General features: G+C 42.0%; 2 protein-coding genes across 3 annotated transcripts; both read right to left on the bottom strand.

The window, feature by feature from the left end:
• Positions 1-30,677: 30,677 nt before the first annotated feature.
• CRADD (CASP2 and RIPK1 domain containing adaptor with death domain) lies at positions 30,678-115,736 on the bottom strand. Its single transcript, XM_054071498.1, has 3 exons — positions 115,600-115,736; positions 110,096-110,401; positions 30,678-33,526 (listed from the first exon to the last, which is right to left on the bottom strand). Exons 2-3 carry the CDS (start codon positions 110,391-110,393, stop codon positions 33,231-33,233), a joined length of 594 nt encoding a protein of 197 aa, XP_053927473.1. The 5' UTR covers positions 110,394-110,401; positions 115,600-115,736; the 3' UTR covers positions 30,678-33,230.
• A 1,023-nt stretch (positions 115,737-116,759) lies between these two features.
• SOCS2 (suppressor of cytokine signaling 2) lies at positions 116,760-130,749 on the bottom strand. Of its 2 annotated transcripts, none has more exons than XM_054071518.1 (3): positions 130,669-130,749; positions 128,915-129,119; positions 116,760-128,211 (listed from the first exon to the last, which is right to left on the bottom strand). In XM_054071518.1, exons 2-3 carry the CDS (start codon positions 129,033-129,035, stop codon positions 127,763-127,765), a joined length of 570 nt encoding a protein of 189 aa, XP_053927493.1. In that variant the 5' UTR covers positions 129,036-129,119; positions 130,669-130,749; the 3' UTR covers positions 116,760-127,762. The 2 variants fall into 2 exon arrangements, with proteins under 2 accessions (XP_053927493.1, XP_053927485.1); XM_054071510.1 differs by lacking the exon at positions 130,669-130,749 and adding an exon at positions 130,206-130,370.
• Positions 130,750-144,179: the final 13,430 nt, after the last annotated feature.

Raw genomic sequence — 144,179 nt, 5'->3', positions numbered from 1 at the left:
TGCATTTGGGTAGAAGCCTGCGTGCCAAGAAGAGGAGCGTGGGGACTGAGCTACACGGCCATCAGCATAAAGTTCTCCTCTAAAAACACTGGCAAAGAGCCTCAAATTCAGATGGCGTGTTCCCTCTGCTTCAGGAGCAGGGAGGTGGAATGCCAGAAATGTTATTGCTTCATGTCTAATAAGCAGTAAATGGATTTTATTATTTGCCTTAAATCATAAACGCCTATGCTAGCTTTCAGAGCTGCTGCAGTTCGGCAATACCTTAGATAATATTGTGTCATGGGGAAATACATGGCTTCCTAAAGTTCAAGCTGGCAAATGACACCCAATCGCTATTGTTCAAAAATTGCAGGAGGGTTGTAACTGTAACAGATGACAGAGGGAAACTATGCTGAAGTGCGGTAGTCAAATACCATCAAGCACTGGTAATCACATAGTGGGGCTGTTCTGATTTAACAGAAGCTGGAATGAGGTTTGGAGCTGTTTATCCTGATTTCTCTTTGATTTGACATGGGCCATGATGTATGTCGTTAGCTGCTTCTGTTCCAGGCTGCATGAAGGAAGCCTTCAATCTAGTCAGTGTGTTAAAAACCTAATACGATGCCGCCGCAGGATAAAATAGTGGCTTTTAAGTGAAAAAGCCTACACTTAGGCATGAGTTTCAGGCTAAAGGATGTTATTTGTTTGTAGTCTAAGCACACAAGACAAAGAAGTATTCTAATACTTGCCCTACAGACAAGGGATAACATACAGGGGCCATGTAGTTCACTGGGGCTGACATGGAAACAGGAACGTGCTGCGGCTTCAAGGCTGTATTTTCCTGTAGGAAGCAGTCAAAGTTTGAGAAGCAAGTACAGACTTGCTTGTTCCCAACTTTTGCTTTGCAAGTCCATCTTCCTGATGTGCACATCTGACATGCAACAAGAGGTACGTAATTTCTGGCTCCTAATAGAGGGGAGGAGAGTTTGCGGCAGACTTATTGTCTAAAATGGGGACATTTCCACTCAGAGTGAAAGACAGAAAACGTCAGTTCCCAGGGACTCAAAAGGAAATGAGGGATTATTCCAACATTTAGGAGACTTCCTTAGTTCACTGGAAAGATTTCACAACTCTAAATCTGACACCTTCTTCAAGTCTTGCAAAGCTCACAAGCCTTTCCTCTGGACACATGGGCCAACTCGTACTTCTGCACAAATTCATCCTGCCAGGGCAAAGGGGCTCCTCTGACTCCCTTGCCAGCAGCTCTGGAGGCCACAGGGATGGTGATGAGCAAGGCACCCCAAAATATAATGTTCTGGTGCCACCTGACATATTCAGTGACAATAGCAGTGTCTGGGCTAGAATTGGCACTGACATTTTCGGTATGACGTGCTCTTCACTGTCTTCTCCCCCAAACAAGGCAATTAAAGCGATCAGATTTGTTCCCTGACATTGCCCTCACCAGACATTGCCCTCATTCCCTTATCCCACCCTGCACAGCAGTAATTTTGGCCTCCCAGTCCCTTTCCCAGGTGTAAGTACTGGTGGGTCCCTTCCCTTGGCAGGGCCAGCAGTCCAGGACAGGTCTTGTTTCTGGGCTAAACATGCTGGATGGTTGCCTTACAACAGCTGAAGAAAGAACTCGTATGACATTAGATTCTTCTGAGCAGGTTTTTCTTCAGCTTTAATCTAATAATTGAAATATTTATGACTCCTCAAATGTTTCCTGCAGGACTTAAAAAACAGCTTTTGAAGCAGACTCAGGCTGCAAGTTCAGTCTTTCCAGTCTTTGTTTCATTCAGACTTGCTAAATGGGTTTTCAAGTAAATGCTAAATGCTACCAGTTTTAATTTTCTCGCACGCACTGCAGACAGACACAGTTGAGTGTTTGTAACCTTTCTGTCATACACAGATTATTAAAACCTTATTATTACATGTTTGAAAAGCCCCCACAATTTCTCCATCTCCCTAAAACTGAAACATTTATCCCCAGCCACTTTTAACAAACCTGACTTGTGCACTTCACTGCCTTTGAAACATATTAGGTCCAAATGAATATAACTGCAATGTAACTGAGAGGAGAAAATGGGCACTTGCATGCCCTCTCTCTCCTACTTCCATACAAACACACACAGAATTAGGAAACTGAGGAGCCGAATTTCTGTTAAATAGTTTCATTTGCCTTTCCTTGAGCCCTTGTGAATGCTGACAGAAATTCCATAAGTTTTTTGTACAAGAAAACTAATGATCCAAATGATGTTACTCCCTCCAACACTTACACTCCAAATGCTAATAATATTAGGTATTGTGTTGCATCCCCTGTGCTTTGTAACCAAAGAAGATACCCAGGCTTTCGTTCCGAGTCTTGAAAGCATTTGGCAATCTGCTGCCAGCTGGAGCAGCACTAATCCAAAATAATTCTATTATGTGCAGTTGTTTCACATTTGTTCCGTAATGTGGCCATTAATTTTACCATCAAGGAAGCTTATCCCTACTGGAATTTAATTGATAGTGGTGGAGCATTTACTGCACAGGGCTGTACATCAGGGCATGGAAGTAAAATAATGAACTCTGCACCACAGAGAACTGGGGAGAGCACCTATTGTCAAATAATGAAAGTGTCCCAGCAACTAATGACAGAGATCATTATCTATCCTAAGATTTCTTTATCCAGTGAGGGTAAATGAGAGATCTGCATGTGATTTTACCCAGTGAAGTATTCTCCCAGACTCCTGCAAAACTCCCTGGCAGAGCTCACTGCAGGGCAGCTGTGCCAGGGGTTACAGACCTGCCTGGTGAACCTGGAGGTGAGGATTAAGATGTGCTGCTGGGGATAAGATTTATCTGGCGTTTTCATCCTATTTAGGATTTTTAGTCTTGTAAAGTGACTTCACATCACTTTTTTTTTTTTCATCTGGCAAACTCCTCCTTCATGTAGAGAATCAGGTGTTCACACTTGCTTTAGTCCATGAGATTTTGCATTTCAGTTTGCCTTTGGCTTAAAGTGAAATCCAAATGTGAAGCTCCACAATGTGGTCTAAATTTGTTTGATACATAGAACAAATCCTTGGATGTTAAAGACATTTAAACACTGTGGTTAGAAATAAAACTTGCCACACAGTTTATTTGGTTCACAGTCATCACACTCAGTGCTGCACTCAGCAACAGGCCCTAGGGACCAGGATTTTTGCCTTGCTGGCAATGCCCCAGCCTGCTGGGTAACAAGGTCACCACCGACAGTGATAGAATGAGCTGTGGCTTGGCAGCGTGCTCTCTTTCTCCTCAGTTCAAGTCAAGCCATCAGCCAGAGCAACACTGATGGGTTGGAGATGTCAAGTGCTGTGGTGGCAGTGGGGGCATCTGACCAGTCCAAACCTACCTGTTAAGGGAAAAAAAACTTTCAGATATGCAGCACTCCAGCTGTGTTCCAGCAGTCTGCATGTGAGACTAAGAACAGGTGATATTTAAGCTTGCTTTCACTAATTCATCACAGAGTCCTCCAGATAGTGGTGTGCCTTTCTGCCTCAGATTAGCTACTACTGCATGACCAAAACACCCCCTTTGGACACCCATTTCCTACCTTTCAACTCTGTGAATGGCTCTGCAGTTCAGATGGTCAGAAGGCCTAGTGATGAAGAGCCATTAGTGTTATTCAACCTTCTTCCAGTGCTTGGCTGACCTGACAACCTGAAGGGAGCGGTAAGTTACAGACATTTTTGCTACTTTGACAAATGTGTGATGGACTTCCTGAGTTATTTTTTACTAAGCTGTGGAGTCTTCTCTGGAGGTATTCAAAACCTGCCTGGATGCATTCCTGTGCAACGTGCTTTTTAGAATCACTAGGCTGGAAAAGACCACTAGGATCATCAAGTCCAACCATTCCTATCAACCACTAAACCAAGTCCCTGAACACCTAATCTACCCGTCTTTTAAACACCTCCAGGTGTGGTGACTCAACCACCTCCCTGGGCAGCCTCTGCCAGTGCCCAATGACACTTTCTGTGAAAATTTTTTTTCTTGATGTCCTGCCTGAACCTCCCCTGGCACAGCTTCAGGCCATTCCCCTTGTCCTGTCCCCTGACACTTGGGAGAAGAGGCCAGCTCCCTCCTCTCTACAACTTCCATTCAGGTAGTTGTAGAGAGCAATAAGGTCTCCCCTCAGCCTCCTCTTCTCAAGGCTAAACAACCCCAGCTCTCCCAGCAGCTCCTCATAAGACTTGTTCTCCAGCCCTCTCACCAGCTTCGTTGCTCTTCTCTGGACACGCTCCAGAGCCTCAAAATCCTTCTGGTGGAGAGGGCCCCAGAACTGAACACAGGATTTGAGATGCGGTCTCACCAGTGCCAAGTACAGGGGAATAATAACCTCCCTGGTCCTGCTGGCCACACTGTTTCTGATACAAGCCAAGATGCCATTGACCTTATTGGCCACCTGGGCACACTGCTGGCTAATGTTCAGTCATCTGTCAATCAACACCTCCAGGTCCTTTTCCTCCAGGCAGCTTTCCATCCAGTCTTCCCCCAGTCTGTAGTGCTGCACAGGGTTGCGTTGCCCCAAGTGCAGGACCCAGCATTTGGTCTTATTAAACCTCATCCCATTGGCTCCTGCCCATTGATCCAGGCTGTTCAGATCCCTTTGCAGAGCCTCCCTACCCTCCAGCAGATCCACACTTCCTCCCAGCTTAGTGTCATCCGCAAATTTACTAAGGATGCATTCAATCTCCTCATCCAGGTCATTGATAAAGCCATTGAACAGGACTGGACCCAGCATTGAGCCCTGGGGGACACTACTTGTAACTGGCCTCCAGCTGGAGTTAACTCCATTTACTACCACTCTCTGGGCCCAGCCATCCAACCAGTTTTCCACTTAGGAGAGTGTGTGCCTGTCCAGGACAGAGGCAGACAGTTTCCTAAGCAGAATGCTGTGAGAAACTGTGTCAAAGGCTTTACTGAAGTCCAAGAAGACTACATCCACAGCCTTTCCCTCATCCAGCAGGTGGGTCACTTTGTCACAGAAGGCGATCAGGTTAGTGTGGCAGGACCTGCCTTTCATGAACCCGTGTTGCCTGAGCCTGATCACTCGGTTCTCTTGCATGTGCTGTGAGATGGCACTCAAGATCACCTGTCCCATGACTTTCCCAGTCACTGAGGTCAGACTGACAGGCCTTGTGTTTCCTGGGTCCTTCCTCTGACCCATCTTGAATTGATGGGTATAACATCAGCCAGTCTCCAGGCAAGTGGATCTTCCCCAGTCAGCCAGGACTGCTGGAAGGTGATAGAAAGGGGCTTGGCAAGCACTTCCGCCAGCTCCCTTAATACTCTTGGGTGGATCTCATCTGGCCCCATAGACTTGTGGGTGTCTAATTGGCCAAGCAAGTCTCTAGTCAGTTCCTCTTGGATCATGGGAGCTTTGTTCTACTCCTCTAGCTCCTGGGTATGTACACATAGGGAACAACTTTCCTTACTATTAAAGACTGAGGCAAAGAAGGCATTAAGTACCTTAGCCTTGTCCTCATCCTTTGTCACGGTTGTTCGCTTTGCATCCAATAAGGACTGAATATTCTCCCTGATTTCCCTTTTACTATTTATGTATTTATAGAAAGATTTTTTTATCAACTTTCACCAACTTGGCCAATCTGAGCTCTAGTTGGGCTTTAGCCCTCCTGATTTTTCCTCTGCATGATCTAACTTCCTCCCTGTAGTCCACCCAAGACGCCTGTCCCTCCTTCCAAAGTTCATAGACATCCCTCTTCTTTTTTATGTCCACCCATATCTCCCTGCTCAACAACGCTGCTTTTTTTCCCCGCTGGCTCATTTTCTGGCATATAGGGACAGCTTGCTCCTGTGCTGCCAGGATTTCCTTCTTGAAGAGTACCCAGCCCTCTTGGGCTCCCTTGCCCTTAAGGACTGTCTCCCATGGGACTTTATCAACCAGCCTTCTGAAGAGTCCAAAGTCTGCCCTCTGGAAGTTTAATGTGGCTGTTCTGCTAACCCCTCTCCTCACCTGACCGACAACTAAGACTTCTACTATCTCATGATTGCTTTGTCCCAGGCATTCTCCAACCGTCACATTCCCCACAAGGCCTTCTCTGTTCACAGACACCAGGTCCAGGAGGGCATCTGCGTTAGCAGGGCTGTTGGACGACACAAACTCCAGAGGTCCCTTCCAGCCCCAACCATTCTGATTCTGCAAAGTTTGTTCTAAAAGCACATGTCGGAGTCGTATGGAACCTGCCCCTCTCGCCAGGCAGTGGTGTGGCAGGAACAGGCAATGCCCATGCTGCCCAAAGCCTATCTTCCACCTCCTCTTCCAATGACTTGTTCTGCTCATGATTCCCTTCATTCGCAGCCTCCTGTTGGAAGGCATTAATGCGTGCAACTCTTACAGCAAAAAAATAAGAGCCTTTCTTTTAATTTACCTTATGCGTGATCAAGTTAAAACTCTCTTATTGTTCATTGAATCTTTTGTAACAGGATTAGATATGGCCATGCAGTAACAGCACTGTAAATAAGTTATGACTTAAGGGCGATTTTTTTGAACACCTGTCTTAGTGATTTATCATAGCTTGGGGCAAGCTGTCCTCCCTGATCCATGCCAGCTTCAGGCCATCAATATTACAGCCTTACAGCTTTACCTCTTTGGGCTGCAGCGTTTCCCCCTTCAGGGTGCACCACACCTTTCAGTTTAGCTTCAAATCCACTGCTGACCTTAAAGGTCATTTTCAAAAATCACTTGAGCACCTGTGAACCCAAGAACTTACCTCTGCTCACGCTCTTACTATTTTTATTTACGCATACTGTTCATAGATTTTCAAGTTTTGCATCCAACTATTAAGACAGGAGTAGAAGTTCAAGATTCAGGGCTGTATCTCAGAAGCAGAGATTTTTCAATGACTAGTCTTAAATTGGTAAAGGTGGCAAAACTTCTGAAGGCTGGGCATAGTTACAGCGATACTGAAGTGCTAAAAATGAATAGTTTCTCCATAGGACCAGCTAAATGAAGGTTTCCCAACTGAACTCTGCCCCTGCAAAAGCTTTACTGACACAAACTAATAAGAGAAAAGAAAAATCAAAACCATAGGAGATGCAATTATATCAGAAAGGCCTCTGTTTCTTAAGGATTTCAGATGTCTAATCTCTTTTGAAACAAATGAAAATTAAAGATATTTAGATATCTACCATTTACAGATTTTAAAGTCTATTAGATGCTTGCAGACCTTTAAAGAGTTGGTTCAAGGGTTATTTTTGCTTTTCTTGCTTTTAAAGCCGACAGGACTGAAGTGGTGCTGGGGTTTTCGCTGTAGCTCCTCTGCAAGAAGGTGAAAATCTGCGTGGCATTTTTGGCATCGGCTGCATGATACCTGCCCTTCTAGGAATGAAAGTGTTATTAGGTTTACTGTCATCAGTACTACCTAGTTCATTGGGCTGCCAAAAACTGAACAATGCTCACAACCAGTACAAATTAAAAAGAGGAAATCTTCATGAACAGATGCAATTTTGACACCGTTCAGTTTTTGCTGAATTACCAGCACCAGGAGCATACCAGGGGACATGTCCAGCACCATCCTGATCTTACCTGCAGAGCACGTGTCCAGGAGGAAAAGGGGCAAAGCATCTCATCACATGCACATCCCTGAACTCAGGCTCTCCACCTAGCCCATGGTGCAAGAACCTTGCAGAATGGGCACCTGGAGACATCTCAGGTGCCACATGGCCATGCTTGGGGTGACCCCTTTGCACAAAGTGATGCCACATGTGAGGCATAATTCCATGGTGGGACAACTGCTCCAAGCATCCTTAACTATTTGCAGAGACCTCTTTGCTACCTGGAGGGGCTGCTGCATCCTCTCTACTCCATAGGGCAGGGATGAGTGTGTTTTTGGAAAGTGCATTTATGGCTGCTCCTGTGCTCCTCGAAACAAGCCCTGTGCAGAGAGGATCCTCTTGCTCTGTGAGAGACTGGTCCTAGAAATACCACCTCACCACTCTTTGCTGCTCTTCGTAACATAGCAGTCCTGATCCAGGGCTTCAGCTGGACCATGAAGCAGTTAAATACTTCTCATCACATTGTACAAGATTATCTGATGACCTCTGAATGAATACATATGGCAAGATTATAGAATAAAGCACTTCTCTTAGTACTACTGGCATGAAGACCTGCTGTGAAGGTTAGTGATAGCTGCAATGAATTTGCTGGAAAACCACGCGTGCAATCGTAAGAGGTGCACAGCCTCACTGCCTAATGGGCAGAGCTTATAAATGGTGTTGTGTATGGGAGTGGAAGGAGCTTTAGCTGTTGAGAAACAAGTGGGGGTTGCCTGAGCATCCCCATAGCCTCAGAGGGAGTTGCAGCTGTTAGAGCTCAATAGAGGCTCAGGCTTCCTGAGAGGTATGGGGACGTTCCCATTGCTCGCCATGGCCAACAATCTGGCTGTGGGCTTGCAGGACAAAGGCAGAATGGCAGCCAGGGTTTGAGAAAAATTCAGCATTGGAAAAATGGTCTTCATCTTGCTGATGGAAGAGGCAGCAGGGCTGTTTTGGGGCCAGAGGCAGGCTGCTGCTTCAGATTGCAGCCTGCTTTGCCTCATTAGCACTAGCTTTAAACTGGGGGGCTTGTCTGGCAAAAGCACTAGTTTTTACTAACTTCCTAAAGGGAAAAAATGCTTATTGTGATTTTCCATAACTGATGGTATTATCTGAGAGGATAATTGTTGGGTGTAATAGCAAATATTCCTGTTCTCCATAGAGCCAGAAGGTTTGGGGAATGAATAGCAGATTCTTGTTCAAGCAGTCACCCCTGTCGGGTTCCAGCTCCCTCCCTGAGACAAGGCTTACTGCACATCAGACCAGCTTGGGACTCCCATGTTTCTTAAAAACAGCTCTCATTTCAAGGCTGTCCCAAAGGCAAGCCCACAAGGCAGCAGTTGATAGCCTTATCCTTTCCTGTGATTGTTTTTGTTGGGTTTTTTTAATCAATATGTATTATTTAATTGGTTTTGGTGAGGACCATTGTATAGAAAAGTCTAGAGACCACTCCCTATATGAGCTATAAGACAGTCAACATGGGATTTTTTTCCCAACACTGAAGTGACTCTTTGAGCCCTCTCTCAGCCCTTGCTGCCTCCACAGGCATAACCAAAGGGTGGCACTTTGCTACCACCATGCTGACACCAAAACCAGCTCGTCCTGGGTCAAAGAAGAGTCAGGAGGGAAGGTAAATCAAAAGGCAATGGTGGTACAAGAGAACATGCCTATGCACTAGCAATCTTGGCATGTATTAGATTGCACGGCTGCTTTGGCCCAAGTGTGTCAGATGAGCAGGTGCAGACAGACTTGTGTTCTTCTGCCAGTGTGCCACAGATATAAGCCATCTCAGGATAAACCCTGTGTTAGCACAGTGCTGACCACAATTTATTAAGCTGGCAAGAGCAAGGGTTTGGGATGAGGATTTGCTCGCATCTGTTTGTTCCTGACTTCAAAGACATGCTCTGGGAGGGGCCACTCTGTGGGATGAACTTTGCTTTTCTAAGGTTTCCTGTTCTCTTGTCATTGCATCCTGATGGCTTTCATAGAATCTCTGAGGACCTGCTACCTTCGGCCTTGGGCAAGTGTAACCAGCTTGCTAGGCTGGCTCACCGGGTTGTAATTTATTCCACAAGCTAACTTTTCCCCTTGTATCATTGCAAAAACTAGATGGGAGCGTGAACTTTCAGCTTCTTGCTTGATAAGGATGAGTGGAACAGCCTCTGGACAAGTGCTCACAGCAGCCAGTGCAGGTGTAAGCAACCAGGCAGCTAGAGTTGAATGCATTACACTGCATAGTCTGCATGGATCTGTAGGGTCTGTCCATACGCGGAGCTGCAGAGAGAGAAGATGAACCCCGTGCATAGCAGGAAGAAAGTCTGTGAGGAAGCGAGACACAAAGAGCCATCTGAGCAGAGAGTTTGTGAAAAAAATCCTACTTTCTCTGTGTGGTTGTCTTGTTTGCTGAAGGAGCAGTTATTGCCTTTTCCTTGTGTGTTGTCTCTATCTATCTTGTTTTCATTTCTCTTCTGTTTCTTTCATCTGTTACAAAGCAAAGAAAGACTTAATTGTGCTGAGCTTACTTACTAGGTATCTGCTTCTGTGAGTGAAGTTATAGATTTTGTAATTCCAGGATAAGTAAGCACCAACTCAAACAGCATAAGCAATGGAAGACAGAAAGAGAAGAAACATGTAGGTGGGGACTTCAGTGTAAGACGGGGGGAGGAACACGTATTCTGGCTGTCAAAATTCTGAAATGGGAAAATGCCATCTTCCTAGACCACAAAACATGAAAACATCAAGGGATGGAAAAGCACAAAAAGTCCATGCATTTTTCAGATACAGTGTATGTGAGTTTCTGTGCCCATTTGTGGTATGACTTGTGCATACGCCCACCACATTTAATAATACAATTTCATAAGCAAGTAATTTTGGTAATGCATTCCTACAAAAAGGAGGCAAAAATAGCTTCAGGACACTCCGGAGTTCCTCCAGCAACCAACTCAGTGCAGCATCTACTGTGTCAAGCAAGAGACAATAGAGGCAAGTAGAGGGTCTCTAGCCTCTGGCAGGGTGCCTGGATGGGTGCTTGGTCCTGGGGCCCTGGGCAGGACACGTGCTCCCTGTGCCACCCACCTTGCCCCAGCACTGCCCATGGCCACCTTGTGTGGCAGCTGGGCAGTCAGCCAGGGTGAGATATCACATCCCAGCATCTGCTCAGGCCCTCATGCTACTCCAAATCATGAAGAGCTATAAAGCACACTGAAAGCTGAGGCCATTGCGCAGGGGTTTACCCCTGAATCCTCCAGTGAGATCAAGCTCTCATTCTGGACTCAGACCTAGCTGATGTGAGATGACTCATTGATATGAGTCTAAGAACTGAAGTACTTCTTGTTATTGACAGCATTCAAATTTCTGTGGTTTTAGGCCAAGATTTTTTTTAAAAAAAAAAAACCAACATACTTTTTATTATAAGCACATCTCTGCGTTTTTTTCTGAGAGCCTTCAAACAGAAAATTCTTATGCGAATGTACAAGAAGACATCTGAGTTTCAAAATTACCCTTCAAGATAACCACAAAAAGAAAAAAGGACAAAAATGGGCCTTTATTACACGGACACGCATAAAGTGTCATTTCCACTGCAGCTCTTAGCTCTTGTGCGATCCCAGTATGTTCCAGTAGTGCCTTCAACCCAAGTGCTATTTGATTAGGAAGCTGGATTTAAGTGGCTAACACTTAAACAGTAGCCTACAAGACTAAACTATGGGATTTTAATTAAGGCAGTCCGTTATGAGGAACAGTAAGGGCACTGAGAATCATAGAAATCATAGAATCAGTAGGTTAGGAAGGACCCACTGGGTCATTGAGTCCAACCATTCCTAACACTCCCTAAACCATGCCCCTCAGCACCTCGTACACCTGTCCCTTAAACTCCTCCAGGGAAGGTGACTCAACCACCTCCCTAGGCAGCCTCTGCCAGTGCCCAATGACCCTTCCCATGAAAAATTTTCTGATGTCCAGCCTGAACCTCCCCTGGCACAGCTTGAGGCCATTCCCCCTTGTCCTGTCCCCTGTCACCTGGGAGAATAGGCCAGCTCCTTCCTCTCCACAACTTCCTTTCAGGTAGTTGTAGAGAGCAATAAGGTTTCCTCTCAGCCTCCTCTCCTCCAAACTAATCAACCCCAGCTCTCCCAGACACTCTTCATAAGACTTGTTCTCCAGTCCCCTCAGCAGCTTCAGAAGAGAACAAGCACTGTGTAGTAGATCAGCTCCCGGGCTGGAGCCAGGTCTCTGAAGGAGCATCAGCTGGACATCCCTTGGTCTTGCTCTCTGCCCACCCATGCTGCCAGGCACTGCCATGCAGACAAGAGTGTTTCAGGGAACAAGTCTTGGCCACACCTGCTGCTGTTCTTACTGGCTTACATGCAGCATAGGCAAGTCTGGTCTCGAGAGCAGCCTACGGCATCTCGCAACAGCCGGTGTAGACGTAACCATGATAGTCCAGAAAGGAGCAGCAGAGCAGAGAGTTGCGTCCTCTCTGTCCAGTGAGGAAAACTCCTAGAACACATGAAGAGGACCTCTTTCAAGCATGTGGACCTAGAGGACTTCAGTTTGCACAAAGAACGATAAAGAATTATATCCAAGGCCTACAGGATAGGGTGTACTGATGATTTGCTGTCAAAGTTAGCTAGGCAGAGGTGTCAAGAAAATAGCTAATGGGAGGTAAATAGATAGTCCACTGACTCAACAGCAGGACCTATGAGCAGTTGCTGCTTGGTGGGGAGGAGATGAAGAATGGAAGATTGGTATAAAGGGTGTTAGAGGCATGCATTGTTCCTGGTGCAGCAGAATGGAGGCCACAGCCCTTCCTTGAGTATTTACATTCTCTGTAAATGTTCTCATCCTTCTCTCACCTTTGTCCCCTTGTGCCACAGCAAATCTAATTCCCATCTTTGAGCTCCAACAACTACTCCCTGCTACAAGACTTTCAATTCCTCTGGCATCACCTAGATTACTTGCTCCCCTCACATCCTTATCCCTTCACTGTATCAGCTGCTTTTTATGTCCCTCAGTTGTGACTTGGACAGAAGGCAGCACATGTTATATAGTATTATAAAGGTTAAATAAAATAATCACTCTACTGTATGAAAGTTTTCCTCTCAGGCAGATCATCGTTGAGATTTCTTCCTCTTGGTCCCATATGGTGGAATCTAGTCAACCTTTTCATTTCTATGAAGAAGGGGTTGATGGACACATAGGGACAGCATAGTTGCATAAATGAAATAAATTACTTTAGGAAACCAGCCTACAAAAGAGCTCACTGCTAGAAATAAAATGAAATAACATGAAGAGCTTGGTTTAATTTGAGAAGAATTTGCAATTTGGCATCTGTGGTTTTCTGCAGGGAAGACTTTGATAAGGGTTTGAATTCCAATCAGCGATGTAGGCAGAATAAAAGAATTACTCTCCTCCTTTAAAAGAAATTTTTGATGAAGAAATCAAACTTACTAGCCCAGCAGACTGATACAGGAAAACAGTTTTCACATCTGTGCTCAAATAACAATGATACCGCCCATTTTTAGAGCATACGTTAATCGAGGATCTCAAAGTGCCTTGGAGTTCCTTGAGCACTCCTACCTCCGCTGAAAATGCATCATATTTTGAGAGATACGCAGTAGCTGTTTTGCACGAGAGCTGGCAGGAAATGTGGAAGACATCCATATTACGTCTTTCCTAAACGGGGATTGATCAATACGCTAAGGGTAATGTGCTATACAGTCAACAGAAAGGTTGAGTGTTACACTCTCTGGGTTGTCTCTCTTTGCCTAGATAGATATGCCTACGCATGATTTAGAGTGCATACAGAGCAATCCCCATTCAGGAGCAGAGCTACCTTCTGCCTCACACTGCCCTGCTCAGAGCCCGTCATACCCACCCAGTGCAGGTCTATCTTTCTGCCTGGCTTGGAACGATGCTAGGGCCAGACACAGCCTCCCCTGTCCCACCTGCCCTGGAGAACTGAAGAGATACACGGAGCAAGTCTGCCCCAAGGCAAGGCCCAGGCTCCAGCACAATCCCCAGGTTCAACCTTTAGGTACCAGGTCTCCTGCCCTATGTGATCAGTTACACCATGTATATTCCACAGCTGTCTACAGCTCCTTTTGGTGGTAGTGAAAGGGATTGTGGGCAGTTTTAATCAGCATAGTCTTTGGAGAAATGAGCACAGGACTCTTCGTAGGCTCATGAGTTAAGCTACTTTGATCATGTTTTTGCAAGAGAATTGTCCAGGAAAGTTTTCAATAATAGCTTAATTTTGTACTCACAACGGTGGCACATGAATGATGGTCTCCACAATAAATTGCTAGAGATTTGCAAATCCTATTAAGATTTCAGTCCATCAAAGGGTTTATTTCCCTTTGTCACTGGCATGGGCATGTCGATGATTGTCTTAATAGAGCTGAGATCTATCTATACATCTTGCATCATTCATGCCTTGACAAGCACTTAGGTTTTCAGTTGTTTATTTTATTTACTACCACTGGTTTTCAACTTCCTCTAAACTCCTGGTTACACTCTTTCAAAATCTACTCCAATTCATTGTGCTATACATAAACCTCTGTATTATCCAAATAATACGTGCAGTTGTTACTCCAATGGCACCTTGAGCACTCAACTCTTGAAATATTTGCAAGTGATCTGCTTTATTCCATGATTACCTTAAACTGCTTGCACACAGCTACTAAAAGAGTTTCCAAGTAGCTTTATCTGTTTGGGGAAGTTTGCCATCAAAACACCATTGCTTTTCTAATGCAATAAGAATGGAGCCCTGTTAAAGGATTTTCACCAGACAATGGGTAACTCTAGACTTGCTTTATTTACAACCATCACCTCAGTGAGTGGCAAAGGCCCACACAAAATCATCAGATATTTATATAGCATTATACAATAGGTATTTTCTTGGAAAAGTTCATGGTGTTTTTCCATGCGCTCCTAGTTCTTTATTTTTCATTAACTCAGAAGTCGACAAAAATTCACCTTGATAATTCATCTCCACTGTCTTGTTTTGGCTCTCCATCAGAGGTGATACTTCAGCAGGTCATATTCCTCCTCCGGTCAGAAAAATCTAATACCCATATTCTAAATCTGACATTTCTTACACAATCTGTTGATTCAGCTGGACTGAGGCTATACATGGGACCATTGAACAGTATTCTTGTAGTTGTCATAAAGACTAATTTCCAACACCTGTTCCTATTATATTCTTAATACTACATTTATCACAATAAGCTATCAATAAGGTCAAAGTCCTACATGGATATATTTATCATGTTTTCTTAGTTCCCTTAACAAGCCCTATGGGGAGTAAGAAGGCCTGAAATCTCCCTGTGTTCAAAAGAGGGTCCCAAGGGTCCAACTCCTGCTCTTTCATGATGTTTCAGCTCTTTGATTCTACCTTGCAGGTGCTATAAAGCTCAAGGATGGATTTCAATTCTCAGTGGATAGCCAGGAACAGTGCAACATAAGAACAAGGGGCTGGAGTAAGACTCGGAGATAACTCAGATATAATGGTGCAAACTGATACCCACAACAAGACCTCCTTACCAGGAAAACCAGAAGAACAAGTGCTAAATGCAACCCTTTCTAGCAGACATTGTGATGTGTGAGTCACCCAGGACACAGGCAAGTCAGCCAGGAGATGCTCACGCTTTCGGTCTTTCTTTTAGTAAAGAAAGGATATCAATCCCTCTTTCGAAAGGACTATACATTTAATAATATGTTCTTTTTTTAAAAAAGCAGCATCAGAGTGGTATAGCTAGAGATGCAATGAAGTGAAAACTGTCAGCTGTGACAAATTACCCTGCTGCAGACAACCCACTGATGAAAAGCTCTCCTTTTAGATAAATTCATTTATAGAAATTCCTTTATAGACCCCTGACATGCAGACAGAGCATCATTTTCCACCACCTCCACTTTTCACGTAAGTTTCATAGCATTCTTCCTAGTCCCTTCCGCCTTATATTGAAAGTGTTTACATGTACAGTGGACTCAGCATCAATCTCCAGGGCTCCTTGGAATTACTACAACAAATTACAGATGATGCGATCTGATGGTATGAAATGAATAATCTCTGCAAATGGCATGGTGTGTTAGCCTGTTTGCTGCATTAGTCACACACACACGCTTCTGTTCAGCAAAGTGCTGCCAAAAATTCTGACCACACCCAGAAAGAAACATGAAAATATTCCTCCCAGGAAAACAGAAAGCTTATTTTAGTTATGTTTTTAAATGACATGATGGCCAGCAAACTGGACTTACACAGAAAGAGGAAAAAAAAAAAGAAAAACAACAGTATAAATCTCCTTCCTCAAAAAGGAATTATAAATCATTCAAAAAGTTTTTTATTGACTGGACTATTACAAAAATGCAGACAGATGCTGGATGTGAGTAAGCATATACAAGTGCACCTGTGAATCTGGGGTAATAGTGTGCATAGATCCCAGATAAGTAAGATCCCAGACTGTAAGAACATTGGGAAAAAAAAAAAAAGGAAAAAAGATCCCTGTCAGGTCAAACGCGGCCAGCCCGGTGTCTGGACTTGTAGAGTTGCAAATAACAGATGCTTTGGAAAGAATATAAGCAAGCAAATGTAGAGAGATCTTGCACTTCCATCAGTCAAGCAGGGGCTGTGGGGACTTCCTAAGCTAGAGGCTACATCTGGAGCCCAGTTTTTAATAGCTTCAGAGATTCTTACCGCTCAGGTGGTCTCTTGCACAATGGGGAGCTTCACCTTGTAAACAGCAAAGAAGGAACAACCCCAGGGGCTGCACTTGGCTGCTGCAGAAAGAGCTACCACTTGTCTCAGCTTCTCCAGGGAGCCCCCACTTTGGGGTGTAATCAGCCCAGGGTTTCTTTGCTGAGGCAGCCAACAAAAGTTATTATAATTAATATAAATTGTGGTGATGGACTCCCTAATTCTGCTCAGAGAGGTTATTATATAGCTATTAGACTACAACAAAACGTGGTCACTACTGATCTGGGCTGGTTTGAATTAATGACCCATAAATGAAAGACTCTATATCCTATTAACAGTCTGCCAAGCCACGCCAGATCCCATTACTCTGCTTTATTTGTAACCCTTCAGAGAGGACCCAACGCAAATCCAGATCTGGAGTTGATCCAGAGCCAGTCCGACAGGGACCTCTACAATCTCTCTGACATGTGTCTGCCCAGTGTCACCCAGCAGTGGAGCAATGCTTATTTCCATGGGGTTTTGTTCACACAGACACACGTCAAGGGACAACAGTGGAAAGGGACTGGTGGGACATGAAGAAGGACTCAGACTTGCACTTTACAAAAGCCACCTGCTACACCGATGTCATCTTGTGACATGCAAATAGGAGACATTTACCTTAAACTTGTAGCACTGGTCAGTGCGTGACCCTGGTTTGTGCTTCACTGGTTTCAGCTGCCAAAACAGGGGTGAGTCTGGCAATGGCAAGGGTGCAATGGACAAGCCCCAGCAGGCGCTGCCCATCACCTGCAACCCCTTTTCCTGCTGGTCAACTGGAGTCTGAGGCATCCTCCTGCCAGGTCAAGGCTACCACTACAGGACCTTCCCAGGGCATGTTTCAACCCTACTCCTTACCTACCATACAGGTAACTGTTAGTGCAGGGAGTGAAACCCAGGTACCACAGTGACAGCTTCGTATTATCATGTTAATTCCAGGACTAAAGTGATAAGGGAATACCAGGAATACCATGCTGGGAGTGAGTTATGATCGTGGGGGCCTCTGCCAGTGGTGGCAGCTGACACTGATGATTGCCTATGGAATAGCCCACGTAGATTCTGTGCCAGGCTGATAGCCCAGTTGTGTTTTCCTGCAGGTTTTCCTACCTGCTTGCTGCTGGAGACTGCAAGTAAGGATAAGCACATCAGCTAGCTGGGGTGATCCTCAAAATAAAAATTAAAAAATCACCCCTTGCCTCTCTATGGTTCCCACCTGATGCAAAAGGAGAAGGAGGAGGAGGAGGAGAAAATGCAGTAACACCCCTTCCTCCAGCCCCTTGTGGCCCTGTTCCTGAAAGAGCAGCAGCAATAGCATCATCTGTCTTGGCATCTGACTGCAGCCTTGATCCAGTCCAGGCTTTCTGCAGATCCCTACTGGAAGGAAGCCATTTTTCTTGAGTGTATTTCCAAGAAACAGTTGACAGGCTTGGCACAGCTATTCCTGGAAATGTTCAATAGGTCATCTTCTGGAAGAGAGTGCTGACTGATGGAATTGAACAGATCTTGTTCTGCGCAATGCGCACTGCTCGCTCCTTCTCTTGCGACTGCTTGGCATTCGTCTTCGTACTGTGCCAGGTCCCCTGCCACCTTGGCACACACTTGCCTTGCACCCAACCCACTCTGCACCCAAGCGACCCACTGGATTCAGGGTGCTGTGAGCCGTATTTCCCTCCTGGCAGCGCCCTTGTTGTTGTCCTGCACTGTCAGAGCAATTGCTGCGTGAAGGTGAATGGTCTCACACTACAAATCACAGTGCTGCCCCTTTGCATGCACACAGCGGTGCAATGGCAATCTTTGCATGTACACACACAGACACACACACACACTTGGCAGCCGGGAGCGTGGCAACACAGGCTGTCTGACCAAGCTGTCCCAGCTTTTCCCTGGCTATCCTTCTGAGCTGAGGCATAAGCCAGAGACAGGCCTTTAGCTTTTTGCAATGTGTTGCTGTTTGCCAGCAGTGAGAAAGCACAGGGTGAAGTCATGCTAGGAGAAAGTTGCTTAAGGTGAGGCATGCCAGCGAGGAAAAAGAAACAAAGATCCCTGTTGGGTGGTTTCTTCGGTGCTTCTCCTGCCTTTAACCTGTTCCTGGTTGTAATTGCACTGGCGAGATCTATTTCCTTCGCTGATTTTGGGGTGGATCCTGGCACCACTTGCTAGCTGAGGAAAAGGTCTTGGACAGTGATCATGGCCCAGCATGAGTCAGGATAGGTCAGGATGTCTCACTGGCACTCGCACTCAGGACGAGGAAGTTCTGCCATGTGCTGGGGGTTCTGCAAGTAGGGGCAGTCACCCAGCCTCCCCGGCATCTGTTTACCTGCCTCAGCATGTAGAGAGCACCAGGGGTTGTTCCCTCAGGGCACCAGCCAGGGAAGAAAGGTGCTCCATTTTAGAAAAACATGCAAGTATACTCCCTACAAAGTGCCATAGCCTGGTTTTGCTGCATCCTGCCCGAGCATGGCTGCAAAGAGAGCTGGGGTCTCCCCCTGCATCTTAGCTCCAGGGTCAGGCTTGCCCTTCTGTCCGTGACAGGCATTTGCTCCTGATATTCAAAGAGGTTTAGTGTGGATGGCTGGGTTTAGCACTGGCCTAGATGGCTCCTTATCATGTTAAAGAATCGTTGCTTCTGTATCAGCACGGCTCAGCAGGTATATGCTGATACCACCAACAGCATCCATCCCTGTCCCGTGAGAGGAGCATGAACAGGGCTCGTCTTCATGTTCCTCCCTGGCAGCGTGTGATGGATAAGAGCTGTGAGGGACAACAGAAGTGCCTAGCTGGGATGTGGTGCAGAGAGCCACCCTTGCCTCTGCATTTGGGCTGTGGTGATTCTGTAAGTTATATACTGTCTCTGCCCTGAGTCCCATGAGCTTTTTTCTCTTCTGCAGCTTGTGAATGCAGCTGTTCACTACAACTATTTTTAAATAATGCTCTTCAGGTTCTGTATTTTCCCCCTTCAACTCTATACACAAATAACGTGCTTGCGCTCTTCCAGGGATTAAGTTTCATCCATATCTGTAAAAACATCAGGACAAAACATACTAGGCTCAAACAGTTGCCAGGGCTGGCACCAAACCTGGTAAATCCCCAGGCAGAGGCTCAGGGGAACCATCCCTTCCCCCTTCTCACATGATAGATACTTTGTACTGCTGCGTGATTTCCCCTTTATTGCCCTCTTCTTGATTCTCTGTGGCCCAGAGCTCTTCTTTTCTACACTGTGGGTTCCTAAAACCAGTTCAGCATAAAACCGCAGAGGTGTTTTAACTCAGGAAAAATAAGGACTTGCAGATAGTGCTGGCAATGCAAACGAGTGAACGTGCGATGGACACTCAGTCCCCACATCTCTGGAGCACGCACACACCACATCTTCCCATTCCCTTTCAGATGTTGTGAGTCTCCTCCATTTGAAACAAAATAAAGCATTTTTTTCAACGAGAAAGTAAAACCATTGCCCCCGTTTATGGGTTAGCAGAGAGGTCTGAAGAGGGGCTACGCTTAGCTCACAGTCGACAGAGAACTCAGGCCACTGACTCCATACTAGAAGCCCCCCCAAAGAGGACCACGGCACTGATGGCTTTTCACCCCATTATAAACACAGGAACCAGCTGTGAAGTTTAGCCCAAAACAAGGACTTTCCCCAGAGCTGGGGGAGGTTGTGAAATGAAAGGTTCATTTTAGAGAAATTATTTTAAAGGAGGAAAGCTGTAGTCCTTCAAAACAGAGAGTAGGAATACATCTTGACTCTTCAGGCTTTACTCTCTCCATCCAAAGCGTGGGACTGAGGAATGCGTCTCCCATAGACACCCTTTTACGTGTGGGTGCAGGTTCCTGCTCCAGCACGTCAGGATAAGAGTCATGCCTGTGGCTTCCTCCTTGCCCCAGCCTCTCATCTGCTGAAGATCACCCCAGGCATACACACACCACAGACCTATTGCTGTATTTCTCTAAATTAAGCTCACTGTGGGGTGCACTTGCTCCGTAGCATTGACAAAGCTGTGTTTTTCCAAATCTATGCTTTCTAATCCTTTTTGGATGCATCAATAAACATTTTAGATCATCATTTGTTACTAACTTAATTATTGGTTGTCAACACTCAGCAAATATTTCAAACAGCCAACAGTGGGAAACACCCTGTCATGTACAGTGCGCAAGACAAGCTCTTGCCAAAAGGTCTCTAAAATAAAAAAAAGAAGTCATTCATAGTGACACTTTTCGGGGTCCTTGCCTCCTAGTGGGTGGACATACAGAAAAATCTGCAAAAATCCTTTATCCAGCATTTAGTTATTCATACAGGAAAAACTTCTCAGAGATTTGTTTTCAGAAGATGATGGGCACCTGTGGGACCAGCTGCTGTGCCTTCCTCGGGGTCTGGGGCTCCCAGTTCAGCAGGTGAGGCTGCAGCTCTGTGCTCCCCTGGGCTGGTGCAGGGCAAAGCAATGAGAGGACAACCTGGAGCTGAAGGCTTTGCAGGGCCATGTCAGGCTGAAGACTGCACCTTCCACTTGATGCTCAAGACACCACTTTCTTTAAAGTGAAACTTGCCAAAACTGCAGGAAAAACGGTTTATGGCTAAATGCAAGTAGGTTGGGGTAAGAGTAGGGAAGAGGTGTAGCAGAAGGGTACCGGTTGTGTTTTCCTGAGTAGCTGTAGAACCCCTCCATCTCTGGCTGAGAAAGAAATCCTAGCTTACAAACTGGGACAGGATTCGCATGTATATCTTTTAAATCATACAGTGCTTATTAGTAGAATGTGCTTTCCCTCCCTAAACCTAGATTCCCTATAGATTGGTGCCTGCTGACTGGCAGCTAACAGTCAGTGTTGCTTTGTTATTTTTGTTCAGAGTTGTGGTTTTTTAGAATCTATTAAGAAACGTCTCTTCCATTTTACTTGCCTTTGTATCTCCTCACTGTCTGGCCAGCTTGTGGCTGATAATTCTCAGTGACTCACAGACAAAACCTATTAAAAAAAAAAAAACAAACCCTAAGCAGTGACGCACCAGATGTGCAGTGAAATTTTAAAAACATGCTATGACTTTTTAGGAATACATGCAATTAATATTAAACAGATGCCTGAAGTTTCCTGCACAGCTGTTTCTCTATTACGTGTGATGACTTTTAATGGCACAGAGGTGAGACACACAGACATGAGGAAATGCAAGACTATTCCAAATTCAAGCTTTTAAAATTCTAGCAACAAAGAGGGAAATAAAATAAAAAGCCAAACCACCAAACCTCTCACAAGGCACAAAATGGAACATTTTTACTTCACAAAAAAATGTTCACATTTTACTTCACAAAAGCAGACAGTGATGTATCTCAGTCAAGGTAACGTACATGATCTACTGCTTGGTAGTTTATTACCTTTGTTAGGCACTCTTGTCTTTATTGGCTCCCTCTAAAGTATCTGTTTTTGTAGCAGCGTTCCACTCTGTGTTTATACACAGCGAGGATTAGAACTGGATTACAAGGCTGCATTTTGTTCCAGAATCTCTCTCGCTGTGTGTGAACTGTTTATACAAACCAAGTAGGTCTTTTTCCAGGGAAGCTTGTCTACCAAGCTTCAATTTCCTTTTATTGGATACATGAGCCATTTATTACCCCCCCCCCAAAAGGCCTCCCTGAAACTCACGTTGTCGGGACCTCCACAGCTGGTGAGGTGGCAGCATTTCTGTAGAGGTCGTCAGCGCTGGCAGACAGAACCAGCAGAAGCTGACAGCACTTGCTCTCAAAAATGAGGACTTCGGGCTGGGATCGATTTAATCTTACATGAGGGGTGGGATTAATCTCAATTAATGTACCCACCTACAGCTGAGCTAGTCATCAATTACAGTCACTGGGGTATGAATTCATCTCAGCCTAGCAAAAACATAAGCAAAGGTAGATGAATTGCACCCAAAATTGGTGACTGCTTCTCTCCTTTGACTATAGAATGATGTGACAAGGATCAGTTCTGATGTAGGTGTCTCTATGGTAGATGTCTAAAGCTAGATGGATTCTTCTCTGGCTTTCTAAATGGTTGGCCAAAGCAAGTCATTTATGTTCCCTTGACAGCCAGTGGAAAACAGATCCCTCTAGAAGATGTCAGCAACATCTACCTAACAGGTGGGCTGAGCTGCTTGCCAACAGTGCCCATCTTCATTCTGCTGTCTGTGGGAGGAAGCCCAGGCTACATGCCTGATCTTTAGCTGGTGAAAACTAGAAGGGATGAAGTCAGGTGTCCGTCTCGTAGGGTTACTTTGCTTCAGGATCACACCCTCACCCATGAGCTCAGTAAGGCCTCAGCTCATCCTTTGGCTGGTATGGTACAAATGCATTGGTGCTTTCATGTTTCCTCAGATATCTTTTCTGGCTCCAGGGTTAAGCAGTTAAAGTGACCCAGGAAAGCCTCTGGAAGCTAAGCATCTTCACCCCAGGCACCATACAGGCCCTTACCCATAGGGTCAGTTCCACCTCCCACCTGCTGCCCTCTCGCTCAGGTAGATCTTTTGTGGCCCCACATTCCTCCAGCAGCAGCTGCTGCCACTCCTTGTGTCCCTTTGGAGGCTCATTATAATTCTGATATTTGCTCTCTCACTATTCATCATGCCTTCTGTGGGGACTCACAGCCGGTTTATCAGCTACCAGGAGCATGCTTTCTGGGCTGAAAAGCAATTTCCTTTTCTCCTCTTATTTCAGGAGCCTAAGAAGGATTTGATTTATGCCATCAGTTTTAGATTTAAAAATCTTCAGCTTCACCTAGGTACATTTCCTGGAGATTGGCAATAGTTAGTATAGTAAGCATTTAGTAATGCTTAACAGATGAGCAATTCTGTTACGCCATATGATCATATCGTATATACCAGGTCTGGATTTTTCCTACCAAGTTAGTAATAGCCACTGTCAAATGGTGCCATTCATCTTCCCTTCTTTGTCTTACTATGCTTATGTTCCCAGGAGAGTTCACCGTAACAAATGTGGCAGTCCTTCAACGTACCTTCCGATCAGGTGCATTACTTTTGTGCAGCTTTCTTACTTTGTTGCTGTAATGGCCCTTAAAGGCATAAACATTTTCCAATGTGTTCAAGTACAGGAGAACACAAAGACAAAATGCTGGCTTTAAAATGAAAAACACAGCTGCCTGCCAGGGGAAGTGGCATTCACCACCATACGGATAGCTGAAACTTGATGAGCCACACTCATCAGTGGATATCTTCTGGGCTCATCAGAAGTATGAGTCATCATGGTCTACCCAGAAAGTCCATGAAAACTCATGCTGCTGATGTCCATGGTGGGGCAGGAGGGGTGAGAATGGTCATAAATGTGGGTTGGGCCCACCTCAAGCACACAGCAAAGCGGCACCCTTAGGAGCGAGCAGGAGCACAGGGCCCAGAGTTCACCCATTCATCCTCCACAAGTTGAGAACAGGTTGCCAAGAGAGGTGGTAGATGCCTCATCCCTGGAAACACTCAGGGTCAAGTTGGATGGGGCTCTGGGAAACTCAAGCTCAAGCAGAAGATGTCCCTGCGCATTGCAGGGGAGTTGGGCTAGAAGACTCTTAAGGGCCCCTTCCAACTCAAATTATTCTATGATTCTATGCTCAAGGTAACTTTTTTTATAACAGTTATGAGAACAACCTGCATTTCTAAGATGAGGCACTCAGGAGATGTTTTGAAGCAGCTGATGTTTCTGTTGACTTATTTTGCTTCCCAAGGAAACACGTTTCAGTTGCCAGTTTCTTGAAGCAAGGCTCTGTGTTGACTCACAGCCCTGCACCAGAGCCAGGCAAGCCCCTCACAGACTCCAAGTAGCAGGCAGGTTTCTCCAGCCAATGGAGCTTGACTTTCCCATGATGCTCTCCAGCACCACCAAAGCTGCACCCAATGGCTTGGATGGTTAAACACATCCCAAACCCGGAGCTCAAATGCCATCAGAAGGCCTTGGATGGAGTGGCTGAGCCTCATCATCTAGCCCTGCATGATGTATGTCCCAACGTTGTCCTGGTGCTCATGTTCCCCATGTGGGGAGGCAGTAGTGGTCACACGTCCCTCGGGCAGCGCTGGGTGGGCAGCAGCTGTGACCAGAAGTGTTTGCTGTTGGCTGTGCTTGGCCAGGATCCTGCTGGCACCTCTTTTGGGTGATGACTTTTCTTCAGTCACTCATAGCTTGTCACCTTGCCAGGATGCACGCCTCATGCGATTAACTTTTGGAAATTGCAGCTGCGTGCCCTGTGAGCAATGCCCCTTCTAGGAAAGCACATTAAATGTGAATCCAGCCCCTCAGCTCGATTTCAGGGTGAAACCTGATGAGTTGGTTGTGTCTGCCTGGGAAAAATTAAAAAAAAGAGAAAGAATAATCTTACCTGTTGTGGCATCTGCTGGTGTCAGAGGACACTTCTTCCAATATGCAGCCTCATGGCAGGGATGGGGAGTCAGCAGGCAGGGATCTGGGGCACCACTGAGGATAGGTGGTGCTGGGGGTAAGCCCTCTGGGAGCTCTGGAGCTCATTCCCTCCTCTTCTGATCCCTTTATTCTTGTCCTTTACATGCTCACACGCATATGTCCCTCTCTGACCTGTTTGCTATTCTGACTATACCAGGGGTCCAGGGGCTGACTCACCAGAACCCCAGGCTGACATGGAAATGGAGAAGCTGACAACCCATGACACAAAGCCCAGTCAGCAGCTGAAACAGAAAAATCACAGTCCTCCAATTCACAACAGGCTCGTCAGCCAGACTCAGGGTTTCCTTTCCTGTCTGGTTTTCTTCAGATCTTTGCTATTACCCTTGCTGGCTTCTGTGATGTGGCTCTTGCTTTAGATAGCTAGTTTCAGGGGTTTGGGGCTGTGGTTTTTTTTTTTTCCAGAGTCCTGTGGGACCCAAATACTTGGTGCTGAGTGAGAAAATCTGTGTATATCACAGAGGAAAACCTCTGATCACCTCTTCAAGGTGCGTGTTGACACACTTTGTACCATGACTGAAAAGCACACCCATGCTCCTCAGTTCCTTCTGCTCTGTAGAGGTTTCAGTGCTCCACCCATGCTCGCCCTGCCATGGCCATTTGCTCAAACAGCAAACCTGTAAGTATTTATTAAGTAAATAATCTTGGGCTCACTGTGCCTTCATCGAACTCCACTCATCAGAAGTCTGCATCACCCCACAAGTTGCAGCCTGAAGCAGTTTCTCAAATGTTGCAAAGACAGGACCAGCAATGGAGAGGAAGAATATGTAATTACTGAGGCTCATTTCACATCCAGACATCAGATCTGACAGCAAAGAGAGTCCAGCACAAGGCAAGTAAAATTCCTGCAGAAGGTTTGATTTCCCAGGTCCCTGCATGGCTTGTTTGTTAATACTCAGATTTTTCTCAGAAGTCTTTATTACCCAGAACAGGGGTGTGTTCTGATCGCATGCTGCTTCTTGGAAATTACTGGGAGGCAACTTACTGGGAGGTAATTCTAGATGGGAATCTGAACAAAAGGTGTTGCTCAAGCATTTTGAAGGATAATTGAGCACTTGTTATGCAGTTTGTTTAATAACCTGAAAGATGGATCCTTATCAGGACTCTCCACATGCTCTTGTTATTCAATTGTTTTCTTATTTAAACCAAACCTAGCAAATGCAACCACAAAAATAAAACTACCTCAAAAATAAAAAGGCAGTATGACTGAGGTGTTCCTGCTTAGATAATAAAAAGTTATACTTCCCTGTTACTGTGTCTCTATATCCTTTTTTTACAAGGCTGATGGGTGTCCATTGGGCTTCCAAGGGCACTGACTGTGCTGTTCCTGTTAAGGTGCTGTGAAGGCAAATGTGGTTGTCAGCTCATCCTGACCGCCTCAGCCAAGGAGGAACACTTCCAGCCCCTTCCTAGAGTTCATAGGGTGAAGCTGGAAGGCATCACCCTGCTGATGGAGAAAGTGTCACTAAAAAATCAAGATTAACATGAGAGGAATGTAAGATGTTTCTGCTTCCCAAGGAACGGGACTCAGCGTGGATGGGGGAAAAAACCCTACTCTAGCTTGTGAGAATAACTGAATTATTCCCTTCAGGATAATCTAAAACTAACAGTGCAAAGACCGAAGACTAGAGTCAATAAAAATAAAACAGCTAATGCTTGAAATCACAATGAACAGCAACACGCATATGTCCCGGCTGCTAGAAGAGTGTGCATATCTTAAAAGTCAGAGGGCTACTACTGAGGCTCACACCTGAACTATATGCCATCGGGCAGGCTGATCTACAGCTGCTGAATGGCCCTGCACGAGCATCCTGATCACACGGCAAAATTCACTCTGCCAGTGCAGAAATCAAATCAAGAAGCAAGTGCTGGACCAGCTCTGAATTTAAGAAAAAAAAAACAAAAGGGTACTACTAACCAGAAAATGACACTGGAAATATGTATCTTCAACTATAAACGCTGCCTATGGGATCTGCACTTGAGCAGTGCTCCCAACTAAGGTGTTGTCCTACCCTGCCCTGAGCCTGTTCACGGAGGTGACTCTGTCATGCAGAAACAGGACTTTGGGCAGTTAAATATTATGCCTAGACATACATTCCTCAAAAAGCACCATGACAGCATGCACAAGACAGAGTAATAATTAGCCAGTTGGTGAAAACAGCCTCTGAGTGTATGCTGCAAGGAGCTGCTAAGGAGGCCCGTGTCCTCTCTCTGTGAATGAGCTTGCTGCTGGTGTGGAGGAGGTCTGGGTGACATCCCGGGAAGCTGATGGTCTTTGTGCACACACCGCGCAGAAGTTAGAGTCAGCCATGGGAAAGCACAGTGCCTGCTTTGCCCTCCCAGGGTCTAATGACTTTGTCCCTCTTCTGGGCAGAGGGTAGTTCCAAGACCTTGGTTCATTCAATCCTCTATGCCCTTTTCTAAGTCTGATAGCAATGGCTGGTGCTGAGTAGGTCAGGTGTGAAAACTGTAAAAAAAAAGACTGCCACTAGGTTGTGGTTCTTTTGGGTCAGTAGTGGCTTTGGATCCTTGACCTCAAATTGGAAAACTCCATGAATCTATTAACAATGTCCTAAGCTATCAAATCCCTCTTCTTAGGGGATAATTCACATTCCAGAACTCAAAACTATCTCTGTTTTGGAGACATATCGATATCCTTTGCTGAATGGCACCACTCCTCTGTTCTTTTGCCTTTCTCATGATGCCTACTTTGAAGTGAATTGCACAATGTAGCACTTGAGGCAGTGGAAAAGAGGACCCCATAACCTAGAGTGCTTACTACACCCACAAAACCCCCTTTCCTTTTTATTGTCCCGTATCCATAAAGGCTGCTTTTCAAAGGGATGTAGTAAAAGAACCATGCTTCAGCAGGTTCCAATTAAAGAAGGCCTAATCCAAAGCACATTGAAGTTAATAAGAGTCTTTCCGTCTCATTGCTGTTGGGGTTCGGACCAGACATCAGTGTCAGAAATGGTAGCTGTAACACGTGCAGACTTTTTAATGCAGTCACTGCTGCAGGAGTGCCGGGAGTCTTCCTGTATCATTATCAGCTATACTGACCCTTCAGTTCTCCCCAACAGCTTCAAAAAGGAATTGCCAAATCATCATCTTTTCACAGCTATAATGGTAGGTACAGAAGTGAATTCTGCTAAAACACATCGTTGTTTTTTTGATCTGGGAAGATGTTTTGAAAGATTATTTTCATTTCCTCCAAATGTTCCTATTTTGAGGAAATCAGTTAAAACCCCACTGTATTCAGACAAAAAAAAAAAAACCAAACCACTGGATTTATTTTTAGGTCTACTTATCAGGTGATAGAAAAACACTTGGAAAGTCAAAATTCTTTTCATTTAGTGGAATTTAGACAAAACTTTTGAAAATTCATTGTAAAGACACAAAACTTTTAAGAACTGCCTTTTCAGCTCTACTTTTCTAAGCCTTGGCGTTGGTCTGTTGCTACAGAGAATATGGATGCTTATAAAGAGATTAGCTCTCAGAGATAGCTTTTCTTTCCAGTAAGAAACAAAATTGGCAGCATGACCACATTTAGCAACAGATGAGTGTGCCTTCTATGTTCTTTGAATAGAATATGACTTGAAAATGAAAATGTTTATTTTTCCAGCCTTTTGCAAAATGTTTTATTCCATAGATCAATAGCTGTCATAATATGTGACTCAAGATGGAAATTTCCCCTGCATCACCTGAGAGAAGCAGCTTGAAGATGACTGCATTTTCATTTCACTCTACACTCCAGCCACTCTTCAACACAGCCTAAAGCCATGCTTCCGCCCTAAGGAGATCCCTCCTTTGTGATCATCCATGCAGTTTTATACAGGTGGGAAGTAGTGCTCTTAGAGCTTGCCTGTTGCTATGCTGAGAGTCCACCTCTGCTTTCAGAGTAGAAAACAGCTTTTATAAAGCCTACTACTCTCTACACAGGAGAGTTAAATGCGATCTCAAAACCTCCTTTAAAGACCAAGGGAGAAAATCAATTACTACTTCTGCCAAGGACTAGAAGTTAAGCCATCCATTTCAGTGGAAAGTCCAGCAGGGGCCACCTTTATGCTTTCCTCTCTCAGGGCTCCTAAACGCTATCACAAACAAGCAGATAGCAATAACACTGTTTTCACTAGGAAGGCTTTTTCAGCATTGGTTAAAAAACCCAAACACATCAGAGAGCAGTTGCCGCTGGCTAACCTTTGCCCCTGAGCCCACGTGCTAAGCTGGATTCATCACGCGTCTTGCCGCAAGCCATGAGAAACAGAAGAGAGATGAGTCCTTGCTGGGGATTGCCCTTGTCTGTAAGCCTGTCCTGTCCACCAGTCCTGGGGGCACAGTGGGCAGGGAGGGCAGGAGCCCCTGCACAAGCCCCCTATTGTCACCCAAACTGGTGGCCCAAGGGAGCTGAAGCGAAGGGAGAGGACAGGAGAATTTGTTCACTGAGTTGCCTCATTTCTGAACAATACTCAAGTCATAGGCTTGTCTATGAGTGAGATTTAAATAAATAACATTTGGTCCTCAATTAACCAGAGAATAATAAACCTTTTGGCTGTCCTAAGAGAGAATAAGAGGCCTTGCTATACATCTGAAGAATTAAATTGTCTTAATTGCATCCTTGTGCAAAATAAAGCATTACATACGGAAGAAAAATATTTTTAAGTGAATGGAAAAATCCACTTGGTTAAAGGAATACTACTGTCAAGTTAAATGTGTCCTTACATTTGTGTGGTGCAAAAACAAGCTTTAATAACACTGAAGAGTCTAGTGGGAACATTTCCATGAAATTAAAAATAACAGTAACGGAAATAATCTTATAAAAAAAAGTTGACATCTCCCTTCAATATATGCAGCTCAAGTATTAGAGCATTAATTTAGGGCCTGGGAATGTGAAAGTAACTATAAATTATGAATTAAGTGCTTTGTTCTACAACATGAGAGGCTAGGTTTTAAATTCCTTGTCTAGCTGTGGCTCCTGTAATTTCAGTATCACTGCTGGGATGAAGAATTCAGCCCACCTAAAGACCAATTTAAACATAGAAATTATACGATATGGTACTCATTCATCAGAATTCCAGCAGCTCATAGTAAATAATACACAGAAGGATACCCGACTCGTAAGGAAGGCTTCTTTGGCATGACATTTCATACCTACTCCAGGCTATTTTCTTAACCATTAAAAGACTCTAAATAAATTATGTATGGATAACCTGACATTGGTCTTACGAATGAAGAACATCAGATGCAAAGTTCACCCAAATAAGAAGGCAGCAGGGCCCCTGTGAGTGTGCCCATTACACCGCTTTACTGCCTGGACTCGTTGTGTTCCAGGAGCACTGTGGTCATGCTGTGTTAACTGGGGATGACTCCCATGGAGACTGGTCTGTGTTAAGGCTTGTTCTGTGCTGGATCAGAACAAGATGAGGCAATTTCATTTATGTCACCAGAAGTCAGCTTCTTCCTCTAAATCATTTTTTCAGTTTCTCCTGCTCCCCATCTCCAGCTTTTTGTTCCTTCAAACTTCTGCCAGAGATGTTGTTTTGCCTCTCTTCCCTGACATGCAGCCCATGCTCCTGCCCTTCTTACTGGCTGAATCGTTTCAGAGTCCTCATCACAATGCCCACACTGGGCTGCACTCGTGCCAAATGTTTGTACACCTGCATCACGTTAAACAGGTGAGATTCCGGCAGGTGGCTAAGGAGACCCTTCTGGCGAGTCAGGAGATTAAAAATCTCAGACTCAGTTGACAGTTTATGACTAAAGGATGGTGTGTGTGTCCTTATACATGGTTTTGTTGCAGGTCAGAATCCAGTTACCTGTGAGAGTCTCCTTAGAGACTGGTACTCACAATGTTAAGGAAGGCAGCTACTTGCAGCAAAGCTGGTCAGAGAAACAATTTTGCAATGCTGGAGACAGTAAGTAGTTTAATTCAAGTGACAGATTAAAATAATTTTGGAATTGCCTATATAAATCCACTGCTCCATTAGCACTTAAACACTTATAACCAGTTAACAACTAGATAACAAAGCAAATAACAGTAAAAACTTGAGTTAGTAATTATTTTCCTGGAGTAACATCTGAGTCAGAGGTGCACGATTCTTACCAAGATATTTTTTCTTGGTGGAGGAAGAGAGGTCCAAGCCCATCGATCCATCCATCGGATAAGGTGGTCATTTTTTCTTCCACAAAGCAAAAAGGGGTTTCAGGTATCAATTTTATATCTTCTGAAAACCTTTCAGCACCTCTTGGCGAGGCATGGCTAAGTCAATTAGCTGTGTTGACTGGCCCTTCGCAGGGCCGCTTGAGTTATCGGAAGAGGGACTCAGTCATTCCCCATGCCTTCACAGTGGGGAGCTCAGTACATGCTTTTGCATTCTTTTATCTGAAGTAAAACCAGGCTGTGAGGTCTTCAACTCACCCCAGGTACCACTTAGTTGATACAAATGTGAGACCACCACCCAATCTATCTGTTTTACCAGATGTAGTTGTCTAGTGCTGGTCGCTCCTTTTGCCAACCACTCTCTTTTGCAAAAATCAAGCTTATTTTGTCATTCACAGGACCTAATAAATCTATTATACCACCATCTGCTGTAGGATGGTTTTCAACCAAGACAAAGAATATGCTGGCATTAAAGCATCATGAAACAGAAAAATAAATAATACAACGGCCTAACTTGATTTACAATGTTTATTTGGAATTTGTTGATAAACTCTGCAAGTAGCCATAATAGAATATGATTAGTTAAGATCTGAGTGAGGTATAACAGGATCACAATTTACTGAAGGTCAGAACTGTATACAGAAGATTAAAACCAAAATATCACCAGATCACTTTGGGACCAGCAGGAGCTAATCCTACCAGGATATTTCTGTGCTTCTGAAAGTCAAGGCAGACAGGATTTCCTTAAAATCTCTTTTCCTTCCCTAATTTCCCAGATGTCTTCCAAAATCTGAGTACAGGAAGAATTAAAAAAAAAAAAAAAAAAAGGTGGTAAAGTTCATTCTTGCCCCAATAAAGACTTCTGACACAGCTATTTAGGTGTTAAATTATATGGAGCAGATCTTGTAGGATGGGAAGTTACTTGGCAATGACTTTGTAGATGAAACAGGCTACTGCAACTTGCTCATAAATAGACTTGGGAACTCCGCATCCAGACTTTGTTCCTCATTTACTGTACAGCAAACTGCTCAGGGAGAATGAAAATATATTCTGCTTCTTATGGTCAGGCCTCAGAGAGCAGTTGAGCACATCCTTGCCTTTGGATACACACCCTGTGGAACGATCCTCTCTCACCCAGTCAGCAAAAAACTCAGTGGTTTCTTCCACCAGGAAGAAAATCTCCTTGATGGGAAGGAAGGAGGAGAAAAGACCAAGCAAGCTTCACCCTTCTTTGGGATAAAATCTAATCAACACTGCTGGTGCAATTACAGCTGGCAAAGAACTGGGGAGAGGAGTCTTGAAGCTGCCCCCAGTAGGTGCAGAAAAGCTGGTAGAAAGCAAGTGAGCCTGGTGCATGGCCGAAAGTGGAAGCAGAGCAGTGAGGAGTTCACCTTGACCGTAAAGGACCTGTAAGCCCTGTTGGGCAATGTGGTGGTCAGAGAAAGGTGCCTTTGGACACTTGACCTAAGCATAAAACTTCTGTGACACACAGCTGCCAGGATCCAGAGCACAGTACAAAGACTCAGCAGGAACCAGGTTGTCTCCTAATTTATTAGCAGAGACAAACACGGACACCTTAGAAGTTGTCTCATTTTTCAGGACTCTTGTCGCTTTGTTTGCCTCTTCCTATCTATCTTCTGGTCACTTTTCTGCTGCATCTCTTCCCTGAGAACTCCCCACTCACGCTATGCTGAGAGAAGCCATACGCGCACAGTGCCTGTTTTCTTGCAGAAACCTACACCCATTAAATAACAGCGGGAGAAATCCTCACAGGCACACTAAGTTCCTGTTACTTCCACACAGGGATAGTTTCAAAGGCAGACTAAGGTGGCAGCCATCTATCCCAGCAAGAAACTCTATGTACTAAAACTTTTATAAATGTGAAATTAGCCACCTGCAATAACTGTTGTTAAATGGTTAGATTAGTAACAGTGATTATTCTCATTTCTTGCTGGGATATCAGGGAACTAGCACGGAACAGCAGTAAAAAAGGCTCCTACACAGTTCAGAAAATAGGCTAAACCAAGTGTTGCTCCTGCAATGAAACCAGAAACCTTGCTGAACTCGCTGCAGGGCCTCCTGCTTGCAAGGACTTTAAGCGTCACCCTATATCCCCACTGGAATAGTACAAAAGCGAACAGGAAAGAGTGATCCATTTTTTAATGCCTGCTAAAAACTAATCTGGCATGAAAAGAATTACAAGTCACAAGATGCTACAGAAAACTGTAATGTTTAAGCTTAAGATCCCAATCCCATGTTTTTAGGCGTCAGATCTTCAGCATACATTTCAGCGAATCCTCTTTATTTAATTTAATGAAGTACTTGAAAGCTCCCAATTAATAGCAAGGCTTCACTCAAGCATGTACTGTATCACAGAAGGATCCACTTCTTCTGCCATCAGACCAGCTTGCAGACTTTGGATTGTTGCTTTTTTCCCCAAGCGCTGTCTCCACAGGACAAATGCAGCTACCACCTGCGACTGCAGGTTGTGAGGGTGATTGACTTTACATCGATAGATATCACTATGGGACAAACCCAAGCACAGAACTATATGCTCCCATTCAGGTCCCAGTCTCCTTGCAAGCTTGTTCAGCTGCTGATCTGTTGGTGAAGTCTTCAAAATACACGGTGCAATTTCAGTTATATCTGTAAAAAAAAAAAAAAGAAAACACATACACGTGTCACTAGGCAATGCTGCAAATATTAATGTAAGACCTTGACAAAGAAGTGAATAAGTAAAGCCGAGGCGAAAGAATTAATTAATTATAAAAACAGCATACATAGTCACCTAGAAAAATTAAGTACATAGTCAACAAGAAGATTAATTAGAGGAAAACTAATGCACAGCGGATTATACTTGGGAGCCTTGAGGTTTTGGGGCATCAATAATCCAGATATCAGAATGCTACTCCAAAGCCAAGACTTCCAAAAGTAATTGAGCATCGGTCTGGGGGCAGTGAACATGAAAGGTTTTCAAAGAACGTGCTTCCAGAAGCCATGACTCTCAGAAATCAGTCTGCTTGTACCACTATGATATAGTGTCAAATGACAAATGTAGGACCAATGACACCATATTAATCCTATTCTGTGACCTGTTTATACACTTCAGAAATAATTGATTCCTTAGCTACTGGTTATCAACCTGTTTTTTTTATGAGGGCTGTCCACAGGAAATTCCTTTGCATTCTAAAATGCTATTTATCCTTTCTGCCCAGTAATATATGGTCATCTTGTCTCGAGGAGACCGTCTTTGGGGGCCTTTCTTCTATTTGAATGAACCCATAAGCATGGTTCAGGTGAACCCAAATGAATAGAGCATCAACACTGGTCCTCAGTACAAATTATGCTTCCTCATCCCACATTCTGGTGATAGCAACACTCCTAAAACCAGGCATGTATGTGCTACAGCCCCATTCACCTGGCCTCCTTGAAGCTGTTTTCAGGAGAGCGTAAGGAAGTCCCATGTGCTCTCAGAGATTTCTGCCCTATGTCCATTAGTATTGCCCAAGTACTCAGCATATCCTGGAATGTGCTCTTCATCCGAGATGTTTAGCTGGTACCTGAGTCTATGGAGGACAGGATCAAAACAACTACTGAAATAGCTTTCATAGGAAACATTAAGGTAGCTGTAATTACCAGTGGTAAAAATCTCTCAGAACTGAACTAATTATTTCTTAAAAACACAAGTGACCTCTTTGTGTATTCCCTGTGGTAATCAATATTTTTTTTTTTTTAAAAAAACCTCAACATTAATACAAACGGTGTTAATAGCAGAGAGAGAATACAGTGCTATTCAGAAACACGTTGGAAGGAATCCATGTCACCTAACTACAGATAGCCCCTCCAGAACTAATTATACTAGGATTTATTATTGCTACAGAGAGAAATAGGCTCTTCTAGAATACAGTCCTTCTTACTGGAAAAAAGATGTTTAAAATAAACAGATTAAACACTACTCTAAATGTGTGCATTTCTCTCCATTGACTGTAAAAGGAGCACTGCGTACAAGCTTAGATGTCGATGTTGATGCTGTAAACACCCAGTGCTGGTGAAACGATTCTCTGCCTATAAATTCAAGCCACATACCAGTTGCTTCAAAATGGTGCATTTAGAAAAGCAGTATATGATATCTATAATGCATATTTGCTCTTCAATACCCTTTGCAATCACAAGCGGAAATGAAAGGTCAATGCAGCCTGCAACTGCTGTTCTGCTTTTCTTGCTGAAGATACTGCGTCAAAACAAAGCAAAAATATCCTCAAGAAAATGCTAATTATAGTCTGTCAGTCTGAAGCAGCAGCCTCCCTGCAGAAGAGCTGCTTTGCAAAATCTAATTTATAGCTCCAATATCATGCACACTCTCTCCACTGCAGCAGAACAGCAACACTTGAAAGCACCACTCCTTTATTTTATTGAAAGTAATTGTTTCTGCATAGAATACCCAGAGCCTGCAAGCGTTTGTACAATTTAAGCCAAATCATACATAAGTACTATACAAAGCTGCTTTGAGTAAAGGGAAAATTGCTTTCTGAAGAGTATTTATGTCTCTTTGATCTTTCTGTCTCCAGATTGCCAGAGGAACCCCGGTCAAGTGGCTGATTCGGGGACCGGACAGGGGATGGCTCCTGAAGAAGGCTGAGCAATACTGGTGGGGCTGTCGCATAACACGTGATACCAGCTCCATAGGTTAGTCAGGATGATGAAATGTCTTTCACGAATGTAAATATTTGAGAATAGCTAAAATTTTAAAGAAATATAGCTACACTGTGCTGTTGCCAACACTACTTTTTGATATTAAACCCTTGCATTGGCTTACGGTCAACTAAGATGCAAAAAGCAGTGTGCCTGAAGGAACGCTCCCTGCCAGCCTAGTCTTTTCGCTCTCATGCTGGAATTTTTATACTTCATTAGCAGAATGATTTTATTATACTGAAATGTGATCAAGCAGGGAGGCCGAAAGTAATACATGTCAGCTTGTCCACCCAGCTTTTGATATTAGGCAGATTTTTTTGCTACAAGGATCTTGCCTTCAGCCTGTTATCAGCCCTTTAATAAGAATAAGAATAAAACCCATCCAGGAAATCTTTTCATCTTAGGCTAGCATCTGAGTCTAATATGGATGCAGAAAATTCTGGGACAGAAGCCAAATGTTAGATTTAATACAAAGGACTGTTATTTTAGTCCCATTTTATTTTCTGTGATAGCTTTTTTTCAGCTCTGATACAAAGTCACTGAGGAAAATCTGAGACAAGTATTGTATGATAGGCAACATTATTTAGACATATAGAGAAACACTTAGTGAGATCTTTTAGTTGTGACAAATGCAAATTCACAAAAAGATTTGGATATGTTCTAGGATTAATGTCACTCATAATTTAATAAACATAATGGCATTTCAGGTAAAAGAGAAATCAGTTTTCTGTGCTCAGCATCCAAGCTGCTTTGAGCATATTGCAAAAGCACTAAGGATGCCTATTTTTATAGTCATGTTTGTGCTGGGGAGCACGGCAGCCTAGCACAGAGCTGCTCTCCTGGGGCTGCCAGCCAGCTCACCTGTGTGGCACTGGGGACCACAAAAATCCTCTTTCTCCAGACTGGAGATGGGGAGGACACCCTCCACCCTGGTTTTGGAACTGAAACCAACCCAGAGGAAGAGCTGCAGCTCCTTCTCTTCAAAACTGCAGCACAAGGAAACATGCTTCTGTTCGTCTCCAGCTCTTACTGGTCAAGGAAGCTCATCCACCCTAAGCCTTTATCCTAGCTGTCCCAGCTATCAGACAGGAGATGTTGACTACTTCTGGCCTGTGTATATATGTGCTTCCAGACTTTTGCACACATAGGGAGATACGGCAATGCTGGTGAGTGTGGACAGGAAACAGAACTGGATATAAATAGACAGTACCACAGATATGTACCAGACAAAACAGAGTAACCCAGACACCAAAGCAATATGTGGGGCAAAGGCAGCCAGTCACCACTTTTGCATTTCTTTTCCTTCAGGACGTCTCCAGCTTTAGAAGACTCCAAGAAGATGTTGCAACAGTCAGAGGGATGAAAAATTCCCCCACCCCCCAGTTCTATCCTGCTTGGCATATGTGGGAGGATGTAACACAAAGTCTGGTGAAAATGGGCTTTGAATGACTCAAAGAGGGGTTTTTTTGCCTTTCTTTGCCTTTGCTTTCTCATCACGATCTGTAGGTGATGAAAAAAGCTGAGATCATCTCTTAGGCTGTCTTGCACCATGGGAAAATCTTTATCAACATTGAGGAACTGATGTCCCACTCTCTATGCTGCTGGGACTGAGTGAGGAGCGAGCAAGCCTGTTTGGCTCCAACAAACAACAGAGCAGTGAAAAGTGCTAAAGTATTCTTGGGTGATCTGCAAAGTACCCAACTGATTCCTCAGAACTGCTGGCAGCCCAAAGCACCTTACGGTTTTGTCTGAAGGATCCTTCTCCGTGTATGACTTTTCTGCACACGATCAGAAGTATCTGTTGGAGTTTCAGGGAGCCTTCTCCCTTATGCAGTCAATACATTTTTACACAATGTAACACAAAACCAACTTTTTGGGTTTTGCTCTTAGCTGTGTAAAAGACACTTGACCTTTCAAAAGTCCCAATCAGCTGGTGACTAATCCTGCAAGGACAACTTCGCAGGCAGTTCAGAAGACAGTTGGGGAGACAGAAGACAGTTGGGGAGACAGGGATACAATGGCCCACCTCTTACCTACCTAATCCATCTCTTGGTAAAAGATGTTCTGAGGACGGCTTTCTGCTTCCAGTGCTGCCTCTGCATTTTATACTTTAAAGCAGCAACGTATTCACTCATCGGATAAGAAGATAGAAGCAGCCCTGGAAGGAGAGGTGGGACCGGGTCTCTCTGAGCTGCACATCCCAATGCTGAGGCACACAGTCATGTTCCTTATCACTTTTTCCTGATCACACCAGAAAGATTAATAAAGATGTCCCAGAATGAAGCCTATTGGAAAGAAAACTCTCCTATGAAGAATGAGTATGCTAAGAAGGGGCAAATCAATGCAAGAGACCTTGGCAGAAACAATGCAGAGCAAATACTGTGATTTTTATATAACTACATCATAAACAGGTAGGTAAGTCTGGGCTTCAGCCCCTGCACAGCTGGAATGGGACTACAAAAAGGAGTAACTTCTTAGGCGTGCATATGGACTTAACATCTCCTACTGATTAGCGTAGAGTCCTTCAGTGATCTGAACTCAAGTCATTAACTGTTTTTCACTTGATCCTCTTACCAGATCCTGCTCTTAATTTCTGAACAGTTCAAAGCAAGCATTTCAGAGTCCTCTTTAATGGTCTTTCCTGGCATCTGGAGTACAGTTCTTCCCTGAGAAGTTCTAAACTTAGATCAAGCAGCTCCACAAGCAGCAAACCAAACAAGCCTTGTTTCCCCCAAGTGCGAGTCCTTCAGCTGACTCATGTCTCAGGACCTCCCTCCTCCAGCTGCCTACTGATTTTTGAGACACTCATGCTCATGAAAGTGTTCCTTTCTATAACAGCAACTAGGTGGGCTCCTTGAAGCTGGTCAACAGGTTCAGATGCTACTAGAGGTACATGCATATGCACAATGGCCCACAGCAGAGGAGCACATCGGTTGCTATAGGAAATTATGCTAAAAGGGACTATGGAGCTCCACAGAACCATCATGGCCAATGTGTCAGCAGCCAGAGACATTAAGGGCTCTTCAGCTAAAGGGAAACCTATATAGGAATCTAATGCTAGGTTCTCCTTCCCTGTACAGTGCACTTGTTCCACTAGTCTGAACCATAGACCCAGCAGTGGGTGCTGAACAGGCATGATCATGATTGCCACACTGTATGCTGTGTGTTTTGGCAGCTGTGTTATGTTCCAGAAATAATCTAAGAACTGAATGTCACAATAGCAAACAACTTGCACATATATTGCAGGTTTATTTGCTTTAAAGTGAAATCCCCTTGGCCTGAGCACAATGGTCGAAGTGGGTCATGAAGCAGAACACCACTTGCTGGATCAGGTTGGGACAAGCTGGGGCTGTGGAACCTGAATTGGAAGGTAAGTATGTAATGATCCCACTAATGGAGGGATCAGAGACTTGTGAGGGCTGCAGCCCCCCGTAAGCCATTAGAGATGTTGGATGAAAGGGAAAGCAGAGAGTAAGAGTCTTGAAGGAATCCGGTTGATACAGTAGATCATTGAAGTCAAAGAGCAAATCATCATGGAGGTCCTGGTGAGAAGGGCAAAATAAACAGAAGGTGCTGGAAAACTGCACGGGGTAACATGGCTCAGTTTGTTAAAAAAGCGGATAGGAGATGACAGTGGGCCTCCATTTCTATGAGTGCTCTTCTGCTTTCTTGTTCAGATGTTCTCTCCCAACCCTGTTCTAACAGGCTGAACGGCAGGCAAATGCTTCCCTCTTCCTACAGCACATTCAAATTCATGAGCTCTAAGCCAACCTGCGGCAATGAATGACTGAAGTGCCAGATGGGAAAGTACCACATTAGACATACGACACTTGGCAGGCCTACACAGAGAATGCAGCACTTACTCCCTCCTGTGCAAGTTAAAAATGATCATGAAGGATTATAAGGTTATTTCATCACTGTGAACTTTAGAAGGGTCTGATTCAGAACCTGCTTAAACACAAGAAATAAGCTCAAACCATTGAGCAGTGAAAAAACTGGAAGAGACTATCCAATAACCAATCCATACTATATAATGAAGTGTTGGTTTTTTTCTTGTTGTTGTTGCTAATTAAACACTGGACTGATTCAAAGGCTGGAAAGGGAACATTAGTGTTTTGCAACTGCTCAAAAAAATCACACTTCAGGGAACTTGGGAAAATATTTCTCTCCTATATATATCACCATATATATATATATCTTTTCTATACGTCTGCAAGCAGCATGGATCACACAGTCCAAAGTGCATTCAAACCCACTAAGGTTTGACTCCTCGTGTCAATGGGTTTCAAGGAGCAAGAAAAATATTAAGCAAATCCTGTACTATTTGAAGCAAGATGGCTGATTCTGTTATTCCTTTCCACATACAAAGCCAATAGAGTGAGATTAAAATAACTTGGAGAAGAGGTATAGCCTTCTTCTGCTTTTAGGACACATGCAGCTCTTTCTCTGTCTCCCTGCTGAATGTGAGTGGGACGTTACACGGGTAGCCATAAGGTGGAATACTGTGGTAGCTGTTCCCCTTACCTGTGTTGGTCTTCTCCTTTTTTGGCTTCTACCAAAGAGATGCCCAGCTCTTTCATCCCATGTGAGGCTATCAGAGGACACCATTTAATGACAGCTGCCAAGCATGCAGTGAACACCCCTTTCTTCCTCCCACAGAGCTGACTCTGCACTGACACAGCATTCCAGTGACAGAAAACTTGCACCTTTGTAGGAACAACAGGCCCAGTTACCTTCCCAAGAATACCTGTATAAATCCAGAACAAATAGTATCTTCTCTAATGTAATCGAAATAAAAATCTCAGTCAGTTAAATATTCAGAATGAACTACAAAATGGAGACTGCACCATAAGCATATTAAAAGAAAAATACCTAAACTGAGAGTTTAGAAAGCAGCACATTTTTTTTTAACTGACTACATTACAGGAAAACAAATTTGATAGATAATTTTATGTTCATCTGAGTATATGCTGCAGTTATGCTTCATAAATGTAGGACTGTAAAGTTTCTGTATCTTTATAATTTCTGATCTGATGAATGCAAATAGTCATTAATATACAGAATGTGTATGAATAAAACCAACCTCTGTCATTAGTGATCGTAAAACACTTACTCTTAAGTGTACTTCTATTCCGGTAATTTACATTTCCATGTCTTGTAATTAAATTGTGCAAGGCACTGATTAAAATGAAAGCAAATACGAAAACTTTTTAAGACTGGCTGCATCCTTCTATATTATGCTGGTTTTCTAAGACCAGGAAATTCTCTGTCTTATTTCAAATAAATTGGAATCTGATAATATGACATCACTTGCAAAATAAATTGTGGCCATGATGGTGAGATAGTAAAATCTATGGCAACTTTAAACAGTCTCCAACAAACAAAACAGAATCCACCCATGATACCAAATTCAGCTCCTTCCTGCTGAAAGTTTGCTCAGACACTGCTTTACTGATATAATTTAAAAGTACAGATATAATTTAAAAGTATATGTGTCTTCACTCATTGGCAATCTCTTGTGTGAGCTCTAAAGTATTGCGCTTTGGGACATTAAATACATTTTGAGTGTTAGAGTAGGAAAAAAAGGCTGCATAAAATTTTGTAAATCTACAGGCAATTCAAGAACACAGATGTTTCTATTTTGGCTCAATACCAGGAGCTTATTAGTATATTCTTTATCACTTGCTAATGACTGCCTAGTAGCTGTGGATGTTACAGCAGACTGCTAAAATCTGAAACATTCAGATTTCATGACAAAAGTTTTCAATTCTATTCCCTCTATTCAGTTCTAGTAGCTACGCGGTTTTCCTGAACTTTTACAAAATCTGTCTTACAGGTTTCACACTGTCTTAAGTTTTCACTCTTTTCAAGCCATAGGGAGCAATCCCTGATTTTAAGGAGCTGAAAGAGATTGGGGTTTCACTTGTTCATTTGCCTTCTATTAGGAAGAGCAGGGAGGAATTTTCAGCAGTTAATAGCATGGATGTAATTGTTTCCCATGCAAAAAAATGATTTACAGCCCTGCCTACTATTTCTCTGCTGTTGCATACCCTGAAATCAAATAACTAATTTCATAAATAAAATAGCAACCATAGATGCATGCGAGGAATACAATATCTATGCAAAGAAAACACAAACACAACATATATCTGCTCTCTTTTCCAGCAGGACTGGATTACCTAAGCGTTACAGACAGGATTGGACTTAATTGTTCTGTAGTTTTATATTTTTTTTTTTTTTTATGTTTAGCAGCATTTTATGCTGCTGCAGACACTGGAGTGTAAGCAAAATTTGCTTAATATTTCCTATGAATTTCCATATTGTTATATGTAACCAAGCTGTATGCATCAGCACTGAAGTCACAGCCAACAATGACATTCTTACAGGGATACCTTTGGTATAAATGCACAAACAAGTTCAGTATGCAGCATTATACTAGGGAAAAAAGAAATAACTACTCACTTGGGAGGTTCTAAGGAACACCTGAGCTTTTAGGAATTATTTGGAAGAACTGCTTAAATACAGACACTGAGCTTTCAGACCCTGGCCAGAGATTTTTTTTTCCAAATGAACAAATATGACTTGAAAAGTTATATGGAAAGAAGATGTATGACCATTTTTTTTTGAAGCCAGGTGCAATTAGTCATTAGACAGCACAAAGCTACATGATAGCCTGAGAGAACAGAGATGGGAGTCTCTGATTTACATGCCAGCAGTCACACCAAGACTCAACTCTAGAAATAAGGCTGAAAAAATCAAATTCTGAAGTGTGCCAGTAGAATTCTATATACCTTTGAATTCTCTGCAGTTCTTAGTAAACTCAGTGGAGTCTGATAATATTCATGATGCTTTCAACCATTAATTATTGGTCTGAAGCACACAGAGATGTCATTTCCCTCAGTCAAGTTTCTCCTCCATGCTAATAATTAACAATCAGAACATAGTTGTACAAAGTCAAGATGATCATAAAGCACGTTCTTATTTGCAATAGACTTCTCATGGTTTCACAGGAGGCAAATGTTTATCTGGGTGGGCTGGGCAGCTCTGACAGAGTAATTCACCCACTCTAAGTGCAAAACAAAGACAACTGGAGCAATTAATCATTATTTCATCAAGTAGGTGACACACTCATCACGCCACTTTCCTCGGGGAATTGGAAGATAACTTCTTTTGACAAATTTTTTTGAATGCTTCTTTCAAAAAAGCTGATCTGTCTTTCAAATAGCTGAGGCAAGTGTTAATCCTATTGCTCCACAAAGTGCAGGAATCATGGCAGACTCTTCGGCTTGTTTATCTGCCGAGTACAATAACTGAGTACATTTTTTACTAGCAACTTTCCTACCAAGAAATCTTTCTAAAGGCTGTAGTGTTTCAACAATAAAATCATGTGCTTTGATTTTTAGCTATTGATGCTCCTTTCATGCAACAACAGAAATCACACTGCCAGCATGAAGGACTGTTTTCTTATATAACACAACTAATCACACATGTTTCCCTTACAGCAATTCAACCAAGTATGACAACAAGCCATTATATTTAGCCTTGATAAAACTGTTCATTCCTCTTAGAGATTTTTTTTCTCTAAGTTGGCTTTTCTTTTTGCTTTGGCTCGAGTAGTAGAAATATCAGAACCAAAGATTTGTGCAACAGATGGAGCTCGGTTGAGAAGAATGCCTTTGGCTGGTGAGGATCTTCGCCTGGCAGGTGTCAAACCAAAATTAATCCTGCACATATTATGCTTTACCAAGTTTCAGATTTTAGTGAAGTGAGACTGCGTTCCTTCCTGACCACAGACCTACATTAATAGAACAAGCCACGCAGAGCAAGCTAAAACAGTACTATCATTATGCTGAATACTCCACTGCTTGGCATTTTATTTCATCATTTGCACCCATGCAAAGCAAGTAAACAAAATGCAGCCGGTTACTTTAGTGTCTCTTTACAGATATTTTTCACAGGTGTAAAAGACTTCACAAAATGACATAAGGAACACAGACTTAGACACCTCCTGGTGTCTTTCTCCCCTTCTTTTCTTGTGTCAGTGCCTTAAAGATTTATGAGCTACAGAACAGACTTTTCAACATTTCAAAATCCACATGAAAAACAGGTACTGGTACTAAAACACACTGCTCAGATACAGTCGGTCGCTACGCCTGGCTTGCCAAGTGCGATTCAACAGCCTGAGTCAGAAGGCAGAGTTTTCCATAGGCGTTGGGAAGGAGAGCTTCAGGTGGCATCATCTGCTTCACTCCATTTCCAGACTAGCGGGATGCTTAGCACTGCAACCAGCCCTCTCAAGTGCCAAGTCACTTGAAGATCTGAAAGAAACCGATTTGGAATCTCACGGCTGGTTTGACATATTGGTAGACTCCAAAAGCAATTTTAGCTGACCAATAGGACAGTAATTTTAGAAGGTCACAGTCACAGGACTTTTAATGATCTGTAAAGCAACTGTGAGATTATATTTGTGTGTGTATGCATACACATATACACACACATGTATATTTTCAAAATCTGCATGTGTATGTATGTGTGTGTGTGAATGTATGTGTATACACACAAATATAATCTCACAGTTGCTTTACAGATCATTAACACATATATTTTCAAAATCTTAAAAAAATATGAAGTTTTAGATATCTGCAAGTCAATTTCATCCCCCTTTTTAATTTAATTTCCACAAATTCAGGTTAGGGAACCATCCCACCACTCTGTGAGAAAAAGGATGAAATTTGGAGCATTATGAAGTCATTTCATAAACAGAGGTCCTAATTCACAGAGCACTTTACCCTTCCATGGGTTTGATAATTCCTCCTTTCCCCTCTGAGTCAGCATTGACCTAGCATTCCAGGTGATGTGCTCACTGGCGTGGCTCGTGGCTGGCCCGTAACATGGCTTCTACCGAGTGACACGGTGTGCTGACCATCTGCAGTCATTAGAGATCTCAAGACAGTACTGGAAGTACTGAGGTGACTCACAGTTGCAGCCATGCACTTGAAGGCTGCAGATCTGATCATTCTTTTACTCACTCAAGAATGGTATTTTGCCAAAGGAATCGAAGCAAGATGAAAATCAAACAAGCTGTTAGCAAACATTTGTATTACTTACAGTATTCATAGATGATTTATGACAGTATGAGTGGGACAATTCATATGCAAAACCTAAACATCTGAAAAAATATTTTTCTTAAACAATTCATTTTCATGTCTTGTGCATACAGAACTATGTTTTCCCCCATAGTTTTGTAGTTTATTAGCTGCCAGATCTTGATCCAGAATAGAAATTTCAGTCACTTTGGCTTTTGTACACAGCAAATCAGAAATAAAAATGTTTTAACATCAGAAATAAAAAGGCTGGAAGATCAGACAGACCATAAAAGATTTGTTTTACTTGGTTAGGGATTTTTACACAGCTATGCTTAACCTAAGTAAGACTGAAACAAAATAGACAAATCTGTTCTTTCCCAGAGACGCAGAAATACAAGCAATGCCTGTGTCCCTGGGGGAGCTAAATGTGAAATCCTCCTATATAAAAGAGACAGGGCTGTTATTTCCTCAACAACTTTTCTTGCCATCACTGGTACCTCCTAGAGGTAAAAATGGAAAAGCAATCTTAAAAAGGGATTTTTTTTTTTCCTTAAGCAAGTGTCTTTTTTAATTCTACAAACTCAGAAACAGGAGATGAAGTGCTTTTTTATAAAGCTGGAAATTTTAGTGCTAGAACTGTAAACATCTGTATCTTTCTCTTCCTTTTTGCTTCAGATGTAACTGCTATGCATTGGTTGACTTTATTGAAGAAATCAAACACACTCTGCTCTAAACCTCCTAATTGCTTTAAGTGTCAGATAGGGCTAAATACTTTGAGCTTCACATTCAACATGTTACCTAATTTTGCATGTGCGCTCCTCAGAGAAGAGCTGAATGATCTTGTGATGTGAGGTTAACACATTCTGTGGAAGTGGCCTGAAACTTCCATTTGTGGACACAGGCCATACCAGATCAACGTACGCAAACCCAATTCTGCTGTGTACAAACCACACAAGCAGTGCCTGGATACTTAAGCTGACCTTCCACTTGCTCTTCAGTGTGTGTAAATGCAAAAGATAAGCACAGTGTTCAAGTCTACAAGTTCAAGTGCAGAAGACAGATGAAATTTGGCTGCAATGCTTTGTTTTCCCCTTGTTTGGGGAGATTCCAGCTTTCTAAGTCTGTTCCGTAGCCTGTAAGTTGCACCCTAAACCCATAGGACTGAGCTATTAAAATATCTTTATTTAATTTTTAGATTGAAATAAGGGTTCTTGTCTACTCAAAAGAGATTGACAAGAACATGAAGGTACCACTATGACTCAGACTTTTCCAGACACTGACTAGACATTATTTAGTGATATTTATACTGTATCTGATTCATTTGAGAACTTCAGGCACTCTGTGAAAATTCTTGCTCAAGGCATCCCAGAATCTAGAGACATATGAAGGGTTTCACTTCCAAAATTGCTAAGTCAGTGAGGACAGTCAAGCTGAAAACCATGAAAAGCCTCTCGATGTTTTAATGAAGTCCTGTGCAGGTGGGTTGTGAGAATTGGGACAAGAATCCCTGGAAGACCTCAAGAAGCCTCTAGTCCTTTTTTAAAAAGCATACGTCCAAAGCACTCAACTAAGAGACTCAACAGACCCCTTCTGTAAATCAAGCAAGGAAAGCAGAAGCAATTTTTAATACTCCTATAATATTTGTGTCAAGCAATTATTTCCACATGCAAGTACAGAAAGTCAGCCAACCAAGGACGCCTGTGTCTGGAAATGCCGCGGGAGCACACCTTTTACAGGGAACAGAAGTATATTTGGAACAGCTGAATATAAGCTTAATGGAGTAATTTTAAACAACATATAAAATTGTGTCAGATACACAACTGCAAAAAAATTTGTAGCTCTGTAAATCCACAGACTGCTATTTTAAAGACAGTTTCATTAAGAAACACAGCTTGAGAATATGTATCAAGTAAGATCAGAGCTACATGCAGTGACAGCAGGAGGCATCTGAAGCAATCTGCAGCACAGGTCTGGTGCTCATTGGTCTTTGCCCTGAGAAAAAATACAATTACTGCATAAATACATAGAATCAAAAGAGATTTTAGATTTTAGATTGAAAGAGAAAGCCTAGAAAAAGACAAACCTCTACTAGAAAGATATGGTGAGAACTCCTCAGGTTTTATGCAGACATACAGAGTCTACAGCTCTGTATGTCTCAATCCAATATACTTTGTTAGACTGACAACATGGCTATGGCTTTAATTTTGAAGTCCACATTTTTCTATGAGAATCATTAAATATGACACACTTGTCCTGTTCAGCAGAAAACCAAATCTGCCTCTACTTTTTATCCCTCTGAAGCCTTAATTTAATTGTGCAACATTTGCTTTAGAAATGTATTTGAAGATGTTTTAGATATTACCTCATCTGTACACCATCCCAGGCTTTCCAGGAACTCTGAACCAACAGCTTTCTAGCCTTTCTTATATATAAACTATTGTATTTTATGGCTTCCACACGGTACTGTCTAGAAACTCCCCGTGACCCTGGCCTTATTGTGTTAAATACAAACATGTAGAGAGGAGAGGCACTGCACTGGAGAGTCTGCAATCTCAGGTGTGGGTTGTGAAAAAGGATTTGCATGTATCAGTTTATGTACACAGAGATTGCCATAATTGTGTTCAAATAATTGCAGAGAGCTAGGCCTACACAGATTAAAAAAAAAGAGAAGCATCAGAGGAGCCAGCAGCCCAGCAGCTCATCCATGCTTGATTTCCTACTAGTGACTACTGCTTTGGAAGGTGCCCATTTTCAGATGCTGATGAAGACCTGCTATGCCTCCACGGCTTTAAGAAGAGAACCTCATTTACCAGGTCCCAGAAATATAAATAATAAATTGCCCCATATAATCTCATGGATAGAATTGAGCACACTGGAATCTGGAAATCCACTGAGGTACTGATAACCAAAGGAGTCAGTAGCTATTCAGGTTAGAAAAGCTGAAATATCAGGACATAAGTGTGGGCACGTGTGCATGGGACAAGATCTCTGACCTTGTGGCTCCGTTCAAAGCCGATCCTCCTGAAGCTTTTGACCCGCGGAGCTAGGAAGGCTCTGCACAGAGGAGCTCCCATGCATTTAAGACGGTGACAGTGAAGTTTGGCCCTGTTCTGTTTTCATCTATCCAGAGACCACACACAACTCATGAAAATATCTGAAAATATTTCCTATCTGTGCTGTCCGTGCATGTAGATGCTGTCATGACAATTTCTTGAAAATTCATGAAAAACTACACAAAGACCATAGCTGTCACTGTCACTGCTCACCGAAGCATCCTCCAACATCTGCACCTCACCTCTGTTCTTCCAGTTGCTTCATGTGGAATTTAAGACATTGGATTTAATTTGGAAAAAAATATCTTTGAGTCAAATGCTGATGTCTGCATTTACACAAAGTGATAGATTTTACCAGAAAGTCCACTGCGTTTATTCCTTTTGGTCTCCCATCCTTAGCATTGACTTTGTCCATTCCCATTGCCTGCCATCTCCTCCTTCTTTCTCCTCTTCTCTGCCTTGTGCTGCGGCTGCTGGAGGACCATAGAGCTTGGCTAGGGTGCTATCACCATGTCCCTCCATCAGGGAATGGCAGTTGGGTCTTGTCTCCTAATTTACGCCAGGCAGGCACGCAGCCCTTCCACCGGATGGGTGGACTCGGCTGTGTCAAAAGTATGTTGCAAGTTTTTCCGTAACAAAAAAAACCTCCTACTTTTCAATAATGAATTTAGGGTTTTTTTTCTTTCTTTCTTCTCCAGTTTCTTCTCTCCTTCCCCACCCACTTTTTCAAGCAGGAAAGAGTGCCAGGGAGAATAATGATTTCCTCAGCTTCTGTTGGAAAATAAAACACAAATTTTTTTCACCAAGACAGAATTTTTTGGTTTGTTTAGTTTTGTTTCATTTTTCAGTGAGGTTCATAAGGTTTTTTTATCTACATTTCCTAAATAAGTGTCCCATTAATACCGGTATTTTGTGTGGAAGGTAGCAGGGATGTTTCATTTAGCACAGATCCCAACCTTAAGTGTAGCAAGAGGTCAGCTTGAATTTTTCTCTTGAATTGTGTCTTTCCAAACCTCTTTTCAGAGTTTCAGCTTTGTAAATCAAACCCCATAGCCCAGTGTGGATGCATAGCTTGTGATGATTTCCTTCTGCCAGTTGGCTTCGCATGCATTTGGTGTTAATCTCCACTGCCTCCACATGTTTTGGAAGGAGGGAGGAAAGCACTGGTGAACAAGAAGAGAAGCGGACAAAAGCCAGGGCAGCCTTCCTGTACATGGAGAGAGTGGCAGAGACCAGAGTGGCCAGTGAAGGAGAAGAAAAACGCACTAAGGCTATTGGTTTTCCAGTGGCATTGATGGGTGTGGGTCTGAGCAGGTTTGGGACCCTGCAGTCATTGATGGGAACTGGATGTGTGTATACATCACACACTGTCTCTGTTTCTATTCAGGAGTCAACCTTGTTTAAGGCGTGCTTTGCCTGAGCAGATGGCAAAGCGTGACGGCTGCTGGGTTAAGATTCTGCTGCCAAACCAGCCCCTGGCTGTTTTCAAAAAGAAAGACCGCTGCTCTCTTTACCAATACAAAAATAGCTGCTCTCTCCAATTCTCTCCTTCAAACTATTATTTTATGTATTACAGGAACCCAAATCTAGCCAGACTATATAATTAACGTTGCACAATTTTTAATTAACTACCTACAACAATATTCCTGCTTTGACTGGGGGTGGTGGAGGAGGATTTTTTTCGAGGCTACTAAGAAAATCTGAATTCCCAGCTAGAAATTCAGAGCAGTGTCTGCAACACCAGGTGCAGAAGGTGACCTGTTGCTCTGGCTATACCGTTCTCCCATGAAAAAAAAAAAAAAAAGCTTGTGATACAGGAACAAGCCCAAACCTCATTTGCAATACCAAGTACATAAGGCAGGATTGTACCAGAAAAGAGTGACAGAAACACATTCTGATTTAGTTTATTCCTTCAGCAGCTTTTTTTTATTTATTTATTTTGGCCATGAACCTCCTATAAGACTTGGCTGTTAGCCAACCAGGCCCTTTCCAACATCTCCAAGGGTGTCCTGCAACCACAAGACAGCATGGCTTCTTTTGAGTATCCCTCCTTATGATGGTGCAGCAGGGCTCATTGGCACAGGGAGATGTAACTCAGTGCTGCCCTGACCCAGCAGCAGGGCGTTGGCCTCCTAAAACTCAACAACTATCTACAAAACATGAAATAAGTGAAAGTCCAGCAACCATCATTGGCACAAGTAAGTTCCATGCAAACCAACACAAATAACAGCTCTTGGAAGCATGATGAGTTCTGGGGACAAACAGCCATCATCCTCTTTCCTCCGTGACTGTGAGTCTGCTTGCACCTGGAAATAGGAGTGGAAGAAACACCTCAATTGCTCACACATACACACGCAACTTCTCGGCAACTGTTGATCCAGCAGCTGCAGCTGGAACATAGCAACCCTATACAGAATTAAAGCACCAACAGGTCAGATTTTATGGTGTCGGCCCAATTTCGGTATCACAGAGCATGCATCAGCCTAGCCAGCTGTTCTGCTTAGTTTCAGGGAGCCTTGAGCTGCACTGCGTGGAACTGTTGCTTTCCACTTGGAATGTCTCATTAAAAGCAGCGTCTGCCACAGCAACCGCAATAGCACCAGACATATTTGGTGTGATAAGCCATATTTAGAGTGGGAAAGTGTCACTTTGTGAGCTGAAAAGCAAGCCAAACAATGAGCAATAAAGTCCAGAGCTTCAGGCCAAAGGTTTTAATATCTGGTGTTCATCCTGTTTCCCAAAACAAAGGACAGTTTATGCACTGCAGACATTTTCTGTCTGGAGTAATGTACATTATCTCTTCATTTACATTGCTTATGAACCCACATGATAGCCTGGATACACCCTGCTGTTGTTCGTGGGAGGAAACCTAGGTGTGTTGCAGAGCTGATGGTTCCTGGTATTCTGCAACAACATCTGGCAGAAAAGCCAACTTGGGTCCTTCCTCATAAGGCTCCAGGGTTATCCCAGAATGATTTTAATATTGCCTATGGCAGCGAGACGAGACTGGTAGACAGATTCGTGGCAGAGCTAAAAACTCAGGTTCTCTATAGTCTCCATCATATGTCGTAATTGTAAAATCATGATTCCTGTCTTCCACATGCACAGTAAATCTTTTTTCTCCCTTCATCCTGGAAGGGGTCAGATGATTAGAAAATTCCCTAAGCTTCCCTTACTTTGGCTTCTTCCCTCATTTCGGCACCTGACTTCAAAACCAGATCAAGCCATTGAACACAGTCTGGACTTTTGCTTCCGAACACTTCTTTCAGCATGGATAGGACCAACCACGAAATAACCAAGCAAGTCATCCTATTATGCAACAGATGGGAAAACTATTTGTGCTGGTACACTGTGGTTTTCATTTCTCTGAAGGCTTCTTTCCTCCAGGGAATTCCAGTAACTGGACTAATTGAGGTGTGTTTTGACAAGTTAAAACAGCCCAGAAAACCCACCTATGAAATTACATCCTGGTAGCATTTTCCAAAATAAACAGAAATCTTGGTATCATAGCTCATTTGAGAAACTACTATGCCATAGCTTTCAGCCATTATGAGAACATAGCTTGAGTTTTTGTTGTAGATAACAGGTGGTGTGACACCTAATGATGTGGCCTAATCTTCCCTCATACCAAGTTTTTGTACTAGCAGGGGCCCCATGGATCAACTCCTGAAACTCTAACCAGAATGAAAACCGTATAGTCTTAACTCATTCTCCTTCAATCTACTTTCTTTCACTTTAGGTGACTTCCTCACAGAGTCATCAGCTCACCCTTAAGGTTGTCTGTCCATCCACAATAGACAAAGTAATTGAAGAAAATCAGAATATGCTGTCAGTGTAGATGTGAGCCTTGTGAGAAAACAGGGACACTGGCAGAGTACAAGGACCAGGCAATGTTATTCTGAGAAACCCTTCTCACTACTAAAACCAGCAGTGCCTGTGAGCCTCAGCCACATGCCCCATGCCAGGCACCGCACATGGTTCCCATCACCTAGGTCTTCTTGATTTATTCCACTCCTCCACAAGCCTACTAGTCTCATACTGCCTTTTGATTGCCACTGCCACAGAGAGAAGATATTTGGCTTGGGGGGAAGCTCTTATATAAAAATAATTCAGGATTCAGAGGTCAGAAGCTTTAAAATGCTAGAGGTTAGAGCATTTTGGAAAGTGAGCCACAAGAAGTATGGATGGACAAACTCCATTTTGACTCCCGGGCTTAGCCGCAGCCAGGATGAGTTAGCATGTCCTGAATATATCTACCAGGAAGATGAAGGAGACAAAGGCAGTGAAAAGGAAGGAAGTCCCAGACTGAAATATTTAATTTTTCCACATTTTTGTTCTCAATATCCCAAAACATAAAGCAGACATATTTTTTGCAGAACTGACCAGGATTTATTAAAGACAGGATATTGATATGAAACATTCATGACCCTCAACTTAGCAATATTTCTCTTGGATGGGGTAATGAAGTGAATTTATTGCATATCAGTGCCAAGAAGCTCATAATAAAAATACAGATTATAGTTCTCAGATTCATCAACTCAAACCAGATATTTTTGAAAAAACACTCCAGCAGGAAGAATGTTAAGTCTCATAAGGTACTTGAGCTACTAAAGCAGCATATGAAATACATGTTTTATCCAACAATAGGATACAAAGTAAATAGCTTGATTTAAAAACCCTGAAACAGAGGCAGTCTGTGAACATATGAGAAGGAGACTCCTTGTCAGGTTATCCCAGGTGTGGGCATGTGCAGGAAGGTAGATATATATGTTAGACATAAACAAAGCAAGCAGCAACTTTATTGCATTGCAAGTTGATGATTTTACAAGACTTGTAATAAAATAATAAAGCACGGATAAAGTAAAATAGAGAAATACTGCAACTTCTTGGGAAGCCAGGCTTCGGCAAAGGTTCAGACAGACCACAGCCACAGCAAACATTCACATCAGTTCTACCCTGATCATTTGGTCTCCTCTTCCCTTCCATTTCTGACCTTCATTTCTTTCTTTACTGGGGCATATTGAGAGGAGAATCAGGCAAGGAGGACCTATTTATTAAATACCTAATAATGACCTTTGACTATTTCATTCTACTTCTGCCACACTTCCTGCAAAAAGGAAAGATCTCTCACAAAATGCTCCCAGAGCTTGCCTGTGTCACTTCTGCATGGTTTGCTTGGCTTCAGGAAGACCTAACATGTCAGCATGGTCTTAGAAAAGAAACTTGTAAGCCTCTAGGTATGAATGAAGGCTACTGATAGTTTCCATAAATCAGAGTGTAATGGACCAATTTTTTAACAACTCATCTCTCCTTATTTCCAGACATACTACCAAGGGGAAAAATTTATTTTGATTTTAGTGTCAAGGACTTCCAGGGTTTTCAATTCCTCGATTTTTCCAGTCCATCCTCAGGAAAATAAAGCAAAAAAAAAAATTAAAAAAAAATCCCCCCAAAACTCCAAAGCAAAGCAAAATCAACTAAACCAAACAAGTAATAACCACAGTGTTTCTAATTGCCTTCCAAAATACAACAAACAAAAAAGCATTTCTAATTGCTTTAGTTTGGCAAAATTACTAATCATGAGATCTCTAGTGCATGTCTGTATTTAATAGAGAATGTAATGGAAAAGAAAATAGACCATTAGTGACCATCCAAGACAGATTTCATGAAAAACAGGGTGGAAAGGAGTTTGTTTGGATTTTATGTTTCCCCAGAAGCATCTCTAGTCCAAACATTACACCAGAGTTCAAATGGAGGGGAGCCAGAAAGTGAAACACTTTCCAAATAGCACTTTAAAAGGAAAGTGAAAGTGGCCAGTCTAGTTCTACCTTTCCTGACCAGGAAATGCAAATTCTGTGATCAAAATCAAATCTGGGCTCTGGTACCATCACCGAGTGTCACTAAATTCTGCAACATACATATTTTAAATCCCATAGAAAAATATCGGCCCAGCTTCTAAAATTCTTCCAGACTTGGAAATCAATGCTGGTATAATTGCTTATATGTAAGCTTACATTAAAATATTTCAGTTTGGAATTGACAGTTTAAAATATTACAGACTGTCCTCAGGCTTCTGTTGTAGCCATTCTGAGCCTCCTCCTTGCAGATGGAGAAACTCAGCAAAGCTCTCTCACTAGACCGACAGCCACCAAGATCAGAAAAACTGCGTGGGACAGCTGTCTTGGTAATAGTTTCTGACTGTAAGACTAGTCTTGCTAGCCTGTTTCAGAAATTCATAGCAACTCTCACTTTACTTTAGATGTTTCCTTCCAAATGAAGGAAAGCAATCTTTTCAATGTTTCATAACGCTCAGACTTTGCATTTTGATGCCCACGTAGGTTCATTTTGCATTACCCTGGGCCTCAAGGTTGAAGATGCTGAGGAAAGAGAGAAGGATGGTGATGAGCATTACAACGATGGAAAGCTGTCAATCATCCCTAGTAAATTCTCACAGACAATCCCTGCAAACCCTCTCAATGCCTCTCAAATCAGCAAGATCACAAAATGCCTGTAAGGCAATTTTTCTCTCTTCTCCAGCTGTTCTTTGAGAAAGAGATGAGCTCTGTTAAACAGGGAACCAGAGGGTTAAGCCTGAAGACTAAATTGCCTGAAGACAGAGCACTTGAGGCTCAAACAAGCTAAATGTCTTAGTCAAAGAAAAGGTAATTCCAAACTTCTTGTCAAATGTCATTGAGAAATAAGTTATCACGAAATGACCAGCAGCCTGCAGCACTTATGCAAGAAATACAAGCTTTGGGAGAAAAGTCTGACATATTCTCAGAGGATGCTGACAAGAGCTTCGGAAAGCTAATCTCTCCTGAGGCTCATGAGGCAGAAAGGAAATCCCCTGAGAAGGCAGGGGAGGTGACATCTATCTACTCTGACATGTCATCTTGCAAGAAAAGCCGTAGCCCAATAAAGCAGCAAAGGAGAAAAACTGAAAAATGAGAAGTTTGGTATCTTGTCATTGACCGAGAGAGTGGAACCTGCTCCAATACTGCAAGCTGAGCATTTCAGGCTTCAGAAGCAAGCAAGCTCTGCATTTCTTAAGAGAAACAGGCAAAGATAAACAGAGCTTCAGGGAAAAGATGCTGGTGAAAAGCATTGTGCTCTGTGCTTAAAAAGAAAAAAAAAATGCTACAAACAGCTAAGGGCTCCACGGAGGTCTGAACAAATGACAAGTGAGAAGTAAAAGCTTGCAAGGTTTCAAAGGCTGAATTTTCATGGGACCTGCAGACACCTTCCTGAAGGCTGAGGCTCCCTCTATGCTGTGCATGGGGCAAGTGAGACCTGAGACCATGACTCACAATAGCTGAGCAAGAAACAAAGAAATGAGAAATGTCGAGCTATACTCTCCCCATTTACGTGAAAGCCTAACACAAGGCCATGAGGAGTTATGTCTCCATTGATGCTTCTCAACCTGGAATCCTCTTCCAGAGCTGGAAAAATCCTTTATTTCAAAAGCAAGCAATGTCACAGTCATCGTAGTGAGAACTGAGAACTTGTGCTGCCGCTGACCCACTTTGCTCAACATCCCTTGGCACCCATAAATCATAACTAAGGAGGTCTGAATCCACGACTCTCAGTTCCCAGAAGACTACCCTAACTTCTTTGTCCCTCCTAGTGAAGGTGTTCTTCTGGCTGCCTTCAGACACTGAAAGCATGCAGGGCTTTTAGCCTCCTGCCTCGGCATTCACAACCAGTGGTTGCTCAAGGGTGTGCAGATTACTAGTGAAACTCTTGGCCTTAGATGCAAAAGAAGATGAGTCTCAAGCAGGGCACAGCAGAACTTCCTGTCCCAGTGCAGCCAGAAGAAGCCAGGGAGGAAATCAGAAAATTGAGTCAATTGAGGAAGCAGTCTTGGCCAGGAATGTCTTTGGTTTCCAAATTGCCTGATTTAAAAAAAGAAAAAAAAAAAAAAAAAAAGAAGGAAGAAAAAAGAAAGAAGGAAAGAAGGAGGGGGGGGGGGGACGGCTGTGGCAGAAAAAGCCCAGTCAATCAATTAGTCAGTCATTTCCAGTTCAAATATCTCCATAAGTGCTTGGCAGTGTTTTCTATGTAACGGATGTCTACTGCTAATGAAAGATTTCTTAGATGGCAGAGAAATTCCCTTGATGACAAAGTCTCCACAGACAAGCTTCAGTCTGAGCAATTTCCCTTTGGAAGCCCTCACAACTTCTTAATTTGTTCAAGCATTCTGAGCCTTCTTAAAAGAAAAGCCCGTTGGCTATCAGTTACATTTCCAGACCCCAAATACTGACAAAGAAAGTGATGAAGGGTAATTCCTAGATTTAAGACACCACAAACTTACTGTGTACCTGACCTGAATACCTTCACAGGAAACATTTACACAAGTTCTTGATGTGTCCCAAACAGGTCTACAAACAACCCGTGTTTAAAAATAATTTTGCCCATTACTGAAATTCAGCTTCATCTGAATTATAACCTAGCAGCTGAAATCTGGCATTTCTTACACAGAAAATTATGTCGCTATAAGTAAAGAGAAATACTGTAATCATTTATATTTTGATAACCTAAAGTCCCTCCCCAAAAAATCTAAATAATTTGAGAATTGAACATGGCTTTGAAATTAGGCACCCTTTCCTCCAGAAAATATTGTGGGCTTTTAGTCAGCTCTCTGAGCTCTGTGGAGATTTACAAGATAAGGAGTTCATGATCTGGCTCTGGAAGCAGTCAGCAATATGTTCCACTTATTAAAGCTATTAAAGCCTATATGAACGTCACAGCAGTTCTGACATATTCTCCTCTGCTACTCCTTTGAGGTCACCTTCAATACTTTGCAGACTAATCAAATTGGCCTTGTAGGTTTGCTGAAAAGCTAGAAGGCTTTGCCAAGAAACTAGAAGCTGTTCTCTCCGATCCCCATCTTCCCTCCGATTCTTCATCACAGCCAGCCAGCTGCCTTAAAGAGTCAAGCAATGCACATATGAATGTAACATGCCTGAGTCCAAACTGGAGGGCAGGGCACAGCCAAACTCTGATTATTAATCCCAGATCAGAACACACTCCCACAAATGGATATACAGGGTAGCCAGCACACAAGTAGGATTATGAACACAAATGACACAAAGGCAAATTCTAATTATGGTACATAAGTCTCTCCATTATGCAACAATGTCTAAAAATATCTATTTATTTATTCCTAAACTTTGAAAAGTAGTTACAATGCCAGTAATGGAGTATCTACAATCACAGCATTTGGTGGCTTTGTCTTATTTTTCTTTTTTTGTTATGCTGGCAAATCACACATGAGGACAGATGATAAATATTCCTCATACTGCAGAATGCTCTAATGCTTTCTTATAAAGAGACCTAAATGATGTTGTTTCTCTCTTTCTCTCTTTTTTTTTTTGTTAAGGTTTTTTTAGCTTTGAAATGGGAAGTGAAGTGCTCATCAGCTGCAAAGTGCTACTTTAATATCACCCATGCAACAATTACCTCTGCAATAACCCTCATTATATTAAATTACATGCTATCCTTCCTCAGCTCAGTGTGAAGACTAGCTGGAGAATAAAACAAGCTAAAACCCAACCCACTGAAAAGTTGTCATGCAGGACTGTGCGTACATAATAAAGGTGAATATACTCCCTGCAGGGAAAATAAGTATTGCTTGAGAACTGCCTGCCTTTGTTTGAAGTCTTAAATAAAACCTAAGTGAAGTCCTCTCACCTATTCCAATATTCATTTCACTGTAATGATGTGGTGCTCTTGCTGAAAATGCATACAATATGACTGTGTAATTCAAGAGTATTGCAATACACAGTCATGAAGATTCAAACAGCAAAGCCATTTCTGCCTTCAGAGTTTTCTTAATTTTTACTAATTCTCTCAGCAACCCAAGTATTCTCATATCTCTCTTCCAGTACAGAACAGAGGTTTATATATTGCATTACTTTCTCTGAATAACCAGCACTAGTTTGTTTCTTTCTATGCCATTCTCAAGATATGTCTGGCTGCACTTACTGGATTTTAGCAAATACATTTACCTATTCAAATTCTGAGGTTTTAAAGTGAAATTTATTCTGAAAAGTGGCTTATCCAAATGACATTAAAATTCTATACCTTTTATGTTTCAATGACTTCCAGATAAAATTAATGCCATTTGCAAAGTATGGGCCTACGGGAATTTTTGTGATTGCATCTTTTCTTAACTCTTGACCCAACTGACTGCCCAGAAGCTGAAAACTCAGGTGCTCTTTGTGATTGAGTCATTAAGACTCGTAGTAACAACTACGCAGCACAAAACATGCACTCAGGAGAACAGGGCACTGTTAGTAAAGGCAGAATGTAATTACTCAGAAAATAGTTAATTTGTTGATACTGAATAGAAAACAGTTCATAGCTATGCAAAAAAAATATCAGCACTCTGGGGGAAAAAAAAAGAAACAAAAAGAGAACTAATAAGTTTCAAGGTGGTGTGCAAGGCATGTTCCTCATTGATGGATAACTCTATAGCAACCCCATGAGCAACCACAGCACCATGAGTGGAGGTTGGGAGAGACTGCACGACAGAAATGGACCGATGGAGCTGAATGGAAAGACAGAGAGTTCTGCTCCAGGATGTGCAGTCCCAGACCACAGTTTGAATACTGGATGACAAATGTCCTTTGTGTCCTTGGACACAGTAGGTCACTGGAGGGTGGACACCTCAGGGCTCTCCATCAGGCACCATGTCCATGCTACCATCCCAACCCACACCAGGCTCTGTGCTCTTGGAGCCTTGGGCTCGGATTGTCTATCCAGTTATAACTTTGTGAAGTCCTGGCTAAGTTGAACCAGCAATAATAATCATGTATATGACCAATATACTTGCTGGAAAGAACATGGGACTGTTTATAGCCTTTGACACATATTTATGCTGTGAAGCAGCTGCTGAAGTCTCAATGGAGAGAGAGTATTGCCAACTCTATTCCAGCCAGTTGGGACCTCTGAAAGTTGTCATGGTTTTCTCTCTTCAGCCTTTAGAAATCTTGTTGGAAAGTAGAGGACCGTGTTGAGAAAGAAAAGGAGATTTGATTTTGTTTTCAGGCATCACAGAGGTAATGTCCATCAGGACCTAAACTTTGGATTTTTGATAAAAGTGAGATTATAGTACTGTATTATGGTTTAGAGTTCCAAAGCATTCATAGGACATGATGTCTTCTAAACACCATGGTCTGAAACTACATATTCAGCTAGGACCCCCAAATTATTCTGGAAATACTAATGATCAAATCCTCTACCCTCTACTGGGGGTCTGGTGAGCTAAGAAGGAAAACCTGCTGTGGGAGTTTAACTCAGCTGTTAACTCGAGGACATGAAACATAACAAAAGCTTTTCCGTGTATCTGTTGTTAAAACAAGGAACAGTTGCACTGAAGCGAGAGCTTTAGGAAACACAGATAACATCTAGCAAACTGTAGCACATTCATGAACATAAAGGTATCTTAAAGCATAACGAAGTGTATCTAAATTGTTGTAATTGAATTTTAATTCAGGCCATGTAGCACTAATAGCAACAATCTTTAACAAGAATATTTTTTAGTCTCCGTGTTTATTATAGCTTCTATAAAATTTGTCATCATTGGTTGAATCAGAGATGACATTACTGCTTTTTTTAAGGATACAGCACAAAACCCAAGAAGAGAATATAGGCTATTTGCAGGTTATTTTCTTTCTCTTGGGCAGAATTTCCAACTGCTACACTGCAAGGCAGTAGAAACGTAATTGTATTGCATTTGAAATCATGTTGAGGAATCATACACAAAAGTGTACTGTGGAGAAGTTGATTAGTGCTTTCATTTATCTGCAACGTCCAAAAATAAGCAGAAAAAAGAGGAAGCAGTCTCTATATACCAAACAAATCCAGTAAGGACAAATTTGAAGTCTGATAAAAATAACTAGATGAATACATTTCAAGGTCCATCTCACTCATACAGAAAGAAAAGGTAAGATGTAGGACAACATTTGCTTTATTCTTTCATATGCTCGTTGGAAAGACAAGCAGACACAAAGAAAATGAGTGACCCTGACAAACAATACCACTAAAAAAAATCTTTCCCAAGTAGCCACACACCTACTGCAGGATGGGACATGGATATATACTTAACGAAAAGGCCTCTGCCATCTAAAGGAGCACACGTTATGCACTGAACCTATCTTTATGCAATCCACATACTCCTGCTGCAAACTCCCCTGAACGCACATTAAAAACTTACCAGTGACTGGCATACACAAATGTACCTTGGGTGAAATCTTGAGGTAACTGGAGGATCCTATGATCATAGGATAATTTAGACTGGAAAGGACCACAGAAAATCTCCTTTCCAATCTCCTGCTCAAAGCAGGATCATCTGTGAGATCAGATCAGGGCTTTATCCAGGTGAGTCTCGAAAACCCCCAAGGATGGAGACTGCACTGCCTGTCTGAGCAACCACTGCTTGACTGTCCTGTTGGAGAAAAAGCTTCTCCCTGTATCCAGCCTGAACACCTCTTGTTTCAACTTATGCCTGTTGACTTAACCTACCATTTCTGTGAACAGCCTGTTCCCTTTCCTCTATTACTCCTATGTAAGCAGTGAAGGGCAGCTGTCAGGTCCCTCTCAAGCCATCCTTTCTGAAGGCTGAATCAGCCCTGGTCCCTCAGCCTTTGCTCACATGGGCAGGTGCTTCTGCCACCAACCATCTCGATAGGCCTTCACCGAACACATTCCAGTTTATCAATGTCTTTCCAGTGTTTATGGGGCCAAAACCAGCCACAATATCTATATGGACTCTCATGAATGCTGAGGGAGTTAAACGCTTCTCTTGAAAGAGCCTAGGATGCTGTTGACCTTCTTTGCTGCCAGGGCACAGCACTGGCTCATGTTTCCTTTGTCTCTCACATCCCTTTGTTCTCTTTCAGCACAGCTGCTCCTCCCCATCAGTCCCCAGCCTGCACTGCTTCTTTCCCAAGTGCAAGCCTTCACATGTATCCCTATTGAATTTCTTAAAGTGACTGTTGGTACATTTCTCCAGTCCACCTAGGTCTGTCTGAATAGCATCCATGTGCTTTAGGATACTGACTTGTTCTCCCAGTTTGATGTCATCTATTAACCTGATGAATGTGCACTTGGTCTTCTCCCCTACGTCACTGATGTTAAACAGGGTATATCCCAGTACACACCCTATTCTACTCCACTTGTCACAGACCTCCAGGTTGCGTATGACCCATTAAATGCTAAGAGTCCATTCCAACCTCATGCTACCATAGAACAAGAAATTGTCCCCCTAAAACAGTGGCAGGATCATTAGCCTAAGTGAAGTGAATCTACGTCAATGCATGCAGCATGGGCAACAAAAAGGAGAAGCTGGAAGCCATTGTGCAGCAGGAAAACTATGGTATTGTTGCCACCACGGAAACAAGGTGGGATGACTCACACAGCTGGAGTGCTTAAATAGATGGCTATAAACTCCTCAGAAGGGATAGGCAAGAAAGGAGATGCTGTGGTGTAGCTCTGTATACTAGGGAGTGTTTGATTGTCTAGAGCTTAATGACAGTGACGACAGGGTTGAGAGTTTATAAGTAAGAATCAGGAGGAAGACCAAAAAGGCAGATATCATCGTTGGGGTTATAGACCACCCAACTTAGATGAGGAGTCAGATGAAAATTTCTATAAGCAGCTGGGAGAAGTCTCATGATAGCTTACCCTTGTTCTCATGGCAGACTTTAGCTTACCAGATGCCTGCCAGAAATACAATACAGTAGAAAGAAAGCAGTCTAGGAGGTTTCTGGAGTATGTGTGTAAGATAAATTCCTAGCACAGCTAGTGAGTGAGCTAACTAGGGAAGGCACCTTGCTGGACCTGTTTACAAACAGACAACTTGTGGGTGGTGTGATGGTTGGAGGCTGTCTTGGGCATAGTGAACACAAAATTAGAGGTTTTGATTCTTGGAGAAGTGAGGAGGAGTGTCAGCAGAACTGCCACCTTGGACTCCCGAGGGCAAACTTTGGCCTGTTTAGGAGACTGGCTGACAGAGTCCCTTGGAAGGCAATCTTAAAGAGCAAAGGAGTCCAGAAAGTATGGACATGCTTTGAGAAAGAAATCTTAAAAGCACAGAAGCAGACCATTCCCATGTGCCAAAAGACGAGTTGGCAGGGAAGAAGATCAGCCCAGCTGAAGACAGAGCTTTGGCTGGAACTCAGGAAATAAAAGAAGAGTTTATGACCTTTGGAAGAAGGGGAAGGCAACTCAGAAGTACTACAAACACGTTGTGATTTTATGCAGGGAGAAAATAAGAAGGGCCAAAGCCCAATTAGAACTTAATCTGTCCACTATTGTAAAAGACACCTAAAAATGTTTATATAAATACAGGGCTCAGTGTTGGGGTTGGTTCTGTTTAATATCTTTATCAATTATCTGGATGAGAGGATTGAGTTCTCCCTCACTAAGCTTGCAGATGATCCCAAGTCGGACAGAATTGTTGATCTGCTTGAGGGAAGAAAGGCTTTGTAGAGGGATCTGGACAGGCTGGATTGATGGGCCAAGGTCCATCAACTCTATGAGCTTCAGCAAGGCCAAGTTGCAGGTCCTGCATTTGGATCACAACTCCATGCAACACTACAGACTTGAGAAAGAGTGGCTGGAAGCTGCCTGGCAGAAATAGAGCTGGAGGTATTGGTTGATAGCCAGCTGAATATGAGCCAGCAGTGTACCTAGATGGCCAATAGCCTCCTGGCTTACATCGGAAATAGCTTGGCCAGTAGCAGTAGGGAAGTGGTTGTCCCCCTGTACTTGGCACTGGTGAGACCACACCTAGAAGATTGTGTTCAGTTTTGTGTCCCCCCCCTACAAAAAAGACATTGAGGTGCTGAAGCATGTGCAGAGAAGGGCAACAAAGCTGGTGAAGGATCTAGAGGAAAAATCTTGTGAGAGAACAGGGCTGTTTAGTCTGGAGAAAAGGAGGCTGAGGAGAGACCTTACCGCTCTCTACCTTAAAGGAGGTTGTAGGGAGGGGTGATATTGGTCTCTTTCCCCAAGTGACAAGTAATAGGATGAGAGAAAATGGCATCAAGTTGTCCCAGGGGAGGTTTAGATTGGATATAAAGAAAAATTTGTTTGCTGAAAGGGTTGTGAAGCATTGGAACAGGCTGCATAGGGAAGTGGTTGAATCACCATCCTTGGAGATGTTTAAAAGATGCGTAGATGTGGTGCCTAGCAATACAGTTTAGTTGTGGCTTGGTAGTGCTAGATTAATGGTTGGACTCAATGACTTTAAAGGTCTTTTCCTACCTGAACAATTATATAATTCTATTATTCCATGAGATTGCATCATTTATGCAAAAAATGAGTGTTTTCACAACAGCTATATCCCAAACTGCTTTGTGGGCTACAGTAAGCTTCAAAAGATCATAAAAAAGTATGTTCTTATCTTATTTGAAACTGAGTCTGTAAACACTAAAAAACCACCATCTGTGCAGAGAATATATGGTCTTCTTGAAAAGATTATTTGTCCTCATACTTACCATGTGGTAATAATTTTTTATATTTAGTACCTATCACCATGTCAGCAACACTCATTGAAAACAAAGGAACAGAAAGACAGATGCAAACCACCCTTGAGCACAGGTGCTTACCATACATACCTTAACAGGCTGCTTATAACTGAAAAACAGTAAGGAAAAAAATTAGGGTTTTTTGCTTCATTCTACAATTTGCCAAACTCATAGACAGAGGATTTTCTAGAGACTAAAGTAAATTGCGTTCAAAACAGATTAGACAAATTCAGAGGACAAACAGTCTCCAGTGTCTACAAAACACAGGGATCCAAATACAGGCTTTGTACACACTGAGGACATATAAGGTCCAACATAAAAAACCTGACACTAACCCTATAGTTTGGGAACTAAGAGTGAGAGGAGAGAGGCAAAGAGATGGTTACAGAACATATTCTAACCTGTCACAGTGAGACAAGGTTCAACTCAATTGCTTCACTCAGTACGTGCGGATATGTGTTCAAAAAGAGATGTTTTCTTACCTTCAGTCAGAAAATGCCCTTGTGCACCAGCCCATGCTTTGTCTGTGAAGTAGTTTTTAGCTAATAACAACATCACAGTGCTTAAGCATCCACCCTGTTCACCAGACCTTGCTCCCTCTTCCCAAAGATCAAGTCAGTACTCAAAGGAACCAATTTTTTTGTCTGTAGGAGATGTGAAAGCAAAACCAGCAGAGATTCTTAACAGCCTTTCAGAAAATGATCTGCGGAATTACTTTGAACGCTGGCAGCATTGTATGCAGCTGTGGGTTAACTCAGAAGGGAACTATTTTGAAGGTGATCACAGTTGATTTTCTTAATTGTTAAATAAGAGTTACAGGCACAGTGTCTATTTTTTTCTTTTTTTCTTTTTTTTTTTTTTTTTATTTTGTGTTGGATCTCGTATACATCTCCATCAGTACCTTCCATCAGCCTCTTTCTGAAACACAACACTGCACTAGACAGGCTTTTTTCCCAAGCCAGTCCATAGCTTTTACCATGCCTCTCTAACACAAAGAAACGCTTAAACATAGGGCCTCCCATTAAAAAACCCAAACTTTCTATCAACTGCTTCAGAGCTTCATCTTAAGCTCTAGCAGAAAGATCCTATCATTTTGTCTCAGCTGTCATGGTACTCCAGGCTAGGGTTTAAATACCCCTATTAGTCTATCATGCAATATTAAGCACCATGGCACAAGAAACAAATCAATCCAGAGATCCACGTTTGGATCATCTGGATACCCAGAGTAATTGTAAGAACTCTTGCAGAACTTCTATAATAGAAATTAGTATCTCTATTAACAGATTATGTCAGCATCTTCTAACAGATAGTATCCATTCCTTAAGGAGCTGGCTAACCTGGAGAGAAAATCTGCCATTCGCTTCAGATAATCTTCCAGCTCTTTCTCCAAAATTCTCCTTTGCTCTGCTGCCTGCAAAACTTCAGTAATATTCAGAGCATGGAGATGCTGAGTTCAGTGCATACCATCTTGCTGACAAATATCACTTTATAATGCACAGTGGACCATGGTGGTTCATTGGTTTGTTTACTAATTGCAGTGGTATAAATAAAGGTTAGGATTTCTGAGAGGCCTAGCAGATTAAGATCTCTGTTGGCTGATCTAAAAGAAAAACAATTTCTTTTTCCACATGTTAGAAGAAGGAATTGTTTCCTGCTAATTAGGTAAGAGGCAATTAAGTGCATGATGTGCTAGTTGGGCAGCTTGGAACATATTGAGAAAGTGGGGAAGATGATGTTACATGGGACAATGAGAGCATTTGCATATGACATTATGAGATAAAAAGTTTGGATAAGTTATTTGCAAGGTCATTGTGACACTGATTATATTCCCAATTCAAAAGCAGGATAAACATAATAAAGCAGACTTCATATTATAAAAATAAAATCTGGGAGTTTGGTTTATATTGTTTATAAAAGGCCATGTATGAGGAGCTTCCTCCAAAATGATGATTCTACCTCTTTATATCAATAGAACAAGATGACCAAAATATAAGTATAAAAATGATCTCAATCAGCTGGTCTAGTTAGGCATTTTAAGAATACCTCTTTGATTTTCTGAAGAATGTTTCTGCTTATGTAAGCTACTAACTTTCCTTTAAGTATCAAATGATTTATTCTGCGCAATGACAATGTATGTCAAGTATGACTTGGAGCAGGTACCATCTGCAAAATGAAAATGACACTTTGCATTTGCATAATGGTCCCTGGTTAGTCCCTAAGCTCATAATAAAATGCGCATAATAAAAATAACAACAAAACCACACCATTAAAGCAATGTTTCACAGCCAAAAAATAAATCTCACAATACAATACCAATTTCCCATCGTCTTCCTAGCCCTACACAGACTGATAAGAGTAGTTCCTGTCTTCTGAACACAAGCTCCCAGGAATTATAATTGGCCAATTTCTGAAAAGCATTATAAATGCTGTTTTTATTTTTAGGCCAGCTACTTGCATAAACAACTTTTCTTACTGTTGAATTTGCTGTCAGTGGGTTGGGTAATAGCAGGTAATCTGCTTGGAAAGTCATGCCTGAGATTTCCAGATACTAGTGGTGTTCAGCTGATTTGAACCCCGACGCATTGACATGCTCTTGTCTCAGACTTGGTTCACAACAGTCTGTTATTCCTGATTCATGCAACTATGGACACAATTCAGCACTATGCGTAACACTGTCACTGCTACAGGGATTTCAGTGGGAGAATCAGAAATGGTGACAGACTGTGATCTAGCTACAGGAGTCTCAGTGTACTTTCTGCTGATATATTAAGACACTAAATTATATGGGTTTCTTAATTGTTCCACTCATCATTAATTACAGGTTACTCATCTTCAAGGCCTTACGCATGTCCAGGATCACAAGAAAATATAACATTTTGTATTTGTTGTATCTCCGTCTTAAGATAAGAAAATTCCCTAACCACACAGCTATGCCTTTGTGAATTAGCCAAATGTTTTCACCGTTTTATAAACATACATATTGAACTACAGTGTTTATGCTCTTTGCCCATCCTTGCCTTGCTTCTACTTTTCCAGAAAAGTCTGACTGAGTTCAAGAGAAGTTATGAGGTTCACAGAAGAATTACTATGCACAATACGTGAGCTATAATGTGGGAGGGCAGGTTAAACAGTACCTTATAACTCCTAACTTCCTCTGCCAACCCTAGCCTTAAAATTGCATTGACAGGATTTTTTTCCTGTGTATTTCCTTCCTAGCCCTTAATTGCTTGTTTTCTGCCTCCTAAGGGAGTTATGGGGCTCCTCAACACCATTCCTGTATGGTTATGCTACGTTGGCGATGAGAACTTTCTTGGGGCAGTTGCTATGAGTTCCCCCTTAAATGTTCCAGTCTTTGAGTTTTGCCTGTAGGCAGATCACCTTGTCTTTCTAAATCATTATACCAATGTCTGCATACTTTTTTGCATACCTAATCGTGTAGCTTAGGCAGACGATTTACACAAGTGTGGCACCAGCTGAATTTAAAGAGCTGGAGTGACCCTGCAGAGGTACAGCTACGCTCCTGCATGCTCTTGACTGTCCTCAGAGTGAGGGACCAGTGTATCTTAGCAGATGTAGCTATTAGCCACAATCTTCCCAGAGGCATGCTACCTTTCATTCCATCTCACAATGGATAAGTGCTACAGCAACAGAGAGCGGCAAGCAGAATGAGGGGCCATATATGATCCAGACTTAGGTGCTGAACACCCCCAGTCTTCTCTAATCTGTTGTATTATCACAAACCATTTTATTTCAGACTGTTACTCTTTCACTAAGTTCAGCTGTGTTTAAATACAAGACAAATTTATGTTTGACTGCAGTACATCTCCCAGAAAATCTTTTAGTCTTTACTTGCAGATAACAATAATTATTTGATTTGCCAGCCAGTAGATTCCTCCAAAGTTTAGCCACCTCTCTTATTAAAAATATGAACACTGCTTCTAATTAGAAATTTTCTGACCCCAGCTTCCAGACACTGATTCCTGTTATGCCTTCTGCTCCTGTTAAAGTGACCCACCAAAGTGACCCACTATTTTAGCATCGAGCATCTTCTCCCCATGAAAGTATTTACACATTACAAACAACCCAATACCCTAGTTTCATTTTAAAAAAAAAGAACTCAAACTGTTAAGTTTAACTGTCTGCTTAAGTAATTGGAGGTCATGTAAAAAATTAATCTTGTTTTCTCTCATTTCTTCATCCTCTTAATTAGAGCCGAATGTTAGAAATATACTTAGAAATACAGAAATAGGCAAGACATCCCTGCTTGGCCTAGATACACAGCATGACTCAACAATGGCCACAGAGTTGCAACACATTAAAACTTAAAAAAAAAGAGAAAGAAAAGCAAAAGCACTGCTTATGCAGGCAGTGAGCCAAAGTTACTCCATGTAAATCTAGTATAGTATTGAACACTTACAAATTATTAACCAGCACAGAAATTAGGAAGTTAAACCACAACAAGAGACAACAACTGGAATAGCAAACAGTACATAAAATTGCAAGCTCCAGATTTCACTCTGATTTAGCTTACAGCATAAAAAAATTTAATCACAGTTGAAAAGCCTCAGTACTGCAGTGTATGCGGCCCTCTTCCCCCTAATGCCTAAAACACTTATACATTATTATCACCAACCTGTTTGATCCAAAGTTCAAGACTAATTTTTGGCACTGATTTTAAGCCCCTTTTTTTTTTTTTGCAAATATTATTTTTAAAAAAAACAGCCTGAAAAGGTTTACTAATTATTTGTTAAATTGAAGTAAAATAAAATTTTCTATCTTAAAAGTAGCCAGCTTCAGACTTAAAATTGTATCCAAGTTTCCAATTTGAACATCTGGCTAGCAAATTCACTGGCTGAGAAAGTAATACAGCAGTGAATAAGCTACTGTTTTTCTACTCAGTTCTTTCATGGCAATCTGATAGCCCAATCTGATGGCGTTCTATGATGAGATGCCTGTTTGGTGATTAGAGGAGAGCAGCAGATGCTGTTTATCTTGACTTAAGTAATGCTTTTGATGCTGTCTGCCATAACATCCTAGCAGATAAGAGATGTGGTTTGGTCTAGCTGAACAGTGATGTAGACTGGAAATGGAAGAAGCTGTTGGACTTTAAGGGTTGCAGTTAGAATCATAGAATGGTTTAGGTTGCAAGAGACCCTAAAGATCATCTAGTTCCAACCCCTCCTGCCATGGGCAGGGATACCTCCCACTAGATCAAGCTGCTCGAGGCCCCATTCAACCAGTCCTGAAGACTTCCAGGGAAGGGGCATCCACAACTTCCCCGGGCAACCTGTTCCAGTGCCTTCTTTTCAGGAAGAAATGAAGAATTTCTTCCTGATGTCTAATCTAAATCTTCACCCCTCCAATCTAGCCATTTCCCCTCGCCTTGTCACTACATGCTCTTTTTCAAAGTCCCTTCTCAGTCTTTCTGTAGAGCCCCTTTCAGGTACTGGAAGGTCGCTATATGATCTCCTCGAAGCCTTCTCTTCTCCAGGCTGAACAACCCCAACTCTCTCAGCCTGTCCTCATAGCAGAGGTGTTGCAGCCCTCTAATCATCTTTGTAGCCCTCCTCTGGACCCATTTCAACAGTTCCATATCCTTCTTATGGCACCAACACAGGTTGTAAAGCAGCGCCCCAGAGAAGGACTTTGGAGTCTTGATGAACAAGTTGACTGTGAGCCAGCAATGCTTCCCATCAACAAAGCAGGCCAACAGCCTCCAGGGCTGCATTAGGCAGAGCATCACCAGCAGGTTGAGGGAGGTGATGGGATCATTCCCCTCTCCTCAGCCTGGTGAGACTCAGCTGGAGGGCTGGGTCTAGGGCTGAGGTCCTCAGAAAAAGAAAGATTTTTTCTGGATTGAGTGCTGGATTGAGTCTACCAAAAGGCCAGGAAAGTTTGGAGTATCTGACAAATGAGGAGAGGCTGAGAGAGCTGGAAGCATTCAGCCTGGAGAAGAGAAGTTCAGGGGGATCTTGTCCATGTGTGTCAATAACTGACAGGAGGAAGCAAAATAGATAGAGGCCAGGCTCTTCTTAGTGGAGCCCAGTAACAGGATGACAGGCAATGAGCACAAATTCAAATGCAGGAAACTGAACTTAAACACAAGAAAAATTTTTACTGAGAGAGTGATCCAATACTTAACCAGGAAGTTTGTGGAGTCTCCATCCTTGGAGATGCTAGAAATCCGATGGGTCACTGTCCTGAGAAATGTGCCCTAGCTGACCGTGCTGCCATCAGGAGGGTTGAACTAGTTGATGTCCAAGGGTCCCTACCAGCCTCAGCCATTCTGTGATGTTACAACTGTGCATGTGGAACCAGAAAATGCTTTCCTTAGGGAAACCATTTTGCCACTCTAAGAAGTCATTTGCCCCTCCCTCACTGCAAACTAATATGTTTTGAAACTTCCATGCTCTGTAGAGTTTTGTTCTTTTGGCCTTTTTGGTAAACATTTCTTTATCCATGCCTCATCCACTCTTTTAAGAGGAATGGAATCCTTCCAGCACATTGCTTTTCTTGTAACCTGAGAGAAGTACCTCAGAACTGTGTGTTTTCATGTTGCACAGAAAACACCACTTCCTACAGGACTGGTGAACAAATATGTCCTAACCACTCTCAGAGGGCTCTGTTTTATTATTATCTTGAGCCACACTCGTAGAGCACTTTTTTATGATTATTTTCAATAAAATAAATATGAAAGGAAACAGTTTCTCTCTTGCTTGTTTTCTCTCTTTGTAAAAAATGACACAGCCCCAAGATTAATTTTATCGTTTAACACACAAATTCAAAAGTGTAGCTTTCTTATCTCTTAGGTTCCTTATCAAATGCCAGTAAATTTTCTAAAGAAAGGACTGATCAGCTTTCCTTTGCTGCCACAGACATCAAAGCCTGCCATTTATTTCAAAGCCACAGGGGGCCTCCAGTTCCCCTTACACTCTGGTAAAAGCAAACCCCAGTTCAGAGAGGAAAAAGAGAGACAGTATTTTGGCCTTGATACACACATTCTATTAAAATGAGCAAACAAACCTCAGGCAGAAAAGAATAACGGGAATGGTAGGGATGCTCTGAACACTCAAGCTACCTGCTCTAGTCTCTCTAACCTCAATGACTGCAACTAAGTTTCAAGGATTTCTTGACTAACGTTGGCTTTAGAAAGCTCTGATTTACCACGGGTGAACAGTACTTCAAGCCATTTTAAAAGCCTACCAGTAAAATAAAGACAAAAGAGCAAAGCAGCTACTACATTTGACAGTTCCCAGTTTCTGCGAGCCCTTCTGCTATTTGTATCACTCCACCAAGCAAAGCTCACACCAAATGGATGCTCTGGCAGAGGTCCCAGATACACATCCCACCAAATCACAAGCAGCCCATCACCACACCACTCTTACTAATGAGAAAGAGTGAGCTACGGCAGCGATTCTTCAACATCTTTTCCTCTCTGCTCTCCCGGGATGCATTCCTTAGGCCTTCTTCTGCCTTCCCCAGCCAGCTGGAGAACTGCTGATCCCAGGAGAAATAAGAAAGGGAGAGATGGGGAACTGCATACAGTGTCTTATGAGGAAGAGGCTGCTCTTCCAAGGAAAACACTGGGGAGGGTAGCAAGCAGTGACTGGGCAGGGGTGTCAGGAGGTATTCTGACCAGAACTGACCACAGCTAGAGGAGTGTAGGCTGGCAGCCTTCCTGACAAAAGATTGATGCTGCACTAGGCAGTAGTTATGACACACTCCTGCTTGCCATATTGTCTGCCTTACTCCTCCACCTTCCCCAAACAACTGAAGACTCTCCTAGTCCTGTACCAGCCACTTGTTTCCAGGTACACCCTTTGCTCTTCTCCCTGAAGCACACCACAGTGCAACCCATCCTGGCCTCCTCGGTGTATTCCACATTCCTTGTCAGACAGAGGTGTGTCCCGGCTTGGCAAGCCACCGTACTGCATCGCTGGGAAAGGAGAACAGCAAAACATTATATGATGTGAAAAGCTGTTTGGATGGGAGGGTAGGCAGCTGGTATGTGAGAGCAGGAAGATTCAGAGGGAAAAGTTGCAGAGCAAAACCAAGCCCAGACGAGACACTGAGCGGTAGGCACAGTAACAGCAGGAGAGTGAAAAAGTAAAGACAAAGATCTTCCTTCAAAAGACCTGGAAAGGATTATCTAGGATTGTGACCACCTCTTTCCTCAACCATTCAGGCCTGCGCCCAGCTAAGCAGAAAAAAGGAGAGCTTATTTTGTACTATGCACAAGGAAGCCCTGGGAAGCTTCTTTTGAAGAAGCTATTCCTCATTCAGGGGACAAGAAACAGATTTTTCTTTTGCAGAGTGCTTCAAGCACTGAGATAATCCAGGTGCTGCCTTTTTTCCTGAAGCCTGGAAAGAGCTCTAAGCATGTACAAAATATTCATGAGCAGAACAGTTAGCTCATTCCAGAAAGCAATGGGAAGGAATAGCAAACAGATCCACCAGATTGTGACAGCATCTCTGCCTGCTGGAAAGTGAAGTGGACACTTCTGGGAACAGACAGAAAGGGGGACGAGTGAGGACAGAGGCCTTGGCCACACTCAAAGCTCAGAGAAAGTCTAATAGACGGCACTGAGGGTTTAGAAACCAGGAAGTAGAAGCACGTGCAGCTCGAGTTTTCTAAGAGGGAAATCACAGAGAGTGTCATGACTGGGGAAAAATGGAGAGTGCTCTATATACGCATATACATACGTACATATCCATTATATCATTGTCTTCTTCTCCAGGGAATTAGCATCTCTTCTCTACGCTTCATGATGAGTTACCTGAGTGGGGTTGGGGGAACACCAGATGACCAAGATGGGGGAGACCCTGCTGCTGAGTGCAGAATCCAGCACAACTTTCACTGTCCGGTAGAAGCCACCACCTGAAGGCAAATTTATCATTCTGCTAAATCAATGCAATTTACACTACGCACAAGGCAAAGACAAAGAAGGAAGGAAGTGGCTTCTAAGTGCTGTTTTAGGGTGCAACATAAGCCACACTATACGGGCTTGAATCAGCCTTTCTCCTTTTGCAGGAAAGAGGCCCCTCTTCTCCACAGGCCCACTAGCAGAAGGGACTGGCAGATGAACTTGCTGGTACAGTCTCGAGGGGGTGGAGACTGTTCAGAGGACAGGCAGCATGTAAAATCATAGGCATCTCTGCGTTACAAGACTCTGGATTGTTTTCCTTATCCGCTTTAGTGGTCAACATTACTGACTGGGAGAAAATGTAGTGATGGTTTCCAAGAAAAAGAAGCCTCCAGCGGGAGAAGAGGATGACAAGCTTGAGAAGGACCTTATAGGTGCCAACAGAAGCACTGTCTGCACAGAGACATTGTAAGGATAGCTGTTCACTGCCTTTTCCTGACACAGCAGGGCTGTGGCGATTGCAGCCAGCACCAAGTTTTGTATGAAGCACTCAGCAGTGCTACAACTTCAAGGATTCAGCATGCCCCTCCCTTGAAAGGTGTTGTGCAGATACCATCACATCTGAAACACATTTCATCACCAGGGCATACAGTCTCCTTTCTTATGTTCAGTTATCTACCAATAAGTCATTCAAATGAAAAATTACTTTCCAAGACAGCACAGGCATTTACCACACCCAATTTCAACACCTGCTCCCAGCAGCACAAGCGCAGAGACATTTTACAGAGGGATCCTGGTTTTTTTTCCTTGCTATTTCTATGCATTTCAGCTACCAGAGACTTCTGACCGACAGAATCATGATATGTGAGAAAACTCTTAAGGTTTAAATAATTAATCTTAAATAATTAAGTTTGGTACTTAAAGGGAACCTAATGGGAAAAACAAAAACCACAACTGATACCAGCATTATAAGTAAATCTGCACTAAAAGGCTAACTTTGCTACTCCTTGGCAGGGAGAAAATTGAAGGTTAGGAAGAAAAAATGTCTTGCAAATACAGAGTTTCACTCAAGTTACCTGTTATTATACGATGAAGTGAGAAAATGGATGCTATTCCTGTCACTGGTAACTGCTACAGAGTGGACTCAAGCCAGTCTCCACACACAAATACAAGTGCAAACAAGTCAAGAAAAAGCATGCATATCAACAGGAATGTGCTTTTCTCAGCATGGAGAAAAGTATAATTTAATTTACTATAGTTGACATAAAGAAAACACCAGCTATTAGGAAGGAGTTTGCCTGTATAGTTAGAACCTACTTAAGAAACTCAGCTGAAGAAAAGGAAAAGCTTTTACCTGGGAAAATGGAAGGGAAGAAAAAGAAGAGCAAGGCGATATTCAAGATGGCAGATAAGATCAATTATCTGGCTCATCAATCTAAAAGTGCAGTATTAAATTGTGAAATGGGTAATCACGTGTCTGGTTCTGAAGGTGTGCTGCAGAACCTCAAAGAAACGCAGGCATTATGTACTACTTGCTTATGATTTGCTTGGCTGACAGCACACAGCCAGTACATGCTATAGTATTGGCCCTCAAATGAGAGAATTGTTGATTGTATCCCAGGATGCACACTAGGAGAAGGAGTAGAAAGCTATTGCTTTGGAAGGCAGCAAGTCTTATCTTTTTTAGGGCCATTTTAGGGAAGACATCTATAGGCTCAAATGAGTAGCCCATGCCTATTGGAGAAGCTACTGTGACCCAAGTCTGATGGGAAAGGCAACGATCAGCCCTCCACAGAGCTGTGGAATAGCCAATTTCACTACCAGTTGTTGTCTGTTTTGGACCTGCTTTCCCGTAACAGACTGTTGGAAAAGATCCTGTTTGCACACATCAGTAATTCTTACTCATAAAATAAACCTAGGCTGTGATAAATGAAGTATTTGTTGCTATGTACTGACTGACTACTGGCATAGCTTTTGTACGCTTGACTGACAATTCAGTTAAGCCAAGCTCAGAGTCTTTCACCAAAAACATTATTCACTTCTCCCAGATAGCAGAAACTGTCGTAGTCCCAAGCAGGATTAGCGGACCTATATTGTTTTACATCATGTGGGGATCAGCCTATTTACCTTAAACTGCATTTAACTTCATAGGCAAATTATTTCATCTTTTCCCAGGAGCGATTATCATGATCCTGAAAAGAGAAGGAGAGCTATACCAGGTATTAAAACCCAACAAGATAGCTCTGGCAGCTGAGACACATCCTGAGATAACAAGGTAAGTGAATTTCAGTTCCTAAAATCGAGCTTGAATTCTGCTGATGCAATACCTGCTTCTGTTTCATATTTACTAGACTAATGCTTCCTTCCCTCTCCTGTCATTTTATTTTTTAATATAAAAGTAAAGAAAAAATAAATAGGTAATCCTTAGATTTCAGTTTGAAGACTCTGGTGCTGGTGACTGAGGGAGGGATGTCCTCTACTCTTCCTTGCTAAGAACAGGATGGGACCTGCTAACCTAAGGAAAATACTACCATGGTTACCATACTCCAGACACTGAGCATGACTGGACTTGGGCCCCGAGAAAAGAAGGATGAGGGTGGAGAAAATATGGAAAAAGGCAGGAAAGGACTAAAGACAGAATAATTCTGAGGAAACACCTGGAAAAGGAAAAGAATAAAATGAAAGAAAGGTCAATTTTTGGCAAGCTTAATGCAAAAAATTAATAGGAAAATTATAGGAAAGAAGGAACTTCCTACTTTCACAGAAGCCAGTGAGAATAAAAAGCAGGTATGTTTAATTCAAGTGCAGAGGAGAACAGCAACAAGCTATTACATAATTTCTGTATTTTTATAAAATCAGGTTTTATTATTTAGTTACTTACTCCTTCTTTTTTTTGTTCTGTTATTAAAATCACTCTTTTTTGGAGGGCAATGTTTGTTTAATGTAGCAAGAATAAATCTGCAATTACTGATTGTGGGTTTTTTGCTCCAGGAAGGGCAATTAAATGATATTAAACAAGTTTACAAGATAGCAAACAGAGTAACAAATTAGAAACCTCTATTTCACTTCTATCCAAACTTAAACTCACTGAATTGAAGGCTTTATGTTTTCAAATTCTAAGTAGAACATTTCTTAGTTCCCGAATTCCTGGAAAACAGTAAGAGTGAGAAAAAAACTAGGAACAGCAAGAGCTCAACGAATAGCAACTGTAACTTAATTAAAATTTACTTAATTTCATACTTGGCTACAGGAAACACCTGCAATTGTAACAGAAATTTTGGTCTCTTATTCAACTATCAGACTGAAATAATTCATCAATATTCTATCCTTTAGTATGTTTTTAACACAGGTTTTGCCAGAGAGGAACAATCCACTAAGCTTTAAACTATGCTGTTCTACACTAAAAAAAAATCCTCAGTCTTAAGAAAGAATAAAAATGTAAAGCTCTGACTGTGACTCTACAACAAACAAGCTTTAGTAGTTTCCCAAGTACTGTAAAAGATTTGCCTGAATGCTAAGAAATTATTCTGAACGTTGCCTGCACTTTTTTCAGGCTCAAACACACAATGAAAATCTTTCTTATTAGAATCAGCCATATTACAGAAATATGCTGCTTTCATCAATTAACTAGACTTTGCTACAGCTTCAACCAGAAGAAGTCAACTTATAGAAGCAGCTTCATTTTTCAGGAAAAAGAAAACATCCTTTGAAATTGCAGCTTTAAAGTATCTCTGTCAATACATACAGTTAAATATTAAAATGCTTTCCTGCAATGCTGCTACGCTGTTTTGGGTTTTTTTTTTTTTGTATGCATAGTAGTCAGATGTTCCTTTAATATGATAACAAACTATATTAAATTCATCAACTTTTACTAGGCTGTGTGCAATTCCTTGATATAAGCCTTTTTATTAAGCAATTCACCAACTGATTATGGTATGTATTTTCTCGCGAAAGAAGCCAGTAACCATGGATCAGATCCAGCAGCCTTGGAGCCAGCAGTGGAGAGCAGGAAAGAGGGCAGGCTGCTCAGGAGTTCAGAAGGAGAAGGGTTTTCTCATTGGTTTTGTTGTTACAAGTTCAGGACAAGGATGAGAAAACATTGACAGTGACTACAGCAGAAGTGGGGCAGACCCAAATAATTATAAAGAAAACAGAGATGACTGGATATAGAAAGTGAGGCGTCCTGCACCCTTGATGAGATATTTGAAAGATGCCTTTTTTATGCAAAGAGACAACCAGTACAGCTTAATACTGAGGCAGGGACTTGGCACAAATATGCCAAAATAAAATAAAACAAAAATCCCTTAGATAAGGGCGATTGCGTAAGCAGAGAATAAGCCCTGTGAGCAGTGGAAGGAAAGGTTACATGAGGAAAACAGCATTACAAGAAGATAAAAGAACAGAAACACTGAGGGACTGGATCCTGACAGTGTACCAGAGACTGCAGCTAACACAGCTAGCAGAATGCTCCATTGGGAGGAGAAAGGGTGGGAGAAAAACGAGTCAGATGCATACCAACACTGGGCAGAGGAAGGAGATACACACAACAGGAGACTGACCATGAGAGCTGAAAACCTGTCATCTGACTGGATCTACAAATAAGAATGGCATATCAAATGGATATAGGACATAGGGTTAGGTTTAAAAGTGATGCTGAAAAATCTTGCACTTAAAAGATATGGCAAGGGACAAAGGAATGTCAGTGAGTAAAAAATGAGAAAGAAAACAGATTCAGTACTGCAGAGCACAGTAATTGAGAGGAAACACAGGATTATGCCTAATCCAGTAAGGGAAATGGATGTGGTTAGTGAGAAACAAGTGAAATGTTTGTGTACTAATACTTAGGCCATGGACCAGAGAAGAAAAAGTGGAATTTTGCTGGTGCAAAAAGTGAAGCAATATATTGCAGGAATAACAGAAAATGCAATCAGAACTAGTACACAACTGTGTTCAGGAAAGGCAAAAAGAGAAGTAAAAATGATGGACAAGAACTGAACGTGAATAATATCAATGGCAATGTGATAAGAAAAAATAGCATTGATAATACAAAATCCATTTAGGAAAAAGATGTTCTGCTGTAGATTCAGTTTCTTTGCTGATTTCTTCCATTTTTCTCCCAGGAATTTTTTACCTGACACTCAAGAGACACAATTCCTAGCAGAAATCAAGATTTAAAATTATGAAATACAGAGAGCAGATCAAATGGATCTAGTAATAGCAGGGGCCCAGTAATTTCTGTATGTGGGATCCTATCTATTTCTTTACCAAATACTCGCTAAACAAGAAGGTCTGTGGGTATTCCTAGGGTTGGTTTGGGGAGTAGCTAAGATATCTGTAATATAACTGGATTAGGAAAATAAACATGAGTTGCAAGAGAGATAAGTAAAATTGCCTGTAATAAAAGTTCAGGACTTCAAAGGGGCAAGTTTGATAAACTAAAAGAAACATGATTATTAAATAACCACCTGGCCTGAGGACATATTAAATAGGAAGAACCATCTGAGCTCATGAAGCATTGCTACAGAAATGTAACTGGAAAGGCAAGATCACGAAGAAAAGGACAGAAAGCAGAATTTCTGCTATAAACTAGAAACTCATCAGCTGGAAATGTCAAAGATGATAAATCCATTAGATCACACAGAGACTCACCCTGACATAGTCATAAAAGACAAAGACACTGCTAAAGTTTATCAGGTGTGCTTCTGCTCGATAAAGATCACTGCTGTGTTCTTGCTCTACAAAGTAAGAGCACTGAGCAAAGGTTTTCGTTACCCACATTGAAGGGAACTGGTCTCAAACTGGTGCAAAGCAGGGTTATTGGGGTGGTCAAGAGAACAGACAGGCTTCCCTTAGATGAGAAAAGCATCTGAAGAACTTGGCTTCGCTAGCTTCGCAAGATATAGGCTGAGAGGGCTGCAAGATTTGTTGTAATAAATATATCACAGAGGAAGCAAAAGAGCTATTTAACAAAAACGTCAATGTTAACTCGAGAACAAGTGGATATAAGCAGGCCACAATGAAATTCAGGGTGAAGTTAGAAGAATGCTTCTATCCTGACCACACTGAGGTTTTGGAACGTATTTTTAATGACAGTAGTGAAGATGAAGAACTTAGCAGGATTTTGATCACTTTGCAAATGGCATAGCAGGAGGAGGTTGCCTGGAACAGTACGAGAACAAATGCTAGGTTCTGGAAATCTTTTTCATTCCTAATTTAAACAAAAATTTGTTCACTGAAACTTGGCAGAAGTTATTCGATGCTGTCTTTTAACAGCTGCATTTGTTACTTCATGAAATTACTTTAAAGGATTCTTAAAAGTAAAACCTTTTGTTGAAAGACAGCATGGTGTTTTTATGATGTACAAACAATGAGTATCCTGGAATCCTAGCCAGCACACTGAAAGCCATGAAAATAAGTTCCAGCAATTTCATTAGGGACAGTGGTAACTATAAAAATGAGTAATTATTGAAATAGATTAAAGTTTGTGCATTCTGGAGTTATGTATTTTGGTAAAATTCCCTAAATCCAACTCCAGATTCAATGCAAATAATCCAATACCTATTCTTCATGCCCATTGGAATCTAATATTCAGACATGTACAACTAACTGTACTGCAAAAGAATTTATCTTTTTTAACAGATTCGCCTCTGTGCCACTTGATTTCCAGAACAGAAATAAGCCCCTGGATTTACAAGGAAGGGAACAAGAAAAATAGGAAACAACACCCCCCCCCCCCCCCCCGATATTTAGAGCTAATACAGGACTGTAATCATTCAGGAATTTAAATAACTATTTTACCAGGTTTTCTAGAAAACATGCACTGATAGTTTTGAAATACTACCTCACATAATTCTCTACATAATTCTAATTGCTGGAGAAACAGCAATTTCTCTCTTCTTTCGGGACTACGGAAGAATTCAAAAGTGAGCTAGTAGGAGACTTTAATCTCACAGGTTAAATGCCTGGATTTTTTTTTAAGTAAAATAGATACTAGACTTTAAAACACTCACAGGTTAACGTGGACTGGCGCCATCAGCTCTGAGGTACCCCTGAAAAATAGCCTTGAAAGCTTTCAAATTATTTCATTTAATTGACGATAGGAAAAACCATGTGTGGTTAGGACAGTGGATGTGGACTTAATAGTTCAGTTCCTGAAACTGCCATAAACTTTAGGGAAACCATTCATTCTGCTGCTTAATTTGTTAGCTGTAAAAGCATAATAATCTTTTTTTCCCCCCTCACCCTACATATCAAGGCCTCCACACGTGGAGATGGTGACTGCAGAGAGCAATGGGGTGGATTCTCATTTCATATTTCTCCCATTACCATGACCAGCAAGTCGATCCACACAGGATGACTTTGGCGTCATCAACTTACTATGCCAGCTTCTAGTGACTGACTGGGCTTGCATTTTTACGAGTAAAATGGTGCAACAACCTGGAACCTAAGGATGATCAGCATATCAGCCATATCAGGTCTATATCAACCTGACAGATCAAAGCTCTGACTTGCAAATGAACTACATAAACGAAGACAAAGCAATCATAACCAGTCTTCACAAGGTCAATCACAAGCCCTCATATTAAAATCCCCTAATCTTCAAGTTCAAAAGTCAAACTCAGTAATATTGTTAATATTTAAGTAAAAATAAAATGTACATTTTAACTTTAATATCTTTTCTCTGCAGAGAATATACTCAACATTTTAAGGCTTTTCTCTAGAAACACTCATTTTATTCCACTTCAGTGCCTCCCAACAACGTAACAGAAAGAAACAGGATAAAAACCAAGGATCACTGTGTAAGAAGAAAACCCCACTGCACACCTGAAGATGTTTGTGAAAACAAGGAATACACATTCTCATAAAGTTGGCTTGTTTTAATCCATATTTTGCAATGGGAGGCCTTTCATAATTTTCTTGCTGATTATTATTATTATTATTACTACAACCTATAGGGCAACATGGAAACCCATCTCCTACCTGTGAATTAAACACCTACGAACTTTAATCTTCATTTAAAAAAAAACCCCAGCAATTATGAATTAATAAGCCCTACTTAATACGACGCAGGACAAATTCTATCTGCCTGGTATCCAGAGAGCACAGTTTTATTATCTTCCTTCTGACTGCCAAGAAATCCAGAGAAGAGATGAAGTGGCAGAGTACATAGAGGGGCTCTTTCAATATACCTGGAAGACCGCTTGTGTTAAGCAACTTCTATATTATGGCACATATTATTTCACATTACAGCTGAATAACTCCACAAACAATGCAGATTAATCCTAATTCAGAAAAGAAATAATCAGTGCAGAAAGTTGCAGCAGCCAGAAAGCAGCCTAATTTTGTTTACAAAAAGGAATAAAGCTATTTTCAGAGAGATGCCTTAAAACGTAGAGTATATTCTTTTTGCTAGTAGTAACACTGCTGGGGACTAATTTATACAGAGGAGACAGACAGTGCCCTTCCATGCATGAAGCTGGTTTGTCGTGCATCATGCACCAACAAAAGGAAGTGCTTCAAGTCTTTGTACAAGATTTTATGTAAATAACACCAAACTGACACCCTCAGGTGGTTAAGTGCATTATTCTTCATCAGAAGAATTCTTTGTCAGACTAAAACAGCCTCACTACAAGACTTTATAGAGCTAATCCTAAAAGCAAATAAAAGGCTCACTTTGGTCCCCCTGAGCCCAGGAAGAGCCCTGGCAAATGAAGAGGGGAGGAAGGTCAAAAAGAAAAGGTCTTCCTACATGAATCTTTTTACAGAACTGCAACTTGCCTTTCTGCATGAAGGTAGATGTTTTTATCACACGGTCATCACAGACTACATCCTTAATGAGAGTATATCGCTCTTTCTCCTCCAAGCCAACCATGTTTAGGCAACAGAAGTGCATCAAATGCAACAAAACAGGAAAGCAGGTCAACAGTTAAATCTGTCACGGTTTCCAGGTGCCAGATTTCAACAAGAACATTCTCAAATTAAGGGAGAGAAAAATCCATGAAGGCCTACACAACACTAAGATACAAATTGCAGCTTAAGAAACCTCCCAGCCCCAGCCTGCAGAAGAGCACGGCAGGTACCTACTGCTATGGGCAGGTCCTGTCCTTGCAGCCTTCCCTCTACCACTGGGCTACGGATCTTAATCAGAAATAGGTTGCTGAGACAGATGGACCTTGGTCTGCCTTCATATGGACATTCCTAGATTATTTTTATATTCATGTTTTCTCAAAGTCTGTTCATGCAAAAAATATGCACATAATATGCTGTTTCAAAGAGTTAACACATGGATTAGAAGAAATTGGTGACACTGTACAACACTGCCAACCCTGAGCGGCTTACATACCAGCATGAGAAAACAAAAGAAAAATCTGGAAATGGCAGGGACAAGGAAGTTTATTTTCTAAATTTTTGGCAGAGTAGCTAATTTGTTTTTCAAAGGTTGTTTCTGTAGTTGGTAGGGGAGATGTTTTAACATTACCAAAAATTCTTTGCAGGACTCGAGTACCTTTGCAAAAGGAAAATGAAAGGAGAAGCTCTAAAATCACTGCAAATCTGAACAGCACAGTATTTGGCATGTTAATACCCTCCAAAATCAGAACTTCCTTGTTCTTTTTTCTCTCCCAACACTCCTCAATATTAGCTTATCTAATGCACATCACCAGCTTAAACTGAACCTACTGATTAAATGGATGCAGAGGTTTAGGAAGAAAGTCAGGACAGTGTTTTATCTGCTGCAGCATGAGATTTGTCTACCTCTGCTTGAGTGGAAGTAACAGCTCTCAATGGAGAAGATTCCCAAGACATTTCCTTGATCTTGGGTAATCTCTAGAGCACCACGACATCCCACACTGGCTTTGATCCAATGAACTACCAATTTCACAGACATAAGACTAAACCATGAGTGTGACTCTAGGGGAGCTGCACCTGCCCTGGTTTGGCAGCAGGATTCTCGATGACACACCTATGAGTGCTTGCTAGATTTTTTCTCAGCTGCATGGCAACAGAGGTGGGGCTAGGACCAAGAACATATGGTACAGGGCAATTCTCTTCTTCCCTTCTTCCATATCTCTGCTCCCACTGCATGAATCTGAGATTCTTTTTGCAGATTCTCTCTTCTTTGGGAGAGAATACAGCTCAGCCTTTTATACTCTCCCTGCCTTCACAGAGTAATGAAAAAATTAATGAACAGAGGATAAGTATCAATCTGTCAGGATGTCCTGTACCACAACAAGAACAAAGTTCCTGAAAATCTCCTCCCATGCAAGACAGACTACAGCCAAAGACAGAAGAGCCTGCTGGTTGTAAGGCAGTTAAGTTTTGCTTTTCTCTTCCTCTTATGGGCAAAACAGTCTCAACTCTGAAAATTTTACTTAATACACTTTATCACAAATCAACACAAACTTTTATTTACTGATTCAGATGTTGGGTGGGCGGATGAACTTCTCCCTCTTCCTACCCTCAGTTTCCCTTATTTTCCCCATGTGCCACACTTGGTCTGTGGGACGACAGGCAGCACAGGCAGCTAGGGTCAGGCTGTTCAGGTCAGCTCAGTTCCTTCCTGCTGTGCCTCCCTTATTCCTTCTCCTCCACACATCTTATTCTCCCCTGCCCCTCCGAGGACCAGGAGCAGTCCCCAGCTGTGTCCCCAGTGATGGTCCCCTTCCAGATGTCTCTTCTGGCTTGCTGCTTTTACCCCAGCACATGTGAGCCAGGTGGCAGGGGCTGCTCAGGGATCAGCAGGAGGCACCCCTCAGCCCAAACTCTGCAACTCACACACCCCAAACCCTCACTAGCAGCAGAACACCAGAAGCCAGGGCTGTTGTAAATTCAGAAATCACACTGTGAAGCCTTTTTTTTGAACCAGTAAAATGAGGGAAAGTAACGGCCAGAGGCCAAAACATGCATTGCCCAGGCATCTCCGACAGCGGCAGCAGCAGGGCTGCTAACGAGAACACAGCTCACATCAGCCAGGCTGGGTTTTTGCAAGAAACTTGTTCTGTATTTTTTCCAGATAAATATCAGTTTTAGCTGCAAAATCCAGTTGTCCAGGTGGGTGCCTCTGGTTTGGGGGGGGAGGAGAGGGTGTTTCAAGCATGGGGAAGATGCACTGGCTGGGCTTGGGAAGGGACAGGCATCTGCTGGGGTTGCAGCTGGCACAGCCACACCGGCAGAAGCGTGAATTTTGTGCCAGTAAAACTTTCGGGGTAATGCTCCAGAAGTAATAGCTGTAAATGTTTATCTTTTATGCTTAAAACCCCTGACTGCACAGAACTGCTAGATGCTGGTGCATGTACTGGAGGGACAGGAGAAGGGGAGGAGAGTCAAGGCCCTGAAGGTTGCCTGCTGAGCGCCTTGTAAGGTAAATTTTCTGTAGCCTGTTAGCAAGAAATCATCTGTTTTAGAGAGAAGCATGCATTGGCGTGTTCTGTTTTCTTGGAGAAGTGTGGAATTTGAAGCCAGGTCCTTTGGCTTATCTGTTGTAAACCATGACTGCTTCTCAGCGTCACACCACTCAGTATTTCCTAGAGAAGGGATTCTGAGAAAAAAGAAAGAGCCCCAGTTCCCTAGAAGCATTAAATTAACACAAGGGATCTGTAAACGAAACAGCAGAGGTTTGAAAGCCTTACCCTTTACTGTTTCCTGCTTTCTTGGAAAAATCTCAGTATTAAAACAGATTGGATTACATTACAGGACTAGTTGCTGCTGAAGAATTTTATTTTGGGTTATAAAACACAATGTTTGCTGTTTTTCTAATTCAATTTGCTTTTACCTTCGTTATGTCACACTGTTACTAAGGTTCCTGTGAGAAAATGCAGGTTGTTACTGCCTGCAAACTACCCCAATTATCATCCGCTCTCACTTTGGGGGTAGGGGATGTGTAGAAATGGTGTAGTAAGTACAATGCTGACCTAAAAGAAGTATGTCATAATTTCAAATCCATTTTCAGATTTTGCTTTCAGCGTATTAAGAAATTACATTAAGAATTTATTCCTCCCCCCCACAAAAAAAAAAAAAAAACACAAAACTTAAAAGGTTAACACATCTCTAAATTAAAACGGTGAGGACAACACTACCAACCACTTTACGTCTCCAAATTATAAAATGTAAACAAGTTATCTTGCAAACGTTATTTTCAAGGGATTGGGCTTTGTAAGTGAAGTTTTCAGCTCAAATAACAACACCAGCAGCCTCGTGTGGGCTCAGAATAATTTCTCCACGAAGGGCTGACTGTAACTCCAGCCACACTCCTGCAGTCCTGACACAAGGAAGACTTGCATTTAATCCAGTGGGAATTTCTGCCAGGTGATAGCCACAGGATCAGGCTTCCTGAGTAGGATAAAAGTCTAAAGCAAATTTTTATATTCACATTTAAATGTTTTAAGTAGGTGAAGTGAAAATTCTTGGCACTCCTAAATGACATCAAAGATTGAGGGAGGAAAAAACCAAAGATTCTTGGTAGCAATATATTTAGCACCTTTCTTGGAATGTAATTGTTACTGGAAACTTTAGGGGTGTATCCATATGCGTTAACCACTCTTGTACATTGAAGTCTGGTCTCTGAACTCATAAAAATATTACACAATATTCTAACTACCTCGAGAGGCCTGATAATAATCATAAAATCATGGCATTCCACAATAATCCTAAAGACAAAGGGAATAATTAATTTGCAGCTGGAAAAAATATGCTACTGCATGTTACTGCAATTACAATTTCTCTGCATACTGCAGTGATGCTTCTCACATAGCAAGTATGAACAGAATTAAAAATATAAAAGTGGAAGGCCCAGGCAAGTAATTAACTCTGCCAAATCTATAGATGTGTGTAAAAAAAATTGATTTAACAATGTTTTTTCCTGAAGTATATGAGCCATGTGAAAATCTGGAGGGGGGGGGGAGGAGTTGCAGTGAAAACAAGCAGTGCAGGTCAGGATCAGATTATTTTTCCTGTCGTTTTTTGGTAATATTCATCTGCTTGGTTTAACCTTCCTACTGCCACCTGTATGCTAAAACAGTGAAGATTTAATGAAGAACATTTAATGCTACTATAATGCTTGTAATCAATATTCCTTCTTGAAATGGCACAGCACTACCAGATTTGAAAAAGAAGGAACTGCGTGAGTGAAAATCTGTAGCTACTGCCCAGTCTGTGTGCTTGTTCTTGAGTGTTTGTAAGAAGTTTTGTTTAAAGGTAGGAGGACAGTCTATCAAAATCCCCTATACATTCCTCTTGGCAAATATTTTACCACCACTACCACCTTTCTATTTAGAGAAGACATAGATCAACCCAAAACCAGACCGTAGAGCCATTTTTAAGCTAGGCATGAAGAAAACAAGAAATTACATGAACTAACTAATGAAAATGACATGAGAGCTCTACAGATTTTAAATTATTTATTCTTGTTCCCTTTTACATACCAATGCAGTTCCTAATACCATGAGCAGAAAATATTGACATCAAAACATACAGTTATTACAATATTAATCAAATACCTGGAGTGTAAAATATTCTGCATTTCAAACTGAAATACTGACAGATTTTTCAGAAAGTTAAATACAAAATATATGGCTCAGACCTGCCCACAATTTGCAGCTGACTTAAAATGACCTGAAAAATACAGTAAGATACTACTCACCCAAATGAATTCCTTGTTGAGTATTCAGATCAAGTAGCAACAAGGACAGTAGCTCATATCATCTTTAGGATGTAATTTTAAAACTCAGCCACGGAATTACAGTAATTTTGACAGCACAAGGAATATAATTACGGTTCATACAGAAGCTTCTCTGTCTCCCAACTTCACATGTATCTATTAAGTTATAATACGGTAAAAAGGTATTTGCTGAAGGAAAAAAAAAATTTTTGTTGTTCCATACACAATGTTTCTGTTCAGCTCTCAATACTTTCAGAATGATTTTCTTTTACCTCATCCCGTTTGGAGTACATTTACCACTGATTTTTCTGAGCGGTGCCCCTGTCTGCCTTGGGACATGAGGGGTGCTCCTTATTTTAATAATTAATCCCCAACTACATTAAAAAAGGCATGTAAAACATTAGTGGACTGAAAAATATTCTAGGCTATCACAACCAATAAATATCCAAGCTTGAATGTTTTTAAAGGAAGTTAATGTTAAATCTAGATACTCTGTTTGAGCCACAAACATACCCAACACAGTGCAATTCAAGTAGGAAGGAAACAGTCTGAATTCTTCCCTCTATTCATGCATGCAATCCCTACCAACTTCTGGGAAACTTCAGATTTCAGGAAAATCAGATCAATGTTACTTAAGCACATGAAATTTTATGGAAATAAGACACGCAAGGCCTTTATAATCTTCTACACCCATTTCTCCTTTAAATATATATACACACACACATATATATATCTATTTTATACCTCTGCATGCATCTAACTTCTTTAAAAATCTTAAATATTGATCACATATTGTGTGGTAACCATAAAGTGCTAAGCTACCCACAGCCAACAACAACAACAAAACTTTTCTCAGAAAAGATTTTTCTTAGACCCTCATAGTATTTGAAGAAGCAGTTCTGTATTATTAATATTTATAACTAAAAATTATGCCAGTAGCAGATTTGTATGAAAAATGCAGACATACTTAAGATTTGGTACAAGTCTTCAGAATAAATATAATTAATGAATATGGTATACTATTAGTTATTTCATATAAATGTTCAATTTTTGAGACTATGATACACTTTTTTTTTCAGAGGCTGTGCTAGCAAATAGGTCTTAAGAACTTGCCAAATATACAAAATATATTTATCGTGAAAATTATATGCTTAGAGGAATATACTCCTGATTTAAATGTGGATGATATGAAAAAATATTTGCTTCGAGGAGAGGGAGGAATAGAATTAGAAATGCAAACTCATTCTGTCTGAAATATTTAAACAGTTTAGTGAACTTCCTACTCTAAATCCTACACATGATATTCAATATGGAAACAAGTCACTATAGCTTGAGAATGAAACCAGAGGTCGTAGCCTTGGGTGCAAAGGATTAAGTTGCTTATATAGAGAACATGGGACAGGTTCTTAGCTGATGGTCCACTGGTTTAGCTGCTTTCAGTAGGACTTTGACAATTTAAACCAGCTGAAGGGCTACCCCACCATTTTGTTGTTCAAGCACTTCAAAATGATCCCTGTTCAGGAAGAAAAGGAGGGCAGGATTTCTAATAAAATGAATACCACTACCTGATTTTGTGTTTTCTTTATTTTTAAAATAGGCAGAGCTCTAAAAATCAATAATAATATCACGCTGTAGATGTGGAACTGAAGTCAATAAGAAACAGTAAATTCAGTTATGGGAAACAGCTTTGAATGGTTTTAATTATATTTTCCTAGAAAGGCTTACAGAATGTTATTGATATTTGACCTGGATGGTTCTGTTTTCTATTACAAAGTACATAATATCAATACAGCACCATATATGTCTGCATTCAGCAGTCCTTAACCCTTTGCAGTCCCCAACTGAAAGGAAAGGCAGGTGGATATATTTAATTCTTTTTAATCTGAGAAAAGCAGATGCCATCAAACCTGTCACCTGCATAAAGCATTAAACCTCAGTCGAAGTAAAGAAGTAACAAGATCTGAAACACCGTCACATTCTAGCAGGATGAAGAAAGAGAGCAGACTATTCATTTTGTGTATGGTATTTTGTATGTTAACTGCGTTAGACATCTTTTATTTTACAGTTGCTTCATTCTTTCCCTCTTCTAAAGCTGGATCATGAGCCTGGCCTCCCCGGAAGCCTCTGCTGCCCATCACTTTCCAATGTGCACATTCCAGCTGATTGAATCCTTTATTAAATTAGATATCCCCATACTGGAAAAAAAAGAAAAGAAAAAAAAAAAAAAGGAGGGGGGGTGGCAGTGCTATACAGCATGAAGAAAGGAATCCAGTTTCTCAGAACTATAAATTTTGAATCCATCTGGCCCTGGGAGGGGGACAATGAAAATATACAGAAAGTGATTAAGAAGCACTCCACAATACCCACTGCAGCTAAGTTACCACAGGTCCTGTGGGTCCACCCGCCCCATGCATTCATTCCAGAGCTGAGCAGCTCCAGGGGATGCATAAATGAATATCATTGCCTCCAGCGAACGTAAGGGAAAGCAGACCAGCAGTCACTTGCCCAAGGCCATGCTTTAAATCAGCGCTAGGACTGGGAATAAAATTCCCAAATCATTCTGCTTTCCTGGTTCAGGCACCATTCAGTAGATTGCAGCACAAAAAACCCAAACAAGCACATGCACAAAATTAACAGTTTGGTGTAAAGGGAAAATTATTTCAAGATAGGAAAGGCTAACAGCAGCCAGGCTCAAATCAGAGCACCTCCCTAAAATGGGAATGCTGATAAACCTCAAAGAAAAGTGGGTAATTTTAGGAGGCCTGGGCATTATCAGCACACCAGTTCAGGAGAAAAGCAGGATTTTTACACACTGCCTTCAACAGTAACCACCCCACTATTTACAGCATATGCACTGTATGTCATGCATATACACACGCACACGCTCACACATACATCCACATAGACACAGAATACAGCTCTTCATGCTGATTCAGTAAGGTTAGAAGTGAAAATGAGCTGCACAGCACCTGGCGTGATGACAGAAACAACCAGAGACAGCAAGGTTCAGATGCGTGCCTCAGTCAGACATCGTTAGGATGCAGAAAATCAGAGCTACAAGTTTGACAGCAAATATAGGTTAGAAATACACGGGAGTGACTGGTGGAAAGGACATGGGGACTTGTTTCAACACCGTGGCATGCTGCTCAGAATGATCTTTAAAATCCATTAAAAAGAGAAAAAAAAACAGTGAGAGTAAAAAGGCATCAAATGTAGAAGATTAAAGAAAACAACCTTCTGCCCAGTTAACGCTCTGCTGCGCTGTGTCCTGCACCGATACAGCATCAAAATGAAACCAAGGGGGCACCAACACACATAGCAATTTCTCCTCCTATTTTCTTTTTTTTTTGTTTTAAATACCAAAACAAGCTTTCTTGTGCTCCACAACTTAAATGCCACTGTTAACCCTAAGAAGGCAGGGAAGGATTTTTTCATATGGGAGAAGTTTTATTTCTAACTCAACAATATAGAGGTTCTTTCATGTTTCTCAAGAAGCCCTAAAACTTGATATTATGTAGATGGATGGCACATCTGGGAGTGGTTTGAAGAAGCCAACTACTGAAAATGTAAGCAAAGGACTCTTAGGATAGATTTTTGATGCTCGAGGAGGAAGTCTTTGGAGACATCATACACAGTGATTATAAGGGCAGGGAGTAAGTCATCAGTCTTAGAGGGGAAAGGGAGATTACTGCCTTCAAACTAAGACAGGATCAGTCTGTGGAAGTGTAAGATGTATGGCTCTTGGGCAAGTGCATCAGATCAGGCCAAAATGTAAAATGTAAAACATAGGTGAGACCACACAGGGGGTTCAGAGACAACTTGACAACAGCCCATCAGGAAATGGTTTGTGACCTGTGAGATGGGCCATAAAAAGGCACAGTTAAGCCTGGGTGAGTGAGACAAGTTACGAATGCATGAGAGCTACCAAAGTGTCCTTTAAAGAATAAAAATCCAGCTCGCTACCACACATAAACAGAGATTGTGATATCAAGGAAGGTGCCAAGTGAACAGCCCATCTGAGCAGCAAGGCTGCGGTGTGAAGCAGGAGCTAATGGGCTGGTCTCCAGGCTGTGCTGTACACATCCCACCTTCAGAGTTGCTACTGACACAGCACCCACAGCTCTTTCTCCACAGGAACTCTGCTGTTTCGCCTAAATGCACAGCTCCTGGCATCATTTTGCCAAACCCGCTGCCTTTGGTTTTCATGAACAAAAAAACCCCACATTCTTCATGATGAAGGAAGGGGGGAAGCCTTGAAAATCTTAACCCTCAAGAGTTAGAAATGAAAGCCATGTGTTGCTCCCTTCACTGTGGCTGAGAGGGGCACGCTCCAGCTACCCCTGAGACACCCTGGGTAGAAAGGCAAGTGGTCTCAAGCACAGCCCCAGGAGACAGTAGATTTCTGAGATCTTGGTGTGGCATCCAAACAAAGTTTAGTCATGGTCCAGATCAACACCAGAGTCCCCTGTTTAAGTATCTCCTCTGCTGGCACAACTGTCATGTAAACAATCATCTAAACCCCAGCTTCTTTGGTAACATTTTTTAGGAGGAGAACAATAAGATGGCATGTGTGACTGCAGCCCATCTCAGCCACCCGTGGGAGCACAGCACGCAGCTATGTTAACTTTTTTACATCATTTCTTGCTATTGAGTTAAAAGAGGAAATTCCTTTTCCAAACAATTTTTATGGGTAGTCAGTGTGTCCTGGACAAAGATAAAGATCCACGTAGAGTAAAGTATAGAATAGTTTTGGAAGTTCAAGTGCTGTACATCATTCGGATCAGAAGTTCTGAAAAAATAGCATAAAGCAGCAATGATGTTTGCTTGAGAGAACAAACTGAACCCTTCAAAAGAGCCACTATTCCTGAAAAGTCAGTTATGCAGTGCCATTTTAAAAGTGGTCAAGTTGAGGCAGAACATGACAATTAACACATCAGACATTACCAGCAGCAAAACTTATGTCAGATTTAGGGGAGCGGGGCAAGACAAAAACTTTGGGTTATGGATAACATCACACAGTCAGATCAAAACAGGTTGAGTAAAGGAAAAATGAGGTTTGCGTAGCTACTGAAACCATGAGCTCAGTCAAATGACTATGCATACTCTAGACCAGTTTCCTCTTCTCTTCCAAATGCAATACAAAGTGCTGATCATAATCTGCTGAAACCCTAAAAAAAAAAATCCATGCTGTAGTTAACAAAGATGTCTCCCATGCTAAGTTATAAATATACCTGTCACTTCCAGGCTTCACCCTGGCATTAAACTGCCCTTCAGCAGCAAGAGGTGCCTTGCAAGAAAAGTTGAAATCTTTGGAATCTCAAATGTCATGCTACAGCCCCACTGGGCCCTGAAGGATCGTCAGTATTACACCAGTCAGCTGCATCTTCTTTTATGAGTTTTAAGCATGAGCTACTATAAAGGCTTCAGGGCCTAAGAGTAAGGCACCTACAAAAGATCAAGGCTTTGAAGTGTGGGTTTTTAAATTTATTTATGTGCTTCTTAATGAAAAAAATATATCATTGCTATGCTAGCCTTTAAGAAGTCTGGGAGTTTTGCTCCGCTTGAAAGAGCTTTCTCGCTGGCCCCAGTGCCTGGTGGGAATATGAGATGTTTTTACTCTGACATGTTACCTAACACTAACTCAGTTTGAAGTCCAGGTTTCACTTGCGTATTCCTTAAGGCAGGTCCCAGGGTAGACCTGAAATTTAGCACCTTCCCTTTGAGATGTATGTGATGAAAGTCAGTAGATGATGCAGTGACTTCTGCTCAATAGGCCAGGTTCTTTACAGCAATTTAAATAAATTATTAGCAAATTAAATGATTTTTCATGTCACTGCCTATAAATCCTACTAAATATTTTTCTTTACAGATTACAATCCAACTGTTCAACCACAGTAAGAACAAAAACCAAAAATTATATCATGGAAAGACTAATGAGCAACAAAAAGACAGCCTTGCCTCGTTCCCAGAGGTTTGTTGGGTTACAAAAAATTTGGATATACAAATATATTCTGCCTGTGGTTCATGTTTGTCATGGTCCACAAGAAAACAAGAACTACTAAGAAACATGATTAGAAAACACAGAATGGACAGGACTTTATACATCAAGAGCATATTTTCCTTAATCTTTCCTGATATTAGTAGAGTTCATTTGTGCTCAGAACAAAAACAAAAAAAAAAAAAACAAATCAAAAGCTAAACCTTTAACCCATGGCAGAAAGAGTTATGACTGGCTTTATCTCCAAACAGAAATGGTTCTTTAAAGTTCCATTTCAAGACTTAGTAATGAAACTAGAACAATTACTAGGCTTTGAAGATTAACTGAAACTCTACAAAACAGCTGTAGACAAAAGGCAAATTTCAGCTTTTCCTCTGGCTTTAGGCACGAAGAAAAATAGCCTGAAATTAAGTTCTGGTGTATTTTACAATATAAATGTAACATACGCACTTTCTGTACTGGGGCAAAGCTCCAGCTGCTACGTGCTGCTTGTTCAAAGTGCAAGACGTTTTTCTGAGAAGACTCAGCTCAGCTGGGTGCTGCCTAGAGCATAACATATCCAACTTGTACAGAGGGAAAAAAGTAAGTGATATAAAACAGTACTAAAGACAAGCCATTTAGCTTTCTTCTGCACTAAATATAATTCAATCATGCAGATTTCCCCATGAGAAAACACCAAGAACAGCAACAGACTCAGCTGCTTTTTCTCCCAGGGCCAAAGGTTCATCAGCCAGCCTGGGTACAACACAGGGTAAGAGAATCGTGGTCTGCCAGAAGCACCAATTCTTTTGAGCCTCTTTTCAGCTACTTAAACACATTCATTTCCTGAAGGAAATAAACTACTTGATATGTATGTATACTCTGAAATCAAGCTACCAAAACCAGTGTGACCCACTCAAAGCTGAGAACAGCTCTCAACACTTTCTCACAACCTGTAAGCAAAAACAAGTGTAGAATTGGTTATGGTTCCGTCGAACAGCTACATCCTCTTTGGCATTCCTAAAGCACCAACCACATTTGTATGCAGATGCCAATACTTATTTTACAAACCTAGAATGACAGGGAAAGATTATCTAATAGCACATTTTCCGTACCTTGATCCTAAATAATACCTTGTTTTGAGTGATTGCTTTCTGCCTGTATGTCTGAGGTAATTAATTTTGGTGTTCCAGACATGGCACATGCACTTTCTTCAGGTATGTGTTGTCTTATCACTTTGCATGAAAATAACGATGAGTGTGGTGTTAAAAGAACTTTGATTAGTTACCTCCAGTCGAATAACAAAAAAAATAAAGTGAGTACTAAAATCTATGCCTAAAATGCAGTCACTGAAAACCCTCAGAATAAATGCTCACTCTCAGCTTATCCTTTCCTAGACCGCTGTCCTGACTGGCTTTCCTACCTGGAACAGGCATCAAAGGCATAAATGTGGGAAAGTCAAGAATCATAGAATTGCTAGGTTGGAAGGGACCCACTGGGTCATCGAGTCCAACATCCCTAAACCATGCCCCTCAGCACCTCGTCCACTCGTCCCTTAAACACCTCCAGGGAAGGTGACTCAACCACCTCCCTGGGCAGCCTGTTCCAGTGTCCAATGACCCTTTCCATGAAAAATTTTTTCCTGATGTCCAGCCTGAACCTCCCCTGGCACAGCCTCAGGCCATTCCCCCTTGTCCTGTCCCCTGTCACTTGGGAGAAGAGGCCAGCTCCCTCCTCTCCACAACCTTCTTTCAGGTAGTTGTAGAGAGCAATAAGGTCTCCCCTCAGCCTCCTCTTCTCCAGGCTAAACAACCCCAGCTCTCTCAGCCACTCCTCGTAAGACTTGTTCTCCAGCCCCTTCACCAGCTTCGTTGCTCTTCTCTGGACACGCTCCAGAGACTCAACATTCCTTTTGTGGTGAGGGGCCCAGAACTGAACACAGTACTCAAGGTGTGGTCTCACCAGTGCCGAGTACAGAGGGAGAATAACCTCCCTGGACCTGCTGGTAATGCCATTTCTGATACAAGCCAAGATGCCATTGGCCTTCTTGGCCACCTGGGCACACTGCTGGCTCATGTTCAGTCGGCTGTCAACCAACACCCCAGGTCCTTCTCCTCCAGGCAGCTTTCTAGTCAGACTTCCCCTAGTCTGTAGAACTGCATAGGGTTGTTACACACTAAGTGCAGGACCCGGCATTTGGCCTTGTTAAACCTCATGCCATTGTTCTCAGCCCAGCAGTCCAGCCTGTTCAGATCCCTTTGCAGAGCCTCCCTACCCTCCAGCAGATCCACGCTTCCACCCAGCTTAGTGTCATCTGCAAACTTGCTAAAGGTGCACTCAATGCCTTCATCCAGGTCATTGATAAATTGCATGTGACAATCAGGAAAAAAAAAGAGAGGCTTGAGGACCAAGAGGTTCAAAAAATGTAAGAACAGGGGGTCAAAGGGCATCTCAAACAAGGCATCCCTGACATTAATTTCCCAAACACACATAAGAAACCAGTAGATGCTACCTGGCACCTCTCTGTCTGGAAAGGACAGCAAAAGGGAGTGGAAAGAGCTCCTACCCCAATGTTGGGATACCTCCAGTCAAGCTTCCTTTGCATGGTGCTGTGTCCAGCTTGACAGAGCCTGGCAAAGGTTAATGGTGAGTTCCTTGATGTGGTGGGCATACTGAGCAAGACACAGCCAGCACAGCTGTCATTTCACCATCTCTCATCCCTGTGGCTATATTAGGGAAATGCTGAACAAAACCTCAAGCACATCTCGTTTTACAGCTAAGACTTCATGGGAAGGAAGGTTTCTGAGGAACTGCAAGAGTACTACAGGAGAAGGAATATTACTAGTAACATAATGGATCCCACTGGTGAAGAAAAAACTTCAAAGCCCATATATATATATATGTGCCCCTATAGCTCAAAGGCAAGGCAAAAAACACTGGTAAATTTGTAATATAGGCTATGCAAGGACATGATCAAGCCTTGAGAAACAGTCTTTCAAAATCAAGGTGAGGAAATCTATAACACATAGTATGAGGAGTAAGCAGACTAGCTCTGGTCAAGAATCAGTAGGTGTCTGCTAGACAGCTGCAATGATTTAAGGACAAAGCAGTAATCACAACTGTGTATTAGAATTTATATCAGATATATTACAACCTGTAAAAGACGAGGGTGGCAAGTATGAATGTTACCACTGCAAAAGAAAGACAAACAGCTAAACAGCTTTTGTAGAAGGAGAATGCTACAGGGTCGTTTTGGTGTTGACAATTTTTAACATAAGGAACAAATCTTATATAAAAACCCAAACATAATATCTAATTTCAGTGTCATGCAGATAGTAAGCATGTAGATAACTCATAGCAGTTCCCTATAGTGAGGCAAAGCAGACAGTTCTTCATACTTCATATATTCTATGTGCCAATGACACTTTTTTTAACCTTGTGATACCATTGGACTCAGAAGCTGATAAAAACAGACATGATAATAACATATCCAGTCCAAACATCTTGGCAAAGGCAGAACATGCAATCCTAGGCAAAGGTCCAAGTAATAACTTAGCTTTTAGATCTTTAAAAAAGACACAATACAATAATGTTCAGTTTGTTTGTAGAAATACTATTAATCTGTATTCTGGTATGTATGACCAACATGCTTCATGTATCAGAATTAAATCAACTTTATGTTATAACGTTAACTGATCTGTGAAAAAGGTTCTGCATATGGAAATGGTAAACTAAGAAGGAAAAAGCTATCCAGAGTGGGTAAAAGGGTCAAAAGTTGTGGCTTAGAGTGACTGGAACCAAGTAAAGAGAAAGGGGTATCAGATCACAAGTGGCTTTCCAGGATTTCCTGTTATATCCTTCTCCTGTATTAGCTTAGTCCTTAAAACAAAGGACTTAATCTATTCAGAAAGTAACTCTTCATTAACAATATGACAATATAAATGCTTTTCTTCATGCACAGGTTTAAATTAGCAGTCTGAGCATCTAAATGGTGGTAGCTCTACGGGAGGAAAAAGGGCTATGGCAATGACTTGTACAGTCAATAAGAACTGAGCAATAAGAAAGCACAAAGCCATACGCATATGGCATAGAATAGGAGAAGAGTGCTTTGTTAAGCAATGCAAACCCTAGAGATCCACAAGTGCTAGCTGGTGCCAAATCAGCAGGCTAATCAATGCCTGGCAGTACAGAATGGCTCACCACCTTCTCCCCACCAGGAACAGGCATGCTTTGGGACTGTGCACCCATTCTGATGCTTCAGGATTATCAGCTATTAGATCCCCCGTTCCAGGACTAGTAGTCTCTGGCCTCATGTGGAAAGAGTTCATAATTACCCTACAGGCAGTAATGCAAGACAGTGATGAAGTCTGAAGAGCTCCAGACTCATCTGGATATGATCTCGGACAGTGTTGCTGATGTGATGACAGTTTCTCAGAATGGACCTACAAGGTAAGGACGGCACATACAAAAAATAGTGTCTGTCTGTATATAAACTAAAGGGTTTGCAATTTTAACTGAACAGCATATTATTTAATACAAGAAGCACTAATAATGCTGTATCCTCACGTAATTTATAACCCTTCCTCAATTTACACCAGGAGGAATCAGTTGGATTGAAAGCCGTATAAAGACATGGACATCCTTTATATTTCCTTAACTTAGACCTCTGAAGATTTATGGACAAAAGTTACCCAATACTTCATAGTACTCAACAAAAGAATGCTGAAGTTGAAAACTCAAGCTGAAGAAGTGTACAATGATGAACTTCATCTTGGGGGACACTATCAGGAGGCTAGACACTAACAGGTACACACAATCTAATGTTTAAGACCAAGGTGAAAGGCTTATGCATGAAACTGAAAACTAGCTCTGCCTTTCCTAACATTTACAGATGATTACAGAAGACTTGCAAAGAATCTCATGGGATTACTGTTGCTATCATTATTAAGATTTATTTTCTTTAAAAAAGTCCCAAAGTGATTTCAGCACTTACCAAAGAGGTTTTGAATGGGAAGGAGGAGTACATTTGTGCAGGCAGAAGAAGAAAAGGAAAACCCAGCATGCTGCTTTCTTAATCAGAATATAATCCCTGTCAACAAAAAAACTCAGTGATACAAAAAGAATTTTATGAAGTGCATGGGCTACTGAGCATTGGAAGTGAAAGCTGTTCAATCATAAATTCATGGCTTCAAGTCACAGTCCCATTCTTAGCTGGCTTCATAAAACAGGGGAAAAATCTTATAAGAGGCCCGTGTGCCAAGAATTTTGTAAGAGGGTGCACATACCAAAGGCAAAATGAACATTGCAGTGGACATATAATCACCCTAGGAATGCCTCTGATCAGTATTAGCCAGGGAGATGCCTTGTTATGCAGTAGGCTAGAGCATGAAACTCAAGTCAACAGCAGGGTTTACACTCCAGTTTTTCCTGATACTAGTGTGAACAGAAAGGCACCACACTACCGAGATTCACCTTTTTTCTAAATGACTTGATGTTTATTCTTCAGACTACTGTAGGTGACAAATTGAAAAGCAAAAGAAAAAAGCTAACAGAACCCAAACAAGACACATACAACCCTGCAATATCCTGCATCCTTCAGTGGAAACAATTGTTTTCAGTTCTAGAGACTTTATATACTATGGCCCAGTCCTGTGGATAATTAAAGTAAATTTAGACACAAGTGATCTAACTGAGTAAACAACCATGCTAAGATGCATAAAGTCACACAAACAAATATTTGCAGGATGAGTTTGTCAATAAAAACATATATTAGCTCAGGCCTCTGAACTAGCCATTCCAATTAAACAAACAACAAAATCACTGGAAAAAGGCGTGGCCGTGTGGCCAACACCACCCATGAGCAAGCTGCTGTGCTGCTTGGCACTGTAGAGAGATGGGCAGCCTGGGAACCACCCAGAGCAGGCTTTGAAGCACCCAGGGAGCTCTGATGGCAAAAGCTGCAGTCCCCAGGGACCCAGTTGCAGATGCAGCCAGTAGCTCAGTGGAGAAAGATTTAAGGCTTCCCATTTGGGGTCCAGGTGCCTGAAAGAGGAATGCCCCAAGAATCCCAAGTTAATTCCTACTGCAAACACCTGGCTAGCGTTTCTATAATAGCTATAACTATAGAGGCTATGCGTTGTGGAGGGGTTGTGGATGCCCCCTCCCTGGAAGTGTTCAAGGCCAGGCTGGATGGTGCCATGAGCAACCTGGTCTAGCGGGAGGTGTTACCCCATGGCAGGGGCGTTGGAACCAGATGATCTTGAAGGTCCCTTCCAACTTAAACTGTTCTATGATTCTATGATTCTATGATTCTATGATTCTATAACCTGATGTTGCATTTAAAACAAGTGTTTTGCAGGTGAACTCATCAGACTCACCATAAGCACATGAACCAAGGGATGATGAGAGCATTTTGCAACCCTAACTGCAGCAATGGCTGTTCAAGGGTATGAAGATGAAACTATCTCTTGCGGCATAAGGCAGAACTGGATCACAGAGAAATACATGACTTTTTAATTGCACGGAAAAGCACTAAGAATAAAGAACATGTCTTGTCGCTTTGAAAAGCTGAGCAAACACAGCCATTGCCTAGAGTAAATAAAACCATATTTAAAGAAATATTTTCTTCACATAGAAATACTAGAAAGTACTGGTTTTCCTCTTCATTCTGGCTTTCCTTTCTCAACAGTTATTTTGCTGAGGATTCATATGCCTGGGCTTAGAAGCAGCACCAGACGCCTGTGGAGGAAGCCTACCCCCACCAGAACCATCCAGAGGGCTCCATGGCTGGCAAAGGGGTTAGTTAACCCTTTAAGTCTGTAAAGTCCTTTCACTCAACCATAGCATGTGTTTTATTAGAAATAGCCAAAGACGGAAACAGGCCGTTTATTAAAGATCTCAACACATTATTAACTAAATATGAAAGGTAAAACTTTCAAAAGCATCAGCACAGGACTAAAATTGCCTTCTTTAAAGCCAAGGGGAGCTTACCCCTGACCTTGACTAAAGGAGGGTTGGGTGAGCTTGGATTAACTATGATTCCTTTTGAAAATCCTAGGCAAGGTGGTGAAACACTAAGATTAAGAAGGCTGCCAGAAGAAGTGGTACACTAATGGCAATTTTTTCCCCTTGACCTGATGCATTAATGCTTATTTCCTGTACACACAAACTATATAGTATAAATCAAATCAGCTCCTTCTCTAAATGTAGATTGGAAGAAACACTAAAGCTTCTCTGCAGTTCACAGCAGAGGTGTTTGTCAAAACACATGTACAACTCCTTTCTAATACATCAGTATATGAGGGAACACAAATCTATCCACAAAGCAAGAGCAGGAAGAAAACTCAAAAAGAAAATCTGATGGCTTACTGGAGCAGTGGTCCAACAGCTAAAAGAAGTAACAAGATTGGTTTTCTGCTTACACAGACAATTACCAAATAGATAAAAATGGGTTTTAAAAGTGTTGTGTACAAAACCATAAATATTCCAATGAGATAAACTGCAGCTGCATCACTCTGATATAACAAGGAGTGATACTCAGGTGCTCTAGTTCTTATTCATTTAAACATATATATGACCATAAACAAATCTAGAAGAAAAGCTTAGTTGCACATGGTAATGCAAGGAGGGCTTCAAACTACAATAACCATGTATAATTCACTTTATCCTAGACAAACTTCCTGAACTTTGCAATAAAATCGACATTTCCCAGTGAGAAGTAAGTCACATCAGTGCTGATATTCTCAGCTGACAGGCAAAAGGAGCACAAGTCTGAACTAGTAACAGCTTTTCAGCTGCAGAAATTATTTTTCTTTGAAAGCCAAGACATGCTGCCATGTCAGTGTAGGAAGAGAGCATAGCACCCATCCCTTCCCAGAGAGAACATTTCAGCCCTCACTAGTAAGACCTTTGTCCCAGTCTGGTCAACAGGAGTCTGACCTCTGACTTCAGACTTTCACTGTGAGACACTAGTTAACTTTTTTACTGACTTTGGATGGCTATGCAGCCTCTACAACACATGCAAGCTAAGGTGAGTGTGTTTGCTGCTTGGTTGTTTTTAAAAACAGCATTCATTGGCTTAACTTAGGAAAGACAATAGATTTTCCCCACGTGATGGGAATACAAAAAAATAAACAAACATTTTCAGATGGAGCTCCAAGGCAATTCTGGGGATATAAAAGAAGAGCTGGCCAGCTCTGAAGGAAAATATTAGTAAAGAAAAAATTCTTTAAAAGAAGTCTACTAAATCTTAAGTAGGAAGTTCTCTCCATTACTCTAGAGAGTAGGTTAGTGTGTATTTATGAGCCATAAGGGTCATTAATTAGTATCAACACAATGCTTATACTGAGGATATAATGCAAAAATAACAACTGCTCTTGTTTTTTCATGTTTACAAGTGGCTTTATCAAGCTGCGGGATCAGATGCTTACAAGAAAGTTTCCAGTCTGTTCTGGGAAGCAATTATTATTGTCCATAAAAAGCTTTTTTTTCACTAGTTCCCTTTCTACATCCTGAGATGATGCCAACAGTGGGAAGCCAGCAACAATTAACAAAAGATCTCAAAGATCATAGAGCTCTGCAACTATACCTGTTTCTGGAAATATAAGACTCAGGTATGATTTATCAAACTGTGATGCAAGTTAAGGAGGAAAATGGACAGACAATTAAGATATATTGTCTAAGGAAAAACCACAGGTAGTGAACTCCATAAGCCATTTAGAATAGAAAGAGCCTAAGATAAAAAACAGTACTCTAAACTGTGGGAAACAGAGATATTAAATAATCAAAGCGAAAAATGCATTTATTTGCATGTAGCAGCATTTCTGATACGATGCACATCTACATCTTTATGTATGAATGAACACAGAATTTTGTGAAGAAAGGATTCAAAGACGACAAGTGACATCTCCCTCATCCATTGGACAGAAAAAGCTATGTCTATATTAACAAGGAGTATAGAGCAGTAGGAGAGGACCTATGGACTGATACAGATCATTCTGGGGATCTGGCATTCAGACTACACACAGCTGGAAGCTTTCACTTCTAACTGGCTCTAGTCTGTTCCTATTGACTGTGCAAACACCTGGAGCACATGTTCCTGTTTAGATTCACCTGAAAGAAATGTAATTCCAACAGTCCAGTTGACTTAAAAAGCACATTCCTAATCTGAACTAGAAGTCACGCATACATATCCGAAGAGTACTGTGTCAGCATCAGTTATATTTGGATTAAAGTCTTACATCCTGTGCACACAAGAGAGTGATGCCAAGCTTACAGAATCACAGAAAAATTTAGGTTAGGAGGGACCTTTGGAGATCATCTAGTCCAACCCCCTGCTCAAAGCAAGGCCAGCTTCAAAGTCTGATCAGATTGCTCAGGGTATTCTACTGTTGAGAGCTGACTGTCTCCAAGGATGCAGATTCCACAGCCTCTTTGGGCAATTCTAGTTAGGCCACAACCTCTGGTGGCCAGTGCTTAACGTGTCTTGTGATTTTTTTTTTCTTTATATCCAATCAGAATTTCCTTTTCCTTTTTGCCTTGCACCTGTATGAAGTGTCTGACTCCACTTTTCCTGAGCTCCTTTGGCCTTCTCCAAGAACAAACTCAGTTGTGTCAGCCTTTTCCTGTACTTTAATATCTTAAACTAACCACTTTAATGGTGTTTCACAGGCCTCTCTAGTTTATTAATCTCCCCTTTGTACTGGTGGCATAAAGCTAGTCACTGCATTTTTAATACACCCTCCTAGTACCAAGTACAGGAGAATAATCACCTCCCTCAACCTGTTGGCTTTGCTTTTGCTGATGCAATCCTGTGTGGGGTTAGTATTCACCATCATACTTGCTGTCTATCAAGACATCCAGCTTCTTTTCTGCAGAGTTGCAACTGGCCAGTCAGTGCCCATCTTGTGTTATTTTGCAGGAATTTTGTATCCCAGGTGCAGGACTTTATGTTTAGTTCCATTAAACATCATAAGGTTCTTGCTGGCCCATTCATCCAACTTGCCAGGATCCCTCTGAAAAGCAGTCCAACTCTCATGTTTCAAATGATCCCCAAGGCCTGGAGTCATTCTGCCTTCCTGCTTTAGGCACAGTTCAGAAAATCCCAGAACACAAACTGAAAACTGTGCAAAGTTAATTCACCTACAAATTTCCTGAAGATACAGTCCCTCCTATCACCAAAGTCAGTGACAAAGAGGTTAAACAGAATCAGTCCCAGTGTCAGCGCTGAGGAACACAATGTGTAACTATCCTTCATTTAGATGGATATTGAACCACCTACCACTACCCTTTGAGCCTGGTGGTCCAGCTTTTTTTTCACCCACTATGCAGGCCACCCATTCAGTCCATACCTTCCCAGCTAGCTACAAGAATGCCGAGAGTGTATCAAAAGCCTTGCTGAAGTCAGTTAAATGAAACCTAATGCTGCCATCCATGGAGGCAGTCATTTTATCACAGAAGGCAAGAATCAAGCTAGTCAACCCAAGCTGGTTGTTCTCAGTCATTTTATTGTGCTTTGTGCATTTGGCTTACCACAGCCTACCTAAAATGACAGAAAACGGCCTCTCAAATACATAGGAAGACTTCCTCAGCACTCTCAGACACATCCCATTCAGCTCCATTGATTTGTGTTTGTCCGCTCTACTCAGGTAGTTCCTAACTCAATTCCCTTCTACTATAAAGAGAGTCTCCCTCATCCAAATTCTACTATGAGGCACAGAGACCAGGGCCAAGTGACAACAGACTTTGTATATGAAGACTCAGTCTTCTCCATGCCCTTTGTTAGTCATCGTCTTGCTCTTCCTTCCACTGCCAATTGTACCTGTAGAAACCCATCTTGTTGTCCTCCACATCCTTGAATGGTTTCAAACTCAGATGAGCTTTGCTCTTGGTAACTCTATCCCTAAAAGCCCACAGAATGCTTTTATATTGCTCCTGGGTAGTCTGTCTTTATTTCCATGACCTAGACAGTTTGTTTTTAAATTTGAGCTCAGCTGGGAGTACTCCTTTCAGCCAAGCTGGCCTCCTGTTGTCCCCGCTCCTTTTCCTGTATGCAGGAATGGACCATTTTTGTGCTTGGAAGCGCTTTTCCTTGATGATCAGTTAGGTGTCCTGGATGCTTTTGTCCCGCAGAACTGCCTTCTGTAGTGTTCCATCAATCAGTTTCATGAACAAGCTAAAGTCCAGGACCTTTACTATGCTACTTGCTTTCCTCTCTTCTCTCAGTATCTTAAACTTGAGTACTACATGGTAACTGCAGCCAAGACTGACATTAACAAACATATCCCTAAACAGTTGTTCCTTATTTATGAGTAGCAAGGCCAGTAAAGCACCACCCTTAGTCTAGTTCTCTAGGACATTCATCAAGATATTGTCCCCTCTGCATTCCAGAAGTCTGGATCACCATACTGTGTCACATTCCCAGTAAACACCAGAGTTGTTAAAGTTTCACTGAAACTCAGGGCCTAAAATAGAAGCATACTTTTAAAAAGCTTTCATAGGATTATAAGTAAATTCAGGTTGGAAGTGTCCTCAGAAGGTCTCCTGTCCAACCTCCTGTTCAAAGCAAGGTCAGTTCTGTCATAGACCATGTTGCTCAGTATTCTATCCAGCCAGGTCTTGAAAACATCCAAGGATGAAGACTACTCAACCTCTCTAGGTTCATATTCCACTTCTTGGCTCCTCCTAGGATGGAAAACTCCCCTTGTAGCCAGTCAGAATCTCCCATATCAACTAACACCCCTCATCTCTCATCTTCCCACTATGCATTACTGTGTAAAGCCTATCTCAGTTTTCTCTTGATATCTTCCTTGTAGAGATTGGAAAGCTGCTACCTTCCCTTCTCTAGGCTTTAGCTCCCTTCAGTTGGGAAGCCCTATAAAAGATGCCACCACAACATCTCTTACTGAGTTCCCTTCTGATCCGAACGCATAAGCTCTTGACCAGCCTGTTGCCCAGGCAATAGCAAAGCTCTGTGCATTCAAGGCACTCCTTTGAAGAGATTGCAGTGGCATCCTTGTCTAATAACCTGAGGTCATACACTATGGTTCTGCAGTTGTGTGAACTATCTCACTGTGTCTCTGCAAATCCAATGTCATCACACTGTGGCAACTGTGCAGACTTCCACTTCCTCCCAGGACGTCTGCTGGTAAAGACACTTTTGTTCTGCACCGTTGAGTTGATCTCATCTGTCCCTAGCATTCCCCATTTCTTGAAAAGGGTCCTGTGGTCATGGAGTCCAAAGTGTTGCCATGACACCAGATGTGTGTGACTATTCAGGATGCATCCACTCCTGTATTAAGGCCCATACTCATCCTTAAACTCCTTAAGTATTAGTAGTGCACACATCAGAGAGTAGCAAAGTCTGATGATTGGCCAGGGCTTGGCAACCTCTGTGATGTCCTGGCTCCTGTCCCTGGGGGGGGCAGCAAACTTTGGAAGTCATCAGGTCTGGTCAACAGATAGATGTCTCCATTCCCTATATCAGGGAGTCTTCAATCCCAATTACCCATTACTTCCTCTTAGTGGCACTGGTTATGAGTAACTGATCAGGCACAGCTGACCCGAACACCTCTTTTGACAGAACTCACTCCTTCTCTCCTGTTTCCAGGGTGCATACATTTTATTGAATCTATATTATTATTATTAGCCTTACATGTATGTGTTACTGAGGATGACACCAAGTATGGTTATTTCTTTCTATTAACTTACCTGAAAGAAACTGTTTGAGACTGGAGAGTTCTTAACAGTGATGCCTAAGACTTAAGCTTCTCCCAGTGAAAAGCATAGATGTAAGCAGCATAAACACAGACGCTTATTAACACGGCAAAAAGAAACAAAGGAAACATTCCTTAAACTGTAAAAGAAAAAAAAAAAAACAACACTAAAGTCTTGCTTTCATACATGTATTAAAAACAAAATACACACACGGAACGCTCTCTAGAACCAGGGAAGTGGATTATTTGTCCATGTCATGATGCATGCTGTTAACATTGAGTGTGCACACAAACCTTTAATGCCAGACTTCACAGATCTCACTGCGGTCAGGAACAAAGCCAAAGCCATAAATGTAACACCTGATTTTCAGGGAAGATGGGGATATGGAAAACCGTTTGGGAAATTCTCCTATGAGGATACTGTTTAATCTCTCCAGAGAACATTGTCTGCAGCCTCCAGGCATTGAGATGTGGCACAAGGGCATTCCTTCATCACCAGGTCAATGCACTGCAGCCAAGGCTGCTAAGCCCATCCCTTTCCTTCAGACATACATGGAAGGAAACTCCCCCTTCTGTCACTGGACTACACAAGACGGGGAAGGAAAAAGAAGAAAGAAGAAAGAAAAAAAAACTGTCTTCTGTCCACCATTTTAAAGAGAGAAAAGGAATTCATCAGCTGCTCTCCTATCTGACATCTAAATGGAAAAGGCAAGAGGCCGGGCTCTTTACTCCCTGCATTCGATGTGAAAGGCTGCAGGGCAGGAAGAGAGCAGAAAGCAGCCAATAGAAGGTAAGAAGAGATGCTAAACTGCCCCATGTCCTAATGCTGTTGCAGTTGAATCTGAATTCTTAAAAACCTACAATACAGCTGTGGAAAAGGACTTTGGGAAAGTTGGAGGCGGGGGGGGGCAAAAAGGGTGAGAGAAGGGAGTTACGGCTTTCTCAGCAGAAGTGTGCGTTTTGCTTTGTTTTGTATTTGCATGTTGCATCCAAAGTGTTCCACAACATAAAGCTTTATATCGCTGTAGGAGAACACATGCCCTCCATGTGTTCCAGGGAAAAAAAAAACAACCACACCAAAATTTGTTCAAATCAAAAAACCTCACCCAATCCTGACAGGACCCTAAGGCAGGCAGGCTGCTGACCAGGTACCACAGCAACAACAAAATCAGGCTTTAGAAAATATTCCTTGCTTAGTTATGAGAGAACAGCTTTCTCAGCATGATTCGGTGTAACTCCATGCCCCAAATTCACTAACGTTTGCCAGACAGAAACGGCTGTGGCAGCTTTCCTTTGGCAAATGCTGTAGCTCAGACTTTTCTCATTCTCAATACGCTGTGATTTCTTGTCGAGTGGATAAATCAACTATACTAGAAAGAGGTGCAGTACTAAGACTTTTAGAAGTAAATAATTTTATAGCAACATATAGTATATAGACAAATATAACAGTTAAGTAGAGAAATTCCTGAGTAAAGAGAGATTAGAAAAACATTCTGATGAACAAACGCCATTTGAGTATTTTATTTCTTTTTTTGCTCAGTGCAAAAATATTGGGTAACTGTTTGCTGTTCCTAGAAAGAATGGAATTCTGTGCCAACAGCTGTAGTTTTTTTGTAGGAATTATAATACTATATTGAAGATTTATGTTCCTGACAAAGGCAGAAACTTATCCAAACTAGGGCAGAAAAAACACAATAGTCTTTTCCCAACTAAACAGACCCACACTATTTTTTTTAACTCTGACTACAGCAGAAGTTTTGATCTTCAAAACCAGAAACTCATGCTGTGCTTGATGTTTATAACAATTAAGTATTGCAATGCCACTCTGCAAACGGTGAACTGTTTTGCTATGGGTTCTTACACAAGCGAAAAACACACCCTATCATCTTGAAATTGATTAAGGTAATTAATATTTACCTTCAAAAGCACATGACTAAATTTTCTCCTTGATATTTTAGGGTTTTACAACGATGTAAGTATCTGAAGAGGGCCTACAAGAAAGATGGGGAGAGACTTGCTACAAAGGCTTATAGTGATAGGACAAGGGGCAATGGGTATAAACTGGAGAGGGGCAGATTTAGACTGGACATAAAGAAGAATTTCTTTGCAATGAGTGTGGTGAGGGACTGGCACAGTTTGCCCAGGGAAGCTGTGGATGCTCCATCCCTGGAGGTGTTCAAGGCTGGGTTGGATGGGGCCTTGGGCAGCCTGATTTACTGGGAGGTGTCCCTGACCATGGCAGGGGGGTTGGAACTGGATGATCTTTAAGGTCCCTTCCAAACCAAAATATTCTATGATCCTATGTTTTCACTACTTTGAAAAAAGCTTTCCTCAAAGCTGTGGTCATCTGGCAGACACGTAAAGAGGGGAGAAAAGACCCTAGGCAAAAGGCTCTTTTGTGCATAAAGTAAATAAGCAAGGGGAAGGAATCCTTGGTCTCTTTGCTGCAATTATACAGATGCAAGTGGCCCTACCTGCCTGCACGTCACTCTCCTGTTTCCCACAGAAAAAACGTTCATTAAGTTCTGCAGGATTAGGGTCTTCTGTGTTCCTTGGAACTACAGCAGATATCAGTATACAGAACTATTATTTTTAAGTCAAACTGACCTTCAGGAATAAAACTCAGGATATCACAGGTTTTAAAGCTCATTTATTTGCAAAGCAGCCAAACAGCGTACTCTGGGTTGAATCCTGGGCCAATTTACAGTTACACTCTATGCTGCTCCATGACCATTACACCGAGTTACACAACTTGGGAATCAATAAATCCATTGCCTTGGAAGAATTTGCCCAAAGGCTCCCGATGAGTCAGTGGCAGTGTCTTGTTTAGATCTCTGACCTGGGCTTCCACATCACAGTTGCTTGGTCCACCAGGTCACATTTACACTGAATCACCAAAAACGTTTTTACTGCTGACCTTCTGAAATTCCTTTTTGGTTAGTTTGGTTGGTTTGTTGTTTGTTTAGGGTTTCTTACTAGGGGAAGAAAATACATTAAAAGCTTCTTAATAACTACAGTTGTGATTTATTTTTTTTTTAACTTGGAGCTAACAAACTATATTTCTTAGCTGAAGCAGAGAAAAAGTCTGCTCTCTTTGAACAAAATGCACAATAATCCAAAGGCATGGAAAAATCACTGTACAGGTACCACATATCTGTATATTCAGGTAGAGAAAACCTAATAGTCTACTTTTACGGACTTCAAAATTCCTATATGTAGTCAGTGGGAAGTAAAAGATTATAAAATAAAACCTTCCTTCAAGGAACAACTAGCCACCAGTCCTTAGTCCTGCAAAAGATCTGCAAAAACTGAGGCTATTTTGCTTGAATAAACAGAATTTTAATTGAGCATAAACAAGTGAACAGCAGGCATGCTATTTCCATAAGTATGCACGATTCAAAGATTTAAAAAAAAAAGATTTAAATATCTAGGGCCATAAAACCAACTCCAATTTTAGGGTCTAAAGAAGTTTTAGGGTCTAAAAATAGTTAGTGTGTATGTGGCAGGCTTTCTTCACTACAAATGTATTCTTTAAAAGAAATTGCCACTGACAAACCATTATTTATAAGAACTGTTTCCAATAAAGCAGAAGGTAAGTTATCTAGCATGGCACTAAAGCACACTATTTAATTTTAAGTATGCTTATAGTTTTATTAGAGTCAATGGCTTTTTCCATGCTCAAGGCCAAGCATATGCTCAAGCACTCTGCTAAGACAAAAGGTTACAAGTGTGTTGTTTAGAATGCAAAGTGGGGCTTTTTATCCCAAACTACATTTTCTTCCATGTAATCAGCACTGATGATACCACCATAGTTTCTAGTTCATTCCAGGGTACACTCAGCATTTATTAGGGCGCAGATGGTGCTCTCTTTCTTTGGTTTCTAAAAAACATGCCTAAATACTAAAACAAACTGGGCTATCTTCCTCTACACTCCTACACTCTGTATTGCCACCATAAAAAATAACAGTAATCTTTGATCTAATCTGGAAACCTTTTCTAACTTACACACAAAATTTGGCAATAGAATTATTGAGTACAGTCAACCCACCTAAAAGCAGAAAACCTGATATGCATAAATCCAGCAAGTTAGTCACAAGTGATCAAGAACAAGAACAAGCAATCCACAAAATAATCAAATGAACAAAAATCTGAAACAATTTTTCTAGTAACAAACTACACAGTCCTGACTGCAATCAATGGATGTGTGTGTGTTTCTGGAACTGTAAGGATTACTCAACAGCTTGACCAGCAATTAGCAAATGAACGGGCTGATTTTTAAGGCAAATAAAGAGCATTAACTTGACGGGATTTGTCATAACAGCAAGCAAGGTCTTTTCCAACACACTCAATGCCACAAGTCTGCATAGTGCTGAGAATCTGCAGTGTTTTCCTCTATGGGCAGCACAGGACATTTTTTTCCCTAGTTCTGAAAACTATTTATGTTTCCAAGTAAGCATAAAGCAACCTCCACAGAGAGCCAACAGAAAGACAAGCTGTCGCGATATTCCATTAAAAATGTCATAAGGTAAGACAATGTCAGATTTGTCCAGCAGATCTTGACAAAACGTCCTTGAACGCGCAGCTAACTGGGATGCAGGTGCACATGATGGTCAGCAGGTCTTAAGTCACCCATCTTCACAGGTTTTCAGTCTCGCGTAAAGCACACTGACACTGGAAAAATCACATGTCATGTGCATCAAAATATGTAGGACCAAACTCAAATGGGGCAGCGGATGGTGGGTGGAGGGCTTGAAGAAAGGTTAATCTAACTGCTCAGAAACAATGTTCCCTATTTCATTATCTCTCTGGTAACATGAGATTAGCAGCCAGTACATGCTGCCAGAACCTAGGGCAAGAAACACGCAGTTTCTTAAAAAGCAGTTGTCTTGACTTCAAAACAGTTCAACAACTGCACGCATGTATTGGTAAAGAAATCAATTCTGAAACATCAAGTCCAGAAAACTAGTTTTAGAGGTACATTTAAATGCCAGAAAGCCAAAGATTTGACTCAACAGGATTATAAAACACCTACTAAATTAGTCAGCTCCTAAACTTGTTTTAAAACTAAGCAAAGGCTAGTAATTTTGGAAATAATGATCCTAAATCTTTGCACACCTGTAAGCAGAATAAACTAAATAAATTGGCATATGCTACTACATCAAAATGACATTAAAATCATAATAAAAGTAAGTAAATAAAAATTCTGACAATATAATAAAAGTAAATAACAATTCTGACAATATGAACAATCCAGAAACAAACCACTGTAAAGCATACGTAAAACAAAGAATATTCAGGTACGGATGGTGAAAAGACTGTTCTGCAACTAGGAAAAACTACTTTTTATAGTCTGTTCCCTTTGAGGTAATGGAGTCTGGGTGCTTCTACATGCCAGCCTCTCCCAAGGCAGCCTCTCCTGCTGTCTCCTGGTCTCCTGAAACTCATCCCAGCTCAGTCCCCAGACTTTGCAGTAGTTCCTGACATCTGGCTGCCTTCCAGGAAATTCAGGCTGTGGCCTTTTGTTAATATCATGCTCCACATCTACACCATGCATAACTTGAAATTGCTGATACATTCAATGCTTTCAAAATTATGACTCAAGAACAAGCTTCAAAACATCAGCAACGACAATCCTGGTCTTACCTGCAGGAGCTTGTACTGTCATTTCCTTACGCTTCACCATCAGCTTCTCTTTAACCCACGGGAACTCCTGTAAGGAATCCAAGAACACATCAAAAGCCTTGGGTCCTCTGGTGGGGAGGATATCAAGGAGCATCATGGTTCTCCTCTGACTGGTGGTTTGAGATTTTATTTCTTGGACATGGCTGTCGGTGAGAATCCCTTCTTGGTAGAGATACTGAATAACAACTCCATCCACCAGCACCTCTGTGCAGAGCTCCAGGCGCAGGGAGCGTAAAAGCTGCTTGTCTCTAGCATCCATCTGGCAACCTACAGGGGAGTAGGGAAATGCATGAAAATTAAAATACTTCAACCTTTAACATCCAGAAGTGATGCCTGAGCATCCAGAAACGATGTTTGATACCTGGCAACCTTTGGGAAGAATGCCTAACTCAAAATCACCAACTTGGAGAAACTATTAATGATCCCTACCATCTTCTTTGCACTCAGATTTCACAGTCCATGAGCTAAAATGCAGCCATTTCTGGGAAATATTAGACAGGAAGAGAACCTTCAGCCTTGTGAAGACCAATCCTTTGCTGGAATCAACCCCATGACAAAAAAATCCTGCTAGCTTTCTGGTTGAGGCCTATACTAAAGACAGCAGGATCATGGCTTTAAATTGGAAGGGGAAGATTTAGATGAGACATTGGGAAGAAATTCTTCACAACAAGGGTGGTGAGATACTGGAATAGGTTGCCCAAGGTTGTTGTGGATGCCCACTCCCTGGAAGTGTTCAAGGCCAGGTTGGATGGAACCTTGAGCAATCCAGTCTAATGGGAGGTATCCCTGCCCATGGCGAGGGGGCTGGAACTGGATGATCTTTAAGGTTCCTTCCAACCCAAACCATTCCATGATTTGCCAGTCCTTAAGAAACTCTACCCCTAAAAAGTTAAGAGAGATGTCACACCTGACCTGTTCCTGATGCCTCTGATGCTACTGCTGTTGCAATAAAAAAGCAGCAGCAGGAGTGGCAGATGCAGTGCAGCCAGGCAGCAGCAGCAGGGACAGAGTCAGCTGGTAGCTTTGGCCCATATGATGCATTTTAATTTTAGGAGGGATAGATATGTACCTTACACAACAGGTTGTTCTTCCCCCTGACTCATTCTGGAAGGCTGCTTTAGAACTCGACTGATCTGATTGTAAGAAACTTTCTTTGAATTTCCACCTCAAATTTATCCACCTTCTATTTATAGGCAAATTGTTCTTTAGCTTAAGTGGCTCTTCTCCCTCCCTTGTATTTACCCTTCTCATGTGACAACAGGAAACAATCAAATGCCCTCTGCCAGCTTCCATTTCACTTGACTAGCAGTGACTAGACAAAAGCTGGAAAAGATGCATTTTATAGCCTCTCTACAGAAAAGGAATCGAGGTCCAGAGAGACCAAACAACTCATCCAAGTTCATACCGAGAGTCCATGCCAGATCTATGAACCGAATCAAGATGTCTCGTCTAGTCCATAACAACAAACACATCCCTAAGCCCATTAATGGCACTTGAAAAGGAAAATGACAGTCATACAATTAAATACTTTCTCATGATTAAATAATGAAGTAAATGAAATGCAGCAGGTGTTGAGTGTGATCACCAAGAGAATTTCTGATAATTACACTAGAAGCTGCTACTGGAACAGTTAGACCTTGCAGAAGCTGTACTTCATTCAGCTTAAGGATACAAGGAGAGGCAGAGACTTTCAAAGCTTTTGTGAGAAACCTGCTAAAGTTTTTTTTCTTTATATCGTCAGATGCAACCACTGATTCCCAAGACCGTGGCAAAGATAGGTTGGTTGGCCTGGTTGTTAAAATCTAGGGCAGGCAAAGAACAGAACATATAGGCACATAAATGGCATCTTGGATAGAACCCAAGAGCATAGGACCATGAGAGAGACTGGAAAACCCTGTCTGTAACACCCCCACAATGCCACTTTCTGAAAATGCATCTCCCAAGTGCTGAAAGCATTGCTGGACACCTTCCCAGGAGGGCTTCATCTTTCCTGGGCTACCCAGTATATTTCTTGTATATTGAACTGAATTTTGAGGTGCCCATCTTCTGTCTAGGGGTGATTTGGGAATCAAATAACAGCTACCCTGGTGCATGTCCTTAAAAAAAGCTCATTTGCTAGGCACAGCTCAAACATAAAACTCCATCACGGCGTGAGATGATAGTGGAAGCAAGGAGATGGAAAAAGAGCAGGAAAGAAAGAACACTAGGTTTTCCCACTTCATGTTAGGATGCTCATTTTGGACAGGAGAAGCTGAAAATTCTGGTCTCTAACACCACTACCTTTGCACTACTTGCAGCAAACATTAGACTAAAGCAAAACCAGATAACATCCAGGCAGCAGATCCCCACCAATTCTCCCTTCCAGGATTCTCTGACTGCCCCCAAGCTCATGAAGTGCTTGCAGACTTTAAAACAGGCACCCAGCAGCAGCTCTGAGGGTGTTATCTCATTCCAGGCAGAAAACTGTTTCAGATGCTATGAAGCTCTTGCACTTCACATTCTGCACCGGCCGCTAAGAGTCCTTGTCCAGAAGCTTCCTTGCCCACATGCCAGATGAGGAATATCAACTTCTCCACTCACTAAAGAGCACTTGATAAGTTCCCCTTCTTCACTGCTAAGGTGGTCAATGCTTTTCAAAATTGAGGTCTTTTCAAAGGATCTCACTTTGCACCTTCATGCACTGAAAAATGGCTATCAAGCCATGAACCTGAAGTACGAATTTCTGCTGAAAAAAGCCTTTGGCTTGCTGACAGTGGAGTGAGCACAACTGAGGTTTTAAAGCACTTAACACCAAGGTCACCAGCCTGGTAAACTTCCAGTATGGGGCGTATTGGTATCCAAGGTCTCTTTAAAGATTAAATATTTCTTTCTGTGTGTTTACTGTCAAAAGGAAATGTCTGGATCGGGAACTAAGCAGCCAGATATAGAAATGTATCAGAATTGTGGTGTGTAAGAGTGTAGGGACAGAATTGTATGAAACATGGAGTTAATTTATATTAATTTTAATCACAGTTTATACCTAGGGACCCAGAGTAAGTTCTAAAATAAATTTTCAATAGTAATGCTGCTGCTAGAGGGACAGGAAAAAGACGGGAAGTCCATTTTATCCAGAAGATGATATGGCTTAAACCTTCCCCAGATACTCCTGAAAATATATCTTTTCCATCGTAGAGTCAAATTTTCAGAAATATACTCCCATGTCCTGCTGAATGAGCACAGTCCTTGACTTATCCCTACATCGTTACAGACAGGTTTGGATTTTTCTGAATGTGACATAGAACTTGTCCACGGATGAGGATAAAACTTGTTAAAACCTTGACCTTAGGAAAAAAAAATGAAAAAAGGGGGAAAAAAACCCCATTCTGCGCATAAAATGAACATTCACTTAGCTCTTGGCTAGAAGCACTTGGGCATCTTCCCACACGCCAACGGCACAGGCCTGCATATGGCTCGAGCATGTTCTCATTGTGAGAAGCACTTATTCACTGGTAAAACATTGAAAATACTGAAAAGGACAAAGTCTTTGAAGCAAAGGCAATAATATTTTTATTTTACAATTCAGCGCTGAAGCAGATGCCCTTCTAAAAAAGGCATCCCATCTTACAAAAGCAGTATATACACTATATATATATATATATATATATACAAAAGCAGGTTATATACACTAGTTTTAGACAAAGAACTGCATAAGTCCCCAAAGAATGTTGATTTTTCTAGGTTATCCAACTGTATCTGGTGACTTCCTTCAGGTTATCTCCTGACGTAAGAAACTATGTCTTACAAGACAATTAAGCATATCAATAAATTCTTGCAACTCTAAGACAGTGTTTATTCTTTCAGGTTATTTATCCATGTCTGGAGATTGTCTGCATATTATTTTGTGATACAAGTCAGATTTATATTACAAAATAATTAAAACATACAAACTAGCTGCAGCAAAACTTTAATTAATTCACACACCATGTTTCAGCCTAGCTAAGAGTAAGTTCCACCCTGCCTAAAGTGGGATTCTGGTTATTCCCGGCATGCCCACAGGTTACAAACTTAACCTCTTTCCTCCCTCCCTCACCCCAGAAAAATTTAAAGTTTTCATTTTTGACTCCTTGCCTGTAAGGGAGAAATTTTAGGAAGAATTTTTTTAACTTTAGGAATGATGTTTTTACTTAGGAAGAAATTTTTCACCATGAGGGTTGTCAGGAACAATTTTTCACTTTGAGGGCAGTGAGGCACTAGAACAGATTGCCCAGAGAAATCATAGATGCCACATCCCTAGAGGACAGGTTGGATTGGTACTGAAAATGTTGGTAAATAAAAACTCTCTAAGACTCATTTTTGAGTTTTATAAAGCAAGCATCCTTTAACCAGGTCTGGGAAACACGCGGGAGTGACCTCCATCTATCATATGCAACGAGACAAAGGCTAGTTACAGAATCTATTTCCCACTTACACACATATGTATAATATATATAAATATACATATATTACACAGAAATCTTAGGCATATTCTATTACTTTCCAAGGTCTAATTTTAATGCTATGAAACTTTGCAACAGTCAAAACTCTGGCTAATTTGGCTCCAGCTCTCTACTTGACCTTGTTTTGAGATTAGTAAGAATTCCAAACAGAGGTGATTACATAAAAAGAGACATCTGTTTAACACAAATCGTTCCTCACAGAATACGATATCATTTTCAAAGAAAGGGCAGTGTCTCAAAAACACCGTTTTAAGGAAAAAACATGCTGTCAGAGAAAGAACATGCTACTGTAGAACCACTATGTTGTAAAAGACCTCTTGGATTGAGTCCAACTACTCCTATCAGAGGGATGTTCTCTCTAACTTTCAAACCACAACTGCTTATACAAAACTTTACTGTACTTTAGCTTAAATCAAAATACTCCACTCTTAAATATCCCACATATTATACATATGTATCAGGATGAGCGACACGATGGGAGGTGTCCCTGTCCATCGCAGTGGGATTGCAACTGGATGGGCTTTCGGGTCCCTTGCAACCCAAACCTTTCTATGATTCCATACGGGAGGTCGGGAAGGCACTTCCCGCCGCAGCCGGGGTCCCTCTGCCCGGCCCGCAGCCTCCCCATCCCCGAGCATCCCCGCAGCGGCCCTGCATCCCTCCCTGCGCCGGGGGCGGGCGCTGCCGCAGACACGTAGCCACGCCCCTTCCCATTGCCACGCCCCTTTCCGTAATCACGTGTGTGTCGTAGCCACGCCCCCTCCCAATCGCCCCCGTAGCCACGCCCCCGCACATAGCCCCGGCTCTTCCCGTAGCCACGCCCACCCCCCGTAGCCACCCCCCCCCGGCCCCGTCTCGGGGCAGCTTCCCTCCTGCTTCCCCTACACCGGCACCCGGAGCAGCGGGAGCCGGGGCGGGCCGCTGCCGGCATCGCATTGCGGAGCGCTGCGAGGCGGGGCGAGCCCTCTCCGGCCGCTGCCCCGTACTTACAGCTGGGAAGCGGGAACTACCCGTGGCGCCCGCCGAGCCTGCGCGGGGAGCACCATCTTTGTTGAAGGCAAGAGGGCTTTGCCGGAAGCCGCTGCCGCCGCCACCGCCCTGCCGCGGGCCATCCGAGCAAAGGCCGCCGCCGCTGCCGGCCCCGCTGGGGGCGGGGGGGAGCGCTGCCGCGGCGGCCATGTCAGATGCGGGCAGTGAAGAGGGGGGAGCGGGGGAGTAGGGCGCGCGGCCGCCATGGCAGATGCGGGCAGGGCGCGCGGCCGCCATGTCAGTTGTGGGCAACGTGAGACAGGGTGCGCGGCCGCCGTGTCCCCGCCGCCTCCCGGACGGGCAAGCGAACGCCGGGTCGGGGCCAGCGAGGGGAGAGAGCGGGGGCCGGAGGGGGGCTGGGGGAGAGTTTGGGGAGGGGGAGGATTTGGGGGGAAGTGTTGGGGCGGAAGTGTTGGGAAGGTGATGTTGGAAGGGGCGTTGGGAGGTGATGGTGTTGGAAGAGTTGGGGCGGTCTTGGTGGTAGAGGGGTTTGGAGAGAGGTTGTGATGTTGGGGGTTTTGGGGATGTGGTGTTGGAAGGGGTTTGAGCGTGGCGTTGGAGGGGTTTGGAGAGGGGGGTATTGAAGGGGTTTGGCGGGGGAGGTGGTGTTGGAAGGGTTTTAGGGGGCATGTTGGAAGGGTTCGAGGGGAGTGTTGGAGGACAGTTTGAGGAGGGGGGTGTCGGAAAGGGTTTTAGGGGGATGTCGAGAGGGGTTTGGAGGGGGGAGTGATGTTGGAGGGGGTAGTGGTGTTGGAGGCATCCCCCTGAAGGAGACTCCTTTCCAAGGGTTTGGAGGACCCGCTGCACTCTCTGCATCTGGGGAGTGGGGTTGTTCCAGAAAAAGTGGAGGAGCTCTATCTAAAATTAAATTAGAAGTTACAGAACTGGAGTTTCAGTGCTATTAGAAGCAGCTGATCTCATTACTCCCTAGGGGTACAGTGTATGCTGAGCCAAACTTCATCCGGGTGCTTGTATCATCATATCAAACCTACGATCAATACAGCGATGTTGTATTGAATACGATATATATTTCGTTGTATTGCTTTCATCTGAACAGCCTAAAAATGAAGAAACTTTCATAGATGAAAACCATTTAATGAGACCCAGCCTTTGTCTGCCAGTTTCCAGGTGCTGAGCATATTCTCATAGTTCTATTCATCTATCACTGAATGCAAAAACTTGTCTTTCACATAATATATATGAATTTTTCAAACCACAGTATGGCAGACAAGAGAAAACTGTGATTCACAGAGCTGTAAAAATGAGGCAGTGTAATTTCCTATCATATATTATCAAAGAACTTTTTTCCATCTTTACGTAGGTGTCAGGTGTCACATGGGCTTGAGCAATGTTGGCCCTTTTCTTCTGGGTCAGGACTGCGGTAGCGATGAAAGGAAAATTAAAAGATCCTGCAGAGCTGGAACGCACTACCTCAAAGCTGCAGGCACCCACAGCGACCTGGCTCTGCTCTGCTGGGCTTGCTAATGCCTGCCCTCTGGAAAAACAGGAAAGGTGGTTGCTGCAGCTGCTGCTAGAAAGGTTGCTGCTGTGTGAATCCCATTTGCATAGGCAGTTTAGACTAATACAGATTGAAGGGTATTTGGAGCTTAGTTATGGAAACCTTTACATGCCTTTCCTAGATGTTGTACCCAGGAAGTATTTGCCATGGAAAAAATATATCTGAAAGTATATGAGTGGAACTCATATACTGCGTGTGTTCAACGTGATATGTATCTTCAAGATTTTGCATGAAGATGCACACTTAGTCGCAGTTAGAAAACTTAGATCCTTTTCCTTTGATTTTCCTGTGGCTGACAGCGAAGTTGAGAACTTGTGTGGATGCAGAATGTAAATGACAATCGTAAAGGCTAAATTTCTATACTGGATTTAAGAAGTGTTTAAAAAATTATATACCTTTATTATGTGGCCAGCTTCTGCAGGCATGCTACTTATCTGGCAATTTTAAAACAATATTTTGGTTCGTTTGACATAATGCTTTTATCTATGATTTTTTTCTGGATAATAAATGTGATAAAGGGGTTTAAATTGCTTTTAAATAATTAACAATATCTTATTCTGATACATCTGTTAAAACAGGGTAAATGTTTTTTGTCTCACACACACATGTTAGTCTTCTAGGAACACAGACATAAAAATACTCGTAGGGGTTGTTTTCAGAGTGATGGATTAAGGTATTTACTATGACCCTGACAACTCTGGAAACCACAGAAGTCAGTCATCATGCATAACTCTTAAGACAAGAAGTACACTGCTGTTGTAGCCAAAGTATGGCTGAAGTGGTTTCACGTTTTCATGTCATGGATAGTTTGTCATACCCATCGTGAGAAAATACGTTTGTCAACAATACAAACCGGCACCAGGGAGCAGAGAAAACCACAAACTCATCTATAGGATCGTTTCTCAAAACAGAGCTGTACAGCCACTAAAAGCTTCCTTTATTAACTTCTTATATTTCTGATGCCAGCTTTTTTAACCCAGTTACAGTCACTATCTAAGTAACTGTATTATATCTGGAATCGGAGTGACCAAACTTGGAGACTTAAAATATCACATCATTGTAATCCTGACAGCTGCATCTAATTGCAGATAGTGTGCCTACATTTTAGAATAGAAAATGAACACAAGCAGTTACATCATTTGCATTTGCTATATCTTTTTGCCAGATGAGGCAATTAGAATTATTTGGTTTATACTGTCCAAGAATGTCTTAGAAAGTTAGCAAAACATGTGGATATGCACAGAGCAACTCCACTTCCCGCTCCAGTAAATGTTAGCAGTCGTACAGCCAGCATTTAGTCACATCCTTTGCTTATAGTCTAAACAGAGATGTAAAGAAGGAAGGCAATGAAAGGAAACAGACGTGCCTAGGAAGGAAGAGGTTGACAGCAGAGATCCAAATCTGATTAAAGGGAAAATCTGGTGTTTGCTCTTCCTTCTACTGGTTTATAACTAGTCCTGCAATTCACAAGCGGAAACTAAATGTGCTACTGGTGTTTTGGGTTTATCTATAGCTCTGCACCCTGGGCGTTGTTAATATTCTACAGTTACAGAATAAGGATGCACACGGGTAATACTGTAAGGCCAAAGAGAGAAGGCTTTAAGCTTTTCAGTTTTGTTCTCTTTGGTTCAGCTCTGACTCAGGTTCTTCCAGTTCAGTTTTGGTCCAAGTTCAGAAGGACAATTTGGTTCTATTCCAGTTTTGGGAACAAAAAAAAATATATGTACATATATTTGAACCAGTTTGGGTTCGGCTCAGCCCCCCACTAATGCTGCTCAAATATCAAAGCTAACCATGTAGATTAAAAGAGTATTTCCTAGACTTTCTAGATCAGAGAATCATGGTTAGTCCTGCACATCGGTATCATCAGATTTTTTGACTTAAAAGTGGTTTAGACTTAAAATTCCCTGGTTCTGTGGATTGGAGAATCACGCCACACTTTTGAGAACTGCTGAATTTGGTGTAGCAAGTCCATATCTGTGGGAACTAAGCCAAGCAGCACCTTTTCTAACGATGCTATTCTCCATACATGCGAGTTATTCCAGGTTAGAATACCAGAGTTTTGAATTTACCGTAAACCTTTCTAAAGCTCACTTAAAAGTCCCAAATCTTTTTAGAAACTGTACAAGTAAAATGAGATTTTTAAAAGAAAAGGCTTTTGAGAGGATCCTTTTTGCTAATTAGAGTCAAGCTGTATCCTAGCATGTACTTTTCTTTTCTTCCTACAGACTAATTTGTGTCTGCTGATAACGAGAGCCAAAATGTGTTTTTAAATCTAGTGCAAGCAGATTTAATCTATTAGGAGTATGCTGTTTTCAATTGCCTGTAGGTCAGCATTCCAACTTTAAGGACAAAGGAAAAGAAATATGAGCTTCTAAATTTGTTTGTTAAAAACACATCTAATTAATTGGTTAAATCTCTCACACAACCTCTGAAATGAAGATGGAAAAACAGAAACATAAATTACATGGTTCTCTGTCATCTTAAGAAAAGCAAGCACAAAAACACATTTCTGAATGTGATGTTTCTCAAAAACTTTTAAAATGTAAATTGGGGTGGCCCAGACTCGGTGGCCTGAAGACCAGATGAGGGTCTTACAAGCCATTGCTGTCCTAGGCAACAATCCCTTCCTCCCTTTCCTCTTTTCCCTCACCCTGAGCTCTGTTGCCCTTCCCTTTGCAGCGTGGCCCTCCCTAATGCCAACACCCAGGTCTCCCATGCCAGCCACTGAAAACCAGGCTGATGCCAAGGAAGGGGATGTTTTGGTATGGGAAGGCTGCACAACTTTAGACTGCACAACTGTAGATCCTTGCGAGCAGGATCCGAGGGCACTGGACTGTGGGTTGGGAGCTGGTGTCACCCTTCAGGTGGCATTTGATACTCCAAAAATGATTCTTTATCACTTCTGAGAAAGGAATTGCATCACTGAATTGGATCAGCCCTTGGGCTGCTGCTTAGATTATTCTGGTACTTCATAACTTCCCATTCATTTAAATAATAAAGGCTTTAAATTAAATACAGTTCAGAGAGAGACTATAGAATGTAGGTGACACATTGTGAACTTTCTTAAAAACATTACTTTATTAAAAGGCGTGTCCAGCATGTAGGTAAAATACAGCACCAACAGTTTCAAAACAACTTAAACCACAGGGTTTGAAGTGACTGTAGTGTCTGTACATTTACATTTGTTTCAATAATAAAAATAAGTGTTTATTAGCAGAACTGAGTGAACTACTTCTTAATGCTGTTTAGTTTGATATAAATAATCTCTAGCCAAAAGTTGAGTGCAGAATAGTTATAAAAAAATAAGCAGGCACCAAATGCAAAACTTTTGTGTTCGTTCCAGAAAAAAAAAATCTCTGCGATGAATTGTAATAAAAACCCTGCAAATAATATTTGCAAAATGTGACTCAGTTTTTCTCAGAATTTTTAGTCCATTTTCTTTAAATACGTGAGTAAACAGTGCTCTGTTTGGTTTTGAAGTTTAATGTGAAGATGCTTTGAGGAGACCGATGAAATACTGCAAGCCTCTAAATATTTATTCCAGACTTTTGAAACTATTTTTCAAATGTAAAGCAACCATTTTAATAATGTGAGAATAAACAAAGAAAATTCACAAATTAGCCTGAAAATTAAACTTTGACAAATAACTAAAGGGAATTTAAAATTTAAGTCTGAAGCCTTTTCACGAAACCAACTTCTTTTGTTTGCAAATTACAGTATATTAAATGATTGTCTAGCATTTTAGATAAAAGACTGGAAGGCTGGTTTTATTTAGGATTCAAATAACTACTGCTTTTATAATATTCTGTTTCTTTCCCAGGCTTTGAACTGGACAAACTCATATACAATACCTATATTTTTAAAAGTTCTTACTTTCAGGTTAAGCTTTTCAGGAGCTAGTAATGATTCATGGAAAGTTTTTACAGGTAGCCTAGCAAGAGATTTCCCACTGCTTACACTTTTTCCATAAGTCTCGTTTTCAAACAAAAAATACTCTTGGATTAAAAATTCCTTTACTCTATTTTGCTCCTTTTCAAAATGAAACCTGTCTGCGTTCATGGTTACAGTGGGCTGGTTAAGAAGCCGGCAGTAGGCACTGCATCCTCCATCAGAAGAGTTAAAAGAAACAGATGAATTTCCAGAAAACAATTATCTTATCTATGGCAATTTCCCTCACAGACAAGATGCCTATGAAGCGCTTCAGCTTATGAAGAAGCTGTGATGCCACTTTCACTGCAGTCTAATTCGATCAGAATCTCACTTTCCTAAGTTATTCTAACTAGCAGTGCAGCAGTTAAAAGATATTACCATAACTGCAGTTTACGTTCCTATCAATGTTAATTGAAATGTAAGCAACCTTTCACACCATGCTGATAAATTACAGAATGTTAAGTCCACTGCCCACTTTACAGGCAGGTATATTGCAGCAAATATAGGCTCAGCCCTGCTCGATATTGCTCTTCCTCTGAGAAAACCAGCTAAAAATCCCATGGACATTTGATCCACAACTTACTCTGCTCTCCAGACTGTGTCAAAAAGCAGCACTCTAGGTAAGAAAAAAGCAAATTTATGACGTGTATAGTATAGGCATCCAGAACAGCCCCTCAAATTTGGAGATTACCCCTGAGACAAACTGAGTTTGGGTACAGAGATCCAGCTGAAAGGATCCTGTTTCAGGGTTGCAACCTAAAGAGATACAATTAAATTGTAACAAAGCATTTTGAATACTGATTTTACAGCTTTCAACTATCAGTCTTACAACTGCTTCTTATATAATACTTGTTATCAAGTCTGATCCAAATAACCTCAATAAAGTCAAAAGAAGAACTGGCACTGGGCTTTGAATCTTTTCCTACGTTTAACATACTTCTGCATTTACTATTTGGTAACCGACAGAGCATCAAATTGCAATCCTCAGCTATGAAACGTCAGTTATGGAACAACTTGACTGAAACAAAAGGATTTACTTATGTAAACCCTGTCTGCCAGAGAAAGAAAAATTGAGGCAAGAGCATCGAATCTGGTTGTGTTTTTTCAAATGTATTTTTCTCTTTGCAGCACTCAGCACTAAAACTTTTTCTGGGTATTATCTGTTTGAACTTTTTCCTCCTAAATGCCAACTCATTCCTTATGCTAAAGTAAATAGCTTTTGCTCCTGCATTTTATTCCTCCTTAATACCGTAGAAAGTAATGGTATTATTCTGGTATTTCAGTTCCTAGAGAATTAATGATTCCAACTCTGGAAGAAAACAAAACAAAACACAGGTGCACTCCCTTTTTTTTAAACAGGATTTAAGAAGAATAAAATCTACAATTTATCAGGCAGATTAAACATAATTATGGTGATATGTTATTACATTTTCTTGGACTTTCTTAGAGGCACTGGCTACTTCAAAGCCCTGGAGATAGCCTGATTAATAAACATAATTTATCCCTCTCCCCCTTGGCAGTCCTGGGACCAGGACAGACTGATTTTGCTATAACCTTTTTTTTTTTCCCCCCTGAAATTCAGTTATTTAAGCAGACTTTGTTTATATGTGGTTTCAAATTGTGTGCTGATACTAGTTACTCTCTTGGACCGTGAAGCTCTACTAAGACACCTTTCAGCATTGTACTAGTCCTGATGGTTATTTGATAAGCCTTGTGATAAGTGCCACCTCATAGGAGCTGCTGGCTGCCATATTCTTTGACACCAAAAGCCAGGCAGATAATTCCTTCCTCAGCAAGCAGAATATCTTCTCATCTGGTTTCCTGGTGGCTGTATTTTACCCATCTTTTAGCATGCCCTCTGTCTAAGACAGTGGGTAAGGGCCAACGATGACCAACACTGTTGTCCTTCATAGCCTCTGCCACCAAAGACTCTGCCTCCCAGTTTCTTTGACTGATCTCCAGCCTATGGTAGAAATTACCCAATTCCAGCAGCACTGTAGTGACCCATCATGTTGTAAAGGGAGCTCAGACCTTGGTAATCTGAAGTTATGCGTTGGTGGGATGTTGTTTCCAGGCATTTTCAGTCATGCTTGGGGCTGAGGCCTGCTGAAGTTACCACCAATAAAGCAGTGGTTTACAGGAGCTAGGCTGAGATACCAAAGTGGCTTGTCATCTCCACTTCCTTTGTGTAAACGCTAACCAGCTCAGACCGTTCACATAATTTCTAGCTATTCTATTTGGAAATCTGTGGTTTGTGTACTAAAAGTTTCATTTATTTCTGTAATTTTTTATAAATAAAATTTCTCCTTTTGACAGTAAAGTTAGCAGTCAATATGATGCTTGGATTTATTTTAGTGACAGCGAAGTCAGCAAGAGTTTTAGTTTATTTTAAATGACTGTTAGACACAACACCCACATCTAGAGGTATCTCTTCCCATTTCCATCATGTGTTCTGGCTTAAGAAGAAAAAAATCACTGACAATACTCAACTTACTTTCTGCTAAATCCTAAGCTTATAGCCAAAGGAAAAAAATCCATGGGAATTTTATCAAGAATACAAGAAAAAGTTCTTGAATAAAACATGTAAGTAAATAATCTATTTTCTGCAATCTTGAACAAGGTAATTTACCTAAGGTAAAATACAAAAGTAATTTACACTTTGATAAGACACAAGAAGTGGCTAAGACACAGGAATTCACGCAACTACAGAACCACGTCCTTCCTAGCGTATGTAGATTCTGTTTTCTTAAGCTGATGAGACTACAGTCTCAGATTCTAAAGCTCCATGGTTTGCAGTGAGGCGTAAGTTCTGGATTGTTTTGAGATATAAAAATAAACCTCTCTGCCCCCATGTTCTAGTGAACAATTTTTCCTTCTTGCTAGTAATTATATATTGTTTATCTAGAATGTGTTTACATACAATATAATTAGGATAATACTGATGAGATAAGATTAAAGTAAAATTACTTCTAATGCAATGGGTGCAGCTGCTTGGTTGCGTTCCCACTCTACACACCCATCTTGTACTTGAACCATTTTCTGTCTCAGGTGATAATACTAGCAGCAGGGAAATGCCCATACAATTAAAGTGGAGCCATAGTTCACACTACTGCTGGGTTAGTGCTAAACTAAATACAGTCACTGATTCCATTTTCATCATCTTGTAATTATTTTTCTATTATTTTTCTCAAGCATCACTTCTAAGGATTCTGGGATACTTAGCTCTCCTTTAATTAAAATTAAGAGGTTTTCAGCAACTCACATTGCAGGTATAAGTTGGAAAGCCTGAAACCATAAGACTCAAAAATGAAAAACCAAACCAACACATGGGGTGAAAAGAAAAGGATGAAAGTGTTTATCACGATTTTCGGTTGACTCATGGGCATTGAACCTGTGAAACTGATGTCATTGATTACTCTTTACTAGCAATTCAACGTGACCTGTACCTGTTAGAAGTCATTTTTGGAATCTGAAGGGCCAGCAATTTAAAAGCTGGTGCTGTGAACAAGCAACCCCAACATCCATAAAGTAAAAAAAAAAAAGTACAAAAAAAAAATAGCACTGGAACTTTTCAAAAAAATGTTTGGACAACATCATCATGCTTGAAGATTCATAAAGTCTACATGCAAGATTTTTGTACCACTGTAATCTAATCATGTGCTATCCTTGGATTTTTTTGTACCAGAACAAGTCATTCCTCTGTGCTGCATTAGAATGAAACCGAGCTTTCAGCAAGCTATAGTGTGGTTTAGTTTTACTAGTGCGATGCATCAGCCCTAGGGCTGGCATTCTAATGAGAACAAGAACTATGCTTTCATACAAAGAGGACTAGTTCCCCCTCCAGTCTGTTCAAAATATTGTTCACTGCTTCAAGCACACCATAGCTACAGACCCCAGTTTTCCTCACAGCAACTAATACGATGCCAAGTGTTATGTCAGCATGCTCAACATCTGGTGACTTGATTTCACATCACAGTAACTACTCATTATTTGCAAGAATAGCCACCTTTGACTTTAACTTTACTAGCAGTCCTTATCCTCAGCCTGCCGTTTGCCCTCATGCGTTGGAGCACCACTAATAAAAAGCTCAGGGAGCAGTCCTGCATCTGCCCTGTGTCATTCCTCAGAGCTTGGCTCGGCTGTGGAATACACCTGGCCTGTGACTGCTTACAGCAAGCTGCCAGCAATGAGCCATAACAAATTTCCTGTATATACACACCACAATGGTCTCATTGCACCCCAAAGCTCTTATCTTCTCAGTCTACTTGTTCCAGCATTGGTATTGGTGATTTTAACTCCCTGGGCCAGGGTCTAGCCTGGAGGGAACTTATCTTGAGGGACCTTAGCATAAGGTATTCACGAAAGAGACCCCAAGCATATGACCACCGAATATCACCTTGGCTAAAAATGCCAAGTAGCAGAAGGTTAACGTTGCAGCAGGTTAGCATGTTTCCTTACTGCAACAGAAGTTACTCCAAATAGCAGCTATCTCATATCAAGGCAGAGCTAGACAATAACTGTAAGAAAATAGATTAATTAGAAGTGTTGCAAGGAATAAGGTTCTTTCACAAGCACTACTCACAGGAAAAGCTCCTCAGTTTCAGAGTGGCAGATACTAACAAGGCAGATGACAAGCATAGAAGAACCATGTCCTTACAACACGTATCTGGAATACAAGAGTTTTTTCTGGGATGGGCACCATGTTATTTGAAAAACTTCCAATGATCTGCTACATTTTGGCAGGACACAGGGAAAAATTTTACAAATAAACTCTTGTTTTGTTTTTCAGGAGACAACTTGCCCCTAAAGCTTGCATTAAAAATAGGGAGAGAGAATTGAAGCCCTGGAGGACAAGGGAGAAAAGCCACCTTTTCCACAGAGAGAACAACAACATGTCAAGTATTTGCCACACCAAGGGATTATCCCCTCTGCCTCGGGTTCTTAGTGTCTGCTTTGTCTCAATGGCCGTGTTTCTCGTTTATGCCAGCATGTTAATGACAAAACTGCATACATAACACTGGGAGTTTAAATCATGCAACAAAGTAAGCTGGTTAGTGCCCCAGAGTTTATGAGAAGGGACACAGCATCTTGACTGTACTACAGAGCAGTTAAGCCACAAGGAAAACAAGAAGATTATTTTATGTTGTTTCTATTTCAGCCTGGGCAGGGCTAGATTTCAGCAAGTCTTGACAACCCTCCTTGTTCAAACACAGTCTATTTGCTTTAATTAAAAAGTAAGTGAGAGAAAGAGTTAAAACTATGAAATGGTCGACTGAGGATGAATCTATGTCCTTGTTTCTCTCTTTACTGCTCTCCTATTATTCTCATCCTGAATACGCCTTCTATTAAATACTTTACATTTAGATTGAGGAGTGGGTACTGATGATCTTAGTCCCTCCATCACATTTGGAGGACTACTGTGACACAAAAAGTGATGTCCTGTGCTAATACCTAACTTCAGGAATTCAGCAGGCAGCCTCCAAGACACGAATCCAAACATAATCCAGCTATACCTCTGAGCAGCACCACAAAGGGAAAGCTGGAGTATTCATCCTCACTGATACATGTGCATTTGTTTAACTATTAGCTGGGAAATTATATAGGTTCATAAGATCACTCTTTCTTGGACAGTAGAAAATCCATACGTACAAAGATTGGGAGATCATTGTGCAATTTAATTTACTTTATTGAGTAATAGTCTGACAGCCACAATGGTGAATTAGAAGAAAATTAAAGAAAAAATAAACACCTCCCACCCCCCTTCCCAAAAAAAACCCCAAATCTATATTTCCCCACAAATTTGGGAAAGAAGCTGAAGAAAATATTCTACACTGTAGAAGACAGCTGTAACTGCTGATATTCATGTTTTGACATTGGAACTGAGCATCTGCAAGTCTGCAGCATACAGTCCTAAAGCCTCAACCAAAAGACGCTTAATAGTAATAACATGGATATATCACCTCTGGGAAGATGTTAACATGTTAACAAAGATTCTGGGATACCAATCTGGTATAATCGGCAACATATACTGGGTTATTATGAAAGAAGTGGCATTTCTCCTTAAGGTCAGCTTTTAGAGAACTTTGAAAAACAATGTCTTAAACTGATTGCTTAGAGTACTCCTTTGCTTGCAGAAAAGCACAAGAATTATAATTCAATAAAAAATGAATAGATGATCACTTTTTTGACTGCATTTGATTAGTTGCATAACTTTGGCAAGATTATCACAGTGTGATCCAGTTAAGCTTTCAGGATTATATAAACACCAGCACCAAATTAATCTTGGAATCAGGCAACTGAGATACTTATGCACTCTCACATGTCTCTGACCACTTCTGCAGTCTCCCCCGTTCCCACTACTTCAATTAGCATTTGACACAGTGCAATATTTTATGCCATTGACAAAGCAACACAATCTGGGCAGATTCCTGGCTTCTCTCTCCTTGCAAGAATAGCAAGCCACCTTGTCAAACCCCCGAGGATGCAAGCTGGGATTATTCTACATAAAGTCTCCCTTTGTGGCATCTGAAATAAAAACCTTTCCCCCAGAACTGCCACTGTTTTGATAGTGAATTCCATGCTGAGTTGTACAACTGGTTACTCAGTTCTTTGGCTGATTTTAAGAATTGCATTTAAAAGTTACTCTACATTAGAGGCATTTAGAAAAGATATTTATACCTGGTATTGGTACTCTTTCAAGTACTCTTTCAGTCGTGTTGGTAACGGCAGCTCCCAGATCTGATTTGTACATTTGTTTATTGTTATTCTGCAGCGGTGTTGCAGAGACGGAGCAGATGTATAGAGAGGTTTGTTCAAGTAGAGATGAACTGTCCCATTTGAAGGCGTTTCGGTTCTGTCCTTGCACATAAGAACATAGTACTCAATCAAATGCACGACACTGTTGAACTGTTTAAGTCTAGATCTGACACAAGTGATAGAGTCCAGTCTAAACTTGCCATCTTGATATTCTATACGCAGATTGGTCGGTCCTGCTGATGTCTTTACTGAAATAGTCAGCAGGTACTCTGAATGTGAACTGTCCCTAACCAAGAAGGTCCCTTCAGGAGCATCCTGTAATCTCTCTTTGGCTTCAGCAACAGTCATGTTGCCCCAGTACCATCCTGTAAAGAGAAAGTGGGGTTTGTTTAGTCTTGTTTGTTTGTTTCAAAAAATGTGCTCGTTGGCTGATGCATTTGTTATAACCCGTTCCCTTTGTTGTTTGAAAGCTGAAATCCTGCAGGCATGGTCAATTTTTATTTGCTATTTCAATTCCTTTGCTTTACAAAGCATCTTATTCTGACAGACCCTTCCAGATCCCCGTTTATCTTCAGCTTTGCGCACGCACACAAACCTGCCCGCACCGCCCCGTGGGGCTAAGGCCGATGCCTCCCGCACGGCACAACCTGGCAGCCCGCAAAAAAAAAAACAAACCCTGTTCCAGGTAAATCTAGGTCGGCTTCTGCTGAAATGAGCTTTGCCTGGCAAATTCCCTCTGGGAACTGGAGCCCGGGGAGGGAGCGAGCCGCTCCGGCGGATGCGGGGGCAGCGGCGGCGCCTCGAGCGCTTTTCCCGTTGCATTAAATGAGAATATCGCTAAGAGAGGGGTAAGAAAACTTGGCCGGAGCGGCTGTGGCCCTAGCGGGGAAGGGATGAAGGCGAGAACCCAACCCTCCTCCCGCCGGGGGAGCGCAGGTACGCGAGGATGCGGCGGCCGCTCCTGCCCTCGAGCGGTCCCGGTGCTTTCGCTTCGCAAAGCATCTCCCCGCCGCCTTCCTTCCCCCGCCCTGGGCACGGCCGGGCTGCTCCCCCGCGGCCGGCGCTTACCTGCCCGCCGCAGCTCGTCCATGGCCGCGTCCAGCTGCTCCTCACGGGGCTCCGCCGCCGCCCCGGGGCGCTCCCAGGCGCCCTCCGAGCTCCGCAGGGACCCGCCGGAGCGCAGGGTCATGGGCGGGGGCCGCCCGAGGGCTCCGCTTCGCCCTGCTCAGCGCCTCGCCGGGCGCATCGCCCCGGCCCCCGGCCCGGGAGCTGCCTGCGAGCGGAGAGAGAGCAGGGTTAGCGGCCAGCCCCACTCCCGGAGCGCTCCCGGAGCTCGCCGGCATCCCGAGGCGAGAGATCACCGAGCGTGGGAAGGACATCGCCTCCCCCCGCCGCCCGCCACGGCCCCGGCTCCCCTCCGCCGGCGGCGACCTCCCCTTTCCGTAGAGGCAAAGCCGCTGATCCGCAAACGCTCGGCCGGGGAAGGGGCGTTCGGAGATGCGGGAGGAGAGCCGGGCACCTCAAGGTAGGAGCGGGGCGGGGGCGGCACGGGGCGCGGCGGGTCTCCGGCTCGCACTAAGCGCGGAACGTGAAGCCAGACCTCTAGGAACGGGAGGGGAGCTCCCGGGGTGGGAGCGAGCCTCTCCCGGGCTCCTCGGGGGGAGGCTGCGATATATTTAGCGCGGGGGAGGAAGCGTGCTTTTCCCGTCCCATTAAGCGCTGATATTGTGGGGGAAAAAAATGATCTTTCCGCTCCGCCGAAGCGAACGGGAGGAACAAAAAGAGCTGCTCGCTCTCCCACTGTGACGCTGGGAAGCCGGACAGCGCCGGGGAGGGGGGTCCCAGCCGGGGAAGGGGCTCCCGGGGAGAACCAGGACGGGAACCGGGCAGAGCCTCCGCCTCCAGGTGCGCAGCCGCCGCCAGGTGAGGGTTTCTGCCGAGGGAGCCCCTTCCGTCACAAGTCCCGCTGCGGGAAGCTGAGAAACTTTGTCCAAATTCACCTTTATTGGCAGCGGACAGGTCGCTCTGCCGGGTTTCTATCGCGACCTATGCGGGCACACGCACACGGTAACACCCCCCTCGGCATCCCCGTCCCGGGCGCAGGTGCGGGGCCGCCGGGCGCAGGTGGGAGATGCTGCCCCGGCGCGACCCCTTGCGAAGGGAAAGAAGCCTGGAGGCGAAGGGAAAGAAGCCTGGAGGCGAAGGGAAAGAAGCCTGGAGGCGAAGGGAAAGAAGGGAGCTCGGAGCGGACGGCGAGAGCGACGAGCGCCGGGGCAGCCTGCCTTTAGCTTGAGGAGGGGGAAGCCTTGGTGGTGGCGGGCACCGCGGGGCGGGGGACGGACGGACGGACGGGACTCACCCGGGCTGTGCGGGACGGGGCTGGGGCCGCCTGGAGGCGGTCAGGTTGTCCTCGCTGCCCGGGCACCGGGGGGACAAGAGCGGCTGCCGGGCGCTCCCGGCGAAACAACGCTCTGCGCTCCCCCCCTTTCTCTCCGGCGCGGGCGGTCTGTTCGCCTTTGATTGCGAGGCGAAGGCATCCTCCACCCCCCCACCCCCCCCTTCCACTTCTCCCCACCCCTCCCGGGATGGCTCCATACAAAGGCTGCTTTCCAGGAACTTTCCAGGAACCGCATCATGTGACAGGACCCGCTCCGGCGCCTCCACCGCGAGCGCGGCCAGCCGGAGCCAGGGCAGCGCTTTCCTAGCCTTCCTCCTCCTCCTCCTCCTCCACCCACACCTCTTTTCCTCCTCCCCCCCTCCCCGGAGCGAGCAGGTCAGTGCCCGGGGGATCGCGCACCCCCCGTCCCTCCCCCTGCGGGCACCTGAGCGGCCGGCAGCGCCGGCAAAGGGAGGGGTGGGGGAATTTCGGTGCCGAAGGAGCCCGGTGCCAGGGAACCCGGGGCGGCCGGAGCTCCCGAGACACCCCACCCTCATCCCCGCCCCCCCCCCTTTTCGCCCTCCGGCGCTAAATACCTCTCTGCTCCGAACAGCCATTGCGATGCGATGCGCGCGCCGATCCCCCCCCCCCCAATCCTCTTCCACGATATTTTGTATTTTTGTTTTGTTTTTCTTTTAAATAAACCCCCGTCTCACGGTGTCGGGGGGACGTTGGGTGCAAAGCTGGAGCCGCTGGTGCTGCTCGGTGACCGCAGGCACCTTCTGTCCCTGCCCCGGGAGGGGCTTTAGAAGGTTACAAAAAGAATTAGGAAAGAAAAGAATGGGAAACAAAGTCAAAGTAGCTGGATTGGGCTTTCCCCCTTCCCCCACCCCCCCACCCCCCCAGTTCCTTCGCCCTTGGCTGCAGGTCAGGGCTCCCTGCGAATTTCACGGAGGTGTTCTGCAGTGCTTTTTGGGTTTGACGGCAGAAAGATGTCTTTTTAAAGTCTTCAGGGGTAAAAAAATAGTATACAATGATACAAAATAATCTCATTAAAAACTGGGTGGGGAAGCCTTTGTTGTTATAGAGATAAATGCACTGAGCTCCAGGTGTCCCGCACTGGGAAAGCTCCCAAAGGGACGCTCCTGCCTTGGGTGCTCCCTGGTACCTCCTGGAATTCAAAGTTTCTTTAAAGAAAAAGAAAGGAGAGAGAAAAAAAGGAAAAAGGTACCGTGGAGGACGGTTCCTGCAAGCTTTTGTAGTAGATATTATAATTTTTAAACATCGGGGGGCGAGTGAAGAGCACTAGAGTTAATAGTTCTCTTCAGAAATAAGTGCTGTATTTAGTGATTAAGCAAATTAATTGGAGGGGGGGAAAAAAAAAATCTACTTTGTTAAGTGAACTTGTCAGTATGGTTTCATCTGTTTGTAATACCTGGGTGATTTTGAATTTAATTTAGTCAGCTTATGAAAAAAAAGATGGATTTAATCACTGACAGTACCACAAATTTAAAATGAGGTCTGAGGAACAAACATGGGCTTTCTTACATAAGCATTCTCAGAAACGGTTTAAAACAATTTAGGGCTTGAAGGACGTTCTTGTTCCTGTTTTTGTCCGTGCAGCTCAGATAGTCTCAAATCCAGCCTCCAGTGACTCTTGTGGAATCCCCACTAACTTTTTGTTGGATAGATGTGAAGAGAGGAGAGAATATGTTTGTGTTCTTTGAAATTTAGTTGACAGTTCTGCTAGCCATGATGTGAGATCTTGCGTAAAATCTAGTATGATTTTTCAGAATTTCACTGGCTTCACTATGTTCAGAAGCAGGGGAAAAAAAATACAGTTCTATTTTTGTTGTTAAAATAATTCCGTATATGTTTATGCAGTCACAGAGCTGTTGCTCAAAAATATTTTATTGTGATTTAATAGTGTTCAAATCAGGGCTGTTCCTTTAAAATTTAGTATTTCGTCTTAGAGAAAAGGAATGCATCTTGTCTAGATGCAGAGCTGATTTTTTTACAGCTTTGCTGTAGTTCTCTTTCCCTATGATATTTATTAGTGGCATTTTTATGTGGATAGTATCTCAAGACCTCTTTTGCTTCTGCTGTTTATTCGTCAGTTGAAGTCATAATAATTTGTTTCTAAAACCACAGCTGGCTGCTATAAAGGCAGAGAGAGGAAGACCCATGATTTATGTGGTGAATGAGCAATAAGAACGGAAGAATGTAATAAGTATTTTTTACTTAAAGCTTCAGATATTGTTATGAAGAAGGTAGAATAAAAATTAAATAGGCAGTATATGAGTAGAATCTTTCATAAACAGAGTTCAGTTAATTTTTTACTTTCATGAGAAGTTAATGTCTTTTAAAAATAGTACTAAAGATCTGATAAATTTACAAGAGTAATGAAATTCAAACTTAAAACCTGCAAATCGATCTTTAAATAACACTTTTGGCACCTCATAAGAGCACTTTGGTTCACAGTTACCTTTATTCTCTGGTATGAGACTTCCGTAAGTACTGTAGGCTCGGTGGAATGAGTTAGTATTTCACTGCTTCTTTCAACAATGTTAGTTAGCTGGTTTTCTCCTCTGTCTGTGTGAGTCTTTCACACAGTCACAAGGGAGGAAAAAAAATATTTTTAAGTGTAAGAAAATGTGATTAAATTAAATTACTTTTGGGATTATGGGCCACATGCGGTGCATGAAACTACTTCAAGCTACGTTTTAGCTTCTTTGACATTAAGATGTTTTATACATATTTGGTCTGCCCTAAGTGTTTCACTATATAAAAAGTTAGAATGGAATAGGAGAGAGATGATGTGAAATGGAGAAAGAGGAAAAGAGCAGCATGGAGATCTCCGGCTCTGAAAACTTAGCCTGCCTTCATGTAAACAAAATAATTTTTTTAATTTGCCATGGAACAAACAGCAGTTCTTCTACACAGAGTCACTAATATGAAGAGAGAATTATACAATTAGGGTTTTAAAATTTGTAAATACAATTCAAAACAAGTGGTTTATTTAGTTTTAGTCTTTGTGTTTTGGGGTAGCAATTCTAGGGCAAATAATGCCCATGTGTATACAGTTATGAATTCTTCTGAACCAGTTTTAGAAGCATGTCATCCAACGGGAGATGAAAGGCACAGACTTAAGGAATCTCTGATTCCTTTTCCAGATCCTTTTACTGTGCATTAATGTTTTACTTTGGGCAGTATATCATCCGTATTTTAAATATTTTTAATGGAAGTTTGTATTAGTAGTGAAAACATGAACATTAAGAGTTCTTGAAAATCAGAAGCAGAATATATTATGTTTCTGACTTGTTTTCAGACATACGTGCTCAAAAAGGGAGGGGGAGGGACAAGTGATTTTTTTTTTTTTTTCCTTTAGGCAAAAATCCCTTTCGTGACCAAGGAAGGAGGCAACAACATTTTTACAATAGTGTGAAGCGCCAGTTACTAGAAATGATTTTCACTTTGTTCCTGAAAAGTATGCCAAATTTACTGGAGAGCCAGCGCGCTGATTTATTTATATAATATGACGTGAGTGGAGAAGGGAGTAACGCCTTTTTGCTAAATTTGCTTTGATTTGCTGAAAAGTTTACTGATTTATTTAGCTAGATTTGTCTAGCTACCTGAAAGAATATAAGGGGCCTTTCCTTGCTCTCTGCATTCTTCCATCCCAAAGGTGCAGCACAGAATATCCATTATCCATGACATACCGTTTGGTTGGATAAAATCTGCTTTGGTTAAAAAGGCAGCTATTGCTTATCACTTGTGTCTATTTATTTGCCATGTTTTGACAGCTTCTTATCTAAACTGATCTAAATAACAATGTCTACCTGCCACAGCTCCTGCCTGTCCTGTGGTTACAGGGGCCAGGCTGATCTCGAGGAAAGAAATAGGAATATTGAATCTATCTCAAGCATATTAGAGCACGTTACTTGTAGCTCCACACCACGAACAAGGTGTGCGATGCCAGCCCTGAGAGAATTTCTTAGTCAGCAGGAAGGTTTGATTATTTCACAGGATTTCTTAAAATATAAAAAATATAGCAGAGAGAAAACAAGTATTTTCATAAATGGGATCACTCTGCTCTTTCCAGCTGCCCTAGAAACAGAATGTTTTGATGAAATAAATTATGATGTATACCAAACAATTTTACTCTTAACCAGCTGTCACCTTATTTCCTGTCATTTTTATCTATTCAGATCTAAATGCTTTGTCTTTCTTGAGACAATATATTTGATAAAGGAGAATAATAAAAAATTCAGCGAATAATTTCTGTGAATCAGTGGTGCTCTGAAAGAAAACCAGCACTTGTAATTTAAAAGTAAACCAATGAGAGATGGCACCAAGGGAGCAGTACTTTGAAATAACATTTAGATTATTTTCTTTCAGAGACGGTTGAGGAAAAAAAAGCATCATTTCCTTCAGTTCAGTGGATAGGTAGATGGATAATTACCACCAAGCATGAAGCTCTTGCCACAAAAAGGTGACATTTAAATTCTTATCTCATTTCATCATGTGTGTTATGCTGTTTAAAATCTGCATTGGCATCTAAAGGCCTCACTGGTTATCTAGGCATGCTTAGGATCTTTAATTAAAAATATTAAATGTAGTACTTTTACAGTTTCTCTAACGTACTATTTATAATTTTAAGGTAAAAACAAAATAACATAAAAAATAATTTGGCTGGACTTGTTGAGAAAAAGCGGAATGTGGCAACACAGGCTACTAAGCTTAAAAAAGAAAGGTAATGTACAGAGTAGTTTTCACTTTATACTCCGTTAGGCTTCTTTATAAACACTGAGTAGAATTCTGTTCTGTCACTTTGTTATTTTGTGAACAATGCAGTTTCACTCTGACTAGAACTAGCTAAATATTGCTGAAAGTTATCTGAGGATAATTGTAAATATATGTGCTTTGACAGCATTTTCTTCCCCATCATGCTTCCTTTATACAAACACGGTGAAAAAAAGACTACCGGCACGAACTGTTTCGATAGCAGTCATTTTAAGCAACTCCTAGGAGAATATTTGCCATGGATTTCAATATTCAGATTGTAGTATAAGGTGCTATGACCATAATATTTGTTTATGTTATTTTGGGGCTGAGAAAGTGTATATATGCCTGAGAAAGAGTGCATAGGTATGTATAGACACAAACACGTATACATACACGTGCTCACCACCACACTCTTTGAAGTTATGAATTTTTGGAGAAATGTATACTTTTCTCTTTGCTTTAGAAAAATCCTAGAGATAGCACAGCTGAAAGCACTCTGAAACCTTGCATTCTTGTCCTAGATGCCGCCAGAAAAAACAAACCTTTTATGCCTGAGGAGGCTTGAGACATTTTCTTGCCAGTTGCGAGTCCTACTTCTCAAAGTAAAAAAAAAGCAAGTAATATCTGTGAAAGAAGTTTTCCTGACAGACGGCATGCAGGCAGCTCTCCTGTTCTCTGCCAGTCCATAAGTAATTAAAGATCCTTCGTCGGCCAAGAGTCAGTTCTGAATTGAATAAGGAAAATTAAAGCAGATGATGCAGTGGCTCTCTCCTAAGGAGATAATTTTGAGTGCAAAGTAAAACAAAGATTATGAAGAAACTGGGTTATATGTCTCTGAATAAATGGCCTCCCATCAGAAAAGGACTAATTTTAAATCACTGTTCTAGTTCTTATATTAAGGATGGTTTGATTCACCCAGAACTATTTGGCCTTGAGGATAAATTCCTACAATTAAGTGTTTATGATTGAAAGTGCTGCCATGGAAAGCAGACAGATGAATATCATTTCAGGAGTACTGTGAATCATTAAATGAGTCGTAGAACCTTTTCCTGGGCATGAGCCACTTTTAAATTTCAGACTAAGGCTATTCTAGACTTCAGCGTAAGGCCTGGCGTGTTGCTGTATTTAGGAGTTTGAATAACAGGATAATCAACATGTACTGATGTGTTTATGTAATTTTAAACTTCTTGCAGTCAACTGAAAAGGTGCTGCCCGTGGTAGGTGTCAATGCTGCTCAGGTCAAATGCATTTTTCAGATTAGTACGTTAAGTGTTTGTGCCAGGTAATGAACTTAACCTGCCTCTGACGTGTTGGCTTCTTTTGGTTCAAGATAGGCATGGCTGCTTTCCCCGCTTCAGTGTTTCTACTGAAGGAAGCATGGATGTGGAATGTCGTACAAACCTGAGTAGATGACAAGAAAACAGTGTTGGCTGCCAACGACCTTCTGTCTCTTTATTTGTCATGATTAGTGCTTAGGGTTTTTGTCAGGAAGGCTCAAGGCGCCATCCTGTAATTGACTGGCGTGTTGGGAGGATGTAAACTGAAATACAGGACAGACAGACAGACTGATGTTTTTGGGGTTTAACAGGGAATAGACACAGGGCTACTCTTCTTGGTTAAGGAAAGACTATTGGTCCACATCTCGCCTTTTCTTGGCGCTACCTGTCTGTTCCCAGGATTGCTTGCCCCTCCTATAAGCAGTTTTGCCAGGTACCTGGAAATTAAAGCTCAGACAGTAGTAGATAAAATGGGATAGACTGCTTGAAGCAGTTACCGTCTCCCTTAAACTGCACCTGAATCTACCCGAACCATCCTTCCCATGGTTCTGATGGGAGCGTACGTCTCCTCCTAAACAGCTTCAGCTTTGAGTCTGGTGTGTTTGGATCAACCCCAGTTTCAGCGTGGCTCAAAACTGCAGTTGTTCAGGAGCAGCTTCATCAACTGTTTGGTCGTGAGGTGGCAAATTCTCTCATGGGGTGGGGTTAATGGTTTGGGATGAGAGTGGGAACTCCTTCAGCCATCTGATTTTAATCCCTTACCAGATGTGACTCGAAGTCCTTAGATGCCCTCTACTGCCATATACCAGAATTAATAGATGGCCCTGTGTAACCAAATCGAGATTTGCTGGAGTTTGTTATTATCTCTCTCTGTCTTTGTAAATGAACGGGGGAGGAGAAATAATATTAATCATTACTACAAAATATGCCAAGCCTTTTATAAAGTGTGAGTTTGGGCTAGACATCTTTTCTGACTTTCAGTGCCATTGCCCTGTATTTCAAAATTTTAACACTATTTTTAGCATTCTTTTCAGAGCTCACTTCTCTGATAAATTATCCCTCTGGGAATAAGTTTGATCCAGAAAGATGCTTGAGGCACAGCAGAATTTTTCCACAGCATTTCAGGCCACATCATGCTAGATGGAAGGAAGCTGCAAAACCTGCTGCTGCAGCTCTGTCTCTGTTCTGGGAAGGAGATGAGGGATGCATTTAGCCATTGGATGCATCGTTTGCATAAGACAGAACAGCAGGCAAGAGTCTATGTCTGAAATGGAACAGGAATGGAATTTCTGTCCCACGTTTGTCTGTGTTATGATAGTTGTACTTGAGCTTCAGCTGTGTTGGTTGTATCAATTCCTTCTCCCTTCTGTAAGCAAAACCCAGCAAAACAATCCCAACTTTAATTCTACAGCCCAGGTACCTATTGCAGATTTTCCCGCGAGTGGGTTTGGTTCAAATGAAATCAGCAGCCACGTTTTGTGTACTGTTTAAAAGATGCCTGATGTTTTGTGAGGACGGTCCATTACTGTTCATTTTCCTCTAGGTGGTTGCCAGGGATGTTACAGATAGAAGCAGGCGTGGCAGGAGGGATTGTGAGCTTTCCAGTGGAACACGTGACAGTGGGGATCTACTCCAGGTGAGTGAAAGGGGGACACGTACAGAGGACGTCCAGGAGGGCCTCTGCCAAGCTAACAGAATCTAGAATTATTAGGTTGGAAAAGATGTTTGAGATCATCAACTCCAACGCCCGGGTTCATTGAAGGGGTGAGCTTTCACACTATGCTTTCTTTTCCCTCCAGCACTGTCTTCTGCCCTCAGGCACACTGGTCTAGAATATGCTTAAATATTTCAGGAGCTTTTGTAATTTTTTTTTTCCCCAACATAATCTCAAACTACCACAACTCCACAGCAAAATCTTGTTGTGAATGAGGGCTTTGTTCTGTGAGACTATTTCTGAAAATGCCTGCCCCTCTGTTAGCCATTGCATAAAAGGCTGAAACATGAATTTGTTCATATGCTTTTGTTTTCAGCGTGTTTGTTCCTTTAACCTCCCTCACCTTGTTCTCCAAGAAATACATGGAGCTCAAGTCCTTCAGGGAGGTGGGATATATACTGTTATGGTGGCAAACCTGTGAAGCTGTATCAAATTCTAACACCCAAAACCGTTGTCCACTGCATATATTTTTACTAGACCCACATTTTCCCAATTTCTTCATGTTCTTTTAATGGCATTTTTTTTCTTCTGTCCATCAGGGAGTGAAATCCTGTGTCCAGGGAATGCAAATAACAGCTGTTTCCACTCAATTTGCATTTATGTACTTAACACTTCAAAATAGATTATTTCTAGTAGCTTTCACAATCTAGGCAAAAGATGTTAGTGAGATGTTAATGAAATCCCTTTGGACTGGCCGATGGAAAAGATGCAGCAAAAACAACAAAGTTCCCCAAACAAGACTGAGCAGTTATGTTCCTGACAGTTATACTTCAAGAATCAGTTGAAGCATGTCTTTTAACTTCTTTGGGCTTTTGCAAAATCATTTCCTCGGGCTATTCTAAGAGGTGAGAATAGGTCAGGTAAGGAGATGAATTGTTAAAAAATCTGTGCTGAACTGGTAGTGTATTTCTGGCAAAATTAATTTATCCTACGAGTATGGCTGAAAAAGAAAAAAAAAAAACAAACAACAAACCAAACCAACACCTGACAAGCTATTTAAAGTGAAGAGCTTATTTGCCAGTGTCACAGGTTTTTAAATAAATAAACCACTTATGTCCTGAGAATAACTGAAAAACAGCCCTTTGTTTCTTATACCACTGTTTTCTTTTGTTGACGTTTCGCTAGCCCTGAAATGGAAACATGGCATTTGTATTTAGTAATGCCTAAGTGAAGATTTTAAGAATTATGTCCAATTATTGTTTTTTTTTCCAGAAAACTGTGAAAGCCTTTCACCTCATTATTTTGCCATATGCCTCCACTTGAACCATTCGTTTCGATTTCTTTGATCCTCTGAAGGCTGAGTATTACAGAACATTGACATTTAGTGACCTTTGGTATGGTTCATTTACTCTGATGTGGACTGTTGAAGAAGATGCTTGCTCCTAAATCCAGATTTTATTTGAAGTTATAGAGATGCAGTTTCTTCTCTGCATGTTTAATTTTATTTATCTAGAAGAAAAATCCTTTTATTTTTTCAGAAGTCTCAACTGGGACATCTCTGACCTGGACTGGAGAACCTCGATGACTGCAGTTGTTTAGAGAGAACAATAATTATGTGTGTGTTGCTGGCTTTGCATGTTGCTGAACAGGCAAAGACAACCTGAGCTCAGTTTGTCTGTAAAACTAATTTGTGATTCTACTTTAGCTCAAACCACAACACCAATGTGTGTCCCAGATACCTGGTTCCAGGGAGCACACTTCTATTTCTAAATTAAAAAAGCCCCTGATACTAGGAGGCTTGGTTTATATTTACACTAGCTGGGGCTAATTCCGTCAGGAGCAGAGTTCTATATTCACACCCCACAGTGCTCTGTGGACTCTTCCTGGTGCCCCTATAGACTCAACATGTAATTCTGTATTTTTGTGTATCTTTCAGTTTGAAGTACCTGAAATTACGTGAAACTGTACTGCACCCTGAAGGGAATGCTGCTTTCCTAGCGTGGAAACAAGAGTATGTATTACATGTTTTGGAGTGTGGTAGTGTTTGATGGTAAATGGTCAGCTCGAGCCGTTTAGAAGAGCACGTAGGGCAAAGTCAAACAAGATGTGATGTTGGGAGCAATGCTTGGTGTGAACCTCCCTGCTGGGGTGCACAGCCGTTGATTTAAAGAGGGCAAGATAGAACAGAGGGAAGTAACACAAGGTGTGGGGATCAGCAGCTGGAGCTTGAGCTTGTTCCCCAGCCTGCAGCAGTAAGGATGTGCTCAGAGGGACCCCGAGTATCGGTCTGTGCTGGGGACCGCCTCTGGCTGAGGCAAAGTGTAGACATGGGTGTGTTGACTGCAGGATAAATGCTTCCATCTTAAAGGCTTCTCTTATCATATTTTAGACTGGATATAAGGAAGAATTTCTTCACCATGAGAGTGGTGAGGCACTGGCACAGGTTGCCCAGGGAGGTTGTGGCTGCCCCATTCCTGGAGGTGTTCAAGGCCAGGTTGCATGGGGCCTCGGACGGCCTGATCCAGTGGGAGGTGTCCCTGCCCATGGCAGGGAGGTTGGAACTGGATGATCTTTAATGTTCCTTCCAACCCAAACTATTCTATGATTCTATCATTATTTGCATGAAGCCATGAGTTAAAATCATGGTCATATTGAAGTAAAACACCCAGTTTCAGCAACTCAAGTTTTTGCCCTTGGACTGGACAAGGACTGACTAAGCACTGCGTAGGTCCTAACCGCAGCTGCTCTCCATCGGGACTGCCATGGCTCCTCTATTCAATGGCTGTTGTGTCACCTTTCAGCCTTACTAGTGGCCTCTTAGAGTTCATTTCAAATGTTTTTCTTCAACAAATATGGCCAGATAAATTCAATGACTAGTAATCCATGCAGCCAGTTTATTTTAGTAGATTAAACAAACAAATATGCTCCAGAAAAGAAAAACATCAGAGAAATCCGCTATCTCTGCTTGTGGTTTACTTACCTTGAATTTTGTTTGCACTGTGCCTTTACTCTGGATAGGAAATCCTTTTTCTTAATCCAGTTCTAAAATTTGTGAAACTCATTGCTACACTGTTTCCCATGACTTCTGCCAGGATTTTAACTGTATGAAAAACAGCATGAGGGAAAGTGAGTGTTATAAAGATATGAGGTATTCTTGGGAAATACCAAGTGAAACAAGTCAGGATTAAAAACTACAAAATAACCGCAACCACAAAAATGGATGTGAACCCTTATGCTACTGAATACCGACCAACTGTTAACTAATGAGGGGGTCAAGGAAATTTTTTTTCCTGGTATTAGTTTACTATTCAATTGAAACACTCAAGTGTGTCTTAACTAAAGCAGAAGGTGAGGATCCCTGCTGCAGCACAGCTCTGATCCACTATAATTCCTACAGATGTTGACTTCAGAAAAATGCAACTTGCTTATTATTTGTTTGGACAAGCACAACACAAATTTGAATATTGAGAAAATCTGGCAGTATTTAGGAAACACTAATATTTACGTGAAAGTATAAAGCTCTGTTTTGATAGCATCAGTGAGTAGGAAATATATGTTTATACGTTTATACAGTAGGGTCAGGCTTTAATAGTTTAATCTTTTACTTAGGATAATTTTTATTCTACATGATAATGCAGTAGCCTAATTTCAGTCACTTTTCATTTGGATTCTGTGTAATATTTCCGTGGTTAGATGTTTATTAGTTGTTAGTTATTGCTAAAAACGAGCTCTTCTAGAATTCTTTTTGTCTTCTTATATTTTGCTGCTAGGGAGATCCTTTGCTGAGGAACTGTAAACTTCGGGAGCCGTCAGAACTGCTGTATTTAAAATGGTAAACTCTGTCTAACCCAAGAGTGCTTTTCATCCTGAGAAGCAGTAAAGCTGAATATAAGCACTGTTTTCTGTATTTATTACTAGTTCAATTTTTCAGAAAGAATGATTGGCAGAGTTTCTCTGCTCTGTTGGCCATTCCAGTCTCCTGTGGTACCTACCTCTAGGTGATGAGACCCATCACTCTCTACCGCTACCTGAAGAAAGGCTGTAGCAAGGTGGGTGTTGGTCTCTTCTCCCAAGTAACAAGTGATATGATGAGAGGAAATGACCTCAAGTTGCACCAGGGGAGGTTTGGATAACATATCAGGAAAAACTTCTTCACTAAAAGGATTATTGGACACAGGAAGCAGCTGCCCAGGGAAGCGGTTGAGTCCCCCTCCCTGGAGGCATTTAAAGGACGGGTAGAGGAGATGCTCAAGGATATGGTTTAGTAGTAGACAGGTATGGTTGGACTTGATGATCTCAAAGGTCTTTTCCAACCAAACCATTCTATGATTAATTATAATTTCTTGCCTACATCATGACACTTAATGAAGTTGTACTCCAGGCCATAAACTTTTATTTCTCTAAAAGCCATGCAGTGCAAAATTGATGACCAAACGTGGTGTTTGGTTCACACAGCTTCCACATAACTCCCATCTTCTGCTGTGCAGTGTCCCAACAGCTGTAGTTATTTATAGTGGAACTACCATTCTGTATGAATCCTATTGAAATTTTCAAAGAATTCTGTGCAAATTACCCAGTAAGTTATCATTTTAGTGTTAATTCTTCTAGAAGTACCTAGAAGTAACAGATGGGATCATGAGCCCACTAGAAGAGGTGCTATAAAGACACATAAAGTAAGTAACTAACTTCTCCTATTACTACACACCAAATGAAATACAAAAATAAGAACTTAAGGATTATCTTTTTGTATTGGAGTGTTGATTAAAGAAGTGAGATTAAAATCCTATACACAGTTTACTCAAAATTACAAATAAAATGTGTGTACATAAAACAGAGTTCCTGTATATGGACTGCATGTTATTGAAGGCTAGCAGAAACCGCAAATATGTTTTAATTTTAAGTGGAGTCTTTTTCTTTACATATATGCTGTCTGAAATTTTTTAAGAAAAGGCAAAACTGCTTTCATTTGCTATAATATGGGCATCTGAAACTTGAATAAGTGTCATCCTCCATTGATAGACAAGAGGGAAAAAAACACCTCCAGAGAATTTGTTTGACATATTCTAGATAATAAAACCTTAAAATAACATCAACTGCCTTGTGTAGGTACTTCTTTTATTTTTGCGTTGACTATAAGGAGAGCCTACAACGGTTAAAGCAAGCTTAGGCATCTCATTAGTAGCTGTCTCAATCTTGGAGAAGAATCCAACTTCTGTGTGTTGTAGGTACACAATAATTTGATGTTTATTCTAGTGAATGGTGGGCTTTAAATAATTTTTGTTCTATTGCAGCATTAAAATACACATCCTCTGTTACAGAAGAGGAACGCAGCCTACATCTGTTTGATCTCTTTATTATATATTTATATATATATACATGCACTGGTTTTGAGGATGGAATGAGCATATGAGAAGTTAAGCAGGGCTAAAATTCACAGACTGGAAATAACTGAGAAATGTGGCGTTGGCTTTAAACAGCAATCATTACTGTGACTTACAGAGCTGCAGTAATGATTTATTGTGGTGCAGCAGAGTTTAGACACGGCAGCTGAAATTCATACCTATTACAACAGTGAAAGGACAAGAAATGAACTTTCCTATAGGACGGAATAACTGGGGGGAGGGGATGGATAACCACTCCCACCACTACAGTGATGAGGAACTGAAGTATAAAGACATGAAACTTGTCAAATGGGTGTATTTGTCAGGTGGGTCCCATTGCTGCTCCACCGTTGGCTCATTTTTTGACAAGGGGAGGGTGACACCTCTGCTACAAGTTACCAAAGCTTTATCAGTCAAAGCAAACATGCCAGTCCTGCAGAAGAACTCACGCCCCTTTGAATCCAACCACTGTCAGACCTGCTACAGAGTTCCTTTTTCTTAAGTGCCTACAAATTTAATTAAAGAGCAGCTAATGCATGTGTTAAATTTGATGATCCGATGCTCTATGGTTTCAGACAAACCCAGCTGCGTTACTGTGCAAGGTCTCCTCCTGGTGGTAGTACTAAGAATCTGCAGAACAACAACGTTTGGACAGAGAAAAGTCAAGAACCTGTAATTCAGGTCTAACTAGTCTAAGTGGATGAACTTTCTTTTCATTAGGACATCACTGATACATTGAACTGTGATTTAAGTGGCCCGAATCGACTTTTTGACACTTTCCTGAAACAGTTTTCTAGTAGCATGCTGTCAGGCAAAGCTCAAGATGACTTTCAGTGAGATATTAAAAAAACACAAACAG

The sequence above is a fragment of the Cuculus canorus genome, chromosome 1 (genome assembly GCF_017976375.1).
Source record: "Cuculus canorus isolate bCucCan1 chromosome 1, bCucCan1.pri, whole genome shotgun sequence".
NCBI classification, from domain to species: domain Eukaryota; kingdom Metazoa; phylum Chordata; class Aves; order Cuculiformes; family Cuculidae; genus Cuculus; species Cuculus canorus.
This window is presented reverse-complemented; position numbering and strand designations above follow the sequence as displayed.

Bases quoted from the DNA above. Each gene is read 5' to 3' on its own strand.
- CRADD (XM_054071498.1), bottom strand. From the start codon at position 110,393: ATGGATGCTAGAGACAAGCAGCTTTTACGCTCCCTGCGCCTGGAGCTC. The intron at 33,527-110,095 runs GTAAGACCAGGA...TTTTTTTTACAG, and splicing joins GACAGTACAAGCTCCTGCAG to ATATAACTGAAATTGCACCG.
- SOCS2 (XM_054071518.1), bottom strand. From the start codon at position 129,035: ATGACCCTGCGCTCCGGCGGGTCCCTGCGGAGCTCGGAGGGCGCCTGG. The intron at 128,212-128,914 runs GTAAGCGCCGGC...TTCTCTTTACAG, and splicing joins GGACGAGCTGCGGCGGGCAG to GATGGTACTGGGGCAACATG.